Genomic DNA, 144179 nt, shown 5'->3' with positions numbered 1-144179 from the left:
AGCCAATGCCTCCTAGATAGCACAATGCCAGTGCACTTCAGTTCATGATGTCATGTTACCTTGCTCGACAGCCGTACGACCTAATGGGGATGCTCCTGACTAAGCCGCGGTGAATGTGATGTCATCGCTTTGTTCATGGCAATGGAATAGAATGGTAATGGAAATTTTAGTCCAAGTAGCATGACGTCATAAAGCAGAGTGCACAGGCATGCCATCTTAGTCGGGAACAAAAAGAGGCAGGAGAGGCCCTGCCCAGATGACCGAAGCTAAAGAAATAGTCCCGCTAATGGACTCTGCCCAGTTGAAGTGCGGACTGCCACGTTCTCCATCGGCACAGTCACCGGCCGTCCAGGTCATAATGTCAGTCTAGAGTACGTGCGCATTGGTGGAAGCTTGTGTGCATCCATCTTTGAGGGGCAAATACCACTACCTTCTAAAGTTGTACTCCACTGTAGGAGGCGTTGATGCAGCGTGTGGGGTGCGATAGGATTTAAATGGAACAAGACACTGCTTCGCTTGAGCAGTCGCTCTTGGTTTCACAGCGCACCATTTGAGAGGCACATTCGTAGGCAGCTGCTTGTAATTTTAAATTTGACCATCTGCGTTCATGGAAGCTTCCATTTATTGTCTCGGTGTACCTTCATGGCGGCAGTGAAATTTCGTGATATTGAAATCATGTATAAACACACTTCATTATATTGCAGGTCTAAATACAGTAGAACCTCGTATGTTTCAGAAAAAACGGGAGAAAAAAAGTACCAACTGAGAAAACGTACGATCCGTAGTAACTAAAAAAAATTGGCAGACTCAACTTGGCATCTATGTAATGCGAAGCATCACACGGATCGTTGCGGCACAAGATGCCGATGCATGTTGAGCTGGTGATGCTCCGGTGGCCCCAGATGTGTTTTGTTGTTATCCTATTGCGTGGTGTTTTAGGAGGGCGATGGGAAACTCAAACAAAATGTGATTCCCACATCGCGCCACCTGCAGCAGGGAACGGTGGCGCGTTTGGATTATTGCCTACTAGTAGCGGGCAGTATGCTACCAATGGGACCACGCACCACACGCTGTAAAACAGATAGGTGAAGATGCTTATCGCAATAGGTTTGGCAGCGATAGCTGTGAATGCAGCGTGTAGCAACTCCGTTGGAGATTTTCTGCTACTGGAATAAAAAACTGTGCGCGCCATTGTTTTCACATCAGGGGGTGGCTATATATTGTTCTTGATCGCGTGCGCCTTGCGCCTTTTCTTGTTCACATGGGATCTAGAGGCCGGAAAACGTATACGATCGCAGTCTGCAGCAGGGAACAGCGGTGCGTTTTGGTTATCGCCTATTAAAAGCATGCGCTACAGCTACGCTTCCGACGGCACCGTGCACTGTGAAACAAATAGGCAAAGATGCTTATCACAATAGGATTGGCAGTGGTAGCTGTGAATGCTGCATGTGACGACCCCGGAGAAGATTTGGTGGCCCTGAAATGAGAAACAGTGTGTGCCGGCGTTTTCACGTGAGACGGGTGGGCAGTTATATACTGTCCTCAATCGTGCATGCATTGCACCTTTTCTTGTTTACATGAGATCTAGTGATTGAAATATGTATCATACGATCGCAGTTTGGCGATGTACTGAACGTTGGTGCCGAAAAATGGTATTTTCCAGGAATGAATGAACCAGCAAAAACTGAGTAACTCTACTGGGTCATTTTGTGTGTTCTCAGGTGTGAACGTTAGCGCCAGGGAAATTTACGTATCTGGAACGTATCAACAAGGTTCTACTGTACATGGTCTTTATGGGCAAGCAATTATGAAAAATTAAAAGCTTTGTTATGTTGAGAATGTTGTTATATTGGTCTGTTATATCAAGGTTTAAATGTATTAGCTCCCTTCTCATTTTCTTGCACAAGGCACTTAAAATATTGTGCTGCCATTGTCAGTTTTGAAAGAAGTTTGGACCTCATTTATTATACCTTAAGTATGGATTTTACAGAATTGTTTTTCCTTGTTCTTTCCAGACCCTCTGTGACTGGCTTGTCTTCGTGTGTGTGTGTGTGTGTGTGTGTGTGTGTGTGTGTGTGCGTGCGTGCGTGTGTATGTGTGCACGCACACGCACGTGTGCTCCAGTGACAATGGGTGAACTCCTTGTTTGAACTGATTTGAAGACAAGTGAGGATGCAAATGGCAATTTGTAAATAAAGCAAGGGCAGAGCCCTTTTTGGAAAAAATTTTCAATCTCGAGGCCTGTGTGTATTTCCTATGCCCCCGATGGCATGTTAATATCAGTGAACTGTGAGCAGAGTGCTGGTAATATTTATTACTATTCTAGGTATCCACAAGCAATGAACCAAGTGTGTCTGGTGACCATATTGTGAGGAAAAATTTTCCTTCCCGAAAAATTTTGAGTGCCATCTCAACCAGGAGCACTTTCTATGGATTACACCAAAATTATATTTTGAGTGCTACGAAAGATGTGATGCGACTGTGGTTCTGAAAATAACTGCCGAGAGATTGAGTGAGTGGCATTGCACTAAGAAGACAAGTTCGCAGGAAGATGGAGGCTTGACGTGACGAGCAGTGATAGAACAAGGAACGTTGTTGAAGCCAACATTTTGACAAGGGGACTTGTCTTCATCAGGGCAGCAACTGATTTCTTTAGCGGCGGCCTTTTTATGTATGTAGAACTTACTCTACCACACCCTCAGTGGTGGAAGAGGAGGAGGAAAAGCCGATGCATGCTGGGGGGTAGGTAATGTCAAAGTACAAAGGTAAAAGAAAAATATGGAACATAGGAGGGACGGGGGGATGGTAGAAAAGAGGAAACAATGGCGGTACTGGTGTGAGGTTCTTTAAAAGAGTGGAGGTTGTGGGGATGCGCGACTCTCGCGCGTCCCCAGATATGTTGTTTAACCGCATAGCTCCCGTCTCCTGCAATCCGGCTTCGCCGCGTGATGCCCGCGGCAGTCGGTCTGGTTGAGGCGCAGTACGAGAGATGGCGCGAGTGTTGCGATGCTAACGGCGGGGTTACTTGGGCGTGGAGAGGGAAGGCGCTTCCTCTTTGGCTGCGGGTCGGCGAACGCCGCGGCCGTCCCGCGCGTGAACCGATCGATCCATGCTTTTGCGAGACCGTCTCGCGTGGCCTCCTTCGAACGCGCCACCGTACGCCCGAACGACCAGGCGTTGGGATCCAGCATGGGGCGAACATATTCGCTCGTTATCCGGTCGCGGCGATTCGGACTTATAGATTTGTCGCGCGCCCATCGGCATGTTTTGTGGATAGCAACTCGGCTAGCAGGCATTTGATCTATGAAAGGTGCAATAAATGCCCTTGTGATTGTTTGCACTACTGTGTTGTCGTTCCTTTGCCCCAAGAGCACGGGCGAGAATCCCACAAGGTAAGAAGAAACGCCGTGACGAAGACAAGTCCCTTTGTCAGTATGTTGGCTTCAGTGGCGATCTTTATTCTAGACCACTGCTCATTGCACCAAAGGTGATTTCATGAATAGTCAGCAGCTGGATTTTGTTTTTTATATGTAAATTACAGGTCTGGACTCTGGCAGGTTAGTGCAACAACATGCAGTGAAACATCGTTAAACTGTAGTTGGCCGGAGCTCGGAAAAAGTATAATAACCAAAATAGCGTGAGATTGCCCACTTACCTGTCAAAAGCGGAACTTGGAGAGAGTGCGATGAAAGGGCAAAAAAACATGCAGTATTTATTCATCTTGCACAAAAAAAGTATGTTATTTTCGTTTGATGCCGTGGCGGCCTAACAACTACGACAGTAGCCTTAAACTCCCTTAAGCTGCGAGCCAGCTTTGCCACCAGCCCCCTCTTCTCGGCAACCACCCACATAAGGCTGACGTAACGCGCATCTTCTGCCACTATCGGGCCTGAATCACCCGTCCTGTCGCTTTCTGTGTCGTCCTCAGCATTGTCGTTAGGCGACACTTCGGCAATAACAGAGACAACGATGGCGAAAAATTTAACCTCATAGCCGACATATTTTTGCAGTCCCAGCAGCACTGCTGAGCATCTTCTCCTTTGCGTTCCAAATGCCTCACACAGTAGTCAACGGTAGATCCTTCTCGAGTGCCAGTGCAAACTTTGTGTCCCGTTCGATAGCACGAATGATGTCCAATTTTTCTTTCGTGCTGAGCACTCAGTTTTTGTTCAAGCTTAGGCATGGCGCGAGTCCTACCGTGCACGACGCCACAAACGCAGGCCAGCCACAACATCCTCTGGCTTGGCATTGAAATGATGTTGATGTTAATGTGGCTTCACCCTTTTGAGCGCCCTCTGCGTTTGTACTTGGAGGCTGTTCTGATCTCTAATGCTTGTTCTTTTGCCTGGGTGACCTACTGCCGTGATTGCGCTACGAAAAGTGCAAACACTATGTGTGAATCGATACGTACACAATAAGCTTGTACAGTTTATGCGGATACAAAACACATTATGTTCAATGGCCACTGAGTCGGGTATTTGACTTTACTATGAAAACGAAACTACTGTTTCGGGTACGGTTTAACGGCGTTTTACTGTACATCCAGAATTGAAATTTGCTCAGTGTCTCTTAAATAGTACCCCAGCAGAGCTTTCGAATGTTGCATGAAAACCAGTGCATATTAAAGGGACATGAAAAACAATAAGCTAGAATAATAAATCTCACTTTTAGAATGCTAAGTTTAGGATTCCTACATATGAGGTCTGCTTTACCCCTGTTCTTTCATGTGTTCTAGTTTTTCTGAACTTTTGTGGTCATAAGTGAGTCAGCCATTGTGGGCCTCCAGTTCATACCTAGCTTTTGGCTAGGTCTTTTATTTTTTTGCTGAGGTCGCCCAACACTTCTAACGGAACTGTTGCAAGGAAAGGGGAACAGCCTACGATGAATTCAGAAATGAAATCTCTAGGTGATTTCTTGGTGTTACGTTGACTTTTGCTGTCACAATGAATGCCGCATAAATATTGTGTGATGTCTGCTCTTGAGCTCAAGGTTGCCCATAGGTAAGCTTCCATTTATGCCTTTGAATCTGTGGGATTTGGTGCTGCGAAATTCCACTCACATTCAGTATCTTTGCTACTGCCAGGTATTAAAGGGTAAGTGTTATAACTCCAGTACTATACATTGGCACCTGGTGTTTCTAGGCTAGCTTACAAACAATGAAGTGGACGTAGGCCATGCGCTAGCTATCTGGTGTTTTTAGGCAAACTGGCGAACGAAGAAGAGGACTTGCCACATGCCACATGTAGACTGGGTCTTCATGTTGAGTAGCCCTCAAAGTAAAGCCATTTTGCTCTGGTGCGCGACAAAACTGGTGGAAGTGCCGGGGTAAACCTAAGCACCAAACCCCTCCGAGCAGCAGGAGCTCCAGCCCTGTACCAGTGGTTACACCGATTCATCGCACCAGCAGAAGGATCAGTGGACTAGCTCGATCCTGAGCTTGGACTGCTTCCTGAGAGAATGCCAGCTCCGACCGTTCCAACTGGTATGGAAGGGACAACGCCGATTAATTGTATGCTGTACAATCCGCGAACGCCGAATTCCTTTCACGGCGATATAATTGAAGATGTCGAGGATATTGGCTCGTCCACTATGAACGCGTTGCTACGATCAATGAGTGGGACGATGTAGCCAAACTGAGGCACGTCTATTTTAGTCTGGAGGACAGCGCATGTACTTCGTACGAGAACCGTGTTGATTTCCTGACATTATGGGAAGAGTTCCGAAGGCATCATCTTGAGACGTATGCGATTCCGATCGCCGAGAAAAAGCTGAACGTGCTCTTCAATCAAGCGTACAGATGGCCAACGAGAGTGCCGCAATGTATGTCTGGGACATGATGCGGCTTTTCTGTCGAGCCGACCCCAACCTGTCGGAAGAAAAGGTGCGGCACCTCATGCATGGGGTAAAAGAACATTTATTTGGCGGTCTCCTGCATAGTCTGCCTAAGAGTAGTTTCTGGCCGAGGCCACGTCGCCACTGATAAGACTCTTCGGCGGCAACGTCCCACTCGTGCAAACGCCACGTGTACACTGCCTCAACTATGGGCTTCTTGGGAGCTTTCGGTGTCCATGCCGATTTATTATAACTAATGCATTCCGTAATCCGTGAATAACTACAGAAGCTGTCAGGCCCTTCACCTACAATCAGCTCTTTGTCAAGCGCTCTTCATGATGAGGTCCAGCAAGCGCCAAGGGAACCCCTTAGTACAGAGGCACAACCATTAAGACGCGAGTTTCATCGCTTTGAGGCTGCCTATTCCTAAAACCCCTCAATAAAAAACAAAAGTAGCGCCATCCTTTGAAGATTGCAGTCCTCCTCCTCCCCTGCGCTTTCTCTCGACGCTCCCATCGGCCGAACGCCGTCACGCGCTTTTATTCTTGCTTGTTTTTATTTCCACCGGCATTGCGGTGCCAAACATTGCGAATGGCGTACGCAGACGCCACGTTTACTGCCTCCTTTCTGCTTTTGTAGCGTAGTTCCGTGTTGCTGTGCCTTCGGATGCACCACACGTGAAACTGACGGCAAGCGACTCTTCCGGATTCCACCTGCGAAGCGAGACGCGCACGGAGGAAGGTTTGGCTTCAAAGAATCGGCCGGGCTGATTCCCGGCTGCGTGTTTCTATTTCCTCCCAAGCCCAGCGCTCCCAGCGCTCGATCGCTGCGCCGCCCCCACGTACTACATTTCTAGGTACTTTTTCGCCGAAGCGCCATGGCACGCGCCCTAGGTGTATTTGGTTTTGCGTCCCTGGCTGTGCCAGGGCGCGCGGTGTGTTCGGGCCAGCCCGCATTCGCAGAGTTTAGGCGGTGTAGGTAAATTTTAATTCTGAATGCTTAAGCAGTTGTATGCTTACCTAAAGAGAAAACCGTCCCTTCGTCCGTCCCGTAATAAGACGACCGCTTTCGGTATAGCGCCCGCAGTAGCGAACGAATTTGCCTTTGCACTGCCTTCCGCTTCAACAGCAACGAAGCGGCGAAAACACAGGGCTGGCGTTACTCTCAGTTAACGCCTCATTCTGCAACTTTCGAAGATCGCTTTGAAGTTAAACGGACCCACGTCTCTTCAAGACTATGTAAGCGGCAAGAACACAGCGCGCGAAGCTATGAGCTGTTGGCACTGTTTTGTGTGCATCGCAGATCGCTTTCAAGCTGAGTCCCACGCGGCATTGACATAAGAAGCCGCCGCCTGAGTACGTTCATGGCTCAATAACAGAGAATTTTAGGGCGTTCAGTATTCCGGCAAGCGCGGGTGGTTTGCCGGGTGAACGGGGGCGTAAACGTGAGCGGCCAGATTGATGGCGCCAGCTGTTGGTGTAAATCACAAACACGGAGCCAATTGCTATATTCTGCTTAGCTGCTGGTGTCAATTTTGGACAGCGGCGTAATCGTGTGGACAATTATGACACTGCCAAAAATTTGCACCAGCAGCGAAGCAGGATATAGTAGCTTACTGCAATTTTAGCTCTGTGTTTGTCTCGTTGAGCTCTACGCCACCAAGGCGGCTGCACCGCGCCGGCCGCTCACGTTGCTCCCGCCCATCCGGCAATCCGCCCACACCACCCCCGTTTGCCGGAATACCGGACACACTAAATGTCTCCAATGGTTTCACGCGGATGAATAGGCGCTGAAGAGCGATAACGGCTTATAAAATGATCGGAACGGTCGTCAGCGCTACTCGGGCATCCACCTGCAGTACTTTGCTTGCGTCATCAATGCTCCTTGCGCCGCCGTCAGCACCAGTTCGTGTCGCCACTGAGCTGTCGTTAGTAATGGCCTAATCAAGTTACATAACATTGGTGATGACACCGAGCTGCGCGGAGATGAGCTATAGTGGCACAATGCTCATACGCATACTCCCAGAGGAGTTTTTGCGAGATTTTTTTTTGTACCTGGACGTTTAATTTAATATGCGTCGTGCATGGCGCCAGCGCATTGCTATTGTTTCTGCTGGAAGAGAGATAGTGATGTCAATAAGGAAAGGAAGCTTGAGCGCAGCGATGATGTGGCTCGTGGTGCGAGAAACCCTCCATGCTGCACGATTATCCCAGCTTTTGTAGATCGAAGCGCCTCGCACACCACGACCAACTTTTTATCACATCCCTTTAAGCCCTTATCCAAACTGCAAAATTTCGTCCAGTGTTGCGTCAGCTTCCGCACGCAACTCTTATTTCGAAGCAGCCTAGGCGGCTTGTTTTGAAAAACCTATTTTCTCTTAGCGACAGCGGGGTGAGCAGATTGTGCGCCCAGGCATAACATCTCCCTAGTCCCACCAAGTACCTACAAGGATCTAGGGCGCTTGCCGTGGAGCTTTGCGGAAAAATTACCTAGAAACGTGGTACACGCGAGCGGCGCATGGTGGCGCAGCGGTCGAGCGCTAGGCTTGGGCGTAAATAGAAACACGCGCCCATCACACTTAGGCGCTGTATTCACGATAACGAGGTTAGGTTGCTCACAAAGATCTTGCATTGACTTCCTGCTGTTGTCGGTATAGCCATGCAAATACTGTATGTGGGCATTCATGTCACCGAACAGTACAATTTCGGCATAATTCCCGAAAGCCTTAGTATATCAGCATTTTTAGACATTCTACTAACTCTTGAGTCCTCTCTCTGCAATTGTTTTCGGTCCACAAATACGTCACGCCCAGGCAAGTTTTACTTCCGCTCTTTGTGCATGATAACAAAGATGCTCTCGCCATTTTGAATTTACTCTTTTTCATTGGGCTTCCCTGACAGATGAGCCATTCCGACTCCCCCTCCCCTTTTTTCCAATTTGGTTCTTTTCCACCCTTCGCAAACGTAATTCTCAATCACTGGCGGCTCTTTCGAGTCTCTAAGATATATTTGTCTATGGATGGATGGATGGATGTTATGAGCGTCCCCTTTGGAACGGGGCGGTGGGTTGCGGCACCAAGCTCTTGCTATTATATTTCCTAAAGTGCTCCCTAGGTTAAACAATAAAGGAGAGAAAAAAGAAACACTATGAACTACCGCACCGAAATTTTCTGATCCCCTATTGCGAACTGTGCTTTTGTACGTCTCCGTCTTTTGCCGTTTCCCTACTTTTCTTCCACCAATCCTCCAATCGCCTCTTACTAATGCCTACTGCGGACATGTTTACTTTTCCACTGCTCTCGCTGAACCCAAGTGCTTCAAGGAGGCCAGTGGCGCCTAAATCGACCGCTGGGTAGACGTCTTCACATTCTAATAAAACATGCTCCATAGTCTCCCTGGCTTTACCGCAGCAAGCACATGCTTCTTCTTCCGTCTTATATCTCGCTTGATAGGTGCGTGTTCTAAGGCATCCCGATCTCACTTCGAAAAATAATGTCTAAGACCAGGAAGCGAGCGCCATCTGGTGGTGTTGGAAGAAACCCAGCGACGTGCGCGAGCGAGACCACAGCAGCAGCGTCCGGAAAATCGGGAGAAGAGGCGAAGAAAGCTTCGCGTTAAAAGATTACGGCAGAATTCATCAATTCATATCACGATTATTGTCGATGATAATACGATTAGCATTCGAGCATTGTAGCGACACACCGTATTTCACACCCACGACGGCACGACCACGACGGGATGACGACGACGGTATGACAACAAATGCATTGTCACGATTGAACGACGAAGAAGCATTGATGTCTATGAACGACGAAGGCGGTATGATGAAGACGGCGTGGCTACTGTTACGTTTCGCCTACGACGCGCGATATAGCCGGCGCGGATGCAACGGACGCCGGGGCTTCGTTCAAAGCGGCGGACATTTTGGCCCGTTCAGCGCTGCCGCAACGCCTCCCCGCCAAGCGCGTCCAGGCATGTTTCAATGCCAAGTGTCTTCGTGTGCGCGCGCGTGTGTGTGTGCATGTTGGTGCCCACGCTTGTCAAAGCGCGGCAGCCGGGGAGAGGAGCTCCCCCAACTGTGAAGCGAGGAGGTCTGACCGGCGCCGGCCCGGCGGATGCGTCACCTACTCGTCTCAACGTGTCTCTCAGCGTGTCCGTGCCCCGCATCACGTGCGCCTCTGACGAGGCGTTCCTTCTTGCCCTCGACTCCGAGAGTATAAAAGCAGCTGCCCCCGGACGCCAAGAGAGAGGCTCCGATTTCTTCCGTTGAGTAGCGTGCTCTCCCGTCTCTCCACTTCGGTCGACCTGACCGGCCGCTCTTTTGCGATGCTAGAATAAACAAGTTGTTCTGTTAGCAGTCGACTCATCCTTTGCCAGCACCTTCGCAGGCTTCCAGTTGTGCCCCAGGCCGCCAGGCCAACGCTACCCTTGGGGCTTGCGACCCATTTGCAACAACTGGTGCCAGCGGTGAGATTGCAACAACTGTTTGCCAGCGGTGAGATCGCGACAACGGAGGCCAGCAGCGAAGATATGCGGTTGACTGTATGCTGAGCAGCACAACGACCATCCGGGAGCAGTGCAACGAGCCCTGTGTGATGACTGGTTGCCTGCAGCGGAACGACTGCGCTGAATTCTTGGCTGCGAGGTTTGGTGAGTGCGGGACTTTCTTCTTCTGAGTTTTGCCAGGCTTTTGTTAGTGTCAGAAACAGAGCTGGTAATTGTGGTTGTCGTTGCTTCCGGGTTAGTTTGCGGCAAGACAATAGTAGGCAGTAGAGAAAGCAGCATTCAGAGCAGCCATGGATTGGAAGTCGTTGTGCAAACCGAAATTGCTGGAGCTTGCAAGAGAGTTGGGTCTGGATGTCTCAGACAAACTCAGAAAACCAGAACTGCTAAGGGCTATTCTTGAGTTAGAAGCTGAGGATGACGAGCTGTCGGAATGCCTTGAGACCATTGAGGAGAGGGAGACGGCAAAAAGACAGGAGCGCGAACGAAAAGAGCAAAAAGAGAAACAGGAGCGCGAACTTAAAGAACAGAAAGAGAAAGATGAGCGCGAACGAAAAGAACAAAAAGATAAAGAAGAGCGCGACCGTCAACACGCTTTGGAAATGAAGCGTCTCGAGGTAGAGATGGAACGCGCTCGTAATGGAAGTGAGGCACACGGTGCAGGAGAACGACTATCGTTCAAAATGACTGACCTGATGCGGCCGTTTAAGCTTGGAGAGGACATTGGTTTGTTCCTGGTTAACTTTGAGCGAACGTGCGAGAAGCAGGGGTTCTCTCGGGAAACGTGGCCACAGCGCTTGCTCACTTTGTTACCCGGCGAGGCGGCCGACGTAGTCGCTCGCTTGAAGAGAGAGGAGGCAGAGGATTTCGACCAAGTGAAATCGAGTCTGCTAAAAAAGTACAGGCTGTCAGCGGAGGCGTTCCGTCGGAAGTTTCGGGAAAATGAGAAAGGCAGAAGTGAGTCATATACAGAGTTTGCCTACAGGCTAATGTCAAACATGCAGGAGCGGCTCAAAGAAGAGAAAGCGTTTGGTGACCACGAGAAAGTTCTGCAGTGTTTCGGGCTGGAACAGTTTTATAGTCGGTTACCTGAGAACGTGCGGTACTGGGTCTTGGATAGGCCAGACGTTAGTACGGTTGCTAAAGCCGCTGAGCTAGCCGAGGAGTTTGTGACGCGTCGGGCTCGCGGAGCTAAGGATGGTCAAAAGGGTGAATTTGGCTCCAAGTTTGAGAGGCCGAAGTTCACACCCATGAGAGCAAGGGGGAACACACGTAGTGCGGATGCGAGTGAAAGCAGTCCGACCGAATTTAAGGAGACGGCGGCAGCCGAAGCCGAACGCAGAAAGCGGTTCGAGACGAGGCAAGCGCGCGTGTGTTATACGTGCCAGAAGCCGGGTCACTTTTCGGCGCAGTGTCCGGAAACAAAAACAAAAGTCGTGTTTTTGTCATTATGCAGCACTGACGAGAACATGAAGCTTCTCGAGCCTTACATGCGAGACCTCCTCGTGAACGGGAAAGAGTGCCGAGTGCTTCGCGATTCCGCAGCTACGATGGATGTAGTTCACCCCTCTTACGTAGAACCCGATATGTTCACGGGCGAGTGCGCATGGATCAAGCAAGCCGTGGAAGCTCATAGCGTGTGTCTGCCTGTAGCAAAAGTGCTTATTGAAGGACCTTTCGGAGCGCTTGAGACGGAGGCCGCAGTGTCATCTATGCTGCCCCCCCAGTACCCGTGCCTATTTTCGAACAGGTCCGATCACCTCCTGCGCGAAGAGGGGCTTTTGTTTGGTGAGGCTAGCGTTCAGGCCTTAACCAGATCGAAGGTTCGGGAGCTCGCTGCAAAAGCGGTAGTTGCGGGGCCGACGTTGTCGAACAATGAGAAAGGGTCAGAGACGCAGCAAGCTGATATTCTGAGCACGTCCGAACTGAATACAATTGAGCCTGTAGCGTTGAAGGCACCAGATACTGGAGAGGAAATGCCCGACACGGGAAAGTTAGAAGAGCTATCTGCAGATTTGCTCATCGCGCCTACGTCAGACGGACTTAATAGGTTGCTAAATGTCAGCAGGGCGGCTTTGATAGCCGAGCAAAAAAAGGATGGCAGCCTAGAAAACATACGCTGCATTGTCAAGGAAGGTATCGCCAAGAAAAATGCTCGCTTTGTGGAAAGAGGTGGGGTCTTGTACCGGAAGTATCTAGACCGCAGGGGAGTGGAGTTCGATCAGCTGATCGTGCCTCAGTGCTACCGTCAGGATCTGTAGCGCTTGTCGCATGGGGGTTCGTGGTCCGGACACCTAGGAGTTTAAAAAAATAAGGACCGTCTCTTGCAAGAGTACTATTGGCCAGGGTGTTTTCGGGACGCAGACCACTTTGTGAGGACATGTGACACCTGTCAGCGGGTGGGCAAACCAGGGGACAAATCGAGGGCGCCGTTGAAGTTGGTACCTATCATTACGGAGCTCGTTATTGATACAGTGGGACCTCTGCCGGTAACAACCACGGGGTACAGACACATTTTGACTGTGATCTGCCCAGCGACAAAGTTCCCTGAAGCAGTGCCGCTTAAAGAACTCAGCTCAGTTGAGATAGTCAATGCACTACTGTCCATATTTGCGCGAGTTGGTTTTCCTGCGGAAATCCAGTCAGATCAGGGCACAGTGTTTACTAGCGCTTTGACGACAGCCTTTCTCGAAAGGTGCGGGGTAAAGCTGTTAGACAGCTCAGTGTACCACCCACAGTCGAATTCCGTTGAGAAGCTCCACTCCGTCATGAAGCGCGTGTTGAGAGCATTGTGGTTTGAACAACAAACTGACTGGGAGCTGTGTCTGCCTGGGGTGACGTTGGCATTAAAGACCGCGCCGCATGCGGCTACGGGGTTTTCGCCAGCTGAGCTAGTGTACGGTCGCTCGCTGCGTTCTCCGCTTCGCATGCTTCGAGACGGATCACTGCCCTCTCCAATGGCTGCAGACCATCTCTTCCACAAATGGCCGCCTCCTGCGCTGGAGCCTCGCTTTGCAACAATATTCCTTTGAGGTGCGTTACAAAAAGGGGAGTCTCAACGGTAACGCCGATGGCTTAAGTCGAAGCCCCTAACGTAGGAATCAGCCTCAGAGTTGTTTGTTACTGATGTTTTTCTTCCTGAGGCAGGATTTTTAACATATTGCTTTTGTTTAGTGTTTTAAAGTGATGACGTGCTTTCTAGTGCAATTTTCCAATTTGTGGACGTGTTCTGGGTGCTGCTAGACTACTGTAAGGAACTAGGCAGTAGTATAAAAGAGGAAAGAGCCTGGCATGGCTTAGTGAGGGTTGTGTCGTGCTTGCTGACTGAGCGGTTGAGTTTCGGCGTAGTTCTAACGCTTGCTGGGAACGAGAAACAAAAATGGCAACTCTCCCGAAGTCACTTTGCAGTGTCCTGTGTGAACCTGAACGTGAGAACGAGACCTTCTCTGTGCGCTGCGCTCAAGAAACGCCGAGGGACGACCGACTTCGGTTATGAGCATCATCGAGCGACATCCCTCCGGACAGCGGTTGCAGTCCCCTGACCATCGGGATCTCCTTCCCCCGGCGGGGCGGTCTGTTACGTTTCGCCTACGACGCGCGGTATAGCCGGCGCGGATGCAACGGACGCCGGGGCTTCGTTCAAAGCGGCGGACATTTTGGCCTGTTCAGCGCTGCCGCAACGCCTCCCCGCCAAGCGCGTCCAGGCATGTTTCAATGCCACGTGTCTTCGTGTGCGCGCGCGTGTGTGTGTGCATGTTGGTGCCCACGCTTGTCAAAGCGCGGCAGCCGGGGAGAGGAGCTCCCCCAACTGTGAAGCGAGGTCTGACCGGCGCCGGCCCGGCGGATGCGTCACCTACTTGTCTCAACGTGTCTCTCAGCGCGTCCGTGCCCCGCATCACGTGCGCCTCTGACGAGGCGTTCCTTCTTGCCCTCGACTCCGAGAGTATAAAAGCAGCTGCCCCCGGACGCCAAGAGTGAGGCTCCGATTTCTTCCGTTGAGTAGCGTGCTCTCCCGTCTCTCCACTTCGGTCGACCTGACCGGCCGCTCTTTTGCGATGCTAGAATAAACAAGTTGTTCTGTTAGCAGTCGACTCATCCTTTGCCAGCACCTTCGGATGCTTCCAGTTGTGCCCCAGGCCGCCAGGCCAACGCTACCCTTGGGGCTTGCGACCCATTTGCAACACTACAATGAGATGACTGTTCTGAAGCGATGACGATGGTAAAACGACAGCTTAACAACGATGGGCATGACTACGATGGCATAATAAGATTTCGACGACAAAATTGAAAGACGACGATGGAAGGCCCATGATAGCACCATGGCGATGGTATGGGAACGAATGCATGACGACGAGTGTATGACGACGATGACATGACAACGGTATGTGGGCAATGGGAAGACGAGCGTATGACAGTGATGGCGTGACGGCGATGGCATGACAAGAGTCAGATGGCGAAGGTACAGTGACGTCGATGAAACGACCCCGACCGCATCACGACGACGGTGTGACAACGAATGCATGGCGACATGATGACGACGACGGCATGACGAGAGTCGGATGACAAAGCTGGAATGGTGACGACGCAGTGGCCACGACGCCATCACGACCGCGAGCTCACACCTAGTGGCGCAAGCTATTAGACAGACAACTTCGGTCACTGGGTAGGTGTAGAAGGCGTGACGAGGCAACACCGCCTAGGTGGTGTTGGACGAAGACGGCATGATGAGAATCAGATAAGGAAGCTAGGATGAAGACGATGGAACGACCACGACGGGCATCACGACCACTAGCTCATACCTATAGTGAACCAAACTGGTAGAGAACTTGGGCAACTGCGTTGGTGTTAGATAGATAGATAGATTGATAGATAGGCTCAAAACGCCCGAAGAAGGCAAATAATGGTAATCGCATTAATAAAGACTGTTTGGCAACTCTTGTGCGATAAGGGCCCCCTGCTGCTCTAAGCCATTTATCAGCTATTCATTTAGTGCAGGTACCGTAAGGCCTAAGTGTAAGTCACTTGTTAATCTGACGGAGTTCTTCGCCAGCGTTTAAAACGTCTTCCCAAAGGAGGTCGTCAGTGCTGTGTACAAAACACTCGCGGACTACATCATAACGGTTCTTGCCCATGTTTCGAGGTCCGAGTTTCACGTTGACGCTCGCTTTCGAAGCGTCGTCCTGACGCTTATTTTCGGCTTACTCTAAGCTGCCTGTGCGTCCTGCCCATATATAACGTACTACAGCCGCCATCCTGTTGTTCTTATTGCAGCACGATATACCACACCAACACGCATCAGAGCAGCGGCATTTTCTCAATTAATGCCACCGCCTCTAACTTGAGCAAATATAGCGTGATGCGTAGAGTCGTGGTGCTAAACGTGACCATGTCACCGGGATGGAAAGCGGCGCCACGTGACAGCGCTGACGCGACTAGCTGACGGTGTTCTCTGTTACTTCGCCGAAGTTGCCGGAGGAGTTGGCGACTTCAGTGGACCAGCTAATTGTGCCTTTTAGACATAGAAAATAACCACTAAATGGAACACTCTATTTTACGAGATAGAAGTGAGACGAGGCGACCCGAGAGCGTTCACAACTCAATATAATATGGAACAGCGTCGGTGTAGCAGCCGAGTCCTGCTAGATTATTGCATAGGTGTTCTGTGTTATTGCCACCACGCCATCGGAGGCTAGTTGGTTACGGATTTGAGTGTCTCAACTTCGGTCTCCGCGTGGCCCGTGGGCACGGACGTCGCCACGGTCGCCATGGCTCGGCTGTCGGCGCAGCATGGCCCGTGCCTTAATCTTGAGGTCCGGGTCTCGCAGCAAGTCGGTACGCACGGGAACTCACAAGCTGCAGCCGTCGGAACACTCGGGCCGCACGCGGTGCTCGTTGCAGACGCGTACTTGTAGCCTAGGGATTCCTGGGCTGCTGCCACCGCCTGAAAGAATAAACGTAGCGATCAGAAGCGCACGGTGCATTGCCTATGTTCCGAGCCCGCTGCGTGAAGGACGAAGGCCCTCCTCTCTGACGCACCGGCGGCGTGCGAGGACCCCCGTCGCCTCTGCGCGATGTCCTCGCCTTCATCCGGAACCCTGACGCGATGCGGCGCTCCACTGCCGTCGACATCCTTGTTGTTGTTGTTGTTGTAGCCTGTGATGCGTGTGGCTCCTACCCACGATGGGGGATTGGCCAAGAAATGGGTGGATTATTCGAAATTATTATGGAGCATAAATTTCCTAATATCTATTGAAATAGCATTGAATAGCGCAGAATTACCTGTTGAATAAAATCAGGAAGGTCATATTGAATGAGTAATAATTAATTTAAAAGTAAAAACAAAAAGAAAGGAATTTAGCAGGGCATTCGTTTAGATTCCGTAAGGAATGCTCGGACAGCGAAGCATGCATCCCTGTGGCTGAATCCCAAAGTGGACGCTCCGAACGAAAGAATTGCAGGTTCGGTCAAGTCCAGGCCAATTCTTCGAAAAGGTATTTCCAACCATCTTTTTCTCACCGCAGTAAAGCGGCGACAAGATAGAAGAAAGTGGTGTATCGTCTCTTCCTCATTACAAAAAGAACAGAGGGGGGAGGGAACCAAACCCGACCTGTGTAAATAGAAATTCAGCGAGGGTATGCGGCAGCGTAATTTGGTGAGGCAGACCTCAAGCATCTTTGTGTCACAGGATTCGCTATGCCAGGGAAATGCCAGGTGCTTATACTCTGGAGAAGCAGTCAAATGTGGGTTTGATAAGGCTAATCTTATTGATCGCATCCGAAATCTTGCCGCCGTGATCTGTGCTGTCACTGGTAGGATAGGAAGAACAGGGCCGGATAGTGATGCATTTGCCAGTGAATCAGCAGTTTCATTAAAAAACAAACCTTTATGCCCTGGCACCCAAATCAAATGAACACATTGCGCATGGGCTGGGACTAGTAAGTGGAAGAGTTTTAGCATGGGTGACTCATTAGCAGCGGTAAGGCAAGAGCATACAGAAAGGGAGTCAGTCAGAATTGCAGCCGCTGTAATCATTGGGTCTAATTTACGTAAAGCTAGGATTACTGCTAACAACTCGGCCAGAAAAATAGGCACAAAATCAGGCAACCTTAAAGAAAAAGACCAGTCGTGTGCAGGACAAAATATTTCAATGCCAGCTTTTTCCTCGCACTGTGAGGCATCTGTTGCAATGATAACGTTTGTTTCTAGGGTGCTTAGGTGGTCTTGCAACATGGCGTTTAAGATGCCGTAAGGGAGTAGTTTCGCGTGGTTTGGGAAAATGTCATCGAACCTGATCTCTGGGTAATTTGAATGCGTATTATCATGAAGCACCTCGCGAATTTGCACATTTAATGGTTCAAGTAATGTTTGCACAAATGTAATCTGTGGTCTATGAAACCTGGGCCAATGAATAGGAAAAAATAATTCTGGATCAGAGAGGAAAATAACTTGAAGGCGGTTTAATGGGGATTCATACAGCCTTAAGAAAGTCTGAACTGTCAGAAGGTGAAATCGGCATGTTATGGGTGGTATTCTTGCCTCCAGATATAATACGGCATTCGAAACGTATTTTGGGAGGCCTAAGCACACACGTAGGCCTCTCGTTCCAACAAAACTAGCAGCCGAAGCTTGTATGCTGGAACACCTGAGAATAAAACGCATCCAAATTCTAACACCGGACGAACATACATCTTATATACCATCAAGAGGGATTTTCTTCGCATACCTGTTCTTCGGTTGCTCAACTTGCGCAAAATGCCCATTGAACGAGCTCCTTTTGTCGCAATATATTCAATATGCGGCCGCCAGTTAAGATTTTCGTTGTACATAACTCCAAGGTATTTTAGTGACTCTACTTGTGGGATATCTTTGAGATGATAATTAAGCGATATGTATACTGGGTCTTTAACGGGAAAAACAAGGATAGCACACTTATTAGCATTCAGGTTTAAGTGTAAGCTATCCAGCCAGCCTTCCAGTTCCCTTAGATACGACTGCAGTATTTCGTAAAGAGAGTATATGTCGCTAGCCATACCAAAAAAGGCAATGTCATCAGCATAAACGTATGTACTGACACCTGGGTGAACGGGGATTCTGCTCAGTAAAATATTAAATAATACTGGTGAAAGTACCGATCCCTGAGGCACACCTCTTGTTTGCTTATATTTACTGGAAGAATAGCCGCTTCGAAAACAATAGAACTCCCTGTCTTTTAAAAATTCATGCACCCATGCTACAATATAGCCTGGAAAGCAATGGCTCTGTAACCGATTTGTTAAAATTGTATGTTCAATGCTGTCATAGGCTTTACATATATCTAAGGTAACTAGAGCCGCGTATTGTTTTTTCTGTCTGGCGATGTTAATGCGACTTTCAAGGTCTACATGCGCGTGCCATATTGAATAGCCAGATCGAAATCCAATTTGACACGCACTCAACAATCGATTGTCGTCAATAAACTCTATTATATGTCCGAGAAGCACTCTTTCAATAAGTTTCACTATGTTTGATGTCAACGCAATTGGTGTGATGTTGTCGATAGTATACCCTGCCCCTTGTTTTTTTAAGTAACGGAATAATTTTGGCGATCTTCCATTCTTGTGGAATCCATGCGTTACTAACAGAGTAGTTTAGCAACTTCAGAAGCTCACGTGGAGCTTCTTGAAAGAAAATATTTAACATTGCATTTGTTATGCCATCCGGGCCAGGCGCTGTAGTTGGCAACTGTAACATAACCTTTGCTACTTCCGAATAGGATATCTCCTTGTAGCCCGAGAATGCAGGAGAAAAAACAGAAGTTTGAAGGCGCGTTGCGAACCGACTCTCCAGTCCTTTAGCTAGTAGTTCTAAGGACTACTGCATTTCCTGTGAGGTATAGACGATTGAGTCTACATTAATGCTCATTGGGAGTTTGTTTCTAAAACGAAGGTAATTAAATAAAGCACGTTTGTTTTTGGATTTAGATAGATAATCAAAATGGTTTTTATCGTACTCATCTTTTGCATGTTTAATAGTACGTTTGAAGGTTGCGGAAATAAATTGATAATCTTTCCAATTTTGTGGGCTCTGATTATGTAGAAGTTTTTTCCAAGCAGCTTTCCTTCTTCTATAAACCCGTGTGCACTCGCTGTTCCAACAAGGGCTAGAGATGGGGAACGCTTAGCTGTCTGAATTACAAATTCAGACTTTTGTCGGGACGTCTGTAATGCTGAACAAATATTCAAGCCAATTTCTTCGTCATTACTATTAGTTAGTGACACAATGGTGGACAGCAAGCAGTCTTTAAATTTTTTGCAATTCACAAATATTCTGCCTTGTCGTTCAACTGATGTTAAAGGGCATGCAATTTCAAAGTATACCGGGAGATGATCACTGTTTGTACAGAAATCAATTGTTGTCCAAGATGTCATAGTGACACTTGTGCTAGAAAACGTCAAATCTAACACTGAGCGAGATTGTCCGCGGACAAATGTAGGTCCTCTGATATTAAGGCATGAAAGGTTTTTATCTATGGTCCAGTTCCACAGACGTGTCTCACCTGAATCTGTTTTGTAACCCCAAGACACGTGATGCGAGTTGAAGTCACCAGTAAGAATGACTTCATTTTGGCAGCTGGCAAGCGCACTATCCAATTGGTATGTACTGTGCACGCCCGTAGGGAAATAAGCATCTATAATTGAAAATGAACGGTAGCCTGGGATGCTAAGGTGCACTGCCAAAATTTCACATTCCGGAGACATTAACTTGAAAGCTATTTTCGCCTTATGACAGAATTTAGATGACAACAAAATCATTAAGCCACCTCCTTGTGAAAGGCGATCTAATCGAAAAGATCGAAAATCTTTACAATGAAAATGTTTCTCAGGAGTAAGCCAGGTTTCTTGTAAGATTATGACGTCAGGATTAAGATGAGTTGTTAAGCAATATAAGTCTGTTGAAGCAGAAAACAGGGAACGACAGTTCCACTGTAGCACTTTTAAAGAAGCTATGGTGATGATCTAATTGATATAGTTACTTCAGCGACTACCGTCGCAATGAACTTTCTTGGATGCCAGAATGAGAAATTGGATTACCCTTTTTGTTTTTGGTATATGGACAAGAAGCAGTTACTGGAGACCCAGTTCGCTTCTGCGGCCTGGTATCATGACCTGTTTCCATGTCGACCTGCGAGTCTGACTGACGCGAAGAACAAGGATCGGATCCAAGAAAAGTTGGGTCCGATGTGGTACTCGGCACTAGGACTGAACTGGCTACCTGTTCTGCAGCACAAGCAATCGATTTGGTCATTGGTGATGCAGCTGTTTGCAATAGCTGTGTCATCTGCGCAGTAAACACTTGGGAAAGACAGTCGGTAACACTTGTGACAATATGTTGCATAGCCTTTGTCATTGATTTTTCTACGGCCGATTCAATGAGTTTCGACAAGTTGTCTTCCTGTAAAGTAGATTGCCTCGCAGTGACGCCAGCGTATCCAAAGGCTCTTTCCTTGACGACTGCAATAGCTTCTCGCCGCGAACATCGTCGCCTGTCAATTACCTCGAGTACCTGTATTTCGTTAGCTCTAGCCGAGCAGTTTGCATAGTCAGCCGCGTGGTTTCCTCCACATAGGCAGCAAGTTTCGGCTTCAGCTGTGCACTCATTGGGAGAAGGATCGTCACCACAGGCGCGACAGCGTCCATTTGATTTGCAGCCTCCTGCACTATGGCCAAAACGCCAACAGTTCCGACACTGAAGTGGACGGGAAGCGAGAGGTTCCACTCTAAAAATAAGTGGCCACACTTTCAGTTCAGAAGGGCAGGACATGCCAGCAAACATAGCAATAACTGATTCTGTGGCAACTTTTTCTCCGTTTACCAGTCGGTTACACCGGTATACAGCTATGACGCCAGCATCAGACAGTTTCTCCAGAGTCTCAGTTGGGCTCAGTCGAGAGTCTACGCCCCGGACAATGCCTTTAGTGCATGCTAGATGAGGAGGAATAAACGCACTCACCGGGACAGATTCGAAAGTCTTACACTTTAGGAGGTCTGCGACACAGGTCGAATCTGATGACCTACAGACTATCCCATCTCTTCCAAATTGTCGGACATCGCTTATCATCTGGAAATGACGCGTCATGGCCTGGAGCTCGGCCTGAACAGCTTGTGGGTTGTTCAGCCGGATGAATCCACCGTTCGAGGGCACCATCGCGACAGGGATGCTGCTAACACCGCTGCGGAAGAAAAATTGCAAAGGCAAATCATCAGGGGAAAGGGAGGCTGACCAAGGGCTGGGCCCTTGCCAAGGAGAGTTTTTAGACATCAGCGTTGTTTCAATCACGGATAAGTCCTACAAAAATAAGATAAGTAAGATAACTAGGTCAAATCCACCCAAAACTCAGCCAAACCACCAAGTAAGTTCCAGCTTGGGCACACCGGGGCGGAGATCGAACGCCGAGCTGCTCTGCTTGCGCACGGCCGGCTCCAAATCTCCTTGCGGTCGTGATTCGATACATCGTTTTCGTTGAACGCAACTCGCGCGCTGGCTCGCGGCGCGTGAAGAGCAGTTATGGCGTCACGTCTTCGTCTTCCGTGGTTGCTAAACGGAATTTTTTTTCTTGAAACGTCTGAAAGTTACGTGTACATTCCGACCTCTAACAACATGGCTTCATTCTAACATTACAGAACGGAAATGCGCGCTGTAATCCTTTAACCAGTATAAAAGTATCATTTTCACCACAAATATTCATTTGTAGATCTTTTTTTGCAGTCTAGTATCATCTTTGCGAAAGTTTGCGGTAGTTTATCTCAATCTTCTTTGTTATTCGCAGGAAAATGTATTTAGGTACGATACTGCCTCGCATCGTGTCTTGCCAAGAAGCGATATGCACGCTGTCTATTTTTATTAGATCACCATAATAAATCAATTCAGTCTGATAAAGTTTTCTTTCATAACTCTATTTTCGGGAATTTCGCAGTAAGAGGCCGATTACTAGACAAGAAAGTGAAGGTCAAACATAAAAGTTTTTTAAGCAAGGGCCGCTGCTGCCTCGTTCGAGTCCCTGGAAGCTGGTTCGGATCGCAACAGTGAGCTCTCGGGATTTCGGCTAAGTGTCGGGCGGATTTAATCCAGTTTTATAAGTTCCAAACTGTGTTTTGAGAGAAATTTAATTGTGTGATGCGGAGATAGTGCCAAAAATGTTGAAAAATTCTCTAGGGGAGCGCCCGGGAATCTTGATCGACCTCCCTACCACCTGATCAAATGCTTCTTTGAAGTTTTCTTTCGTAGTATGGTTTGTAATATTCCTGTGGCGCTGGTGCCTTTGCATGGAGGAGGCATCCAGCTCAACAACCTGAAGGTAGTGCAGGCGGAACTTCAGGCGGCCACGCATCACTACTTGCACATCATCGATGTACGACAGTTAATTGGCAGAGGTGGGATTGTTTGCCGTTCGTCAGACCAGGCGTGCGTGTATGACCTACTTAAGTGCTCATCATTTGAATCGATGCAAGGGAGTGCCTTCATCCCTCCGCATCTGGCCTGCACTAAAGAAATAGTTCGTGGTGTGGACTCCAATTCAAGTCCGGCGGAGACTCTAGAAAAGCTCTCCGCGGCTGGGGTAATTGCTGTTTACCGGTGCAACAGAATGGTGGACAATGCACGCGTCCCTACTGAGTCAGTATTCGCCACGTTCGCAGGTACATCTTGCTCTAATGAGATAAAAGTCTGGTCTCTAATCTTCAGAGTGGTCCCGCTTGCCTCGTGTCCATTACAATGTCGCAATTGTTGGAGCTATGGTCATAGCACGGGTGGTGTAAATCCAGCCTTCCTTGTTGCGCCTGCGGCGATAGCCATTCCGCTAGTGACTGCTCGGTTCAATCGGACTCGTGCTGCCTTTGCGGTGGAATCCATAAGGCTGATTGGTCAAACTGCCCTGCTAGAACTCAAGACCTTTAAATACTGAAAGTTATGGACAAAAGGTGTTGTACACGCCGAGAGGCCATTGCGGTGGGAAAGGGAGTTTAGAGCCCATGGTTATGCAAGTGTGACAGCGCGACACCAGGCTGTCGTTGATGGAAGCCTGTCAGAGGTAATCGCACAAGCTATTGAAAAGTCTATGGCAAAAATTATGGACCGTATTCTAGAAAGCGTCACGGAATACTTTAATGGACTGGTATCCTCACAGTTAGCACAATTATTACCGACTGCTACTGCTCAGCCAATAAATCCTGACATATGAATGCTAGTTCGCCCCACTCTCAGGAAGATGGGGAAAAACACAACTCACATAAAGCATGTCAGGCCTGTTCCAGGTTCCTCAAACAAGGTCACTAATAGACCAGACAACTTTGATTATCAGTATACCTCAGCAGGCACGTACCCAGGATTGTCTTTCGGGGGGGGGGGGGGGGGGGGAGGGGGCAACCCAAGATAACTTTTCTATGCAAATGAGGGGGGAGGTACCTTTACCAGTACAAATCTGAATAATGCCCACCATTCGCCATAAAGACGCGTAAACCCGCAAAATAAAATTGAAATAAGGTGTACCTCACAGTTACGCCTGTGAGATATATACACCGTTCCTTGGCAAACAAGGAACCTCATCAGATGGACTCGCGCATGACAGAAGCGCCGGAAGAACACTGCCAAGAACAACTAAACAAGCGAAAGTGTAAACTAAAGATTTGTATTAGCGTTTTTTGAATTAGCTCTGGAAGAATTATAGAGAAATATATATATTTGCGGAACAATCACAGTTTTTTTGGAACCCTCATTTACTGCTCTACCAATTTAAGTGCCGAAACCGACTCGTGTTGTTATTTAGGAAGTTGCTTAACTATGCGTCGTGTAGTTATTTGGGAAGTTGCTTAACGATGCGGGGTCACCAGTCCCGTACAACCACATAGAGCGCAGGACACTGCGGTTCTAGACGTACTGCGCCCACCGCGGAAGGTTAGAAAAACACCCACATTAGCACAGCAGAAAAGCAGCTACGTCAGGTGGCTCGACTGATAACGGCACAAACGTCACTCCACACACACGGAATTATTCTCCGCTTCCGGCGGCGTTTTCATTACTTTCTTTTTAAATAAAGAGATGTTGACCCATAAATATTTTCACAAACAACGGCTAAATTTGTTAATTTTTGCTTCCTCTTCCTGTTTGGCTGTTGCCTTGGCTCTCTCCCTTAATAGATCGCTTAATTTCTCAACCGAGGGTCCCGCTGCAGTCGTTTGACTTTCGGACCCTCGCGTGTATACTGCTAAGAACCAACTATGTATCTTGAATGAACAATAAACTGAAACTGAATCACGTACGCAAACTCCCTGCCTGGCAATGTTTTCATTTACTGCCGCGAGCGGCGCTGCTCACAGCGTTCTCGAGTAAGGTTACAGCCATAGAGTTACTATACTGACTCTAGAGGACAAGCTACCCATAGGGCCCATGCATTGAAATCGGGAACCGCAAGAACGCGGCCATGTTGCTACGCGCCGAGGTTGCCAGCTCCTGAGACGCTTGCTAGACTTGGTGACAGTAGTCAGTTTTAATCCGGCAACCGCAGCAGCATGGCGTCTCGCTTGTAGTGTCGTGATGTGTGCGTGCAGCCGTGTGTCTGGGCTTTATAAGTTGGTTCTTTATTCTATGTTGCGGGACGGTGTGGGTGTGGTCCATGTTGGCCGTACAGGTGGCAGTTATGCAACCGAGGGATAATCCTGTTGAAGTTAACGGCGGTATGCGGTTTTCAGCGGTCACTCCTGTTGCAGGAGTGTCACTCGACGAGGTTACGAGCTCGAAGTTGTGGTCAGATTCCTTGTTGGCGTTCCGTAATTCTCTTCGCACGGGCGCGGTATGTTGCAAAAGCCGCTTTCGCGATCTATCGTCGCGAGGATAGGTCAAAGCTCGAAGCAGAAGGGTACGTAGGTTGGGGCCGCCGAGGCAGGTGTGTGCCGGGGGGTGTTCGCACGGACAGCTCCCCTGGCACGCGCAGCAGTGCCTCGCAAGGTCGAGGTACGTTAAAGGCACCTGCGCCCATGATCTTTCTTTTGCCTCGGTGCAGTGAGCACGATTAACGAGAATAATATGGAGGGCATCCGGTGCAGTCGCGAATGCGTCATGGCACATGTAGCTCGCGTCGCCTGGCGTGTGTAGTAATATCAGAGTTGGTTGTATGAACTTTATGCATAATACGCTTTGTTACGGTACCTTAACGGAATGGGTCTAGAGGACGGTGTTGGTACATTTTTTCGTACCGCCCTATTCCTATACCCCCCACTACAAACACACACACATACCCCCTTTTTTATGTATACATACAATTCTTTGCCATGACGGATCATAGCCTCCTTTATTTTTGAAAAATAGAAGAGGCTATGGACGGATTTACCAGTTCAAGCTGTCAACTTGTCAGTAACTGTCATAAGAATCACTGTAATAAACACAATTCCACGATCGGATTGTTTACTTTCATTTTTTGTTGTAACACTGAGGACTACATAGAACTTTATTTTGTATATGTGCGAGAAGTATGTGGATATCACGAGGTTGAGCCAATGTGCGATACACAGACAAAGCAGCTGCTACAACATGAACTGCATTGAGGGCCACACAATACATACGTAATTAAAGGTGCAAAAATAGGGGGAAGCTTCAAAATACGCTCTGTAGCACTGCAAAGTATGACATCTATTGTATGTGTACAATAAATGTTCAAAAAAACAATGCATCAATGTCCCATTTACCTTCAAGCTTATTATCAAGTTCAAGTTTACTGAAGTTTATTATGAGCATATGTACAACAGGAATCTACTGACACACCCGCAGTCAAGGTGGCTCTTCGAGGTGTGCTGGCTGCCTCAGTGTAAGAAAAATTCCTTTTTCTTGCATTGCAAGAAAAAGAAATTGGGTGAATGTCGACACCAGTGCCACTGCTGCTTGCCTCTGACCTGCACGTGCCTCCGCGGCATCTTTGTGCACAAGTGTGCTGGCGTGGTGAGGGGTAGGAGTCATCAGAGAGAAAGAGTATTGTTTACATGGAGAAGTGGCTGTTCACATTGCCTGTCGCTTTCCGTCAAATGTTTCCTTGGCGACTAGGGTGACACACCCGCAGTCAAGGTGGCTGTTCGAGGTGTGTTGGCTGCCTAAAGGAAAGAAAAAGAAAGAAATAAGATGAATGTCGATACCAGTGCTATTGCTTCTTGCCTCTTACCTGCATTTGCCTCCACGGCCTCTTGGCTTGCGGAGTCTGTATGAGGGAGCTGCTGTGGCTAGGCGTAGGCATTGTCTAAGCAAAAAGAAAAGGCCATTCAAATGGGGAATTATGGAAATAAATGCAATTGTTATGTCTGCTTCTTGCACTCTTCTTGCCTAAAAGTTTTCAAACATAGTGTCCAGTACACACCAGCACTCACGGCCGGTCTCGAGGGGTGCGCGCGCTTCTCTAAAAGCGCGCGCTCCCCTAGAGACCGGCCGTGCAGCACTTTGACTGCTTCTGCTTTTTACCTGCAGGTGTTGCTGCGAGATCCTTAGTATGGCTGCGTGCAGCATTGTAACGCTTGGTGGAGGCATTTCAAATGGTAGCCAAAAATATAAAGAATCATCCTTGTCTGCATGAATGCTTTCAATTTCTAAATGCAGTGGTAACTATCACTATTAGTGCAAGGCCCCCCACATCTATGCGGCAAGTGCCATAGCTCGAAACTGAATTTTTCCTTTAGTGTTTCACAAGGCGTCTGATATGTCCACATTAGATGTGATGTGTTTGTTTTTATTTATCCAAGTGGGGAGAGAGCACCATTAAATTGTTTTTTATTTTTGCGTGTCTTGTTCTTTGGCTTATTTCTGAATTTATCAAGCAACAGTCTCATGATGCTAAAGTGACTTATGTAATGGCAACCAGCTTTTGTTTTGCAGAAAAACAACGCATTTCCTGACCCATTGTTTGACATCCCCTCACTCGCATAACTTTGCAGAGTATTCTACCTATATTGACTTGCTTGACCTCCACTAAAGAGTCTTACATTTTCAAATACGACTCTTTCCTTAAAATCATTCGACACTTCTCATAATTTCTGTGCCTTGGGCTTCTGATACTCTGCATTCACCATATTTGCTCGCTTTTGACTAGAAATGTCTTGTTTAATTTAGAGCTTAAATTTTACATTTCGAACACACGGAAGGGCTTGCCATTGCATATCTGCATAAAAGGGAAACATGTTTCATTAAACATTTGCAAAATCCAATTGAAGATTGATGAATGCAGCTTGCAGTGTGATATGGCTGAATCAGCCATAAAAGTAACTCATCTCACTTGGTAAATTAGAGCACATATTAGTGTGATGTACATGATTCGTTACACTAATGTGGTGGGTTCTCTTGCTTATACAGCAAAATAATCGGTGTGCGAGAACAAAATAATTTTTGCATACCCCTTGTACACACTGATTTAAGGAAAATGAGCTGGAGCTGTCCACATGATCTACTTATTTTACCTGCGAGTATTGTCAACAAAAATGTGTCCCAGCTGCTTAGTGGTATTTGAGATTATGTCAGTGCCTGTTGTCTAAAATAATTGAATTTTGAAAATGCTCGCAGGGATCTGATGTGCATATCTGCAGTTTATGGATACATGTAAAAGACTCAGCATCAAGTGCAAGTGAACGGTCGCACAGGCCCGGAGTCGATCATGCAAATAGATTCGCTACACAAATTTGTGACCAGAAAAGATATGCCACATGAAATGGCATGCAAGGAAGTGTTGAAAATATTGCACAGTTAATAAAACGCCTACGCTATTAATATGTGGGTTGATGCACTCGTTATGCAAAACGGAGGTGAGGCGTGCAGACAGGACACAAGAGTAGAGTATTTACAAGCAAACAACACTAGCGCCGCCCACTTCTCTACTCTTGTGTCCTGTCTGCACGCCTCACCTCTGTTTTGCATAATGAATCCTTACCAACTAGCTCAGCTCTCTGTCGTTCTAAGTCTCGATGCACTCGATTTCGTCCGCATTAGGCACTCGCCTCTTGATTACTTCGTGGCACAGAAATACTCGGCATCAGGCTGTTTTTCTGCTGTGGCCTTTGTAGAAGCATGATTGTTCAAAGTGCAGCAATTAAACAGATTCTTTGAGTTGCTTGTGGCTTTGCCAGTACAATCCCGGTGCGCTGGTCCGCCTGTCCAGCAATTTCCTACTGAAGGGAAACCTGCAAATAAAAACACCGCTCCGCATGTAGAAAAATGCTCTACTGTGACGCTTCTCAAACGATTGTGATGCACAACAAGAGCTGCCTACTCGCGTGATATTCTCAACAAGGAGACACATTCGTTTACTTACATGTGAAGGAATATGCCAGAGCACTTCGGGGCTTCGGTGGCACATAAGGCACGAGTGTGCCATAGCGTCCGATGTCGACCCGCGATCGCATGTCAAACCCAAACTGTACGAAACTACTACGCGTCCAAAAAACAGATTCGAAACCGAAATTCGCGTCATCCTTTATTGCATGAATGCGTACATCGTGATTTACATGAGTCACGGACTTAGCGATCGCTTTCTATAAACTTAATATTAACGCACCACCTTCATAAAGCCATCAGGTATGCGTTTTTAGATGACAAAGCATAAGGTGACCTGTACTTGTTTTCAGCCCTTTCAATAGTAATTGCGCTGGCCACATTGACCAGTAGCAACAGGACGGCGCCCTAGAGGTTCCCAGTTTTCCGGCCGAGCTTTTCCTCTAGAGTTGTTCTACTAACTCTATGGTTACAGCTCATGTAAACGAATACAAATACTTTGGTGTATGGATAAACGAAAGCGATAGATATCTGGAGACAAAAAAAAAAAGAAACTCCTTGGGACTCTTGTTTCCAGTTGCCAATTTTGCACGAAAGGTGCTATACAATTAGGGAAAAGCCATACGAGGTAACAAGTGACAGTCATATTCCTTATGGGTTTAACGGTTATTTCAGTACCTTATGATGGACGCTCTTTCGCATTATTTTATTTTCCACCTTATCTAACCCATATTGCGGGTATATGGTTCCGAGGATCTGCCAGCGTCGCGGTGAGGTGTTCATCGAGGAAATAATGAAGCAAAAGGAAAAAAAAAACGCAACTGGCGTTTTCTCCGGCCGCAACTCGTTCCAAGAGCGTACACACCAGCTGACTACGAAATGAATCCCTTTCCTGGTCCCTGGATCAGTCTAAACAAAGAAGGTTGAACTAACGAAGCAACAGCGATGCGCGTGATCGTTGAATAGATGGGGACAACTGAACTCACCACAAGTTAATCGCGCGGGCACCGAATCGATGAGAAAGCCGGCCTTCACACTCCAGGAGATGCCGATAACTACCACCATTTAAAATTAGTGAAAAAATTGACGACCACTCTGTGAAAATGAAATCGCAGTGAGGGCTGACGACAGTCAAAGCTCTCAAATGAAAAGCAAAGTGCTTCACCTCCGCCGCGGGTCGGTCCGAAGGTAGTGCAATGCCGGGCCTACCGGCGGAAGGTAAAGCAGACGTTAAGCACTCCCCATACGTCGGCTGATCCCGAAGATAATGCAAGACCGGGCCGACCCCCAGCGGAGGTGAAGCAGGCGTTAAGCGCTCCCTGTACGTGGGCCGATCGCGATTATAGTGCAATGCCGGGCCGACCCGCGGTGGAGTTAAAGCAGCCGTTAAGCACTCCCCATATGAGGACCCATCCCGGAGGTAGTGCAATGCCGGGCCGAGCTGCGGTGGAGGTGAAGCAGGCTTTAAGCACTCCCCATACGTGGGCCCATCCCGAAGACTTTGAAGGGCTGGTTCAGGTTCCCGAGCCCAGTATGTGCCATTGAGCTTGGACCCTTATTGCACATCACCAGGATGGGCCCACATATTGATTTTCCCTGCTGACGGACGCCGAAAAAACTACGGAATGTTAGTCATATACAGATTTCGCTGTAAAAGGCAGCAAAATGTTGACCGCCGAATAGATTGATTTGTCGGCGCTTTAGGAATGTGATTGAGGACTGGTGGCGTGGGCGGTGAGGGGGGGGGGGGGTATGCCGCTTAATTTCGGGGAGGGGGGCGCCCCCCCCCCCCCCCTGTGTAGTGCCTGTACGTCAGATATAGAAATTGACGTGATGGCACGGAAAAGGATTGAGGTGTTCTCCCCTAGAGGCTACCACTTCACACTCAATTTGTAAATCTAAGAAAATCTTCTCTGAAGTCAACCCCAAATGTAATATTTTGGAGCAGGCTGTTGCCTCTGCGGTACTCTCATCACCGGAAGGTAGATGAAGGTGCTGCAGTGGAAACTTCAGATTCGCTGCTTCTACTGATTTAAACGTTCTCTCTTTTCAAATTTCTCCAGATATAATTTTACTGCAAGAAACTTGGTTATCCCCTGAAAAAACTATTTCGTTTGCGCAATTTTAGGTCCTTTCGCCTAGATCGCCCGTCTAGAGATGGGGGTTTGTTAATTATGGTCTCAAGCAAGTTTTGCCACAGGGCAAATATATCATTCCAGCTGATGTCTCCAGAATGGGAAATTCTAGCAGTAGAAATTATTCTCCATGGCAGTAGGCCTTTTTCATTGGTCAATATGTACTTTCCTTCGGGTGTGCAGGATACACGCCCACTAAACTCAGTTTTGGCAAAATGCGGTAAGGAGAAAGTATTGGCTGGTGGCTTCACCTCACATCATGTATCATGGGGATCCAGATGAGAGCGATGTGGAATGCGTCTGTGGGACTGGGCAACAACTAATAAATTTTCGTGTCAGAATTCGGGTTCAGTTACATTTCTTCGCGGACAGTTTAGATCTGTGCTGGATCTCACATTTTCGGGTCCAGGTATTTCCATATCCGCATGGGAAACGGTGGACGTTGGGACAAACAGTGATCATTTTCCAGTTTTGTTTGAAGTGGTCGGTCCGCAGTCCATCGCGGAGGCTCGACTCCACTCTTTCGTGGATTACTATGTATTTAAAAAAATGCTTGCAGACCACTTTCAAATCAATTAAAAATTATTAATTGAACGCTGATGATATTTGCTCAATCTTAGATACTTCGTGCAAAAGGTCAGAGTTCTAGTTAAAGGCACGCAAAGACACTGCTTTTACAAATTGGTGGAATGACGATTGCTCGCGGGACTACAAGCGACGTAAAACTGCATGAAAACAACTCTTGCATAACCAGTCTCCGAAAAACTGGCGCAACTATAAATTTATTGCTGGAACACTTAAAAGACAGGTATCTAAGGCAAAAGACGATTACAATGTCCGCCATTTCGAATTTCTTTCAAAATCAAATGATAAGCCTGCATTATTTCGGTTTTTAAGATCCCACAAAATTATTCCGTGTCCTTTGAACTTGGAATCAATAGTTTTAACCACCAGTGATAAAGCTAGCTCTCTAGATGTAATTGCAAGAGGGTTGGAGACTCGATTCGCTACCTCTCTTCCCTCCTCTCCTCAGAGACTGCGCACATCAGAAAATTTCGAAGAGATTTCTATGTCAGAATTGTCCCAAGCTGTTTCGTGTTTACCAGCGGCAGCCCCAGGTCCCGATGGACTCACTACTAAGATGATTAAACTTCTCTTTGGCGTCGTTCCTGACGGTTTGTTAGATGCCGTAAATTACTCTATACAATATGAATGGATCCATCCTGCGTGGAGAATCGCGAAGGTGATGCCACTGCTGAAAGACCAAACCAAAGGGTATATTCAAGACAATATTCGGCCTATTTGTCTAACACCAAATTTTGTACAGCACAGATATAAACTCTAAAATTAATAATTAATCATCCATGCAGGCATGATTAAGTTTGTGACCACAAGATAATTGAGTCCCTGCCAAATTAGATTTAGACCAGGGATGTCAATTTGGTGCGCACACGTCGACCTAGAGAGCCAAATTCAGTTGGCTCGTTACCAAAAACAATGTGCAGCTCTAGTTACACTAAATATTTCTAAAGCATACGATAGCGTGGAATACCTTATACTAATAAAGAGGATGCAGGATATTGGATTACCTGAATACTTCGTAACGTGGACTGCTGAGTTCTTGCTGGGCAGGGAGTTTTACTGCGCGCAAAGTGGAATTTCATCGGGAAAATTCAGACAAACGCGCGGGGTTGCCCAAGGCGCAGTTTTATCCCCGCTGTTAGCATCTTACTCAGCTCCATTCCTTATCATCAGAACGTAAGCACGTACGTTTACGCTGATGATATAGCGTTTTTTTCTTCGGCAAGTGATATTCAGTCACTGTACGAGTGCTTACAGGAATACTTATGCGAGCTATAGAAGCATGGCTGGACAGTACCCGCTTGTCCCTTAATGTAAATAAGAGTGCCGTTCTTGTCTTTCGTCTTCGAGACCCAGTTATTATGTCCCTTTCATACCGCCATTCCGCTATTCCACAAGTGTAAAAAGTCGAGTACCTTGGAATTATTTATGATGGAAATCTTAACTGGCGTCATCATATTGGACATATAACTTCAAAAGCTTCCCGTGCAATGGGGATATTAAGAAGGAAGGATGAGCAATAATCGCTGGGGCATGCGCAGAGATACACTCATAATGATTTACCGCATGTATATCCGACCAATACTAGAGTTCGGCTGTCTGTTATTCTGCGGCGCCTCTGCTTACAAGCTGGGTCCACTAGTTTTACTGCAACAGGAAGCGCTTCGCTTATTTCTGGGGCTACCAAAGTGTGTAGCAAACGCTGCGATCCACAAGGAATCACGAATACGTTCCCTTGAAATGAGATTTAATATACTCACCGTTCAAACAGTCGTAAGGTTCTATGAATCCCCACTAAGAAGCTCCCAGTCAATCTTTATCAATCTACCAGCTCAATTTTTGGAGTTTCATGGCCTCGATTTCACACGCCACAAGTGATTATAACATAATCGTTATTGACTCCGTTAGATGCACATATAAATTATGTAATTACGGTAAACAGTATCTCAAATTCATTGGTTATTACTTATGATGACATATACTCAAACAATGCAAATCAGCTTCACTCGCATATTCTTAACGGCTTACTCCAGGATCACTTGAATCAGCTCCACACAAACGTAATTATAGCAACAGATGCTTCGCAGAGTGAGGAAAAGGCCGGATTTTGAATTTTTTCATCTTCATTGGATTGGTCTTTTTCTTTTCGGCTTCCCGACTCCACTCCAATATTTCTAGCGGTATTCCTCGCTGTTGTCCTAGGTTTGCGTAAGCTACAAGCTTTCAGGACAACATCAGTAATAATCACATGCTCTTTATTGCTGTGAACCTCACTTACTGCTTCCGGCGAGTCGCGTATATTAAAAACTTTGTACTCACTGGCTCCAAGTCATTTGCGGAATTTACTATTAAATGGGTACTCGGGCACAAATTCATATTTATGAATGAAGCGGCAGACAGCTTGGCCAAGGCTTCTATCAGTGGCCCTGTGCTTACCCTTCTGCCAACGACGGGTTTTATCACGTCTATCAGGTTTAGAAGATACATCCTTTTAACATCAAAATCAAATCTAACATCATCCTCGGAACTACACCACTTACAATTCCCTTGGACCAGGAAATTATGCAAAACCAGGCACACCCAAGTGACATTAACGTGACTGCGTTGTCGAGTCCCACTCCTAAATTTATACATGCACCAATCTGGTCTGGCAATGTCTCCTTTGTGCCATTTTTGCAACTCATTAGAACAACTGAACACTATTTACTGTAATGCTCGTGTTTCTCCTCCCTGAGAAAAAGGACATTGGAAATAACAGTGCGACAGTTCGTCCTGCCATTGAACACTCCGATACTGCTGTCTTTCGGAGCGTCTGTGTGCTTGGGCACTCACAAAGGAATGCATGCATCGCCATAGAAAAATTCATCATTGAATCAAACCGATTTCATTATTGACCGTATCATTCACTTCATTCTTCCTTTATTGCCTCATTTATATTATATGTACCTTTATTTATTAAATGATTGTCTACTGAATCATTTTCAACTTTCCTCGCTTTAATTTATACATCAAAATTATGGCTTTTTAAATTTATTACCTGAACAGACATATAAAATCTGCCCAACTCTTGACCAATCCCTGTGAGTTGGTATGTGCCAGAAACATAAATGTCATCATCATCATAGTTGTAAGCCCCAAAACGCTAGTGGCGCTTGTCAGTGTGACGTCAAAGTGTTCAAATTATTTTCTCGTGTTTGGGTCTCTACGACGGCAATAGGTGTTCTAGAAACTGTCTATGTTCAGCCTTCGGTGCTTTTGCTTTTAGAACACAATGTAGTCCATCTTTAGCGACAAGAAATTAACTAGACCCTTGCAGACGGCTGTGAAAATCCGTAATGCCACGCTGAGCTGTTGCGGCAACATGAAGGCAGGGTAGCCACGCGACTTTCGTTACTGCGCATTTTCTGGCTTACCAAGTCTTCTCACGCAGGAGAGTGACATAGCAAGTTAATTACACCAATTACGGCGCATAAACAAATATCCAGAGTTTCGAATGTGTATATTGCTAAATCTGGATAGAGATGGGTAAGAAATCCTGCGTTCGTGTTGTCCACTTCTCTACTCTTGTGTCCTGTCTGCACGCCTCACGTCTTTTTTGCATAATGAATCCTTACCAACTAGCTCAGCTTTCTGTCGTTTTAAAAATCCTCACCATGCGCAATGATATTTCTTTATATTGTAAAACCTGCACGGGCTGTGTGAGCTAGGCCCTCACATCATACGTTAATTATTGCACGTTGGAAGAGAAGAAAAGGAAAGCAGTCGATGAGGGGACAATAATAGGCCGATCCCCGAACTTGTACTTGGCCGGGTGCAAGACAACAGCGAGGCCAAACGACGTGCGCCCGTTTAAAGAACGAGAAAGCTCATGTACCGTGGGATTAACTTGCATTTCACAGTAGCCGCCAGAAGTACGCTGATACAATACCGAAGCTGGACGAGCGGAAAACTTGTCAGTAGAAATCCGGGAACGTCTCCTGGCCGTCTACGAATTTCCAAAAAGAGACTGTAATAATACGTATATTTTAGTACCTCATGACCGCTACCCCTCGCCCCGGCCCTGCCACCCATTCCGTGACCCGACACTATTTCTTTATTTATTTATTCATTTATGTTCTTTGTATTTATACCATCCCATATTACCCACTTAGGCTAATGAGCCATATATATTGTTGCGTGTGGAAAGACACAGACAGAAGAGGCTATTTACAGGCTATTTACACTGGAGCCAGGCAGCCAGGGCGACACTAACTCGCGCCAAGCGCACCGACCAACTTCATCGTCGTTCTCGCGGCGGCTCGTCCCTTGAGCATCGCTCGATGATATCGTAATATTACCCCCCGGCGGCAAAAGCACCGTCACGGTGCTGTTAAATATCCAAGGCGCATGGAGAGTTGTAGGGCTTGAGTCGGGCGACGTGGACAATGTCACTGGTTGTCACAGCGGAGGACGTAGTGGGCGTGGCTAGAACGATTTCATAGGTGACATCGGTCACTTTGCGGAGCACGCGATATGGACCTGTGTAACAAGAAAGGAGTTTTTCACATAGGCCAACTTTACGCGAAGGTGACCAAAGCAACACGAGGCTGCCGGGCACAAAATGGACATCACGGCGACGGAGGTCGTAGCGTTGCTTCTGCTTGTCTTGAGACACTTGTAGACGAGCGCGCGCAAGTTGGCGAGTGTGGTCAGCATGGGCGATTGCATCAAGCGCATAATCGCTAGTTGAAGCTGTGGCGGACGGAAGCACAGTGTCCAGTGGTAGCGTTGGTTCGCGGCCATACAAGATGTAAAACGGGGAAAAGCCAGCAGTTTCGAGACGGGAAGAGTTGTATGCAAAGGCAATGTAAGGTAGAGCTAGGTCCCAGTCACGGTGGTCGTCGGAAACGTATTTGGATAGCATGTCTGTAAGGGCGGTTCAAGCGCTCAGTGAGGCCGTTCGTTTGGGGATGGTAGGAGGTGGTAAATTTATGCCGTATTGAGCAGGCACGCATGATGTCGTCGATGACTTTGGCCAAAAACGTACGGCCACGGTCTGTTAGCAATTGACGGGGAGCACCATGCATCAAAATAATATCATGTAGGAGGAAGTCTGCAGCATCAGTTGCGCAACTGGTCGGAAGAGCACGGGTTACGGCGTAGCGGGTCGCGTAGTCCACCGCGACTGCAACCCACTTGTTCCCTGATGTAGATTCAGGAAACGGGCCGAGAAGGTCTAAGCCGACACGATGAAAGGGCTCGGCAGGAATGTCGACCGCCTGCAGGTAACCAGCGGGGAGCTGGGAAGGCTTCTTGCGTCGTTGGCAATTTTCACAAGCGGCGACGTAACGTTGTACGGAACGGGCAAGACCCGGCCAGAAAAAACGGCGACGTACACGGTCATAGGTTCGAGATACGCCGAGATGTCCTGCCGTTGGTGCGTCGTGGAGCTCTTCTATAACGGTGGAGCGGAGGAGTTTAGGTATTGCAAGTAGGAACTCAGAGCCGTCCGGATGAAGGTTACGACGGTACAGAGTACCGTCGCGGAGGACGAAGAGGCGTAGAGTAGCATCGGCCGGAGAGTGCTCAAAACGGTCGATGAGTGCTCTGATGTAGGCGTCACGGCGTTGCTCGTCGGCGAAATGAAGCAACTGTGATACAGAGAATACGCAAGAAGCACTGGCATTATTAGATGAGTCAGAGTCGTCAACAGGGTAACGCGACAAACTGTCAGCGTCTTGCTGCAGGCGGCCAGACTTGTACACCACGGAATATGACAATTCTTGTAGCCTCAAAGCCCATCGACCAAGCCGGCCTGTAGGATCTTTTAGCGAAGAGAGCCAGCAGAGAGCATGATGGTCAGTGACTACGGAAAAAGGGCGACCGTAAAGGTAAGGACGGAACTTCGCAACCACCCAGACTACAGCAAGGCATTCTCGTTCCGTAATGGAATAGTTGCGCTCCGATGGTGTGAGGAGGCGGCTCGCATAAGTAATAACGCGATCCTGGCCACGCTGACGCTGGGATAAGACGGCACCTACGCCATGACCACTGGCATCTGTACGCAATTCTGTAGGGGCATCAGGGTCGAAGTGGGCGAGAATGGGTGGTGAGGACAGAAGAGTAACGAGACGAGAGAAGGCGGCGGCTTCTGCAGTACCCCACGAGAATTGTACGCCTTTCTTCAAAAGATTAGTGAGGGGTCTAGCAATTGCCGCAAAATTTTGAATAAATCGACGAAAGTACGAGCATAGCCCTACAAAACTTTGAACGTCTGCGGCTGTCTTCGGAACCGGAAACTCTCTGACAGCGCGAGTTTTGTCGGGATCAGGCTGTACTCCGGAAGCGTCAACGAGATGGCCCAGAAGAGTAATTTGCCGGTGGCCAAAACGACATTTGGACGAGTTAAGTTGCAGCTTCGCCTTTCGAAATAGCTCAAGTATGGTTGTGAGACGTTCAAGGTGAGTGTCGAACGTTAGCGAGAAGACGATGACGTCGTCCAGGTAGCAGAGGCATCTGGACCATTTGAAACCTTGTAGCAAGGAGTCCATCATACGCTCGAAGGTGGCAGGGGCGTTGCATAATCCAAACGACATTACTTTAAATTGGTATAGGCCATCAGGTGTGATGAACGCGGTTTTTTCTCGGTCCATATCGTCAACAGCAATCTGCCAGTATCCCGAACGAAGATCAATAGACGAGAAATAGCTGGAACCGTGCAGGCAGTCAAGGGTGTCGTCTATACGTGGAAGCGGGTAGACGTCCTTCTTAGTAATGTTGTTCAGATGACGGTAGTCTACACAGAGGCGCCACGTGCCGTCCTTCTTCTTAACCAACACCACAGGTGACGCCCAGGGACTCGAAGAAGGCTCAATGATGTTTTTATCGAGCATTTTGTTGACTTCGTTTTGAATTACTCGGCGTTCCGACGCAGAAACTCGATACGGTCGTCGGTGAATAGGCGTAGCATCGCCAGTAAGAATCCGATGCTTGACCGCGAGCGTCTGGCCTAAAGGGCGATCGTCGATGTCGAAAATATCTCGGTAGGACGATAATACTTGGCAAAGCTCTTCAGCCTGCGCCGAGGACAGGTCCGTCGCAACCATTTTCTTTATATTGGGATCGGCACCCGAGGCTGGCGCGAGGGGCCTGCTAAGCTCGCGAGAACCATCGGTCGATAACGCTGCCACGTATTGGTCGCCGAGACAATCTACGGTGGCAAGGCAAATACCTTGCGGTAGAATTTGCTTTGCCAATCCAAAGTTACAGACAGGTATGCGAGTGCGGTTCCCAGTAATATTAAGTATACTGTGAGGCACTGTAACGTCATACCTTATTGGAATGTCGGGCAGAGGAGTGACGAGGTACTCGCCATCAGGAACTGGTGGGAAAGACAACAGTTCAATGTAGGCTATTGACTTTGGCTGCAGGCGAAGAAAGCCGGTGGGACGTAAGCGGCAGTGGGGTGCGTCAGAAGTTTCTGCGAGCATCGGCAACTCAAGGCGAAGGGTACTGGAAGAGCAGTCAATAAGAGCAGAATGTGCGGAGAGAAAATCGAGGCCGAGAATGAGGTCGTCGGGGCAATGAGCAATTACGGTGAAGAGGACAGGAGTGTGGCGGCCGGTGATGCTGACGCGTGCCGTACACATGCCGATGATAGGCACAGTACCACCATCCGCAACGCGGACGACGCGTGCCGACGCTGGGGTGAGGAGCTTGTTCAGTCGTCGTCGGAAGGCAGCACTCATAATTGAAAGATGTGCTCCTGTATCGATGAGTGCCGTGACAGGATAGCCGTCAACGTCAACGTCAAGAAGGTTTCGGTTCGTGGGTAACGTGAGCAGAGGATTTGAGGGCAGGGTCGACAACGCAGCTTCACCTCCAGTAGCTGCAGTGCCTAGTTTTCCGGCTGGATCCGAGAGGCGATAGGCGGCGAAGAGAAGCGACGGGGTTGGGGCGAACGAGACTGATGGCGTCGAGGTGAGGGCGAGCGGCTGTACCGAAGGTTCGGAGCAGGAGCATCAGCGACAGTGGCTTCATGGCGGTTGGTATAGGGAACGGAAGATCCAAAGGTGCGGGAATAAGCGGCGGTGTATGTCCGAGGAGGTGGTGGCCATCGGTTGCGGCAGTGACGAGCGACGTGGCCGATGCGACAGCAGTGGAAGCAGATTGGTCTGTCATCAGGGGTACGCCATTCGGACGGGTTGCGGCGAGATGTGGTAGAAAAGGACTGTCGGGGACGAGGAGGGCCGGTAGAGAACTGGGGAACGCTGGGTTGAGACGTGGAACACACGGAGTTCAGACCCATGTTCTGAAATTCCTGTCGGACGACGGCCTGGATCATCGCAATGGTGGTTGCTGGCGGATCGGGAGGCGTCGTGGAGAAAGCTGGCGAACAGGTGGCCTCGAGCTCGCGGCGAACAATACGGGTGACGTCGTCACAGGTGGTGGTCTGACGTGGTCGACCCTCACATGTCGACGTAGCAGCAGTGTTGGGTAGCCGCGTGATGTGGTGTGTGATACGGCGGCTCTTAGCTTGTACAAGGCGACGGCATTCTTTGATGATGGCGTCGATAGTCAAGACGTTGCCGAAAACAAGCAAATTGAAAGCGTCGTCGGCGATGCCTTTTAGAATATGTGACACTTTATCGGCTTCGGACATAGCATCGTCAGCTTTGCGGCATAGAGCTAAGACGTCGAGGATGTAGGAAACGTACGGCTCCGTATATGACTGAACACGAGACGCAAGAGCCTTTCTCGCGACAGCCTTGCGCCCAATGGGGTCGCCGAACAGTTCTCGTAGCTTCTCTTTGAAATGGTCCCAACTGGTTATCTCGTCGTCATGCGTTTGGTGCCACACGCGTGGGGTGCCGCCGAGATAAAAGATGACATTGGCTAGCATAATCGTTGGGTCCCACCTGTTATTAGCACTGGCGTGTTCATAGAGTTTGATCCACTCATCAACATCCTGTCCCTCCAGGCCAGAGAACACACCTGGGTCGCGATGTGGGGCGACCGTGACGATTGGAGCAGTGGGACAAGCCGAAGCCGTTGCAGAGGTGGGCGCGTCACCGGGAGGCATGGTGACAAGCTCGGTGTGCCGACCACTTCTGAGTTCCGTGGTGAGGACGGGGATCGCTGACCTCCACCAGAATGTTGCGTGTGGAAAGACACAGACAGAAGAGGCTAGTTACAGGCTTGTCTTGTCTTGTGTCCCAGACAATGGCGCATACCCACTATGGGGGATTGGCCAAGAAGCAGGCGGTTTTTCGTATGCTTAGTAGTAAAGCCAAACTAGATTTAAATTGTGGAGCATGAGACTAGAACTGTAATTTAGACGTATGATGGAAATATTGTGAATTTTGATAAAATAAGTTAACGTAAATAAATGAAATAATAGAAAATATTGATAATTTTAGAAAGTCAGCAAGGTACTCTTTTTGTATCTCTAATAAAATTGTAAATTGCAAGAAAAGCATCCCTGTGGCTTGATCCCAGTGAGGTCGCACCAAAAGAAAGAATGGTTGGTGAGGTTAGCGATAGCCCAAGTTTGGTGAATGAGTGTACTAATAATTTTCTTTGTCTTATAAAGCGGCGGCAGGAGAGAAAATAATGTTCGATCGTTTCAGGTGCACTGCAAAAAGAACATAGAGGGGACATAGCGAGACCAGACCTGTGTAAGTAAAAATTTAGAGGAGGTATACGGCATCTCAATTTTGTAAAAGAAATTTCCAATTGTCTTGAAGGACACCAATTATTATTCCATGGGAAGCCAAGATGGTGGAAATCAGAAGACGGTGTTAGTATGGATGTTGTAGAGTTTTGGGATATAGCGAAATTTCTATACCTAGCCGCGGTGACATAAGCTGATGTCGGCAAAACAGATATGATAGGGCCGTTGAGGGATGCTCGTGCGAGTGAATCGGCCATTTCATTCAAGTGTAACCCATGATGTCCCGGTACCCAAAGCAAACATACTTTCCGTAAGTACGGAGGTACCATCGTACGAAATGTTCTTTGAATTCTTGTATCTAAAGATGCAGTCAGTGCTGCACATACAGATAGCGAGTCGGTCACAATAACAGCTAATGGCTCGTTTTGGGGAAGTTTTCGTAACGCTAATATAATTGCTAATAATTCTGCTTGAAATATAGGTGTGAAATCGGGAAGACGAAGCGAGTAAGACCATTGTAGAGATTCAGAGAAGATCCCCACTCCCGCCTTCTCATTGCACACAGAAGCGTCAGTGGCTATTACATTTTCAGTGGTTAGTTGGTGTAGGTGGTCGTGTAAGATGTTAATTAAATCTCGCCTTGGTAACAGTTTAGCATGATTCGGAAATATGTCCTCGAACTCAATTTTGAGGTCTGTTAAGTCATTATTTGAATGACAAACTTGGCGTATGGACACGTCCAATTGTTGTAACTGTGCTTGCACAAATAATATCTGAGGGCTGTGGAATCTTGACCACGATACCTGAAAAAACTCAGATGGTTCAGTGATAAAAGCGTATTGCGTATGCATTTTTGAAAACTCATAAATTTTTAAATATGTCTGAACCGTAAGCATGCGGAATCTGCAATCTAGGGTGGGTATATGGGCTTCCTGATATAAAACAGCGTTGGCAACAAATCTAGGAAGCCCGAGGCATGACCGTAGAGCTTCTCTTTCTAAAAGTATGAGAGGTTTAATTTTGTAGGCGGGGCCACCGGAAAGTATCACGCAGCCGAATTCTAATATGGGCCGAACATACATTTTATAGATCATCAGTAGGGTATCCCTGCGTAGTCCAGAGCGACGGTGGCTGAGCCGGCGGAGCATAGCTACGGCTCGTTCTGCCTTTGTTTTAATATGTTCAATGTGACTGCGCCAGGTGAGTTTGCCATCGTAAATAACACCAAGGTACTTGACTTCGTCAACTTGAGGAATGATTTCCTGTCGATATTGCAAAGATATATGCACTTGTGCAGTTAATGGGAAGACTAAGAGCGAACTTTTGCTAATATTTAATGACATACTTAATCTCTCTAGCCATGTCTCCAGCATTCCTAAGTAATTTTGCAACGACAGTTGTAGGGAATGTATATGTATAATGTATAAATGTATAAACATAAACATGTACTTCCGGAGACAAAGGAATGGTGCTTAGCAAAATATTAAATAATACAGGGGAAAGAACGGAACCCTGTGGTACACCTCTTGTCTGCTTATGTTTAGACGTCGTAATACCGTGTTGGTAACAATAAAATTCTCTATCCCTTATAAATTCGCAGATCCAAGCGGTTATATATTTTGGGAAATTCGTAGAGTGAAGCTTATCGAATAGAATGCAAAGTTCTACAGAGTCGTATGCTTTTGCTAAATCTAGCGTCACCAAAGCTGCGCACTCTCGTTTGCGGTGAGCAAGTTTAATGCGGCTCTCTAAATCTACATGAGCGCACCATATGGAGTGGCCCGGACGAAATCCAATCTGACAAGGACTGAGAAGGTTATCATCCTGCATAAAATTTTTTATACGGCCGTGAAGAACCCTTTCTATTAATTTTACCACATTTGAGGTAAGAGAAATCGGTCTTATGTTTTCTAAGTCAAGTCCTGATGATTTTTTCTTCAATAGTGGGATAATTTTAGCTACTCTCCACTCTCTTGGAACCCATGAATTCTTGAGAGAGAAATTTATTATGTTTAGTAGGTCCTGAGGCGCATAATCAAATAAAACTTTTAGCATTCCTGTTGTAATTTCATCTGGACCGGGGGCTGACGCCGGCAAAGAATTAATAATGCCTTCAAGCTCTGTCGCTGTTACTGCTATAAAGTCGTCTACCAAGGGAGGTTTCTTTAGTCCTATCAGCAATTGATTTGTGAAACGTCGCTCAAGTCCTTGAGCAATTTTCTCAAGTGATTCTGATAATTCTTTTGTTGATAGAACAACAGATTCGACGTTCACGGGGGCCGGTATAGCTTTGCGAGATCGAAGAAATTTAAACAGGGCTTTTTTATTGCTAGACTTCGAAAGGTATGTGTAGTGCCTGGAATCGTAATCCTCCTTAGCTTTTGAGACTGTTCGTTTAAATGTGGTAGCTATATATGTATAATCAGCCCAATTAACAGGACACTGGTTGTATAAAAGCTTTTTCCATGCAGCTTTTCTACGTCTAAAATCTCGTTCGCACTCAGAATTCCACCAGGGACAATATGATCCACCCTTATAAGATTTCACAGCAAATTTAGCTTTTTTTGATTACTGTTTTAGTATTGAACATAGGCTCATTGCTTTTATATCCATCTCCATGCCCTCCTGGGCTTGTAAAGCTGATTTTAAAGCGTTTTTAAATTTTTCGTCGTTAACAAAAGTACGCATATTATTATTTAAACTAGTTAACGGAGTAAGCAGTTCAAAAATTATAGGAAGGTGATCACTGTTAGTTCCGGAATCTAGAGTCTTCCAGGAGGTGACTGTCATGCTCGGGGTAGCAAACGTAAGATCTAGGGCAGATCGCGACTGACCACGCACGAAGGTATGTGCTCTCGAATTTAAGCAGGAGAAATGATTCATTAAGACCCAATCCCACAGGCGTTTGCCACAAGTATCCGTTCGGAAACCCCACGATACATGATGAGAATTAAAATCTCCCACTAGTATGATGTTCTTCTGACTGCGAGCAATAGAGGTATCTAGATAACGGGTATCTTGTACTGCAATGGGGAAGTACGCGTTTATTATAGAAAAAGGTGTGCAACCAGGTAGTATTATATCCAGTGCTAGGATTTCACAGTCTGGGGACATTATCTGGTATGCTATAGTAGCTCTATGGCAGATTTTTGATGACACAAACAACACTAAACCACCGCCTCGGGATGGGCGATCCAATCGAAAACATCGGAAATTCTTTAGATGAAAAGATTGACCAGCAGCAAGCCAAGTTTCCTGTAAAATAATAATATCTGGAGAGTATGTCGAAATAAGATATAATAAATCTGTTGCGGCCGAAAGTATGGAACGACAGTTCCACTGAATTACTGTTAAAGTTCCTATGGTGAATAAATCCGAGCAGCAGAGACTGCTTGGTCTAAAACGTTCTCTTTTAAGAAGTCCTTCTTAGTCGGAGTCTCTCTAACGTACTTTTTTGCTTTGGAGTTGATGGGAGAGCTAGATTTTTTCTCTGTCGGTGACCTTGTTCGTTTAAGAGATCGGGGGTCCATGTCTACATCTTGATTTTCCACCCCATCTGTGTCGGAGAGACAGATTTGGTCGACTTTCTCAGGTGTTGATGGCTTTGGTGAATCGTTATTTGTGAATGGCTGCGCGGACGATATTTCAATAGGTGGACTCCGCGGTAGACCCGACACCGGATCCACAATATTGGGTTTATTAGTTAGTTGAAGCCACGGAGTTAGTTGTGAGGACAGCACCTGAACGAGGGAGTCGGTGAGATTTGCCATCAAGCGCTCCATTGCTTTCTCCAATGCCTTTTCTACGGAAGCTGCCACAGCCTCAGAGATTGAGTTCTCCATAGACAATGTTTGACGGGCCGTTATACCAGCATACCCTTGAGATCTGCTCTGAATTTCTCCAATGGCCTCACGACGAGAGCATCGACGTCTGTCAATTATTTCGAGGATTTGCATTTCTTTTGCCCTTGCAGGGCAATTAGGTTCATTTGCAGGGTGGGGACCACTGCAAAGGCAGCAGGACTCATTTCGGGAAGAACAGTCATTTGAATGATGGCCTTCTCCACAAATTCGGCATCGTGTGTTTGACCTGCAGGCTTTTATCGAGTGCCCAAACCGCCAGCACTTTAGGCACTGAAGGACGCGAGGTGATAGAGGCTCAACTCGGTATATAAGTGGCCATGCCTTGATTTCCGATGGGCGGTTCATTCCAGCGAAAGTAGCTATGACTGTTTCAGTGGGCATGCGCTTATTATCAGCGACACGGCTGCAACGATACACAGAAATCACGCCTGCCGCTAAAAATATTTCCTAAATTTCTACGGGACATAGACTTATGTCGACACCGTGGACTGCGGGCCTTTGGTACATGCAAGGTGATGAGGAATGAAACTGCTCACCGGATGTGTCGCAAAAACATCGCACTTCAGCAAATCTTGAACACAAGCCTGGTCTGACGAGCAGCAAAGAATGCCCCCTCGGCCAAACTGTCGAACCTCGGTGATTTGTTGAAAATTGGCCGAGGCCATCCGGAGTTCGGTTTGAATTGCTTTGGGATTCTTCATGCGAATCACCCCGCCATCACTCGGAACCAAAGCCACAGGTACGCTGCTCGTCCCACTGCGTAAGAAAAGCTCCACCAGCAAATCAGAGTTAGGAACAGAAGCCGACCAGGAGGAAACCTCCTGGCCTGGCGATGAGAGTGACATTGCCAAGAAATAGGAAATTACTCTGGAAGCTTATCAGATATTAAACAAAAGCTCAAAGCCAATTACGTAAAACACACAGATTAAAAGAAACCGCCAGCTACTTGACCAGAACCAGTGTTCGGGAGCTTCGCAGGAACGATGCCTGGCCGAGCTTGCCGTCTACACTGGAGCCAGGCAGCCAGGGCGACACTAGCTCGCGCCAAGCGCACCGACCAACTTCATCGTAGTTCTCGCGGCGGCTCGTCCCTTGAGCATCGCTCGATAATATCGTAATAATATTTACATAAATGGTTCATTCGTTCATTCATATCCAAAACAACTATATTATTTGAAATATTCTGACAACCACTGAATATACGTAGAAACTGAGCTTAAATGGTTCAAAACCCGCCGTGGTTGCTCAGTGGCTGTGGTGTTGGGCTGCTGAGCACGAGGTCGCGAGATCGAATCCCGGCCATAGCGGCCGCATTTCGATGGAGGCGAGTTGCGAAAACACCCGTGCATTTAGATTTAGGTACACGTTAAAGAACCCCAGGTGGTCGAAATTTCCGGAGTCCTCCACTACAGCGTGCCTCATAATCAGAAAGTGGTTTTGGCAAGTAAAACCCCATAATTTAATTTTTTAAATGGTTCAAAATATTTGCACACAATGAAATCACGATGAAACATGAGCTTCAGGAAGGTTGTAGTACAATACAATGGGCTTCAATTTTCCCTTGCATACGAGTTCGGCTTTCCCATTCTCAGTGACATTACGAAGACCATTTTTTGCTTCCAGTTACGAGCTGTGCATTCTATGTGAATTCTAGGCCTACAAGTATTCTTGTGGTACAATACCAGCAGACGCAATTAATCTGACTGGCGTCTGTCATCGACTCAACAAGCAAACCATTTTTATGGCACCCTGTTCAGTCTGCACAGACACACTAGCTAATGACTGCTCTTTTTACCTATTTTTCTAGGGTCTCCATGCGTAGTCTCGAGGCTTCATTTCGAGCCCTTTGCCTATTATAAGGTGCCTTCGTATACAGAGCGGTATACAGAATATATACAGAGTATATACAGTATACTCTACAGAGCAGTATACAGGGTTTCCCAGCTAACTTTAGCCAGAGTTTAAAAATATGCGAATGCCACGTAGCTGGACAGAACCAAGGTAATGTTGTTTGCTGTCGCTTGGAGATACTCAAATTATTTTTCTTCGTCTTGCCTAATCAGATAATTAGTCTTAATTAATTAATGAACTTCTTAAACGTTATAAGTAGACGAAAACTGTTAATGAGAAAATCGTAGAGCGACATGAAAAACTCCCGATACAGCTTTCTGTTGCGCAATACGTGCTACATAAACGTGTTTTTCCGAGCGGGCAAGAAGCCCGCGGATACACGCAAAGTGCCTCGAGCGGCCAGTCGCGCGGCTGTTTACCTCATAGTAGGAGACAGTTCAATTTCACAGCGTGAGTCATCTCGCCTCATCAAGAATCTGACATCTCTAGGTGGTGTAATCCTCCTTCGTGAAATTGTTTTATACTTCGCTATCATGAATGCTGCTTCGCCTTTCCGGAGAAACTGCAGCGTCCCTCTCTGTCTCTCTCATCTGTGAGTCCGAGCATGAGCGCTGCTGCGCATGACTGCTGTCGATTCTGATTTCGAGTGAATCCGGCTTGGCGTCATTTCGGTTACTGAGTGAATTATACATATTTATGACGTCTGCATGCAAGTGACAATGTTTCCATCCCTAATAAATGTTGTAAATTATTTGAAGAGTGTTTCTTTTTTCGTGAGCCGTTAGCATTGCATACTGGAAACATAAGCAATACCGAGACACATATCATTCACGTCAATCTCACACGCTTTTGATAAAAGACTCTGCTGAAGGGGTCACTGAGGTCTCCAGGTTTTTTTCAGGATCAGCAAAGCGCGCAATGCAATTTGAAGTGAGGTGAACATACAACAACATATTCATTCTGTAGGCATAGATTAGCCACACCATTAGAAAAAATCGTTAGTTGGCTACCTCCTTCTCTTGGAAAAGATATAGTAAAGCTTGTCCTGTGTATATATAAATATATTGCGTCTGTGCATGGTGTTCACAGTGAAAATAAAAAAAATGTTGAAGTGAAAAAATACGGATGAGGTAGCTGCCGCTGGCACTTCTAATGCGGTTGTTCTCCTATTGTCAGGATTTGCAGAAATAAAGTGAAAATACGAATCAAAAGCCGCGAATATATGTGCCAACAGTGATGCAGTAAGGTTTTAGCCGCAATAAAATTTTAAGTGAAAAAGTTGAGGCAACTCAAAAAGACCTCAAATGATGTAGGTAACAGAACTCTGGTAATGACACTTTGAGGGCGGGGTTTCTTCGGCATCGCCGGGGGGGGGGGGGGGGGAGGGTAGGAGCGGGCTGCACTGCCCCCCCCCCCAGGAAGACTCTGGAGGGTGCTGGTGTGTTTCGTATAATTGCGAGAACGACCGCGAAAGAACCGCGAAACGAAGAAGCGCGGTTGTAACACCGAACTGTTGGGACCTGCACCAGACGACGTAGAAGAGGCGAGTAGAAGCAATGTTCACTGGTGTTATAGATAGCCTGCAGCACATGTGGACGTGGGATGAAATGACTAGGAAGATGTAGCAAATGAAGGAAATATATGCAACATTTATTAGGTACACTGAACCATTATAAACCGTGATCAACCGTGCTCCGGCGGCGGCCACGTCTGGCGCGGCGGCGCAGCACATTGAAAGTGAACTGCGAAAGCCACAGAGTGCGGCATGTGCTGAAAGCTCCGTGAGCGCTGTGTTCTTGTCGTTTCGTTGGCGTTGAAGCGAGAGGCAGCACGCAGGTGAATTCGCTCGCTGCTGTGGGCGATACGTTGAAAGCCATCATATTACGGGACGGACAGAGGTACGGTTTTTCCGTTAGGTAAGGATAGAAATGTTTACGCAGTCAAAACCATCATATTTCAGCGTGCCCTTATGATCTATGAATTCGTAAGCGTTGTTGAACACCAGCTGCTGCCTAGCGCACGTGTTCGAATAGGTCTCCTTCCGCAGCTACGCAGTGCTGAGTCCGCTGTATCACATCTTTAGCTGCTTTACTGACGACCGATGCTGGAATTCTACGGCAGGCATTCGTTATCCTTGCCTTGTGCTCGTCGACGTCCGTCTCGATCACGTAAGCACGATCTTTCACATTACCTCAAAGAAAGAAATCGAGCGGAGAGAAGTCAGGTGACCTGGCCGGCCAATTCACAGGTCCGTGCCTTCCAACCTATTGAGCATGAAAAGCCGCATTCAGCCAGTTTCGTACTCGGCTGCTGCTGCGTGCTGGCGCCCCATCTTGCTGATACCGCACAAGTGGAAGACGTGACAGCGGGACTTCGCTGAGAAACTCATCCGCCACTCCTTCGAGGATTTAGTCTACGTAATGCTGTCCAGTCAGTGTATGATCGAAGAAGATGGTACCGATTATAGCAACGGCGTAAATTCCGAACCTCACATTGAAAGACCACTGGTAATGGCGCCATGTATTTTACCAAGTGTGGATTGAAGTCACTCCAATAGTGTGCATTATGCAAATTTACCTGGCCGTTTCTGCAAAAAGTGGCTTTATCTGTGCACACGACGTTGCTCAAAAAGTCCGATGACTCATCGGCTTTTGTGAGGACCCAATTTGACAAATATAGACGATTCTGCAGGTCCCTATCTTCTATGCCTTGGTGCAGGTTAAGGTGGTACGGGTGAAAGGCCAAGTAATTTAGAAGCCTCCAAACTGATAACTTCAAAATTGGTGACTGCGTAGCCACGTCCGGCACGCTAGCAGGAGGGTTTGAGGCCATAAATGCTTGAACATCCGGCTGGGACTCAAAGATGAAGTGCTCCTCCGCTGTTTCTGAAAGCTGCCGGTTTGTCTCAGGTTTTCATAAATTCTTATGATAGTCGATGCATTTGGTCTACCGCCGCACTTCCATGACTGATAAATATTTGCGGCCTTCCTCTTGTTGCCATTTGCAGAAACCAAGGCAAGGATAATTTTTACGTTATGCTCAATACAGAAAGACACGGCGACTGGGACGAAACAAAACGTCCCTTTAAACATTTGCACTGACGTTGTCAATTCGCTTTTGTTATGATAGGTTTTGCGGCAAAAAAAAAAGAAGAAAAAGACAAAGAAAATTACCATCCGTGCACTTAATCGACGCTAAGACAACAGCTATAACAGCTATAACCAACTAACACAAACGCGACCTGCTACTTCAGCCGGGGCGCGGCAGATAAGGAACTAGCTCGATCACGATGTTTTTCTTTATTTCGCTCTGGCTAACTCAGAGGGAGCTTGTTCGAGGGCGCTACTTTAAGATTCAGGTGGAAGCGCAGTCACCTGGTATTTTTTGTATTTCGCGGAGTTTATTTATCAGTCGGAAAAAATTAGCACCCAATTAGTACGTCGCTGAAAATACCGCAATTAGATGTCTCTTGGCTGTGCTCACAAATGCCTCATTGACGCTTTGATTATTAGCATAGTGCGTCTTGAGTTAGATAAATGATTACAACTACATAATTAAATATCAGTAATGAAAAAATTCCTGGCAGCTACCCCACTTTACCGGAAACAATTTCACTAGGGTTTCATCGAGTAACGCAAGTCTTCTTTTTTAAAATCTGGGTGCATGATAGTTAATTAGGACACCCCGTATATATTTATGAGCTCTGCGTGCAAGTGACGATGTTTCCATCCCTAATAAATGCTTTAATTTATTAAAAGAGTTCTTTTTTTGTGTGTGTCGTTGGCATTGCTTACTGAAAATAGAAGCAATATTGAGACATATATATTGACGTGAATTTCACGTGCCGTCGATAAAATCTGGAGGTATTTTTTTTATGGTCAAAAAGGCACGCAATGCAATTTGAAGCGAGGTGAACATACAGCAACATATTCATTATCTAGGCATAGCCTATCAATACCTTTAGAAATAATTTTATTTCGCTGCCTCCTTCGCTTTCAAAAATGAAATAAACTTTGTCTAATGTGCACATTGAAATATATTGTGTATGTGCATAGTATTTACAGTGCTTCTAATGCGCTTGTCCTCCTATTGCAAGGATTTGCAGAAACAAAGCGAAAGTACGAATTAAAAGCTGTGCACGTCCGCGCCAACAATGATGCAGTAAGCTATTAGCCAGAATGAAATTTTAAGCGAAAAGGTCGAGGCAAGTCAAAGGAAACCTCAAATGATGTTGGTGACAAAACTCTGGTAATGCCATTTTAGGTGTGTGTGGGTGTGCCTGTGGAGCGGAGGGGGGGGGGGGGGGGCTCGTGCGGAGGGGGCCAGAGGGGGCCGGAGGGGGCCCGCGCCCCGGATCCCCCTTCGTAGTCGGCGCCTATGCTGTTCTGCATGTTGTATGCGTGATTCCAAAGAATGTATGCACTGTTCGCTTCACTTTGCTGAGTGCTTGTAGCCTTTGGCTTACGGGGCTATGAGACATTGTATTTCTTGCTTACGGGGGTATGCGTGCTTAGTGCTGACGGGTGTATGAGCCATTCATGATAATAGTTTTCTGTCGACGGACGCGAAAGAATCCCGGGACTCTAGCCGTGTACAGCTTCGCTGTAAATGGTATTAGTGGTTTCGGGTTATCTACAGATATGGCCTAGAGAGGACGGCACCAGGACCGACCTGTGTAGATAAAAACGTAATGGCGGTATACGGCAGCGCCACTTTTGCGAGGGATATATTTCCAATATACGTGTTTGACACCGTTCATTGTCTCATGAGAAAAGTAAACGCTTAACATCTTTTATTGGAATCATCAGTTGTGCAGAATCTTGAACGAGGGAAAGTTTTCTAAATATAGCCATGGTCTCATAAGCCGAAGTCGTTGGAACAGACGGTACTGGTCCATCAAAGGATATGCACACAAGTGTGTCGGCCATTTCATTTAACCGCAACCTACGGTAACCTGGTACCCATAAAAAGGTCATGAGGTGTAAGTTCAAAGGGATTTATAATTCTAATATATCTAACACGGTATTGTCTGAAGAAGAGGTGAGCGATGTGTGCACTGACACATAATCGGTCATTAAATAGTTGTCAAAGAATTAAAGTACGTTTAAAGAGTTAAAACAATCGGCGGTGATTCCGCAACGAGTTGTACCAAAATTTCCTGTGACGTCGTCAGCGTCTTGCATGACGTCAGTAGTAATACACAAGGTAGTAAATAATGCAACAATGTTAATTAGTAGTAATTATGGGTAATTAATCTGAAATAAAAGGAATTAATGCGGATTAAAGTGAAGTAAAGTGAATTTATGTTAGAACAAGTTAAAGTAAGGTGACTTACTGTGGAGTAAAGTGAATTAAGCTGAAGTAGATTAAGGTTGGTACAAATTAGAGCAAGGTGGATTAAGGTAGAGTTGTGAAGGACATCTGACAATGTATGACGTCACGTGTCATGGATGTAGCCAATTAATTAGAGAAATCATTATGTTTCCCCATTCAAATCACGTAAGAATACTTAAGAGACTGACAACTTTTTTTACTCAGGAGGCCTGAAATGATACGATGCAGGAATTTACCTACCTACCGCAAAGTGTCTGGAAGGAGGCAAACATTGCTTCGCATTATAAAGTTAGCAGACTGGAGTGATTTTTCCGGCTCTGAACTCGTTCATTGTCACAGCAGCATGTTGCCGCAGTGGACAGCCGTCACCTTGTGAAGTTATGTCACCTTCGTCCGCTACAGTACTACCTGCTGTGCACTCCGAAATGCCTGAACAGACGCGCTAGAAGCCGAGGATGACGAAGTGTGCGTGGTAGCTGCTGCAGAAACGAACAGTAAACGGCCGTTCGCTTGGGATTGACTGCTTGCCTTTTCCTCTCGCGACAAACTGGTGGAGGCACCGGGTAGCGCATTTACATTCGCTCGCCTGTGCAGCCGGTCGACTGCAGCGCCGCCCACGCGGCACCGACGGGAACTATATATCTAGGTAGCTTTTCGCCCTAGGGGAGTCTAGGTCCCTAGTCGTCGTGTGAAAAACGCGCCTAGCTCCTGAAATGCGCCACCGGGTACGCATCCACCCTATGCCTACTGGTCCTGAACCAGAAACTATCGACGCCAGTACCTCGGGGACGGCAAAAGTCCATCGAAGAAATCATCGCCTCCAAGGTCTTCCGCTGCAATACAGTCCCCTGGCAAGCTCCGTAAGGAAGATGTCAACAACAACCGCAAGCCAAACCGAGGGGATCCTAAATGCTGCTGTACCATGCTTTATCAACGCGCCTCGCACGCCTAACCCGTTCCACGGCGACGCCTTTCAGGACGTTGAAGACTGGTTGGACCATTTCGACCGGGTCGCCGCCTTGAGCGACTGAGACGTTCGCCATAGGTTGACGAACGTCTACTTTTCCTTTTTAGACGCGGCAAGAGTATGGTACGAGAACCACGAAGCCTCATTTACCAGCTGGCAGGAGTTTTACCGACTGCTTCGCGACGTTTTCAGAACCCCCGAAAGGAAAGAAAGAGCCGAACAGGTACTGTCTTCGAGGTTCCAAATGCCGAACGAAACTGTCGCCATGTTCGTCGAAGACATGACGCGATTGTTCCGTCGGGCCGACCCACTAATGCCAGAAGACAAGAAGGTGCGTCTGTTAATGCAAGGCGTAAAAGGACAGCTTTTCACGGGCCTCGTGCACAATCCTCCTACAACAGTGTCTCAGTTCGTTCGTGAGGCAACAGTCAAGGAATGTATGCTTCGGCAGCGGCTCTCGCAGTATGAACGCCAGGCCACCATGACTGCTGCATGCTCTCTTGTACCTGCAAATGATGACAGGGAGTCCCTTACCGAACTAATACGGCAGATTGTTCGAGAACTGCAGAAGCGTTATGCATCGACTCCGGTACCTCCAAGTGCCGCGGCTCTTACGGACGTCATTCGGGACGAAATCGGCAAAGTGGTTCATCCCTCGCCACCGACACGTACCGAACCCGCCACGTTCTCGTACGCGGGTGCTCTTCGGGTTTGCGCGCCGTCGACGGGCCGTTTCTCGCAGCCGCCTGCTGGGATTCCTCAACGCTTCCCCAGTCCAATACATCGCACGAATCTGCAAGCAGCCTTTCATCCTCGTCAGAGCAAGTCTAGAGTCAGTGCATCAGTCCATTGTGCTACCACTGTGGGGAGGCTGGTCACTCAATTCTATCGCGACTGCCAGTTCCGACGGATTGGTCTGCGAGGATACCACCCGGACGCCCGTTGCCCACGCTATGGCGAACGCCCGCACGATCGATATCGAGGAATACTTGGAAAGTAACCGGCTTCCTCCTGCCCCGCAGCGAAGATATATAGTCACGGTCGCCATCACCTCGTCGGTACGCGTCACCAAACCGCGCTCGACCCACCTTTGATTCCGCTGGAAAACTGAAAACGGCGACCTCCGGGGGTAAGGCCGCTGTCATGCGAACCGTCAGATATCCTCCGCCGACGCCATCCCCTCGCGACGTACCGCTGACGTCTTCATTCGAAACTGCCAAAAGAACTTCCGCTGCTATTACTGTTTTCGTCGACGGTTATCCGGTAACTGCACTTGTCGATACGGGAGCTGATTACTCGGTTATGAGTGCCTCACTGGCCACTCGGCTACCCGCCGTGGTTTTTCAGTGGCTATGGCGTTGGGCTGCTGAGCACGAGGTAGCGGGACCGAATCCCGGCCACGGCGGCCACATTTCGATGGGGGCGAAAACACCCGTGTACATAGATTTAGGTGTACGTTAAAGAACCCCAGGTGGTCAAGATTTCCGGAGTCCTCCACTACGGCGTGCCTCATAATGAGAAAGTGCTTTTGGCACATAAAACCCCATAATTTAATTTTTGGGGGGGCACTCGGCTACGCAAGGTGCTGACAGCGTGGGACGGCCCACATCTGATTACGGCTGGAGGACACCTCGTGTCACCCATTGTACGATGCACCGCCGGACTTGCAATTCGTACTTCGGCTTTCGTAACGTCTTTCCTTGGGCTGCCCAAGTGTTCTCGGCTGGTTATACTGGGCATGGATTTTCTCCAGGAATATGGGGCGATCATTGACCTGCGTGACTTGTTCGTGACTTTTTCTAATTATGTTTCTGCGGATTCGAGTGTGGAGGATGAACATCACCGCGTGGCTTTACGCTTGGTCGATGACTGCGTGACGTTGTCGCCTCAAAATAGCATCTTCGTCCTCGTTGAATACCCACAAGACCAACTAGTGTTAGGATCGGCCTGCAGCTATTTCAGCCCGCTGCAGGTGCGTCGATCAATCCGGGGTGGCGGCGCCCTTCGGAGAACGAGTGAGGACGAAGACGCTAACCGACCATGCGCCGCGTTTAGAGGATCGGTGACGACAGCAGGGCTGGCCACGTTTGGCGCCCTGTGCATTGTTGGTTAATTTGCCAGGTCGTCATGGTCTCTCTGCGGCACGGGGAGCCGCCTTGGCAAAAGGGTGCTTTGCGGTACGGGGGCCCCAGGATTCGTCACAGTCTGCCGACACACGAGGCGACCAAGGAGAAAGGCAGCTCTGGAATGTAGAGGCGCCGGATGGGTTCGGACGTGACCAGCTGACTACGGGGACGCAGGACAATGGATAACACGACGGCCGCGCCGCAAAGGTCATCTGCCTTCGGAGGGGGCATTGAAACTTGTGTGTGCGTGTGTGTGTGTGTGTAAACCGTCCCGAAGAGAGGCGGCTGGTCTACGGTGACGTCGAACGATGACGTCAACGATGACATCGAATGGAGTGCTTATAAGCAGCGATTGTCGGCTGCTAGAGTGTGCTCGTCGTCGTGCTCTGTGCCCGAGATGTACTCGTGAGCTGTGTGCTCGTATGCTGTATGTTCGTCTTGCGGGCTCCATTCGGGAGTTACGCTAGACTGTCCAATGTATCTTGTTTAATATGTAAATACTGTAAATAAATCCTGTTCGCCTAAGTCCCGACAAAGAGTCAAGTTCATCCCTACGACTACGACTGACAAATCTTACACTAGGAATAGGCATCGCCGAAGGTAACCTCACCATTTTGCTGGATCGAGAAGTCGGAGTCGCACGAGGTCTCGTAGAGCTCCAAAATAGGCAAACCACGATCCTAGTTGCCAACTTCCGTGGCGAATACAAGCACTTTGCGAGGCGTACCACCATGGCCTACTTTGAAACAGTGGCCGAGTCCAATGCCTGTGCTTCGGTAATGACAATCTCGATTCCGGAACTAGGCGATGTGGACTTGACGAGTCGCATCAACGTCAACCCACAGCTAGACCAACCCGAAAAGGAGAGGCTCCTCACTCTGCTATCGTCATTTAGCGACTGGTTCCCCACCACGTCGAAGGTCAAGCAGACTCCTTTAACCAAACACAGAATCATTACAGAACAGACCGTCCAACCTGTTCGCCAACACGCTGATCGCGTGTCGCAGAGAGAGCAGGATGCTATTCGTCATTAATCGTCTCATTCACCACCCGTTATCTCGCATGGGAAAAATGGCCGCATTGTTTATGAATATTACTGACATTTCTGAACATACTGTTTCAGTTACGCCTCCGCTTCCAAAAGATATCATAAAACACGTATTCCCCATTTACCTCACAATCCCTGACATGCACAAAAAGCCTGATTTGTCTCTTTCGGCAATATTACAATTGGCTCAGTCTCACATGTTCGAAAAGTTTCCAGATTATCTTCAAATATTTGCAGATGCATCTGTACACAGCGACGGTCCGCAGCTTTTTTCTGCCCTTCGACTCAAGTACGGCGTATATTTCAAATACCTCGTCCAACTTCGTCAACAACTGCGGAGCTAGCAGCGATTAATGTTGCAATGAAATACGTGCAAGAGGAGTTAACTACATCGAAGATTGCCATCTTTACGGACTCCCGCGCTGCCCTTAGCAGGTTACAACGCAGTGAGATTGATTGCCCAGTTGTGCGCAGCATTACTGACTCTGCGAGCAAAATTTCATCACGTGGGGTATCTCTCGTTGCTCAATGGATACCTTCACACGTAGGAATCGCCGGAAATGAAGAGGCTGATCGACTCGCTTCAACTTGCGCTCATAGCAACTGTGACTGCCCAGAAATTTTGTGCAAGCTTGATGACGCTTGTCTGCTGATTCGTCGCCACCTACTCAAGCAGCATCCAGACCAGCGCGGCGGAACGTTCCCGCCCCGTGTTCGTGGTTGAGGCTTGCCTCGTCGCGCTAGCGCACAGCTACTCAATCTGAGGGTTGGTGGATGTGCACAAGGACGTGTGGCAAGTCCATCGTGTACGTCTTGTGGCTGCTGCAAAACACTTCAGCACCTTATATTTGAGTGTCCCGCTTTCAGTGCGCAGAGCATGTCACTAGTGAGAGACTATCATCTCCTTCGCCTGCGGTGTATGACACTCAACGAATGTTTGTGCCCCAGTGGTTGTGCGTCTAAACGTGATCAGGCTCATCGCGCTCTACTTACTTTTCTAGAGTTAGCTAACTTAGCTAGGTTCACGTTTGTAGCGTTGAAACTATTCCATTCAACATTCTGTAGTAGCGTGACCTTCAGTGGCCTGCCCTACTGTGTGGTCTGTACTAGCTGCGTTCTACTTTATTCTTTAGATCTGTCCGGTTGCTCTTACTTTCCTCTTCCCTGCCCTCCTTACTATCTTCCATTTCTGTGTTGCTGTCACCTCCCTTCTGAAGAGTATGCAGGCGTTGTGCCCCTTCCGGTGGCAGTTGCCAGCCTGCTCCTCACTTGCCCTTTCCGGTTAATTGTATATATGTGTTCAAAACAAATAACAATAATAATTCTAGCAAATGTAGCAATGACTGTTTCTGTAGGCATGCGCTTATTATTAACGACACGGCTGCAACAATACAGAGAAATCACGCCTGCCGCTAAAAATATTTCCTAAATTTCTACGGGACATAGACTTATGTCGACACCGTGGACTGCAGGCCTTTGGTACTTACAAGGTGATGAGGAATGAAACTGTTCACCGGATGTGTCACAAAAACATTGCACCTCAGTAAATCTTGAACACAAGCCTGGTCTGACGTACAGCAAAGAATGTCCCCTTTAGCTAAACTGTCAAACCTCGGTGATTTGTTGAAAACTGGCCGAGGCCATCCGGAGTTCGATTTGTATTGCCTTGAGATTGTTTATGCGAATCACTCCGCCATCACTCGGGACCAAAGCCGCAGGTACGCTGCTTGTCCCAATGCGTAAGAAAAGCTCCACCGGCAAATCAGGGGGAGGAACAGAAGCCGACCAGGAGGAAGCCTCCTGGCCTGGCGATGAGAGAGACATTGCAGACTGGCAAGTTAACAGATATTGGAACAAAAGGTCAGGTAAAAGACAAAGAACAAAACAAAACTGCCAGCTACTTGACCAGAGCCAGCGTTCCTTTTTCTTCCTCGTGCGAACGCCTTCTTCTGTTTCGTTTTCTCTGCTCGCGCTCGAGCCGATATTTTCTCTGCTCGCGCGGTCTTTATGTTGCTGGTCTTCTTTATTGCGATAACAATTATATGGACACGCATTGAAGCTCATCATCGGATTTGTGAGGTTAACCCGAATCGGTGGATACCTTTGGACAAGGTGGGCCAGCATTTTTTGGACTTCTATAGCCTCTTTTCTGTGCATCGCACGTGGGCGCCACGCTGGGCCTAACGCCACGTAGGTCTAGCGAACCCGCAAAGCCGGCATGGCCGATATACGCATGGACGACGAACTCTCCTCGGAGACGGAAGACGGCGAGGAAAGCATGGGTTGGCAGGTGGTCACCAACCGAAGATCGCGATCTGCGAAAAAGACCTGGGGAGCTGGTGGAGCCACCAATTTGATCCGAGAATCACAAGGGAAGGAGATCGCCAACAAAGGTGCTGCCGGGGCCGACAAGCTCAAGCGCCGGATTGTGAAGGCGTCAAGAATGCCGCAACTGTCGGAGGAGCACAGGAAAATCATCGTTAGGCCTCGGGGAGGCCTCAACCTGAACAAGGTCAGCACAGCTATTGGAGAAGCCATCGTCGAGGCAGCCGGACTTACAGCAGACCAAGCGAAGGAAGACATCGTCTGCCCCAACTTCACACAGAATATTGTGGTGGTTAGTACACCGGACTCCTCTCATGCTGAAAGGTATGTGAGAATCAAGACCATTACGATCATGGAGGCAGAATATGAAGTGAGCGCTTATGAAACAGCCCCCCACTCTACGTGCAAGGGGGTTATTAGAAGAGTGAACTTCAATGACAGTCAGAGTGTGATCACGAAAAAGATTGTGCATGAATACAACCCAACGGCGTTGGCTGCACAACGTATCAAAGCTACGGGATCGGTTATTGTGCTTTTCGACGGATTCAGGGTGCCCAACTTCATCAAATATGGGTCAACCCTCGTGAGGTGCTATCTGTACAGGAAGCAATTTGACGTATGTTACGCATGTGGAAGAATCAGACACAGATCAGACGTTTGTCCAACACCTGATGTTGTGCAGTGCAGGGGATGTGGTATGCAAGGCCCAGGGGAGGCTCATATCTGCTCTCCCAAATGCAAGTTCTGTGGTGAAGATCACCCCACAGGTGACAGGGCTTGCAAGCAGCGGTACCAAATACCATATGTAGTAAGAGTAAGAAGACAACGCTCCAAAGTGGAGACCGAGATGGAATCGGCCCAACTGACAAAGGAAACCTCTCCAGGCGCCGGAAGGCGCTCATGCTCGAGAAGCACATCAAGATCAAGACAGCGCTCAACATCGAGGGGAAGAAACCGTTCCAGGTCTCGGGAGGCGCAGGTGCGCTTCGAGGAGCAGGAGCTGAAGACAAACAAGAAAAAGGAGCCAGGAGCGACCTGGGCCGAGAAAGTCAAAGTATACTGTGAAAGTCACAGGTGCGCTAGCATCGCAGGAACAAAGTAGTGATGCCAGAGTAGAACAGCTCATCAGAGAGGTTATATCACTAAAGAAAGCAAATGAAGAACTTAAGCAGCAGATTCAGGAAATGAAAAAAGGGTTGAGGACAGAAAGCGGCAGTGTGGCAATAGCTAAGCCGGTGTGTAGAAGTAACAGCCAGGAAGAAGACACACCGGCGCCCAAAAAGAAAGCTGTAGTTCCGGAGGCAGAATCGATGTGCTTGGTTCTGGAGGAGATTAGGAATGCGATTAGGGACCTAAAGGACACGGTAGACAGCGTTAACCTTAAGGTGGATAAAACATGGAAGTGGAAGTTAATAGCCGGGAAAAGGTTGAAAAAGCTAGAAGCCCAAGGAGAGGACGAAGAATATATGCCCTTGGAAGCCGAAAGCGCTAGAACACCCCCAGGAGCGGTAGGTGGTACAGTCAAGCGAACAGTGACAGGGGGTAGCAAGTCAGGGGGCAACGACAATAATAATGGATAACAGAAATAGACTTAGGGTGTGGCAGTGGAACTGCAGAGGATTTCAGCGAAAAAGAGCGTCACTAGCACAGATAATCAAAACGGTTGAAAATAGGCCGAAATTAATAATGTTGCAGGAAGCTCTAGCGGAGGAGATCGGGCTGTCCGGCTTCAACTCGGTCTGCAAAGGCAGAGAACCAGGCAGAGGAATTGCCACCCTAATTGACAAGAAAATTCCCTACATAGAGCACGATCTAAATGGGCGAGTAAAATGAAATACCTATTGATAGAAATGGTCCTAAAAAGGCACAGAGGTAAAGCGCAAAGCTTGTTCTGCCTCAACATATATAGCAGTCCCAGAGAGATGAGACAGAGCTTCAGAGCAATTTTTAATAAGGCCATGAGGGTAGCCAAAACTGCGCCACTCATAATAGGAGGGGACTTCAACGCCCCACACCAATCTTGGGGTTACCGCTGGAGTAGTAAGAAAGGGGAAGGAATCTGGCATCTCGCCACGGATTTAGGCCTTTCTCTTATCACGGACCCAGCCTTTCCTACCAGGTGTGGCAGTTCCACGTGTAGGGACACTACCCCGGACTTATCCTTCATATATAACTTACCTAGGGAAGACTGGATCAACTCTGGTACGGAGCTAGGAAGCGACCATTATATACTACACATAATGGTGGAAACGATAGGGGGGGGAGGTAAAGCATTTCACTTACATAGACTGGGATCACTTTAGAAAAGTCAGAAAAGACAGAGCAGACACAGATAGAAAGGGGCGCATCAGACTACAAGAGTGGGTGGCTCAGCTTAGGGACAACTTGAATGCAGCAACTAAGGCTATAGAGAGAGAGGAAGAGGTCGAACAAATTGATAGTAGATTGGCGCATTTGATCGAAGCCAAGCAATCGATTTTACAAAGATGGAAATCACAACGCTTAAACAGGAGACTTAGAAAACGAATTGCTCAGCTCAATAAGAATATAGAGGAACACGCACGATATTTGCAGAAACAAAAATGGGATGAGGTGTGTCAATGTGTAGACGGAAAGATAAAACGTGGAGGCAATTGGAGTCTGCTCAGGCATCTGCTCAACGAAAATGGCACTAAATCGAATAGACGTACGGCAGTGGCAAAACTGGTACACCCGGAAAGTCAGACTGCAAGCGCAGAGAGCATAATGGAGCGATTGGCTACTAAATACTTGCCTCTCAGGAAAGAAGATCAGGATGTGAGTTATCCCGATTACTTAGGGGTAGAATGCAAATATATGGATCAGAAATTCACCGAAAGTGAGGTACGCATGGCACTGTATGATCTGAATAGTAGGTCAGCAGCTGGCCCGGATGGCATCTCTAACAGATTGCTTAAGAATTTGGACGACGAATCAATAAAATATCTGACCACATACATTAATGACCTATGGAAAGATGGGGTACATCCAGAAGAATGGAGGACGGCCAGTACTATCTTAATACCAAAGCCGGGCAAGCAATTCAACTTGGATAATCTGAGGCCAATTTCGTTAACATCATGTCTAGGGAAGACAATGGAGCATGTCATATTGAACGGGTTAACGAAATATGTGGAGGACAATGACATCCTACCGTACAATCTGATTGGTTTCAGATCAGGCTTGTCCACACAAGATTCCATGTTGTTAATCAAACATCAACTGCTATTAGCTAAACCAAAAAACACTCGAGCTCTCTTGGGGTTGGATGTCGAAAAAACTTTTGACAGAATTAAGCATAGAGCAATACTTGAAGTGATTTCCGAACTGGGATCGGGGAGAAAACTCTATGAAGTGGTCAAAATCTTTCTTGGTAATCGTTCAGCCCACCTTAGATTCGGGGATATTAAATCAAAGAGGATGGATCTCGGTGACAGAGGGACGCCACAAGGGTCGGTCTTGTCACCTATGCGTTTCAACCTGGCCATGTCAAAAGTGGCAAAGGGACTAAAAGGGATAGAGGGCATTCACTTTACCATTTATGCAGACGATGTGACTATATGGACCGCTGAAGGAAGTATGGGAGATGCGGAAAGCAGACATCAGAAGAGCATTTATGAGGTAGAGTCTATTTTAGAAGACATGGGACTCAAATGCTCTGCTAATAAGTCTGAACTCCTTGTACTCAAGAACAGAAGAAGGGGTAGAAAACCGAGGGGATACGTTCCCGAGGAAGAACCCAGGTTAGTACTAACCACGAAGGCAGGCGAATCTATTAAGCAAGTAGAATCCATTAGAGTCTTAGGGTTATTCCTGGAGGCAAACGGGGCAAATGGAAGAACAATACGACACATCACAAGCAAGACTGTGGAGGTAATAAGACTGCTAAGGAGAATCACTAACAGACACAGAGGGCTGGGAGAGGAGAGCGCCATGAGACTGGTCCACTCTTTCGCCTTGTGTCACTTCTCATATGTAGCTGGGATGCTCACTTGGACACAGACAGAGATAAACAAGTTGAACAGATTAATTAAAAGGCTAGTCAAAACAACAGAGGGGTTACCGATTAACACTCCGGATAACAAATTAATGAAACTGGGGCTCCACAACACAATAGCCGAGATAATTGACGCTCACCAATTGCCCGCAGAGAGAGGCTCTCTGGAACAAGGCCGGGTAGAGCAATACTAGAAGAGGTAGGATGGTGCCCGACCGAATCCAAAATTTCAGGTGAAGGCACAGTAGAACTAAAAGATAGCATAAGAGAGATAATCAAGACGACTCCTTTCCCCAGAAATATGCACCCGGTGCACAACCTGTAAAGACGAAAGGCAAGGGCCAAAGCTCTCCTGCAAGAGATAGAACACGACAGAGAACATGCGGCATTTGTAGATGCTGCGTGGGTCAGAGGAAAGAAAGCCTTTACGGCAGTAGTAGTAGATGCAGATGGTCTCACTCGGGATGCTATTATAATCATGACTAAAGACACGACAGTCGCGGAACAAGTAGCGATAGCATTGGCTTTAAGGAATAATAAGTGGACGAAGATTTACAGTGACTCTAAGATGGCTATTAGACACTTTACCAATGGCTTTGTAACCAAAAGGGCTGCCCAGCTGATCAGTGAGTTGGACAGCCAAGAGATCGAAATCCGCTGGTTTCCTGCGCACATGAGGTCTGTCGATCCATCTCGGAAGAATTTAAACGAGATGGCTAACGCAGCTGCACGAGGACTTACTATCCGTGCACTACGCGACCAGGACCTTAATAATTACAGGAAGAGAACAGGGACCAATTACTTACATATAATGAAATCACGAGGCATTACTACATGAACAGAAGGGAATTCCCAGTGCCACACGCTAAGCTCAATAGAGCTCAAGCGGTGACTCTGAGATTGTTGCAAACAAGAACTTATCCACGTCCAAACTTTATTAACAAGATATATCCTGAAAGAGAGATACCAATCAATTGGGAGAAGTGTAATGGCATCATTACTCTGGATCACATGATTTGGCAGTGTCCTGTGACTTTCACAGATTGTGACAAGGAGAGTGACTGGTGGCGGCGAGTCCTACACAGTGGAGTTCTTTTCGATCAAGTACAGGCCGTCCAGAAGGCCCATGATACGGCGGTAAGGTTAAACCTTACTGTCCCGACGTGGGAGCCGCCTGCGTCAACCTAAGGGTTGATCTTCAGGACATCAAATAAAGTTCATCATACCATACCATATATGGACACTCCAAGAGAATTTTTGCCGTCGTCGTCGCCGTTAGGTTCCGTATATATTTAGGTGTATGTATGTTATTAGTCACACTATGCTATATCACATGCGGTATATGCGGGTTATATTGCCACACCATTCTATCCCTAAGGTTGCTCGTACCAGGTCTTACATTATTCACTAAGCAGTGATGCTTCAGTTTATTGAAAAAGTTATTCTTAAGAATTTGGAGAATGCCAGTCCATAATGGATGGATGGAAACAACTGTATTTTAAATCCCGCAAAGTTTAACGACCCGGGCTCAGGTCTCCCATGAGCGGACTTCGAGGCCTTGCCTCGTCGCCGCCTCTCGGGCCTGCTGGACTGCCCACTCTTGTGTGTTGAGGTTGGAACTGCGCAGAGCGGCGGCCCACTTCGACGCAAGAGCCTCCGGAGCTAATGCCATTTTAGCTGATATAACAGGACTCTCCCACAACATGTGTGAGAGCGTCGCTCTAGTTGCCTGACATAACTTGCAAAGAGCCAGTCCACAAACAAATGTGATGAAGCAAAACACCGACAGCACATACCTTTTATCTTAAATCTTCTCAGACTTAAATAATAACAGAGCTCAAACCTGAAAATGATGTAATTTTTTTGGCGCAGCTGTGCACTACCTCCTGGATCGGCTCAGGAAAGACGTTTGAAACATACCCGATGCGGAAAAGTGGTGTTAAAGTCGCTAAGAAAGACTTGGCTTTAATTAATAAACATCAATGAAATTGTGCCATGGCAGGATTCAAACGGAGGGCCCCGAGCACAAGAGCTCGTTTTTACTTAGTCGGCTTACGCATATATTTTAATTCACACTGCCACTGCAGCTACGGGTCTTACACTTCGTGTAATATTCTAACACGTTGCTATCGCATTAATTGGTTCTCCTGTATGGCGAAACTGAATATTTTCTTTTCTTTGTAATGGCGTAGTAAGTTGAAGTATATTTGTAGGTGCTCGCAGGTCTGAAGCAAGTTGGAGAGCGATTAAAGTAGGGCATGCAAGCTTACAGGCTGCATGTACAACGCCCAGAAGGCTCCGGGTGTAAGCGTTGGAGCTCGTCCACGTGCGGTAAGCTTCTGTGTCAGCTTCCGGTATCTCCGCCTGGAAAACACAACGCTCGTGCAAGGTCCGCCCGCGTCACGGCACAGATCCAGACAAGGAAAGCGTGAGCAACACATTAAATCTAAGGCATAAGCAGACGCGACGAGACACTCCATGCATGGAGCTGTGTTTGTTTTGCCTCTACTTGTGTTCATGATTTATTGCGCTAATTATGTACATAGTCATAGGTACATGAGCATCCTCTCCGGGCTTTAACTGTCACTTAAGCAGAACGCAGCATTTTGCACCCTTAGGTGACTTACATACCTTGGCCGAATGATGCCGATAGCATCGCGTTCTCCTTTTCTTTTTTTTTGCTCGTAAGTTATAGTGACCTTGTTTTCACTCCTTGATAGATGGATTCAATAAGCAAGTGTGCCTGAAGAAACAAAATTCTGCTTACAAGCACGGAAAAGCCGCAACGGTTGCATGATGGTTAAATAATTCCCGCATAAGTAGGTAATAACAATAACAATAAATAAACTCCAGCAATCCCACATATTAACATGCGGGGACTTTATGCAGCTTAGAACGACAGAAAGTAACTTGAGCGCTGGATAAAAAGCGCGTCTTCAGGATTGGCATATCAATAGTAGTGGAAGCGCGTGCGTTATCCAGTTTTCGATTACATTACATAAAGATGAAATATCATGCCTAAACAGTTATCTTTCGCGTTGGCCGGCGTGTGTCCCTGATTGACAGTTAGCGCTGCCTCTCTTGAGCATGCGCAGATAAGTTTCGTGTGTACCTTCTTTTCCCGTACTGTGCCAGCCTTCAGTTGATAGTCGACCTTTGTGTCCTCAGTTTCCCTCTTCTTGTGCCCGTGTCTGCATGCAAAACTTGGAACATGAATTGTTATGAGCTGATTTTCTTTTTCTTCACCCGCGACAGTGACTCAGTGGCTACGACGTTGCGCTTCTGAGGTCACGGGTTCGATTCCTAGTGCGACGACCGCAATCCAATGGGGACGGCATGTAAACACGCTCATGTAAATTTTAGAGAACCCCAGGTGGTCAAAATTAGTCAGAATCCCTCCGCTACGGCGTCCCTCCAAAACCACTGCGCAGCTTCGGGACGTTAAGCCTGACAATATCAGATCTTTCTTCCTTATACCCGATGTAGTCTATGGACTATTGAACTGTGTCGGCCCATATTCATACTCAGACAGATAGTGGGAACGCGCTGTGACATAGCGACACTTTGCTGGAGGACAGCAAAGAAAACCATCAGCTGACTGCATGCGGCACGATCTTGCAATGACTGGAGGGAATTTCTGCAGCGCCCCTTTGCACGTGCGAGGAAGCTGATTCAGCGCATCCTCCCTGGCCGTGCGGAGAGGCCTTCGGGCGCCCTTGAGGCAGTGCACGACCGCGCGGCCCAATGATCTGGGCTGCGCAGTCATGGTGGCGGCGCGTCGCCGGAGCGTCGCAGCCCCCTCTCTATTAGCATCGGCATTCCGGCCGGGCGAGGAGCGCGCAACGGTGCCGACCGAGCAGCGGCGGCGGCCGACCCTCACCCGGAAGAAGCCCGGGCGAACTGGCAGGACCACTTTTGCCTTTTTCGGCCGCTGGCCCCCCCTCCCGATCGTCGTCGCCCGCAAGGCCAAGGCCAGATTGGGGCAAGCCCGCTGCTCGGCCGCCCGCCGTCAGCACGACCGGCCGCGGCTCGGATGCGATGGTCCAGCAGGAGCAGGAGTCCGCACTCAGCGCCTATCAGCCGCGCCATCGAGCCTCGGTGAAATATCATCGCGATCCGGGCCGCCCTTATCTGAAGGTCAACCAACCGGCGGCCCTTGCCTCCGCGGCGCGGCGCAAGTCGAGCGCCCAGAGGCGATAGGTTCGCTGCGGCTCCGCGAGCACACGCCGCCGCCACTACCACCATGGCCCGAACCCGGCTGCTGCCCTGGCTGCTGGCGGCGCTCGCCTGCCTCGCCGGTGAGTGACGCGCGTCTTGTACTACTGCCGGGGCACTACCCAACTGGGCACCGCCACAGCGACAAGCTCTGGCTTAGCCTGCTGCACGTAGTGTCTGAAAGTCAGTCTGCACGTGGCCTTATACGGAGGCCCGAGCATGTTTGTATAGTATACGCCACCTATTTGTGGAAGGAAATATAGCGGTTAAGTCGTGCTTTACAACTTCGATGTGGGGTTATCCTACAAGAGCTGAGACAAGTGTGTCTGCAGACGCGAAGTCTTCTTGAGAACCATCCTTGTTTCGTCTGATGCGTGTGTCCTGTCAATCGAGCGCGTAACCACGTGCTGCAAACGCGTTAAAGCATGGTTTTGTAGCGCCTTTTGGCGGCATCGGTCAGCGTTGATGGAAGCGCCCACAATGGTACGCCGTGTTGTCACTCACGTGTGCGGTGCAGACACGTGCAACGCCACATGAGACACCCCGAAGTGTGATGGTTAGGTATACGTGTCATCCAGCAGCTTTACGTTGATGCGACTCAGTCAATTCAAACCATGCTCAGTTCGTTAGCTAATGATGGCATTTTAAATTATTAGTGCGCGTAAGTGGTGGTTAGCTCCATGCGAAGATCTGCTATAGAAAAGGCACTCCCCGTTAATCACTGCTGATTTCCACCAAAGAACTTGCACCAATAGCAGTATTTCGGTACGAAAAGGCGTCATGTGCTCCAATACTGCCACGATATCTGTCCGCGTTTACATCCACCGTGTACTTTGCGTATATCGTAGCCGAGGTGTACTTAGCGTTTCCTTCCCAATTCAAATTTTCTCTCAACACGGTATTGAAAGAACACTAGTACCGATGGATATACAGGAGAAAAAATGACGTAATCTGGGCTTATACAGGCGTCTTCTAAACCTTTTATTTATGACAGTGGATGGCTCTCACCAAGCCAATGCCTCCTTTTTTGTTTCTTCTTGTTATCCAGCTAGGAAAAAGGATTCTAGACATGATGCTGTGTCTACCAAAGAACGCAGCTTTAGCGCGCACTGCAGAGAGGCACGGATAAGTAATAACGGGAGCTCGAAGTATACCAGCAGCTGTTGTGATTGTACGTTATTTTGTGGTTGAAATTGGCGCCAAAGGAGCGATGAAGAAGGCGGGGCCGTCCGGCAATACCGGTACAAGCAGTAGCGAATGTCGTGTATACTGGTTGGGACGCCATTCAACGTTTGACACGTTGTCAGCCACTGACCCTTATGAAACGGTACTACTTGCAACTGTGCTGAACTAGGACAGCTACGACTTTGCTCACTTGAATTGGGTGCTCGGCACTTCCGCCCAGTATGCTTAGCCCACATGTAAGACCGCACCTCATGCGGCTGTTTTCGTTAACCACAACAGCTTCTGGTATACTTCCAGCTCCCGTTATTACTTATTCCGTGCCGTTAAATACTTCTTTCTTCTCGGCCGTCGTAGCGCGTCGTCTATTTCAAGTCCAAGGAAGAGAGGTGTACGCAGTTGTAAAGCAAATGTTGCACACCGTAGCTGCGCTCGAATATTACGCACCGGCATAACTACAGCGCAACCTCTGGATTGTGTTGCACTCGATAATAGTCTTCTCTAGTCACCGTCCTTCCTCGGCCAAGCTGCTTTCAAGCGTGGCCTCTAATTGCTCGCAGCCGCACGCCACGACCGTTGAGCCGCGTTCTAAGCTCTGTCGATGTCGCGTGTTATTTATTCAGGAATGCCTGTACGGGCATCTCGAACGTGAATGCTGAGCGCTGTAGCGTGTCGAGCGTCTCGAAATCCGTCCTGCGAGCGTCTTGGCACCCTCCGTTCCTCTGCTTCGTGTCTAGACGTCGACTACGACGATAGAAAACAGGACGAAGGAGGGAGGGGGGGGGGGGGGGGGATAGCTCCGTAGGCGAATTTCCTGCGCCTGCAGCGGAAACCAGCGGGCTTCGAGCCACTATCGTTTCTTACCCGCCGCTATCTGTATTTTTCTGCTGCAGCGGGTCGCGAACTCCAGTTTATGCTGCGAAAGGGACGAGGCTCTTCTTAACAGTGAGCGGCGTGTTGAGAACTTTGTTTGCGTCAACTGTCCTTCGCTCTGCGGGCATTTATGATGGGCTTTTCGAACTGGATGGTGCGATATAGTTGTAATTTAGAGAAGTCGATAATCGTTGTTTATTATTTTTTTTTTTGTTCCCGAAATATCACTTCGATGGCATACACCGATCTGCTGACACAGCGCCGTAGTTCACAACTTCACCCGTGCTTGTTAAGGCAACCTTTTAATGGTGATGCGCCACATTTTTCTCGCTTACTCGTCCGCGTGTCCCGCGACAGAGCTAGCACAGTCTGCGCATGCACTCAAGTGCACGCACGCGAGCCTGCAGTATGATGCGATAGCGCTGGATACGTGTGGCAGCTGAACGCGATAGCGCGCGTCGCTGTCCCTCTGGCCGCGTGTGGAGCAGCGTGGGCAAACAGCAGATGCTGCTCCGGTTTCTTCGACGGAAAAAACAACCGAATTTCCAAGATGTCGGCGCCTCCTTTATTTTTTCTATGGGGGTTTAGGCGCCAAAACCACGATCTGATTATGAGGCACGCCGTAGCGGGGGACTCCGGAAATTTTGACCACTTGGGCTTCTTTAACGTGCACCTAGATCCAAGTACACGGGTGCTTTCGCATTTCGCTCCCATCGAAATCTAGTCGCCGTGGCCGGGATTCGATCCGCGACCTGGTACTTAGCAGCCCGTCACCATAGCCACTAAGCAACCGTGGCGCGGGTGCCTCCATTATTAACAATTCAGATCAGCGGCGCCTCATTTAACGGCTTCGACGAGCTTGGTGAGGGATTTTAAAACCCGCACTCATGCCGCTTACAAGCGTCTCTTAAGTCCCGGCTATTGTTTGGTTAATTGATCCATTCATTAACTCAGTCACCGACGAAACACCGATTCTAAAAGAAAAATTGATACAAATGAATGGCGTGGGCGATGACTCTGAATAAATATCTAATGAACTGATAAATATCTGGTCGAACCTCAGCATACAGCCTGCTTTTCACGAGCCCCATAGCAGTGTTCTATCATTGTCAAAAATGTTTGTCATGTAGTTTCACAACGTGAAAGCGCGCTACATTTGTCTCGTTACAGTATTATCGCGCAGGTGGATTAGCCGCAATCATCATCTGTCGCACTTACACGTTCATATTCTTTAAATGGTTCTTTTTATCACTCGTTCTCAAGAATAGCAGTTGAAGTAAACATATTAGTCAAGGTTGTTAGTCTGCTGTTGGTGCGTCAGATGGCCTGCGATGCTTTAAGCTGAATCTAAAACGTCAATTCCAAAACAAACTCTGCCTCTATAGCTGACGCAAATTCGGGATGCATATACCCGGTGTTTCAGCGAACAATTTCAATTTTTTTTTAAGTTGCCTGTGGCAGATAGCACAATTATAGCCCATGAGCTGGTCTACTAGAAGAGGCGGACATGCACAAAAATTTTAAATGCATAATCGACTGATTAACATAAATTCACTAATTAAGTTTCAACTAATCACCTTATGGCACATATTGCAATTTGTTAATAATAGCGGGTGTGGCTGCACGGCATATCCACTTGAAAAGAATTGTGGATGACACCATCTACGAGATATGCGCCGTCAAACTTGCGGTAAAAGTAAGTGCACCGTCGTTCCACTTACTTTCTTAACCAAATGTCTGTTTATGCATTGAAGCACAAAAGGTAACTGGAACGCCAATGCGTTTCTCTGCGAAGTTCGAGAATTAGTATCTCGAAACTGGTGTCATCCTGAGAATTCGTTCCAGGTGGGTCCGCCTTGCGAACTTCCGGGCTGGAATTTGTAAATTGCAATATGTGCCATATATATAAAGTAATTAGTTAAAAGCTGAATTAGTGATTTTTGTTAATTACTCGATTATGCATTTCATTTTTTTTTTGCAAGCAATGTGCGCCTCTTCGAGTATACCAGCTCATGGACTATAATTGTGCTATCTCTGCCACAGGCAATTTTTGAAAGTGTTCGCTGAAACACCGGGTGTATTGAACAGATGATATGCCATATCTGGCGGCAGACACTTTGAAGACCCACTGTGATGGTGTCCCTGAAATATGGTGCTTTCCTGAATAATCTGGTAAATCACTGCCACTCAAGGTCGTCCAGACGCCTCATAATGAGTGTAGCAGTTCCTTTTTCCTGGCTTCTCTTCGCCGACACGTTCTCCTTCCACATGATAAGCTTCTTGTGTTGTTTTAAGACTCTCCACTCCGTGCACTCTTTTTGCGCGCACTTCTGTTTCACAGTTATAGTTCGCGCGTAATTCTCGCCTATTAGCCCAGAGAACGAGCTGCAGGGGCACTGCAAGCGCCACTCGCATGACGTCATGGCAAGGACTCGCACATGTCGTATGCTACAGTTCGGGCAGTGGCGGGCGCTTCCTGCAGTGTTTCCTTTTGTTCGCTCTCGTTAGGTAAGCTGGTACACTTATGACGGTCTTCTCAAATATATTTTGCGATGTCCTCGTTCGTCAAAATTTATTGAAAAAGCTTATTTCCTAGGCAACAATATATTTTTCAAAGGCAACGTTAGAGTGACGCCCCCCGACGGAGCTGAGTCCACAGTACGCTCTACAGCAGGGGCTCACGTGGATAATAAAAACACATAATCGTGAAAACATGGGACAGAACAATTCAATTAAGTGGCCATACTTGCGTCGTACAACTAGCGTGCAACGAACGCTGGCTATATATGACTTCTACAACAATCACTTTGATTTTAACCCCCTAGAACTTGTTTTCTCGCGTCGAGTATAGTTCATGGTAAAATATCGAATTTTCTCATTTATTCACAGAAACTTTCGGCAGTATGCAAGGACTAAACAATGCTGCAGTCATAGATTCTGCCGGTGTCGTTTGCGTTTTGAACTGCTTCTCAATATTACGCCGTCTTTCACGGGTAATTTTAAGCGGCGGTAACTTGAAGTAAAGCCAATTGAGGCTTTAAGCTGTTTACCGCTAGCGGAAAGGCATGGAACAATATTTATTCCCTTTTCAGTGCTACATACTCGCCCTACTCAGTTTTGAAATTTACAGGTGCTTGTTGCTTGGAGAACAGTTGTGAAGGATCTGCTTGGCTAAACTGACACAGCAGCTCGGCGCAACCTTTTGGGCGAAATGTGCCTTTCAGGCCGTATGGTTCCAGACAGCAAGAAGCCGAAGCTTCATTCATTAGTGGTATGGGACACATTGAAGATATCACCATTCACCGAAGAAGATAAACAGAAAATCAAGTGAATTCATATGAGGCGCTTGCATATAGTATCTTCTTTATGAGGCGTGTATAGGAGCTGGTCTTTTATGGACTGACGAAGGAAATTGTTCTCAGTTCGTATAATTCGTTCTCAGTTCCTACACCACTGTAGTTCGAGACATCGTGATGCAGACGGGTAGTTAGATATTCCTGTTCCAGGCAGCCTAAGCGGCACTCTAGTGACTCGAGTATAACGTATGTATTCCAATTGGCGCTGTAAAAAAAAACTGCTTCATGGTTTCAATTCGAAGTTGTAGTGAACAAATGAATTTCGCCTACAATGCCTGCCTCATCATAACGCCATAACGATAGTCAGTTGCTTCTATTGACGTTCTTTGCGGGCCACCAGCCTTCATAAACTTTGTGAAAATCACTATAGTTATCTGTGCGTGTGTGTGTGACTGTATGTGTTAAGTGTTCCTCTCTGTATGTGTAATAATCATCATCCAGCACCTGGAGTATATAGCATGTCAGGCAAGCAGCCAGGCTAACATCTCCCGCATACCATTACAGCTTGCATCTCTCTCTCTGGGTATTGCGGGATGTGTCTGCCATATTGTCGATAAAAGCCACTGCAGGCCATGCGTCAGAAACAAGTCGGAAGCAGAAATGCTTGAGCAGACGCCTTGAGAAGCGGCATCGTGCACAGCCATGCCAAAATAATGACTGTGCCCACCTCAGTGTATGGGAATACATGCACCACTACTGAAGGAGGAAAAAGAAAAACCACATGAAACATTCGATCGCTTGTAATGGCTTGGCTCTTTTCTTTTAGGTGATTACAATACCATGCATGACGCGTCGTCATGTTAACCGTCATGAACAATGCATTTTCTGGGTGGCTGTTTCCGAGAACGCTGAAAGTAGAAGCACTTTTTTTTTTTCGGTCAAACATTCACCCCTAGTTCTTCCATTTACGCATAATTACAGTGCCCACATTTGAATAGAACAACTCACCAGAGCAATATGAAGTTTGAATAGAGCTTCGCAGGCAGTATCTTATTCTAACATACCGATTTAACATAAAGTTTACACCAAATACCAAGATTGCTGTTCCCTTTAAAACGAAATATCTGCCACAACTGAATACTAAATGAATGTTACGTTTACAATGAAGCACCATACAAACTTTCCCCGTGCAGAATTTGAAGACATTCCCTTTTGCACAAAATTTATGGACAGACACGGCGCACCTCTACGTTGAAACGCGTTACCTTCGACAGTCATCCTGAGGTTGGTTTTGTCGATTTTTTTACGCAAAATTTATGGACAGACCCCTGCACCTCTACATAGCTAACAATATCCTAGCAGCAAATTTTCTCGATTCACGCAGTTTCGAAAAAGAAACTGCAGTTGAAGCGTGACAGCAGAAAGCAGCCAAACTACCCTTGAGGAAGTACGGCAGGCACGCCCAGTGCTCTGCGCATGCACGAAGCGAACGAGCGCGCGCGGCAGCCGAGTGAGCCGGAGCGAGCGGCGTCCTGGCCGTGACGTCACTCACGAGCGGGCTCCACCCGAATTTCTCGCCCCTAATAGGGAAATCAGTGCTAGGGGGTAGAATTCGAAAAATTAACTCGGCGGCATGAACAGCAGGCGTGGTCACGTAGCTTATTGTTATCTTTCTCTCCTTAATCTGGAGTCCAGTGCAGTTGTCTTTAGAATAAAAAGAATAAAAAAGAAGGGTGAAGGCGATACGTTTAACCGCGCGTAGTCCATGCCAAAGCCTTACGCTTCTTTTTCGGGCTTTTCAGAAAGCATCAGAAAATTTTCGTCCAAGGACCATGTCCTATATGCGCAAGATAAATATAGGAACGAGAGGAAACTGTATCGCCACACTTATCTCTCTTGGCGCGTTCAAGTCAGGCACTCAGCTTTTCTGAACAGCCAGTAGCTTTTTGGCAAGAGACGTACTGAAGAAGAGGACATGTCGCCATCTTGAGCTCGTGTCTTGCTCGCAATCTCGTAGCATTCTCGCAGCATATGTCAAGCCTACGTCGCAACTATAGACGGCAGAAACTGCTTTCTCCGACGCTTTCACGATGCAAAAGAGACGCAGTACTTTAGAGTGAACTGTTTCTGTTTTGGGAGGTTCCAAGATTACCTGTCCCTGAACCTTGTTCTATCGTAATTAGGACAGCTGCTTTCAATTCCACCATGTTCTAAATATTAGTGACGCCACATGACACGTGCCGCGAACTGTCTTGCATTTTAGTTTCAAGCGATAGGAGATGGTTATTACCTTGGGGATGAGACTGCGCTGTTCGAACTAGGGCGATGGGGTAAATGTTTCACTGCCCCTGCCATTGTCGACCATATCAACAGCGCGTACACCGAGGAATACCTCAGGGGCCCCCTCGCGCGGGTCACAATTTATACAAGCGCTAAACCGATGAAAAAACTGCGCAAGCTAGCTGTCCATACCATGTTCCTAAGCAAACAGTTTCGCACTGCTAAGCGAGAAAATTACCGCATACTTCTGAGTATGTGTGGTCATGTGTGCGGTCCCTCAGCCTCGAAAATTATTTCATCTGCCACATACCGCAAAAGTGATTTGCTTGTGATATTCAGTAGGCTTCCTACAGCCGAGCTTCCCTCCAATTTTCTTTTATATGCATCGATTTGTGTTGTACTCCTACTTGTTCTAATGCATGCAAGATACCGTCAGCCAGTGTTCACTTGGTTAGAGAGATACCGAATAAACTTTGAAAAAGTTTAATAAACCGCTGACCCAATAAAGATTAAAGGGACTCTAGAAGAGGCCGTAAGTTTAAACTGATAAAATTTGTTTTCAAAATTTGATTTTTTTGATGCCAAGTACTTAGCGCATGTGTCACGGCAAATCTTGGTTAATATTTGGACGGTGCCAGGCACCACGGTTGAGTGGTCTTTCCTACATGCTTTAGCCCATTTGTTAATTGAGAGAAACTGGAAAAAAAAGAAAAGCCGCGGATAGTAGTACCCCGGGTTTAAATTGATATATATGTGAATATATATGTGTATGTATATATCTATATATATGTATATGTATTTTTCATTTGTGATGAAACATTTACTCAAAGGTAGTTATATAGGAGGCCACAAGTAGGTCCCCAGTCAGCTCGTTGCCGTATACCGTGCCATATCCTCCCCAAAGTGTAACCTATGATACTGGCGGCCGCAGCAGGGAACGCCGCCAAATGTCCGTCTAGCACTGCTCGTGTGAAATGCCATGAAAGCTGCCTCCCGACTGCAGGAACCCTGACGTCGTCCATGGCTATTGTCTGATACTGAAGCAAGGCGCCACGCGCATGCGCGATGTGCACATTGTTGCCCGTCGTGTACTATGTCTTTGCGCTGCCCTGGTCCGCTGGCGGTCCCCCGAGGAGGAGTCATGCGCCTTTGCGACCTTATCAGCTGCTTGCAGCCCAGTACATATCTTGGCCGATCGGCTTGAGTGCCGGGAGACCCCTTGACCAGAGGGCTGTGCGGTCCCTTTCAGGGCGCGTTCCAGATAACGAGGTGATATCGCGTATCGAGAATCCATAAGCCACGAGTTCTGTCTTCAAACATGCCTGCTTCATTGAAGGGACAGTCACACTGATGCACTGGCATCCCCCTCTTGAAACAGACGCAAGTGTCCATGAGTTTGTACGGCACTCACATTGATACGCCACTAGGCAAAATCGCACGAGATGCTTATTATTTTTTCTCTCCCGCCACGGTGGCTTAGCGGCTACATAGCGATATGCTGCTGAGGTCAATCAAATTTCTTCCTAGGCGGCTGCATTCCGATGGCGGCGGAAGGCGAAGACGCTGCGTTTCAATAGTATGCACTGTAATTCTGAGCCATCTGAAGTATACAGAACGTGAGCCATGTTTATGGCTTCGACTTTGCCAATTGAAGCACACTCTAAAGATTGCTGCGTTTTCTCACAGGGATACAAAATGATCACTTGTGATTTCGGTGTTATGCGTCACTTCATACAGCTGTAGTACGTGCGCCCTCCACATATTGCCCGGAAAACAGTTGCCCTTCGTCCTGTTTTCCTCTTCTCACAAGACGAATGAACGGTTTATTTTTTTTTTTTTTCAGTCTTACGGTCACTTTTTTTAAACCAAACATAATGAATGTGGGAAAGCTGAACAGCCTTTGTACAGCTTGCATCATAAATAGTATTTCATGAGCAGCACGCTGAAAACAAGTTGGTCTAACGAGGCACGATAGGTTAGCTCAGATCTTTCTGAATATTCTGTCCGGTATGTGTAAGCAAAACTGTTCATTGAAATATGCCAGTGCGCTGAAAAGTCAGTCACGCCGGGGCGTTAGGACAAAACATCGTTGTTGAACCACACGGTATGACGAATTTTCCGTGATATCCTTTTTTTATGTTGCTCAGATGTTGAAGATGGAGAGAATTAACTGTGAACAGCGTCGGTAATGCGCTTGAGGTATGCGAGCAGTATAAACGCGATAACATATTTTTCTACCAAACCTGTACTCCACTTTTAGAGCTCTATCGCCAAGTGTCGCTTTCGGAGTCGATAATGATCTGACATATTGGCACAGTTCAATTCAGTGGCTGCCAAAGGCGCTGAGATAAGCGACAGACGGCGTTTTCAGTGACAAGCGGCACGCGTGCCTTATATGTATTTCGACGACTGTATATTTATTACCTCCAGCCAAAACTCATTTTTGGAGCTCATCAGAACACGACAAATGAGTCTCACACTGATGAAAGATTTCAAATTAAACACCGTATGACAGTGCTTGATACAAGAGCACTGCATGCGGTCTTTGCCGACGCCCGAAAAGCCACCAATCACATGTGATCGGCTTGCTTTACGTAGGACACGCTCATAAATATAGTTAAGCACCTACAGGTGCTGTTAACCAATATTATATCAAGTTCTTGTAAACTCCAGCGGGTATCATAGAATCCCACAGCTTTCACCGGTCTCGCAAGGTGTCACCAACAGCTCTCAATAGCAATACTTGAGCTCTGTCGACCAAACTACGTTGTGAATACCAGCAAAATCGTATTCGTACAAAGTCCTGAGCGATACATGCTCTGCGCGCGTTATGAAGAATGCCCGACGACGAAAATGAAGGTTGAGGCGCAGGGGCTTATGTAAGCCCGGGGGGGGGGGGGGGTAGTGTACGCAGCAGTGGCGAAGATGACTACGACATTGGCCAACAGTGGGAGGAAGCTCTTTATGTGTAGGAAAAGGTGGCGATGACGGCGACTAAGTATTCCATCGCTGTGGCAAACAAAGTGACAAATTCCATCGACGTGCCTCTATGACGTTTGTCCTAAAAAAAGACTTCAACTACGCATGTCTGCTTCAGAACACGGAAGTACTGAACTCTGCGTGCCATCTCGGTGTCTAGCCTTTTGTCGGGTGCTTGAATCCTGAGGATTAAGCACATATCTCTGCGCCTCTCGTGCGTCGTTTGGCGCGAGGGCATGTTAGAACAGCGTGCCGCGGGCAGTGGAAGCACAGGCAGTGCGGATGAAGCGAATAATGAAGTGGGGGGACGGAGCCACTAATTCCTCTTCATTGTCGCACACTATAACCTGTAGTTTAAATTTTTTTCTCCTTCATTAACCTTCAGGCTCGTTTCCACCGCCCAAAGAGACATGTCCTAATTTTTTAATTTCTCGTTAGTTAATTTTCTCATTTGTTATTGAGTTCACTGTGCATAATTTCAGAACATGTATTACAGAAAAGAAATATATAGCTGTATAGCTGCCTCCAGGCGAAAAAGCAGTCACAAAGACTGCGCCTTGTGGCTCACCTGTAGCATTGTTTTTTAATGTTGACTGAATAAATGATCCGCTACCTCGCGTAACTCAGTTACTGATGTGGGTGAGAGAGAGAGAGAAAGAGAGAACGAACGCAAGCACGCTCTTTCACGTATAGCAGTGGCGTTAATTATTAGCGTATTTCTGACGTCGTTGATAATTTCTCTACCGATAATAGCCAGACCGTCTTTTCTATCTAAAACAAGAAACAGCGGGAAGCACGGAACAGGCATGGACACCATACAGGTCACCGGCGCTGTACGTCACACCGGCGTACGTGCCACGAGCGTGAGCGTTTGTCTTCAGTCCTTCTATCCCCTGCTCTGTGCGCTGTCTCTGTAATTTCAAACAATCGCATATGCTTCTTCACGCCTATGTTTGTCACTCTGAGGCGTTGACCTCTTCCTCGAAGGTATCGCAGCCAGTGGAACCGACAGCGTTCAACAACGGAAAATAGAACGCTATCGGTGCACGGCACGAATATTCAAGTGTCGCTCAAGTGCAAATATAGCCTTGTGTAGGATGCTGCAACTTCCACGCAACTGTCCGGAAAGTTTGCTTACCGTGAGAGGCTTTCTTGTCCATGCCTGTAGCCACCGCAGCGATTGTCGGAACACCGTTCGCAGGCTAACCAAAGACGCTGCCCCCGTGCTAACAACGGTAAAAACAATATCTTCTTTGCCGCATTTTTTGTTGTGCGAATGGCTCCTTAGAGCTTCCATGTGACGAAATGTTGCGTGGACCATATACAATGTATAAGATTGGTTGATTTCGGTGCTGTAAATGTATGTATTTTATCAGATTCAAAGAAACTCTTCATCGTACCATAAATAAGCCTGCCATAGACCCGCGTGTGGGGCATATATATATATATATATATTGCTCTAGACAAATATTCGGGCGCCATAGTATACCCACCGAGACGCCTAGGAAAGGACAAGTGAGGCTACACGAGTAAAAGGAAAGTGTTATTCTTCTTTTTACAAGTATACAACTGAAGAAATAAAGGGTTTATGAAGCCAATAAATGCGATGACCAAAGATTGCTTAAACAAGGAAAGTAAGGCATGCAATTGCAGTTGCAATTGCAAATACATTTGTAATTGAAATATAAAATTTATATCGAACTCAATTTTGTTCCCGCAGTGGAATATCCTTCTTTTCATGTTCTTTTTTTTTTCGCTCTACGTTAATAATACCTCCACCACCGATCCCTCAGCTGCACTCTTAAAAGCGACGGTGTGGCTAAAACACTTTTAAAAGGCAGAGTTCATTTGCGCTTTCCTTGGCGTTGTTGGCCGTTGACGTTTCGTTAATAAACACGTAAATTATACACGATCTTGCTGAGCTGTGGGAAAACTGGGGGATAAAAAAACGCAACAAAGAGACGGGTAGAAGATGAAAGAGCTGAAGCACGGACAATTCGCGTTTGCGTCTCGTCGCACGAACTGAGGATGCGCCTCGTCGGGGCCGTGTCAGCGCGACAGCGGCGCTGGCGGGCCCCGAAAACACTTGTCGATAAGTGGTCCCGATTAGCTGCACCCACGCGGCAGCGCCGTCGCGGGAAGCCACGCGCCCCAAAGCGGGCCACTTTCGCCACGCTCTTCCCGGGAGCGGTGCCCGCGTTGCAGGCGGGCCCTGCGAACCGGCATTGCTCGTTTCTCGGCCACGCACTTGAACTCGATTTCGGCAGCGCGCTCCAGAGAAACGAGTTTCGTGGCCGTCGTCTTCATTAAACGGCAGTCAGCAAAACAAAGAACCGTGACTCGGGTCAAGGCGTTTCGTCATTGCGTCATACTCGCGCCAGGGGGAGCGTCAACGAGACCAGTGTGCACGCCTTCCGTCGGGCCCGACGCACGTGCCCCCCCTTTTATTTTTATGGCGAAAGCGTCGTGCCGTTTCGGTGTGCAACCGTTTGCTCGATGAAGTATACGCGTGCTCGACGATAACGCTTGCTTGGCGATAATGGGCTCGATTAGGCATACACATGTTTCTGGTCTCGCACTGATGGCGCTTGACTGTTCCTACCACGTGAAGTGTTCCGAGTGTCAACGACGAGCTGCCTGTGAGTAGCGCGATTCGCCGCCTTGCGAGGTGTGGAGCAAAAGACTGAGAGAGAGACAATTCTCAGAAATGCAATCGCGGTAGCTTAGCGGCTATGGCGTAGCGCTGCATGAGCTCGAGGGTTCGATCCCGGCCGCGATAGAACCCGGATTTCCACGGGGGCGAATATAAAAAAAAAAAACGCTCGTGTACTTAGATTTAGGTGCACGCGTTAAATAACCCTAGGTGGTCGAAATTAATCCGGAGTACCCCACTGCAACGGGCCTCAAATCATATCGTGGTTTTGGCACATAAAACCCCGGAATTTAATGTAATTTCCGAAATGCAATCTAATTGATCGGAAGGCTTAGAAGCTGCGCCTTTATTAACGCAAGCACGTTTGGAATAATATGTTCCTTCGTTGGATCCCCAAGTTCTTTATTGGATTTCCATGCATGCCCCCCATTGAAATGCGGTCACCGCGGCCGGGTTCGAACCCGCGATCTCGAGCTCAGCAGCTCAACGCCATAGCCACCAAGCTATACCGGGGTGGGTCAGAATGCTAATCAAGAGTACATAATCCTCATTTCTTGCCGTCAAGAAATTACGGGAAGTTGAGTTTGTACAAAGGGCTGCAAATGCGATGACAAATGTATTGAATATTATTGGAATTTCCGTGCGCATGTCGTGTTTGCAAAGTCATCGTGCAGTTACGCAAACTTGCAATTATACGTTGCAGGTATAACACAACGAGAAGCGACTACATATCCTCGCCTGAAAACTTGTTGCCTAAAACCGAAACTCATCGTTCCCGAACCCCGACAGAAGTCTGGTTGAAACCAAAACAGACTGAAACTCGTGGTTGTTCGCGGCATACATGCTGTATCCCCGTTGACATTGCCGACATTGATATTGCCGACTCATTTTTGCTCCAACTTCATATGTGCAACCATGGCAATCATGGTATTGTTTCTTACCAATGACTGTCATTTATATCTCATGCTTTTCTGTTACGTTCAGCCGCCTCGTTGTGTAATCCCTTTAAGTAATCGCCAGTTGGACTCACCTTATGGTTTTCATCGCGTAATTCTGCAAGAAAATATGCATACGCAGAGCTCTATATTCTTCCTTACTTTATTTCTCAATTAGTTCGCAATGGGCTGAATGTGGTCCACATGGTTTTGGTATTCTATCGGAAAGTATGCATGCGATATACTGCAGCGGCCCGCAATCTGAGAGGACCGGCAGGCGGCTGGTTCGAATCCGCGACTTGATAACTTTAAAGCGAGGCTTTCTTTGGGAACCCTCCCGGGACCTTGGTGAGACCTTGACTGCTGTTGCTGTCTTGCCCAGTAGCTCATACATAGGGCCGCACTCATATAACGAATAGGCTTACCAGGAAAAGAGCTCTGCGTCTATTGGTGTTCCTCACAGGCACAAAATTTATAGGCTGTTTGGTGAAACATCCGCACACACTAATAGCGTAATGGAAGCCTCTGTCAGGCATATAAAGCGATTTTTGCTTCAGTTCGATAATGGGCTGCTGTGTTCGCAACTTGCATGAAAAAGGCAAGTGGTGGGCCCACCTTGCTATCGAAAGGGCGACAGCGCATGACAACGTTCGCGAAGTTCCTGATACGACAAGCGCGTCGACAAGAGGGCCACTCGCCCGCCTCCTCCCTCCCTCGCCCCCTTGAAAGTGGGCACTGTCGGCTGCACACTAGCTTATAAAAAAAAAACATCTTGGGCCAAGTTTTCTTTCAGGTTAGTGGCCACGTAATTAATGCATCTTTTATCACGCATCGCCTGCTTGGTCAGCCATGATCGCCTTTCCTGCCTCGCCGCGACGCGCTGTAGCAGACGACCCGCGGCCGGACTGTTCTTTGAAGTGCGAGCCGCTTGCGGGATGCACACTGTAAGGATTGGGAGGTCAATCCAACCGCTCGTAACCCGTTGTCAAGAGTGGAGTCGGGCATGAATTAAATGGTAGCTGGCCCATGCCGTCGTCCAACTTATCCACGCTGAGGACGTTGTTGAAGGGAAGGACTGCTTCTCATCGAGAACGAGGAATATGGGTTTATTTACAGTATCTACATAAGGACGTTGCAGTTCATCAGTCTAGCATGTCTGCGAGAGAAAGTACACTGAGCAGCCGCACAACAGTGGTTTATAAACACTCGGTCCTCCCTCGATCCCAAGGTGAGGGAAACGTTCGACCAGGCACCATAGACGAGCCGCCTCTTTGCGCGAGGGCTCACACACACACACTTCCACACAGGTTCACGGTCCCCAACCGAGGTCAGACGGTCTTCACAGAACTCGGGGCTGACGTCAAGAACGGTGCGTGGGAAGGGGCCTCGAACTACGTTCCCTGGGGGGCTCCCTTGTTCACAGCAGATCGGGTCGGCGGTGGCGTGTTCCGTCACAAAGCCTGGTTCGTCGAACTCATCTCGGCAATCCCGCGACGCACAGTGGCGGACGCGACGTATTGTCCTTGGTACACAGTAGACATAGTGACGCCGTTTGGCTTTCCAGGAAAAGTCGACGCCGCTGTCGCACCTGGCTGGCAAAACTTGCACTTCAGCGGGCCGTTCTTAACAACGCCTGCATTGCAGAGGAGGATACTGCTGGATGGCTCTCGCCAAAACAAGCTGTAGCTTACGACACATTTTTCTGCCTCTTTTATTGCAATGACATTTCGCAATGGGTATCTCTCTCTCATACACTCACGCACGCGCACACGCATGCGCACAAACACACGCAGGTACTCACGCGCGTGCGCGAAGTCGTAAGGAGCCCAAGGCGCATGTACGAAAACAAACATTTAATTAGACATTTAATTAAATGTGTTTTTGTACATGCAGCTGCGTTACGTACGATAACAAATAATATATATATACACACACACACAAGGAGAGAGACAGATAGGTGGTCAGAGGGCGTACAGCTTGCAAAGCTGATATACTCGAAAACCGTCAGCGCTGAGTGGTGCCCCCGGAGCTCAAATTACGCAGTTTCACCACATACGCGCTCACCGCCGCCCCAGGTATGCCTATGACTCCTGGTAGTCTCCGGGGTACTGTACAGCAGCACAGGCATCGCGTGCTTGCTGTCATTGCTTCGCCCTTCGAACCGAACTGCAATTTATAAAAGACTGTGCACATTTATTGATTTGTATTTGGGAATGCGCAACGGAGCTGTCACAGCTTCTTGGAATACACGGTTTACTTACGTGTTATATGGACACCTCTGAAAGAGGGATCAATCATTTTATTTTTTCACTGTGGTTTCAGCGTGAAATATTTTCCATGACAAGCTACGTATGTATCTTCGTATGAATATTGTTTGTAATTATGTCAAATCAGTTCTGCGGAATCCCGCAAGGTGGAGGAATTAAGTGTCACAAAAGAGAAAATTGTCATCCACTCAAAGCTACAAAGGATTTCATGTGGGTCTCTTTCTGAGAAACCCGTATGGTTTTCATTTGCAGCTTTCTGCTGCATTTGTGTGGATGACAATTTTCCCTTTCGTGTTCGTGATTAGTGCGTCATTCCTTGCATATTGGCACCTGTGCGACCAGGCGCGATCATGACTGCCGTGCCCTTTTGCTTGCTGTGACCAAGAATGTTGAGCGATCCGCGACGACATTTTCAAGTTTTCATTCTTCATCTATTACTTTTCCATGTTCCCTTCGTTAGCGATCGTGTGGTCTGTGCAAATTTAATTTCACCCTCCTTGTTTTTTGCTGTAATGCTGGTACACATTTGCTTTGACGTGATAGCTTTCTGCATGCCGTCTTTTCCGTCTCCCTGCTTTCTTCTTTTTCTATTCCAACTATTATATTACGATAGCAGTTATATGAACACGCAAGCGCATTTCTGCCGTCGCCGTCACTGTGATGTTCCGTATAAAGTCCGAAGGCGATAACATCGTCGCCGCGCGTCGTATGCTGTATGTGCGACTGAAAGAGCACGCGAGGGAAGCCGACGATTGCGGCTTAATCTGGCACGCGCGAACGAAGAAAGTGGAGAGCAAGCGCGCCGTCTTCTGTCGCGCGAAATGCCGTGTGGGGAGGGGGCGTTGTGCTCCGGCAGCGACTGCGCATTTCGTGACTGGGCGCGCAAGGAGAACCGACGGTCGCGGCTACGGCGGCTCAACCTCGCGCGCCATGCTGACCTTTTTCGCGGAGCACCTTGTTCTCGAGAAACGAGATGGCGCTTTCGCCGGCGCGCCGCATGCTGCCTCGGCAAAAGCGCACGAATACGAAACCATTATCACTTCTGCCATGTTTCTGTGCGGTCAGCTGTTGGGAATACAGCTGGGTTTTCGCTCACGCACTGTGCTCCATTCATGCTGCATGTGGAATGGTGGATAGAAGACTTGTGCAGCAATGGGCTGCAAAAATAGTGGCTAGAATATTAAGGAATGAAATGAATCTGTGCGGCCAAGGTCGCGGACCACTGCTGAAACTGTCCGTACGTGAGGTGTGCGGATTTCCTCGAGGATACAGACTCATCCGCCAGCGTTGTATCGCTAACTTTCAAAAAGGGCTTCAGCCCGGAACGTCGGCAAAAGTTAGTACCGCTTATTAAACAATGACAAAGGGAGTAGCGCTGGTTCCTGTCTTAGTAGGTTTCGCGCGCACAGTATCTACGCAGATCTTACCCAACTGGCACGGAAACTTACGCCCACTCCATCGCCAACGTGTCAAGAATAAATGAAGGGGCGCACACCTGAATATATGCGCACCACATACGCACAATAAATGACGGACTACACCGATAGGGCACGAATGGTCGAAGCTGAATGTTCCGTGACGGTCCACAAGAGTAAGCGAGTAATATAATACATCTGTGCTACAAGATATTACAGTGTACAAAATCAGGCACGTACCCAGGGGGGGGGGGCTGGGGTGGCCCGCCCCCCCCCCGAAATTAGGTGGCATACCCCCCCCCCCCCCCCCTCTCCGCCCACTCTCATAGATTCGGTGCCCGTGCGATTAACTCGAGATGCGTTCAGTTGTCGCCACCTATTCAACGGTCACGCGCATTGCTGTTGCTTCGTTAGTTCAACCTTCTTTGTTTAGACTGATCCAGGGACCAGGAAAGGGATCCGGTTCGTAGTCAGCTGGTCTATATGCACGAGAAACGAGTTGCGGTCGGAGAAAACGCCAGTTCCGTTTAACTTGTCATTTTGCTTCATTATTTCCTGGAGTGACGGCTCGGCGCGACGGTGGCAGATCCTCGGAACGATATACCCTCGATATAGGTTAGATAAGGCGTAGAATAAAATATTGCGGAACAGCGGCCATCATCAAACCCTGCAATAACCCTTAAGAGGAAGCTTTAGCTCGGGCCCAACTCCGACGCGGCTTATTAAAATACATGTAAAACGCAAAAACGCTTTTTTGAGATAACCCCTGGACTGATTTTAATATAATTTGTTCCATTTGAGAGAGAAAGTTAAATTATAGTGTCTGTTGGAAGCGTAATTTCGATTTATAGCCTGAATTTTAATTTTGTGAAAGAGATTTTCAAAAATACGAAAGTTCTAAATAGATAGACACACGAAGTTTATAAATTAATAGCTCTGCATGAAAAACAGATACCGCAGTTCTGTAAATGACATCCATTAGATCATTCAAAGCGAACAAATTCGATACGTCAATTTGTCTTACATGAATTTGTTGCGTTGTGTACAAGGGTTCAGCAAAAGCTGTATTTCCATATTCCTGAATTTTTTAGATTCATCTGTAACATGTAAATGTTGTCCCCTTTAGATGCAACATCAGATACAATTCACAGAATTCTGATATTATTTTTCCTTGCTGAGTTAGAGCGTTGTAAACTTGATAGTTTCGATTTCTGAAATTTTGTGATTTTCTGCCAATTGTTTAATAAAAAATTGTCAATCTAAATCAAAAACTGGAAGCCCACATTCACTAGATATTAAGTTTCTCTTTTAAATGCAACAAACCCCGTCACATTTGGTGGCGCGGTTGCCGAGAAAAACGAATTCTCCTTTTACATGTGTTTAGCTAGGAGCATCCGAGCTAAAGGTTCCTCTGAAACCCATAAGCAATATGACTGTCACCCATTACCTCGCCTAGTATTTCCCTAATTGTACAGCACCTTTTGTGCAAAACTGGCAACTGCGAACAAGAGTCCCAAGGAGTTGAGAAATTAAGCGATCTACTAAGGGAGAGAGCCAAAGCAACAGCCAAACAGGAAGAAAAAGTGAAATAAACAATCAACTTCACCTGACAATCACTTTCACATAAACAACCTTAACGGTTGTTTATGCAAATATTTATGGATCAACATCTTTTTATTTAAAAAGGAAGTAGACGGAAGAAGGAAGTGGAGAACAGTCCCGCGTATTCTGAGTGACGCTTCTACAGTTATCATTCGAGTCGCCTAACGTAGCCACTTCTCTGCTGTGCTTATGTAGGTGTTTTTCTAACCTTCCGCAGTGGGCTTAGTACGTCTAGAATCACAGCGTTCTGCGCCCTACGCGGTTGTACGGGACTGGCAGCCACGCATCGTTGCGCAACTTCCCAAATAACAATACGAGTCGGTTGTGGCACTTAACTTGGTGGAGCAGTAAACGAGGGATCCAAAAGAACTGTGATTGTTCCGCAAATGTATATTCCTCTATAATTCTTCCAGAGCTAATTAAAAGAACGTTGCTATAGTCGGATACAACTCAAGTCTACAGTGAAGCCCCGCACACGCCCTCATAACCGCCAGCCACTGTTCCGCCGCGAGGCTGCAAATAATTCGTACTTCCAACTTTTCCTGTTACCCAAATCAGGTAGTAACCACAAAAATAAAATTATTAGCGCGTAAATTTATACGTTTTCTCTCGCCTATTATGGTTGAATGACGGATGCCTAATTATTTATTGAACTGAAATAAAATGCTTGCTTCGCTGCAACTATGCAGTATATTGCCAAGTTGCACTTCAGTTGGCAATGAAGTTTCATGAGTAAGACGGGCTCAGCAGTGAAATTAACTGTACCGCAGGCTTTTGAATATTTAATTATGGAGTTTTACGTGCTGAAACCATGAGGCATGCCGTAGTGGGGGACTTCGGACCACCTGGGGTTCTTTAACGTGCACCTAAATCTAAGTACGGTGCTCACGGAATGAAACGCGTCAATTTAGGACTAAGTAATGCGCATACTTTCGCTTCAACCGGCTGCAGTTCGTGTCACATCGACGTATATCTGGCGCGTACACTTACATCGGAGCCCTCGTCACCTTTGGTGACCAAATTCCTAGCGACATGACATTGTGCTCTCGCGTACTTTGCACATACACTCTAAGAAAAAAAGGACTAAAAGGGGTAGGGAGGTTAGTCCTTTTGGGGACTAACTGATTTGCCACAACCATTAGTCCTTTTGGGGACGAACTGACATGGGATGAACTGTTACTCCCCATGCGCTTACTCCTTCGGGGACTAACAGTTGCGCTTGCCCGATGGTCCTCAAGGGAGTAACGGTAATTCGTTTCGATGCTCCGCATAGGTGGAATTAAATAAATTAGGCATTTATACCTTAATAAAAAAAAATTAATGAGCTGAAAAAAGAAATGTGCCCGACAGCAGGATTTGAACTCACGTTCTCTCGCTCACAAGTCAGGTACTCTAACCACTTCACCACGCCGCTTTTTTTTTTTTTTTTTTCTTTATTACATGGAAAAGAAAACTGAAGGTGTATAACAAAGCGGACACAACTACACACTTAAAACTCAGGCAAACACACACATGCATCCAACAAGTGCATCCAGTCTGGCGGAGGTTCCTGCACAGCGTACACACTTCTTACATACGCAGCACTTTCGCGAAAGAAGGATTTTGTAGTTCGCGGGCTTTCGGCATGGCGATCACAGAGTCTACTTCTCCACAGGCTGTATAAACCAAGTACAATGAACATGTCATAGGGAGGACCACCTGTAACCTTAAACGGTAGAAACCTAATTGAGTATGGAGTCATGTCAATGTCCTTTTTAAGCGTCCGTTGGAGAATGTCCCAAAAAAATACAGCGTCCCTACAGTCTATGAAACAGTGATCAATGGTTTCGGCACGTGGACAGAGCCGACAGTTTGTTGACCACGGCACAAAGCAACCCCTCGAATTCGGCCAAGTTTTAACAGGGAGTGTTTCCGAATGTAATTTAAAGAAAAATGTTTTTACTCCAGGAGGCACACACATTTTTCGGACGCGTTTAAGTACATCCTGATAAGGTCGGTTTAAATAAGGTGCACGATACAAAGGATCTGGGAAAATAGTCAACCAGTGCCGCAGAAATTTCTTTTCGACTCGCTGTGAACACGTACTCAAGGCTGAATCTAACTTTCAAGAAAAGAAATGTGTCAACAACCTCCTTGAGAAAGCCCCAAGGAGCCTGTGGGACATCTTTGACATTTGATGACACTACTATGTTAGGAACATAATGAACTAAACGCAGTTGCAACATTTCACGCAAGAACGGATGGTCACTGTCGCGAAAGAAAAACAGGCGAGAAACAATTTGCCTGACGAAGAGGTGTACTAATCCTAGACCACCACGTTCAAGGGGGAGAAACAGATTGTCGCGCCGCATCCATTCACAGCTCGAACTCCAAATGAATGTTGCAAATACGCGATGCAGTGCCTGAAGGCGAAGTCTTGAGCAGTGCAGTACTTGGAGCACATACATAAGACGGGAAGCTAAGAAAACGTTACACACTTCAGCACGAAAGAACACTGACAAATTCCGCCCTCGCCATGAATTCACTTTACGTTGAATTTTGCCAACTTCCCCCGACCAATGAGCGTTGCTATTTCTATACTGTGAGAGAGGCACACCTAAATAACGCAGATCTTCTTTCCAGTGAATTCCTGCGTAATGTGATGGCATTGTGGCCCATAATCCAAACCAAAAACCTGAACTTTTTTCAAAGTTAACGCTTGCACCAGAAGCAGCACAAAATTCTTCTGTAATTGCAAGAGCAGTCTTTACGCTCTTTTTATCGGTACAGAAAAAGGCCACGTCGTCTGCATACGCAAGAACCCGAACCTCATTAGACAGTAATTTAAACCCTTGGAAATTTTGTTCTTTAAGGATGCCCATACAAAGTGGCTCTAAATACAAGCAGAACAGAAGCGGTGACAAGGGGCATCCTTGTCGTACTGATGATAAAAGCCTAATCGGATCGGAGAGAGAGCCATTTACTATAAGTCGCGTTGAGCCATTAGCATAACATATCCTGACACCTCTAAGGAGCAGAGATCCGATATTTATATGCTCTAGTAAAGTAAACAGAAATGAGTGATTCACCCTGTCGAACGCCTTAGCCAGATCTAGCTGTACCATTGCCACCTGTCCAATCCCCTCAGCTACACACTCTAGCACCGATCTCGCAACATGAATGTTCGTCTGAATAGACCGCCCCCTGATGCCACATGTTTGATGATCACCGACCACAGATCTTACTACAACTTGCAAACGGTTAGCTAATACCTTAGCAAAGATTTTATAATCCACATTGCATAAGGAGATAGGCCGATATCCGTCAACTTTTTGCAATTTCTCTTCATCATCGCTTTTGGCTATAAGGACTGTGTGTCCTTCGTACATTGTGGCGGTTAGGTACCCTACTTCCAAGGCCTCTCGGTACACCTGAAGTAATAATGGCGATAAGAGCGAACGAAAACACTGATAAAATTCGGCAGTAAGGCCATCCGGGCCGGGCGTTTTGCCCTTCGCTAACGAATCGATGCATGAAGTTACCTCATTGATGCCAATGTTTTCGTTTGTATAATCGTACTCATCCTGATTTAACTGGGGCAGAAACGATACAATTTTTTTGGCAGCATCTGTATCCAATGGCATATGGTCTCGGAATAGTTTTTGATAATGTTCAAAAAATGCTTTAGTTATTAGAGTAGGCTCGTTAACAATCATTCCACCATACTCTATCTCTAGTATTTGTTTAGACAGCGCGTGTTGGCGCTCATCACCAAGGGCCCTACTGCAAGGCTGTTCTTCCAGGAAACGCTGCTCTCGCGCCCGCACTAGTGCACCTCTGTATTTTTCTGCGTTCAAAGTTTGTAACTGTGCCTTGACCTTATGAATATCATCAATATATTGACCCGGATGTATGCATTCAAGCTCATGCAATTCACTCAAAAGTCTACACAATGCTTTGTAATTATTCTTTTTTTCAAAGGCTAATATTGATGATTCTTCGATAGCTATCATTTTAGTTTCCTGTTTGAATAATTCCCACAAAGCAAAGAGTGGCAAATCCTCGCGGCAAGACACATGAGCTATAAGCTCAGTAATGCGATTTATGAAACACTCACGCGAAAGTAACTGGTTATTAAACTTCCACAGCTCCCAGCACATACGCCGACTGTGGTACCGACGGCTGCCAAAAGATGCTGAGACTAGGCAATGGTCACTAAAGAATATAGGATGCACAGTGTAACCATGAATAAGAGGTAGCGCGCTAAGTGAAACGTAAATTCGGTCAAGCCTTGCATGCGAGGTACCCTGGAAGTGCGTATATCGACATCCCGCCTTTTCATTTTCCCCAATGTCCACAAGCTGATAATCACATATTAGGCGTTGCAACGCATCACTACTTGGATCATGTCTCAGCTTCAGTGATGTACGATCTTGCGCGTTACATACACAATTAAAGTCTCCAAAGAGGACCAATGCACGATCAGTACAGAAATGATGTTCTAGAGATAAGAAGAAACACTCGCGTTCACGTAACTTGTTCGGGGCATAAACACACACAAATCTAAAGCTCGTGCCACTGATATCAATATCGCAGCAGATTAGGCGCCCTTCCCTATCTGTAAACAAATGTAGCGAATCACATTGTAAATGTTTGCTAACAAATAACATACAGCCTGCGGAAACGCCTACTGCATGGCTGACACAAACATTATAGTCAGAAGGGAGCGGTACACCTCTGGAGCAGCGTTTAGACGCTGCACCTACATAGGTAATCATGGCGGGCGCTCTTCCCTTCCATTTTGGCACTTTAAATGTCCGTGGCTTACGAAGTAAGCGACGGCAAGTACAGCTTTTTCATTTGTTACGCAATCGAAAATTAGATATTGCTGCTATTCAAGAAACAAAGATTGAATCCGACGAAAACACAGAAATAGCTCTATCTCCATTCACCACGCCGCTTGGTGGACAGGACGGGATATTTAGACATAGTTAAGCAATGGAACACAAGTGCGGCAACATAAAAGTGACTCCGTATTTTGTGCAAGCTATGCAGTGAGAGTCTAACGTTGAGTGTACTTGCAACCATAAGCGACTGCGAAAAGAAATCAGCCCGAGTATTCTTAGGGTGATTTAAACTGAGGCTCTACGCCATGTATACGTGTAGCGAGCTCAAACGGGGCACCGAAGACGACAGAGAAGGGCGATTTCTCTGTCGCTTAGCGTGTGCCGTTTGAGCTACGCATCGCTTCAGTTCGCAACCTCCTTGGAAGGGAAGGAACTTAGGTACTATTGACCAAGAAAATCTAGCCGTCTATCAATGACTTGCCCGTTTAATGTGTATCGCTCACTTATGGGGTGCGCACGAAGGGCATGCCTCTTCACATTCCAGTTTTAAGGTTCACGTAATTTTCTCACGAAGAGGCAAGGTGCTGCTTTGCATGTAGTTCAATAGACAATGCACGAACTTCGAACCATTCACGATTTATAAACAATACCGCTTTCGCCGCATCGCTCCATGACACGGACGAAAACAGCGAAGTGCCTGGGGAGTAACCGTTGCCGTTCGTCCTCCCATTCGTCTCTTTCCGAGCAGGGACTAAACACTTACTCTCCGCAATTTGCACACGGCACGCACATTCATGCAGTTAGTCCTTTGAGGGACGAAAGCGCCCTTTTTAGGACTAACGGCGCAGTTACTCCCGTTTTCCCCGGGATTTTTCTTAGAGTGTATGTAGGGTTGTACTAAATGCTCCGTGTCCTATTTCAATCCGTGAGCACTGTACATGAGTGTTTGCGCATTTCGCCCCAATCGAAAAGGCGGCGGCCGTGGCCGCGATCGGGATTCGATCCCCCGACCTCGTGCTTCGCAGCCCAACATCATAGCCACTAAGCAACCATGGCAGGTAGACTTTTGAAGAGTGAAATGCTCAGACTCCATACACTTTGTCCATGTCTGTTGCACGCCTCATTCTTTCCGCCGATGAAAAGACTCTTCAAGAATAGCAGACGCTCCGGAGGTATAAAGTACGCCGCCATTTTGAAAAGACCGCATGACGACGATATTGTTTGCTTCTGTGAGTGGCTGGCGGAGTAACACAACCCCGCGTGGGCCGTGTGTCTTGGTCATCAACAGCTGTTTTTTTAAGTTGCATGCTACCATAGAAATATTTATTTTGCACTTTCGCTTTTTTAATTGTTCTTGGCAATGTTCTTCCTGCGCTTCTTTCCTGCGCGAGTCCATTTGATGTGGTTCCTTGTTTGCCTAGTAAATGAGGTGTAGTTCACAGGCGTACCTGTGAGATACACCTTATTTCATTTCTCTTTTGCGGGCTTACGCGTCTTTATGGCGAATGGCGAGCGTTATGAGCATTTGTACTAGTAAAGGTACCCCCCCCCCCCCCCGCCATTTGCATAGAAAGGTTACCTTGGGTTGCCCCCCCCCCCTCCGAAAAAAAATCTTGGGTACGGGCTTGTACAAAATAGATACGTTTCAAGCCTTGTGCGCAGTAAGAACAAATCTATCGTAAGTCAGCACACCCGCGAACGATTAAGCAGAAGATAATCAGATAGTGACGGCACCGAGGAACTTTACGGAGTAAGAAACGTGACAAGCCTGTGCTTCAAAATATTTGCCTAATAAAGAACGAATAGCAGAACACCCTAATCCCGATTGAATTCACGAGCGGATAGTTTGGATAGATGGGATTCATAATTAGCCCCGCTTTTAGAACGAACGTCATATACGCTGCTCGCGCCGTTTGGACATAATAATCAGCCCCAAAAGCTCCTTTGCATGTTCTCTGAAGCTGTGGCCAAAGCTTCGTGTCGTCCACCCAGTACGATATAACCACTACGATATATCCTGAAATTGAGGTTTGATAAGCCGCGCACCGACGTCATATACATCCGTTGTAAACACGGAGGCAACGGAGGCAGTTGAGGCAAGCAATGGACGCGTCACCACGTGATAAAATATGGCAGCGCCACGGCATCGCCGCGAAAAGGGTCAATATGGAGGAAAGCGGGGAGGCAGCGCGAGAGGAAGCGGGGCGGCTTGTACTTGGCGGTGTGTACTTTGGACGGCCGCCCGTAGCCACACGCGCCGTATCTTGAAAATGATCTGCAGACGTTGTTCGTTCTGTTGTCAGTTTCCAGCCTGATCGTTAAAGTTTTCCTGATTTGTTCTGTGCTTTATGCACTTAAGTTTGATAAGAACAAAGCTGAATGGCTTCATACGTAGACACGTAGTAAGCGTCGCACATTTATGTTTGCTGTGTTCAGCAGCTCGAGTGAACTAGTCAATGTCAGGAGATGTGGCCATGTTATACTTCAAACGTCCGGTGATTAGTCAGGTTCAGAAGATGTAAGCATGACCGTCGAAGGCATTTTGCTTCTTGAGGCATCAGCACACGTGACATGTCGCCGTCAATTCTTGTGAAGTGTGCGATATCGCAGCTCTCTTCATAGCATGGGTTGTCTGATTAGATCATGTTGGTGCTTTATTTTATGATGCCGGTTCACAGGGGTTTCTGAGCATTCTGTTTTGAAGGACATTCTATGAAAGAAATAAGAAGTGAAACAGCTATAGAACGCTTCGCATTGAAACTGAGTGTTTTTCTTACTGACTGGTTCAACGTTCCTTCGATAACCTCAGTTCATATAGGAGAATGTACTTGTGTGGTTGCTGGACGCATCTGCTGAAACAATATGATCAAATGAGCAGAAAGCTTTCTTGGTTACTGAATAGTATTGGCGGGTGCCTCAGGCTCAATTGGTGCGTACTTTATCGATTCATTTCAACTTTTTTGATTTCACCATTTGGCGGCGGCTTCCTTACTCCAGGTGGCAGAATGCTGTGTACATTTGAGGCATATTTAGATCATCGTGATTTCCGATCCGCAAATTTTCCTTTATTATCACGGTGACTGCTTTAGGGTGCAAACTTAGGGGTCTTCCGTGACATAATCGTGGGAGTTAAAGGACACCATGGAACATTGATGGTACGTGTAGGAGTATACACAAATCTACTTCACTAAGGCGAAAGTAATTGCCACTTTTTTTTGCGATTTTCATTGCTACTCGCTAAGCCTCAAACCTAAAAAAAATACTGCTTTATCTATTGTACCGACTGACAGCCGCCATGGGTTCGTGAACAGGAAGGTGATGTTTGTGGTTCTTTGCTGTTCCTATGTCTCAACGAAAAACACGTGGTCTCGTCGCAATTCCGTTGGCAGTGAGTGCATTTTAACGACTCCGCGGCACGCCTGTCGGTGCCCGGAGCTTGCAGTGCATTGTCAAAATGTGGCGCTCGAGGCCCACCATCATTTGTGGAGCCTCGGGGTGCACGCACAGCGGCCAATTGTGTGCTTTTCTGGACCTTTCAGATTCAGTAATCTCGCCCCCAGCTCCAGGTACGTACCATAGCAACGGACGCCTGCTCTGAATGCGTACTGACTCTAACGGAGGAATGTTTTTGGTGCGTTGAGCCGTGTTTAGCGTGCATGGTATGTATCTGGCGCTGGGAACTGTCTGTCTCTGACCTTCACTAATCTTTCGCTGTCCGAGTCGTTCCTCTAATGACATGATTTGTTCATGTCACGTCAATGTGCACATTACACTGACCGCACTCGTTTCTTCGCATGTGTCCGCCTGTTCTTAGCGTCGCCCGTTTGCAGTGTCGCACATGGTGGAGGCCCGCCAATATATCTTTGTCTTTGAGTAGAACCAGGCTTCTGCTAACGCTTTGCGTTCAACAATTAGCTGCAGACCGTGTTCAATACAATTTAAGTCCAGTTATTTTTTTCGTTCTGTGCTTTCATTCCTTTTCAGATGAGGGGAACTTTCGTCTCCGCCACATTTTGTACACGCGGCTGCATTTTCTGACATTTCGTTTGTAAGTGCACAATATCGCCCACGAGCCCGTAAAAACAGGAAATTTTTTTTTAAAATCATATCGACTCACTGAAGAATTGAGAGGCGGCATTTAAGAATGTGTATACGCTTTGGAGTATTTCGATCTCGGTTTCTTTTTTTTTAATCGAATAATCGCCAAATACACGCAAAGGTGTTACCCTGAGTAGGCGTAAAACTGACTAGTTGTAAAAGCTTTAACTTCTTTTCGAAAATTTATTACGTCCGAGATTCATTGACAAACGACCAGACATATATAGTATCTTAAACATGATATTAAAAAATCTTGTGACGAAATATCTTATATGATTAAATACTAACGCAGTGACGCTACGGAAGCCTTGTTGTTTCACAGCAGAAAAAAGAGACGGAAAAAGGACGCTTCCTCGTGTAGGACTTGCCGGGCGTAATACAATGTGCGTAATTTCGATCTGTATGTCGAGGGCATGTTGCCTCACTTTGTTGTGAATGTGGGATGTGTATGTATGTCCTTTTGGACTGCCTGAATGTGAAATAGTTCAGATGTGGTCTTAACTTCGTTTCTTAACTTATACTGCACTAACCTGCGCAAAATATCAGTAATATTCATGACCTCTTTCCGCCGAGTGTATCGATGTCAAGAGCCAAAGGTCAATGCCTGGTCGCATCGTCTTCGTAAGCCACACATGGAAAGGGGCAAGTGGTTAGAGTTAGCTGCCGGACCTCCCCCCCCCCACCCCAAAAAAAAAAAAAGATCACTATCTTGAACACTCGGATTTAAAAAAATGGAAGTGGCCCATGAGTAACGCTATACTCGAAAGGCCGTAGGTATCTAGAACGTACAGTGTTTACTACGTTTATATAAGTTAGTTCCCAAATGTGAAGCGCTCTTTAGTCGGCTAGAGTGTCACTGTATCACAATGCGGCGATGTAACTGATTATCGTAAAAAAAAGAAAGAAAGCGTGTCCTTTTGTCAACATTCGTCTTATCAGTCCTTGCCTTTCATTGTTTCTGAGCGTGAAGTGATTGAGAAGACGTACTCCTGCAGAGAAGTGGATATTAACACCTTTTTCTATAGATAAGCATTACAGCTAGCAAATAAAGTAAGCGCATGTGAGGCACTCGGAGTCGTCCATGTTGAACTATAGGCAATCGAACGCAGTGGTACAGGGCACCTTGTGTACATTTTTATAAAATTTATCTGAACGTAGTATACGCATACACAGCCCGTACGAACGTACACCGTACGTGAAAGCTTCAAACAATTCGAACTGGAAGCGGTAGCTTGTTAGCATGTCGAAAAAAAGTTCCTTTAATGTCTCGCTTATACATTCAAGAAAGGCGAGTCAACAGCGGTTGACACCGAACAAAAACAAGGTCTTCTTGGGTGCATTAGTGTACCACGTGGTTGGTTGTTTAGACTGGACTACCTTCAGGATCGACCCACATTTTTAGTCTTCACTGTCTCCGGGATCGGCCGACATCGTAAAGTAAAGCCACACTTGTGGTTCCGGTTTTAGGCGCGTGCAGTTTGAAAGAACACATCTGGGTTTAACTTCTGCCTTTTTTTTTCGCTTATTACGCATTATTACTGTTCCGTGCTTACCTCTACGCTAATTTGATGCGTCTTTTTTTTTTTTTTTTGTTACAAGCTTCAATTTGACGTCTTTCTCCTTGTCCTATGTGCGCTAGAAGGCCTCAAATCGGCATACTTTAACGAAGGTGGTCAGAAATTAAGTGGCGACCAGGTACTTCAAATCGATATGAAGTAACTTTTCAAAAGCCGTAGACCCAACATGAAATCGATGAAGCATGTGAAAACGTTGCTGCAATCAGAACAGTTTTTTTTTTTTTTCGAATTTAGCGCCAGTTTGAGGCGTCAAGGCGTCAACTAAAAGCGATAGATTGGATGTGCATTTCATAAAGAAGTTGTATATTTCATACACGATTTTGAAATAGCTCTCTCTTTCTCTCTCTCTTAAACGTTTCTCTTTCACTTAACCGTGCTTCCCTATCTGACTGGTGAAGGGCGTGTATACTAAACGGGCTGGCACCGTGTCTGTGAAACAGCTCCGAGCCGACAGTTCGAGCTGGGGACCACGTACAAGTACAGCTTGAAAAGCGACGTGTTCCTGAACGAAGCAGTGCCCCGGCCAGCGGGGAAGACGAGCAAGAGTGTTGGCTACGGTCTGAGGGCGGCCGCTGCGGTCACCTGCCTTTGGAAGAGTCCCCAGGATCCGCTGAACAGGCTCTTCCGGGTAGAGGTGAGTGTGTGCCTCGTGCGCGGCGTGGCCTATCTGCACCTGTACGCGCTTTTAGGTCTACTGCAGGTTTTATTTGACATAATCGCAGAACGATATAGCTTTGTTCGCAGCGTATTGAAACCTTCAGTCCCCATCTCCAACACACTATATATGACTCATTTCCCACTACAGCGAACGAATCGCAGAGATAGTGCGACACAAACTGTTCGCGAAGTGCACGACCACCGGAAACCTTGCACATGTTGACTGAGTGATTGATTGATTTGCGTTTAAGAACGACATTTATTCGAAACAAATTTGTGGGGGCGAGCTAATTTGTACGTCTTAACAGCAAAACTGCCGCGCTGAGCGCAATAAACCCTAGTTACAGGTCGCCACTCTGTCGGTTTGTCTTCTTGTTCGGTCCCGTATTTCTTTTTTTTTTTTACGAGCTGTGTAATAATTCATTTCTTCATTGAGTTGCTTGCATTGTCGGTACCTGTGCTTTTCGCGATTCATAATGAACACAGTGTCTGTAACTGCCTCTTTAATAGATAAGATTTATTCACCTCCTAGTACGCTCTCTTGAAAAGCTAGCCGCAAAACTTGCCGTAGTTTTATACGTTTCGTGCGAGAAAATACACAGGCGTCCGATGCGCATGTTGTCGAGGATGTCGAGTAGGTCGTTGTTTGGCTGGACGCACGCACTCAAAAGCATTCGTATACAGGGTGTCTCAGCTAACTTTGGCAAAACCTTAAATATATGCAAATGCCACGTAGCTGGACAGAGCCAAGGTAATGTTGTTTGCTGTCGCTTTCAGATACTCAAATTATTTTTTCATTCCGCCTAGTTAGATAATTAGGCGTAATTGATTAATAAACTTCTCATATATTGTAATTAGATTAGAAGTGTCAATGAGAAAATTGTAGAGCGACATAAAAAAACTGCCGATACAGCTTTTTGTTTCTCAATACGTGCTACATAAAGGTGTTTTCCCGAGCGTGAAAGCAGCCCGCAAATACACGCAATATTGCCGCGCGACTGGCCGCTCGAGGCCCTTTGCGTGTATTCCCGGGCTTCTTTCACTCTCGGAAAAACACCTTTATGTAGCACGTCTTGAGAAACAAAAAGCTGTATCGGCAGTTTTTTTATGTCGCTCTACAATTTTCTAATTGACACTGTTAATCTAATTACAATGTCTGAGAAGATTATTAATCAATTACGACTAGTTACCTAATTAGGCGGAATGAAACAAAAATAATTTGAGCATCTCCAAGCGACGGCAAACAACATTACCTTGGTTCTGCCCAGCTACGTGGCATTGGCATATAAACTGTGGCCATAGTTAGCGGGGACGCCCTGTATAACGAAAAGACGCAGAGGCTGCCCAACATTGCCGGTGCTGTCGCCCAACATTGTGTCGCGTGAGCTCACCGCTGCCGTGGCGCGCAGGTGTCGCAGGTGCACCTGACCGTGGTGCCGGCAGACGCGCCCGAGGGCGGCCGCAGCGAGCACGCGTCGCACTGGGACGCGGCCTCGCCGCTGCCTCTCTACGTGCTTCAGCAGAGCAGCGAGATCGTCAAGGTCTGGTCGCACGCCGAGCCGCTCACCAGCGTCAACATCAAGAAGGCCGTGGCCAGCGTGTTGCAGTACCAGCTCACGGCCGAGAACAAATACCAGGTCCTCTTGCCGCATGTATTTCGCGCACGTGCATGGGATTTAAAAAAAAAAATGCCAAAGAGCGAACAGAAATTTAGGGAACGGAGAAGTACTTTCTTTTTCGGTCAGCAAAGAGTGTCGACGCGAAAACTGCTTAGCGAAAAAATGTTACTATTTACATAGTGCTGTATGTCGCAGTTTAAACTTGGATTAGATGGACCACCATTTGTATTATGACATGCAGCCAACTCATTCATGTGGGTCCGTAAAACGCTCCGAGAATTAAAGTACACGTGGCACAAAGGTACCTGGCTCCTCGAAGGGTGCACCGTAAATAGAATTAAACGTTTTATTATCATTATTTTTTTAAATTTCAGGCTTTACTTTAGTGCACTGCATTTCAAAAGCACAGTGAAACTGCGCTCGTGCTTGCGCCTGCAGACGTTTTTGATTGACTGAGCATTTTTTCTTGAAGGTTCGAAAGGGGGCGAGGATAAAGGCGTGCATGCCTGACAAAGGTCCCCGCCTCAATATACAATATTTTCTTCAAGTTCAACGTTCACTGATTTCGTTTGTATACATTATAGTAGAATAATGAGGTTAACGGCATTGAAAAGGACACTTATCGCATTTTTTAATTACGATGATGTTCAACTCAAACGGGCATTATATATAAATATATATATATATATATATATATATATATATGTAACTGTTCTCATGTAAACGTTATACGTTCTCGCGTTCTCTGCGTCGGGTATTTGTCGGGATACTTTTCTTTCTGCTTAGATTTTTACACATCTGAATGTATTAATTATGTGTCGTTATAGGTTGACGTCTCCGGTCGGTGCGCGGTGTCGTTCAAGACGGAGCGTAACATCATTACGAAGCACAAGTCTTCATGTACACACCCTGACAAGACGCAATTCTTTAACCCTAAACCCGTACGTAACTGCAACGTATTCGGCATTGTTGATAATGATGCACTAATACGTATGCTCTGCAGCCTGCCTTCGAACATATTTAATTATAGCGCTTGAATTTCTCATCATGTTCCGTTTCGCGTTGAACGACGGCTGATGACTAGCGAGCTATTACGTTTGCTTTTCAGATTCAGTCGCCTACGGTACTAACCGAGTCGACGTCGTTGTACGAGCTACTGCCCGACATGACGGCTCCAAAGAGCGTGCAAATCAGCGAACGTACTCAACTGTATGTCAACATCTTGAAAGAAGCCAACATCTTAGTCAAAGCAGAGTGAGTACACGTTCAGTTTTTCGGCGGCGCAAATGTAACCACCGCCGTCTGAATATCGAAGAGGAAGGCAAAAACGGCCTGTTCCGCTATTCAGGCGACGTCGCTTTCTTCAGATTAAAATAGTGAACTTGATAACGTGCGCACATTGCGCATGATTGACCTTGACCTGTGAAGAACTAATAAATAAATAAATAAAAACTTGACACCAGCCAGTGGAGACAGTCTTAAATGAAAGAAAAGCTCAGACGTCGTCCGCAATCAGTGCATTCTTGGGTCCTGCCCTGCTGGTAGAGACCAAGAATAAAATTTACATTTGTGTGAAATGAATCCATTCCACCGTTAACAACTTCCTACACAATAGTACTGAAAGCCAGCCGGATTGTCATTGATTCATAATTATTACGGCAACACGGCATCCACAGGGAGAAACATTGTGTACACATAAGCACCCCGTCCCTGTTTAAGCCGTGCTGCCATAAAATTATGAACATTTTTTGTCGACTACCAATGAACACATTGGTAGCGTTTTAGTGCAAATTGCGCGATAAGCTGCTGCCACTGATGTAGCACATGTAGCACTCATACAGTGTACGATGGTTAAAATTCTATATTGCCACGGAGAAGTTGCTTTCAACTTTACATGCGTGTACCTTGTGTCTCAAACCGATGAAGCTCAGTAAATAAATGTCAGGACAAAATCAAGAAGCTTACAAGGCGCAGGAATGGTATTCAAGTGTTAGAAGTGTTCTCGTACCCTTGTCAACCGTTGCTCAGAACAAATGAGAATAGTAAAAATGAAACAAGGAGGGCTGCAGATATTGACGTGTACATCATTTGCATATTATTATAACGCACATACATTGATACCTATTGTCGATGGGGTGTATAGAGTGCATATTCGTCGAAGATAGGTCTAATAAATAGATGTACAAAGGGTTATTTTTGTTGGGAACACAATTTTCTTGTTTTTGTCTATTTTCGCTTGCTATATACTATATCACGTAGAAAACAGCCCAGTTATGGCAATCGACCAGTGCCTTAGCCATGACGCCATTTTTTTTTTTCGAGCTGCGCCGGCACAAGTTGGCTGAAACAAAGACAAATTCCAGTGCGTAAGAAAAATGAAGTAAGGGCGGAGACAAAAGGACGACAGAAAAGGTGGAGCGCTGGTAGTGGCGAAAGCGCTGGTGGCGACGGCACCCCCGGACTGACCCACCCGGAGGACATCGGCAGTCGCCTTGAAGTGTCCCCCTCTCCAACATTTTTCTCTCTCTCCTGTCTGCTATTCTCTTCTCCTCACTTCCGAATTTCCAGGTGGCAAGGGTTAACCTTGCGTATCATATCAACTCTTGGGTATATAAGCTTATAACGGCGATGCATATAGCTGACGCCTGCAGGTTATCTTCACACCTTGCAGCGTCCCCTTGTTGGGCTCCGTGGTGGGCGGCTACCATCACTGCCGAACAAAGCTCGACTCTTATGGTAAATGCTTCCTCCCCCCCCCCCCCCTTTCTAATCGCCTTCAGAAAAGAGGGCTCACCGATGCAACTTTCGACTGTCACGATCCGCCCGGGTCCGTGAACGAGGGAGGGCTCGAGGCACCCTCCATTAGACAGACGCTCCGCAGCGTGGTGGTGATGAACAATGACTGACCGCCGAGCAGCTGTGCTCCTCGGTGTTTATTGGTGCGGTGACCAATGTTGCCTACCGAGCCTGGCGGGCCAACGAAGATTATGCCCGAGGGGGCGTATATGCTTGTTACAACTTTTAGAGAACTGGCCATTATTATGAACAAAGTCACGATGGCCTGAAGTTCTCTTTTGCCGCCTCAGAACAGGGCATAGATATGGTTCACATTCATACCATTTAACTAGCGCTGAACCTCCCCTCTGCGGCAGATGTGGCGAAAGGCTGACCCTACTACACGTCTTGCTGGAGTGCCGGGAAGCAGAATCGGAGCGAAGACGGTACTTTCCTTTGACATACAAACAACGTATCCCCTTACATCCAACACTGTCTTTGGCCCAGAACCTCTGTTCGAAACGAAGGCAGTGCTTAACTTTATAAATGGTGTGCTGCATGTTATTAGCCCGAGAGGCTCGTAGCCCTCCCTCTATCTAGAGGGTATTGCTGCGAGCTTAGTCTTTAGTGGAGCACGTGCCTCCAGACCCTTGGGCTGAAGGCCCTTAGTGAGGTGGTAGTGCTAGTGGAATCGACGCATCTTTTTTTGTGTTATTTCATTTTAAAATATATTTTGTTGTCATCGCTCACATCACTCGTCCTTGACATTATTTTAATATTTGTATATTTTACGTACCTCACAGGGAATATTTTAGGCCTCTCGCTATGCAGCCTCGCTACGTCTGGCAGCTGTCATTCACCGCATCATCAACTTCCCCACACCATTTCTTGGTGCTCTTCGGCCATCCATGGTCCTTGCGTCAAAAAACCCTATGCTTCATCAAGTCAGTTACGTTAACAAGTTATTGTCTCTATGAGTAAATTCTTCCTCTTGGTTATATGTGTTAATGTCAGCTTGTTCAGAGCTCCTGATGTGTCTCGCGTCTTGAAAAATAGGCTGCAGAAAAGTCTACATTAACTCCATGAGCGGTGGAAACTAATCTGTATATAAACGCTGCGCACGCAAAATCAGCGTTTTTCAGACTATACGAAACAAGCTCGTACGCAGCCCCTGTCAGCGCCTTGGTAATGGTCTTTCAGCATAACTGTCGGTGAAGTAAAACTGGCGGTAAAACTTTTAGTAAAGTATCGTCATAAACCTTTAGGGGATTCAAGGTGCAATCAATTACGCGCTCCAGCAGCCACCAAATCGTTGCACCATTTTTAGGGACTCGAAAGCAGCCTTACAAACTCTGCAGCTTGCCCTGCGCCATGGGTTATGCGAGTAGCTAGCGTACGAAATAAGGCACGCTCATTGTTGAGGAAGAGCTTATCCTGGACAGACCGGAACAAATTTTTCTTAAACTGCTAGGTTTTCTGTCTGAGAAACCTGTATGAATTTCCTTTGTAGTTTCGCGCTACAATACGGGTGGATGACAATTATTCTCTTTTATGAAATGTAGAGTGTACGCGATGTACGTGCTGGTTGCATTTACTTTAATATGAAAACTCGAACAAACATGGCTGTCAAATGACAAGCTATAACCACTATAACCTTCCGTTTCCGTTAAACCAGTCTTTTACTCCAGTGGAACCTAATGTCGCTGAACAAAGTATAGTCATTCACTCTAGGCATATTAATGGCTCTGCTGCTTTCTGCTTGTCTTGGCTTCGATTGGGATAGTCAGTGTTCTTGCCATATATTACTGCATATGTTACTGTGCATATAGAACCATCTTGCGTGGGGAGTTTTTATATTCTTCTACCATTTTCACAGGCTTTTAGTCGACTCCCCCAACGCCATTTTGGCGTTGAATAAAAAAGATTATGATTTATTCTTCCTGAGGTCGTGAAAGCAGCGCCTTGTCATATAATAAAGCATTACTCGATAGTCCTATGCAGGAACCCCTCTATGCTGTTGCGTATGTAACTTCTTTTTGCTTGAACTTCTATTTTGCAGGCATACCTACAAACTGGAATCCACTTCACCGTCCGGTCAAACATTCACGGCAGCAACAGAAGCGGAAGTAATTCAAGAGCTGACCGCCGGTAAATGCTTCCACTGTGTTTGCATGTGCTTGGTCTTCATGCCTACCTCCACCCTCATACTCCCTTTTCACCTATTGCTGACATAAACAGATGGTGCCGGAAAAAAATACAGGCACCGCAAAACGGTCGCGCGCGCATTCAACCGTTTGGTATATTCATGCTCAGCTTTCTTTGTAAGGCGATAAAGTCAACTTTTGTTTTCGTTCTGAAAGCAGATTTTTTTCAGAACTGTACCTAGTAGAGCGTAGAAAAGTCTGCTGCCCAATTTTCTAGTGTAATTTTTTATTGTAAATTACACATATGTGACTGTCGTGCTAGATATATATGTGGCTGCGGTCTGAGCTTGACGCCATACAGCAGTAGTGTGTTGTTGTACATCTAGCGCAATTAGGTTATCCATCCTTGAGGGCTGCTTTTAAATGCATGTCGTAGTCATTGCCTCAGAATTTGGCATCCGTGTTTCAAACAGGATATATGGCAGGAAAGCTATGCATCAATTGATTATTTTATTTTGGCACGAAATAGTTTGAAATTGTGCGAGCGCAGTAGTCTTCCTTTCTTGATCTGCGAGTTAAAAAAAAAGCAAATAATATCTTAATCTCGAAGTCACTCTTTTTAGTAAATATATATGTGTAGTTATTTTTCGCACTGTTTGCACTTCTTTTGTTGCAGGTCACAAAGTCACTGAGGATACCATAGTCGCAAGGCCGGAGCTGAGGAAGTGCACCAAAAACTGCAAGTCTGTATGTGAAAAAATGTCTCGATTTACGCGTAACATACTGACAGTGCTCTAATGCACGAGCTTACAAGACATATTCTTGAAGGTTGAAACGGGCCACTGACACGCGTCTTCGACAAGGAACGAAGCCGGTTTTTGATTAGATTGCCAAAACTCGCCATACAATTATCTTAGTTTGCCTATATTAAAGGTCACAAGAGAAATAGTACTTACAGGTGCCGAGATAAGTACAGACCAACCCAAGATTACAAGTTGTTAATTATGGAGGATAAGTTTCACAGGTCACTTGTGCAGCTTCTTCTCCAAGGAAGACTGCACGTATTTGTTTAAATAATATGCTATAATAATATGCCGTATGTCAAATAGTACGTTTGAAAAAAAAACTAAGTCAGAGACTATATAGCGAAGTTTGGCAGGTTGACTAGCTGGATCATGTGTAGGAGGAAGTGGAGCCGGGAGAATAATGGCCAAAAAAATTTAGAGGGTGGGTGGGGAGCGTTCCGATTTCGTATGACCAGAAATGTTCACTGCTGGAGCAGTGCTTGCGATTTCAATTAATGTCACGCTCTTCTCTGCTTCTCCCAGCTGGCCGACAACGTTAAGTTGTTCGAGTCGAATCTCCGCGCGAAAAGCCTGGCCACACTCAAGTCCGCCGTGTCGTTCCTCAGGCTGCTCGACAGCTTCCGGGAGGCATCCGAGAAGGAAGTGCATGCCGTCCTCAAGAGCAGCAAGAACAAGAACATCACGTGCGTGCATACTCAGGAAGCCTAACTTGTGGGGGAGGAAAAGCGCGAAATACCCGCGCAGAAGAACGGGTACATACGTAATGCAAGAGATACGCATGTGTTTTTTGCGCAGTTTAGTGATACTTTTCGGCACCACTATATAAGCTTTAATAGCCGACTTTCCAAGCAGCAGCAGCGGCAGACATTATACTGAAATTCACCCGTATACCTCACGTAAACATTGATGTATTGCGAAGCTCGCCCACAGTGAAGCTCGCCCTCTATATATAGTGTAGTGGTGCTCTCGCAGGCAGAGAATTCCTTGAGTCCGTGCGTCGATTTCTTGTATAGCGTCATGTGTAAGTGCATGTGTGTAGCATAATGTGCAACGGCGTGTCTGGCATAACCACGCGCGTCAATTGCTGTTTCCCTGTACCGCAGACCTCAGCTTCTGGACTTGGCGGCGGCGGCGCAGACGATGGCCTCCGTCAAGGCGGCGTTTAGATTTCTTAACTTCAATTCCGAGAGTGACCTTGCCGAGCGCTTCCTCGTTGGCCTTATGGCCACGTCTCATCCAAGTTCCGCCATCATAAATGAGATCCTGGTGAGTCGACTGGCGCCGATATAGCACTGGCCTCAGTTCACGTAGGCTCTATAACGCTTTATGCACGAGAATCAGTTATGGTGCTTCTCGCGTTAATTGGTATCATTTGTTTTCGACGCACACTACGTAATCACTTTGCGATATGATTTATGCAATTATGCTTCTCTGTACTAAATACATTCAGCATAGTATAGTGTCTTTACTTCCCCTGGCCGTCCGAAGGCCAGCTCGGATAACATTGACTGAGCAAAGCAGGCGCAGCTGCACTACTACCATTGTTTGTACGCGCCGTCGTTCTCCGCACCTAACACTTTCCGGAAACGATTCTTCGAAAGCGATTCACCAGCTTGTATTCGAAAATGCCGCGAGAAAAGCTTTGTGCACCGTTTGAATTTTATCATTCCGCAGAGCGTCGCCCAGAAGGACATGCGTAACGTGAAAAACAAGGCGTCCGCCGTGGCCACCCTCGGAGCCCTGGTCAACGTGTACTGCAAAGCACCCCGGAACTGTGCCAAGAGTGAGGTGTGTCTATTCTCGCTTGTTGCACTTCGATGCCACCAAGTGTCGACTTAGCGAAGTGCGCGCGAGTTGCATGCCATGTCAGTGTACAGGCAGCCTATAGCTGACTGTGACCTCGACCAGCCTCGGTAGAGTGCTCGGTCCCGCGTACGTACCTGAAATTAGCTTCACAAATTGTCCGCTAAGGCATCCAGAAATGTTTTGTACAATTTGTTTCATTAATCAGTACAGCTCTGTTTAGTAAGCTCGCAACAAGTTAGAAAGATGCGCCATTAGGAAGTCGCAAAAGGTATCAACGTTACGGCTATCGACACAATTCTCTGTAACTTAACCTTAGAAATTCGTGGTATAATCAGTTCTGATTAATCACGAGTGTGGTAATATATGGCCAGGAAGAAAGGAGGACAAAGATAGGAAGGCCGGGTTTCAGGTTATTAAGGTGTCGCCGTAATGTGAATGCGGAAAATAACTCGTTGCATATTTCACCATGGCGGCTGAAACGGGACAAAGATTATATTCGCACGGCCCGCCCACGCAGGCAGTAGGCGCGGCACTAAAGTTCCTCGAGGGCCAGCTGCGCCAGTGCAAGGACGAGCACTGTTGGCAGACGTACCTGCGCGGACTGCAGAACGCGGCGCAGCCGTCCACCCTGTCCACGCTCCTCTACGCCATCCGCAATGGAGGCAAGAAGTCAGTCCTCACCGGCCTGCGTGCCCTCAAGAAGATCGGCAGCGAGCACTTCAACGACCAGGTACAGGGTTTTTCATCTCGTATAATAACGGCTGTCCTGTTCGCACCTACGTGTAACAAAACAAAAACAAGTTGCCGGACTCTGGATACTTTTTATGGCGTCAGTTCACTTATTGCGAACATCAGTTATGAGCCCCTGTTTCCTGGACGCGTAGTCAGCCTATTGTCACGACTCGCGGTCGCGGACAGGCCAGGAACCCTCCAGGCATAGTGACGAGGCGTCCGAACAGAACGAGATAAAAAAATTGTTTATTTATCTCTTGCAGCAAGTAGCAGATTCTAGTAAGAGGTCTCGCTAGAATCAGCTGCTTGATGCAAGATGTAAAAAACCTATTCGTTTCTCGCTCCTTTTGCACGTCCCCATTCCTATATGCATGAAAGGTTCTTGACCTGAAAAACATTGAGAGAAAATTAACATTAACGTTCCTGGATAACCATTGAAAGAACTCTATTGCCATAGGAGAACTCCCGGAAACTCTTGTGCAGAGGCTGCTCTGCAGTCTGAAGCAGCATAATTTTTTTTCATGCAGCAGCAAACGCGCTGTCCGCAGCGCCATACATTTGCAACCAGGTCATGCAAGTGGGTTACAGAGCCATCCATGAGATTGCTTTCACTGAGTTCGCATTAAGTCCTGGCCTTTTCCTTTTTCTTTGTTTTTTATTTCTTACTTTTTATGCACATTTGCTTCCTGAATCCGCGAATCTCGCCGAAAGCACGCGCTGCGCTATGCGAACGCAAGTGGAGCGGGAAGAGCCCGCCGCAGTTCGCCAGCGTCCATTGGGAGCTTCGTACGCACGCCTACGACGCTTGAGCGCATATGTGTGTGGGTGTATGAAGGCTCTCGATCCATCGCAGGCACCGTACGCCTCTGACAATGAAGCGCACGACCGTGGGCGCCGTGGTGCAGTATACGAGTTGACCTGCGACTCAATGGTTCGAATGTTCGGTTTGAGGACGCGCGATCGTGCACGTGGTTCGATGCCTGGTCGAGTACGTAGGACGTCTTCTTTTATGACATGTAGTACCGTGCCTGAGCCAAAGCGTGACCAACGAACGCTCCATTTTCTAGCTCATAGTGCTTTTCGCAGTTAAATTTCTTGAAAAATGTGTATTTAATGGCGAATGGCATATCCGCGAGAGACCGTTGTACACGGGCACTTTTCTGTGAGCCGAGAAATCCTTTCATTGGAGGATCATCCGAGAGCTAGACAAGTAAGTATAACCATCAGGCATGCAGAATATGGGCACCTGAAGCTTTTACGCAGTCGACAGCAGAGCCAGAACAGCGAGCGGGATAATCAAAATTAGAGGTACGCTTATCACGAGGAAAAGGTCGCGCTCGTATACGCGGCAGCACGAGCATATTACGGAGCATAGGTTTGGACTGGGTACAAACATATTAACACTCAGACGAGCGTCTCTTGGTGTTCGGAAGACCGTTTCATTTTTTTTTTCGTAGCCCTAGCGGCCGACGTCGGCGACACGTAGGATAAATAATTAAGTCGCAGTGTCATCTGGCTAATGCGCAGGGTTCCTATAAATCATCGTGGAATCACCAGGAAGTAGCACAAGCGGCAAAGAGATTTAAGCAAAGTTCAGAAAGCACGCCAAATAAAGTTCTGTAAGTCACATATCCCGGTACTCAGGTCCTGATTCTACAAATCTGTAAATCTAGGCTGCAAATAACCAGTTCGTAAAGAACTTGCAAAGTGCTCCAGCACGCAGCACTGTCGTGATGCACAATTAATTGTTACGAATATTTTATTATTAATATGCCGTAAATAAAAGAAGCGTAGACGGACATTTTGCCTGTATTGTCTCTTAGCGGTTAGCATGCCTCTTAAATCGCGTGCGTTGACTAAGACCACTTGTACTAAGGGAAATCAGAAATTATTTGCCCCTATGTTTCATGACACAAAATAAGGTACATACAGGTAATTACAAATATATGTTCTACGTACCATACACTATTTTTCCACATAGTCCCCACACCGGTTCAAACATTTGCCCCATCACAAGTTTGAGATGCCCCTGTGGTAGACTTCGTCCGGCTGACTGTCTTGCATGTCCGGTTGTCATACAAGCCTTCACAGCCTTTTGCGAACTCAGAACACCACCTCACACTTCTCGAAGCGGGACACATTTCCCAATACGTGGGCTGCATTTCCCTGTGAATTTCTATGGGCGTTCGTCCCTTGCTCCATAGAAAACGGATTACACTTCATTGCTCGTACGCCGTGGACGTGTGAAGTACGACCGCCATCTTCAACAACATGAAGGGTGACTTAATAAGGGAACTTATATGGATAGATTACTTGTCAGGAACACATACGTAAAATTTACGATGAACAGAGTTGGGTGAAAAGGAAATATGTCAGCGACGGCGTCGCCATCACACTAAAGATCGGAAACATGTCCCAAGTGCAATACGGGTGTCACATGGCACACTTTAGATCGCGATCGAGCCCCATTCGGATCGAATACCTCAGTCGCGATTGGCTTCTTTGCTCAATCTGCGGAAGGAAGCCAGTCGCGGTCGAGAATTTTGATCCAGATCGGGCTCGATCGAGATTGAAAGTGGCTGTGTGACACCGGTACACACTGTAAAATAATTTACACCCTTAAAAGCGAAAAAGGTGTAAATGTGTCTATAACTCGCACTTTTAGGCTGTGATTTGTATAACTGACACCCTAAGGGTGTGAGTTACACATTTACATCCTTTTTCACTTTTAAGGGTGTAAATTATTTTACAATGTATATTACCCCTTTCCGGACATCCACACGCTATAGAACAGTATACGCACGAGCAGCCACGGGATCTCGAAGGCGGCGCAATGAACAAGGATGAGTGCTCACGGACACGTACAGTATAGCGCGAGACGGCTGTATCGAGAGACAAATCCCGAGAATGTAAAGAATACAGGCGTAAAACGGCACAGGAAGCAAACGGCAAGAACACTTGAAAAATATTTATTCGACATGTCATTCTTTCTTCATCAACTTTTATTGCTTAATGAAAAATATTGAGTCCACTATGAATAAGTTTTCGTCTGTTTTTTCAGAAGGTTATGTGGGTAAAATTGTAACCAACTGCAAACACAGCACTGAAAATGGCCTGCAGGTAACACGGACAATACTTTTATGGACAAAGTAGGGCCTGATTTGCTGCGCTGCCCGTGTTCTCTTAAATATATGCATACATCTTTGGCCGCAGGTGCTGGACGCGTTGGAGAAAGTGTACGGGCAGGTGGACCGGCGTCACGACTCCACGGCACGTGCGCTAGCCGCCGAGCTGATCTTCTCCAGCTCCAGCCTGCGGCACATCGAGCGCACGCTGGAGCTGCTTCCCAGGGTCGAGGCTCCAGAGCTGGCCACCTTCATTGCCAGCAAGCTGTTCGAACTGGTCGATCGCACGGACCGTGCCAGGTATTGATGCCTTCGCTCACGTTAGTGCGCCACAGCATGCGCGTGTGTGTAGACCACCTTGAGCTCAAACTGGTATTTCTGTGCGGCACATGTACTTGTAACGCGGAGTACCGGAAGTTGATAGTTGTCACAATGTGCTGGAAATGCAGGGCTTTCAAGTTGGCGACATATTCATGCGGTCTACCACTCAGCACGTGGGGCACGCATGGTACGAAGAGAGCGATTCCATGCGCGTATATGCAGTAAAACCCCCATTAACTTGAAGTTGTAAAACCCTGGGGAATTTCGAGATAAGCGGAGTTTCGAGATAAGCGAAAGACAAAAATATAAGCCCTCTGGTCGTGCATAAACCACATGCATGGATGTTTTTCCAAAATAGCGCTAGTAATATTTTCGGTCAATATCGCGTGCATCAGCACCGGAGGCGTCCGCGTATATACGGGTAGTGGCGTTACTGGTATACTGTATTAATGCAGAGTGCTTGCCGCAGAGTGAAACCCCGCCGTGGTAGCTTAGCGGTTATGGCGTTGCGCCGCTAAGCACGAAGTCACGGGATAAATTAAATCCCAGTCGCGGCGGCCGCATTTCGATTGGGACGAAACGCAAAAACGCCCATGTGCTGTGCATTGGGCGCATGTGGTGAATTAAACCGCGAGTCCCCCACGATGGCTTGGCTCATAGTCATATCGTGGTTTTGGCACGTAAAACCCCAGAATTAAATAAAAAAATTAATTGGCACGGAGTCAAGACGATTGACCCTAACGATATATTTGAAGCCAGTCATCCAAGCATAACCATTTTCAGACATCCCAAAAGCTGACGCTGCTAGTTTCTGCATCGTATTGAATTCCATGCAATTTAACTTCGAAAATCGAAACTACAGAAGAGCGCAATTGTCACCCCTTTAACAGATGCCCACAAGTGACGGGGAATTTACGCCTCGCCGTCGCGCGGCATGAAGCGAGCGTCCCTATCAAGCCGCGATCTCGCTTAAACGCAGAGGGCTTGCATGCTGGCTTATTATGGACGCAGCGCGAAGACTGAACGCGCCTGCTCCAATGTGCCGATCAGCTTGCCCAAGGCCACAATTAATACGCTGCGACCACATTGATGCGTCACTGGCAGCGTCCTAAATGAGAGGGACGAAAAAGCTCGCCGCTACCGCGTGAGGCCTCAACAAAGTGCGCGCGAGCGGTGAAAGAAATAAGGGGGAAAAATAACGCAGCTCGGTGCGGTGTCTGCCTCGGCTTGCGAACTGCCGCGTTGCCTTTTTCCTGGTATTTTAGGACTCGAAATTTCGACATATCCGGAGTCCTGCACAAAAGCGTTTCGCGATACGAGGTGAAAAATCACATGGGTGGAAAACACGGCCAGAATGAAATTTCGACTCAACCGATATTTCGAGAGACTGGAGCTCGAGTTATTGCGGGTTGACTGAGTATTATAGTAAGCGCGTCGCCGCCCCCATTTATGCTCACTTTAAATTGGTAACTGTGCCTAGAATCAATCTAGCTTTATTTTTTAACGATGCTCCAGAATTCATGCTTCACTGCGTTCCGCAGTCAATGCGTGAAGGCGGCGCTGGAGAATATGAGAGGGCACTGTTACTCCACACACCTACATCACAAGTGTGCCTATTCGCACTAAAGATTTCATTTGTCTCATCTTGAACGCTTGCCATCTAAATTACAAATAAATGACAGTTACAATATGTACTGTACCAGTCAGACACCAGCATGGAAGATGACCGACCGGCGCCTACACGATGTGACCGAGGATATTCCACGACGTGACCCATCCTCAGGGTGATTCCAGAGCTTCTGCATGCCGTATAGTGGGCCGTGTTTCAGCGCTGCGCCATGTCTTTTTCTCCAGTACGCCTATTAGTTCAGGTAACACGGGAGTGCAGAGAGAAAATCAGACTGCATAACGGTGACGCGGCGCCGTCTGCATGGGCTGTCGAGATTAAGGCTAATCATCGTTGACGAGCCTGGTGGTCTATACTGTTGAACGGGATGTCCATGAAGTTCCGCTTTACCTAACAAAAGCCAGGTGTCATACTTGGCTCGAAGTCCACTCAAACCGTCGCTCGCTTTGTTCGCCGAACATTGTGCTGCCAGCCATTACAAAAAATGTTGTTGGAAATCCATTTATTTTCCATCGATATTTCATTGTACCATCAACAGAAAAATTGTGGAAATTCCATTGGTATTTAATGGAGGATTTGTTGAAAAGTCATGGAAAAGTGGCCACCGTGAATCCATTGTATATCCATTGGAGAATTATTGTGTTGTTTTTTCATGCGGTCTTCATTGTACTTTCATTGCGTTGTTTTTTCATGGGATCTTCATTACACCGTTTTTTCATTGGGTTGTTATTGTATTGCGCTGCATCTTCAGAAAGTTGTCATTGCATTTAGTCCTCAATGCAATGACCTCATGTCTGATAATGCTTACTGAGGCTGAATATGAGGTGCAGCCAACAATAACAAACAAGAAGGCAAATGAAAAGGCATGGTCTTACTTCATTTTATTTATCGCGAAAGAAGCAAGGATAGGCTGTTCTTGATGTACAGAACACTGGCTCCCGGAAGCTGAGCAGGTGTATCCTGAAAAACATATAAGTAAATGAGACAATCTGCAGCTTTAGCAAATTAAATTAGAATTCAATAATGCTTCACTTCCCCGTGGAAGCATTATTTTCTCAGTAAACATGCAGCTGCGAGTCAGCGCTGGGGCGTATTCTTAGCTGTTTGATTCGTATTCGTCGCGCGCCATCTGTTCACAAATAGTTATCGCTATCTGGATTTGTTTACCTATACGTTAGCCTAAAAGCGAAGATTCTGCTTCTATTTATATTCCTATCTGCCTTCTGGACCGCTCAGTAGGTTTTATTTCATTTTCTTGGTGGTGTTTAAGAGTCCAAGTAGCACGGGGGCTATGAGAAGCAAGCGAAGAGCACCAGATTTCGACCACCTTGGGTTTTTTTCACTTGCACTCAAAGCTTTATACACAATTATTTTTTTAAATTCGGCCTTCATTACAATGCAGCAGTCGAGGCTCAGATGGTTTAAAGTAGAAGGAGATGGAAAGCTTTGCTGGTTGAAACTAATTTGTGGCTTGAAAATGACTTGAAACGCACTTGAAAGTGCCCGTTTCTCACTTTTTCTCTCCGCGTCGCCATTTCCCGCTGTAATTTCGAAGCCATGGATCAATTCCAACTAGCTCAACTTCTCATTCGCTTGCAACACATTTCTAGTGCAACGGTCTCTTTAAAACATTCTAATTTTATTCCCACTAACACAGTCAGTTTCACTATCGATCGTCATCTCTGTTCGGAAGGTACTCCCGCCTGCGTCGTCACTTCGCGCTGCAATTTCCCAGCCATGGACTAAAGCAGCTATTTTATGCGCAGGTCATTTGCCGGCAAGGTGCTCAACAATAGTACCTTTGGAAATTATTACAACCTGGCCCATTCTGGTTCATCTGCCACGTTCACCAAATACCTGGCCAGTAAGTCTCGGGTCGCCCCACAATTGCACCGTGCTTCCGCGTCCGATATTCGTGAGTTCAAAACAGTGGCGACGCCTTTTTATTTTCTCGTAGAAGGCGAAGACCTGAACTCCACCTATGCAGTCAACATGGAGCTTATACCTGGTGGACTGCTCAAGGAGAGCTCCTTGGACTTCAATCTCGAGACTGCCGACGAAACCCTCAACTTAATTTCGGTAAGCAGCACTTTAACTGGACATTAAATAACATTTTTTACTATAGTCTTTCTAATGTTCTTTTCAAAGCCGTTATGACATGGAACGTGAAGATGGGTGAACATGAAGATATAGCTATGCTGAGGGATCAGCACCCCTCATCAGACCATGAAAACACTAAACTTGAATTCGGGCAGAACTGGCCCGGCGCTGTCCTTTGTTCTTCGTGACTTCTTGTCGGTCTGTGTGGTGGCAAAGTCTGCCAATCAGCAGCACCCTTGTCCATACCCGCAACCCTGCATTATATTTTTGCCTCGACAACGATTCCTTTCTCTTGCGCGATGGAACTGTTGCGACAGCGCAAAGTCGATGCGCTTTTTCTTATGGAATTATGGGGTTTTACGTTTCAAGGCAACTCGCGGGCTATGAAGAACGTCGTAGTAGAGGTTTCCGGATTAATTTCGGCCATCGAAAATTTCTTAACGAGCACCCAAAGCACGGTACACGAGCATTTTTTCATTCCATCCAAATGGGACTTTCTTTTCACATGCTTCTCGTGCCTGACGCTGAGGATAAGGGCAGTATATTCTTTCTTGGACTACAGAACGTTTATGGGGTAACTTTCTGCATGTGCCGCCTAGGTAGTCGCGCTGCGACGCGGCATTATTTAGAGGCCTCTAGACGTCGGCCGGAAGACGCCGTAGCATGCTAGCATATTCTGAGCAAGGTTACTATACTGCAGTGTTATACAAGTCAGCACAAGCGCTGGGTTCAAAAGGCGACGACTACAAGCAGCACAATTCCTTCAATTCAAAACACGGCGTTACAATCGCACTAAACGTGTATATATCTTAATTCAATTGTTATTTATTGTGATCTTTGCATCGGTATTGCGTCGCGAAAATTTTTTGCGTTTCATAACTGCGCTAGCAAAGGAAGGACCGCGCTGTGCAAATATTTGGGCACTGAATAGTAACTGAATTGACACACACAACTGCGCGGCTCATACCTGTGCTGTTAAATGTTGACCGTGCCGAAGTGGTGCTTTGATCTCACACTTAATACTCCGCACGTAGCATAATTAATTAAACATCCCAGTTTTTATTTGCTGTTGAATTCATATACTTTTTATGTCTACCATCACCGCGAACCTCACCCTAATTAAGTTCTCAAAGACAAGCGAAGGGTTTGGCAAATATCTCCCCATAAAGATGGCAAGAATATCATGTGACATGTGAATAAAAGTTACAGGTGTTGCATGGAAACATATTTCTGTCCTGGCTCGAAGCGACGCATGGCCCCTAATGCTCTCCAGGCGTTGGGAGGAAAAGTGTCTGGTATGTAGGATCATTAATTGAGAAGTTTTTGTGCTTGCGCGTCGCGTCTCAGAGTCCTTCAGTGAAGTGACGTGCGAAACGTGTATACTATGCGCACACAGACTCGAAGTGGAAGTGTTTGCGCATGGCTCGTGCTCTTCTTGCAGGTGGGCCTGTTCGCGGGCGGCCTGGACAGTGTAGCTGGCGGAGGCGATGAGTCCGGTGGCTCGGAGGAGGAAGAGGCCATGGCCGGCATGCGGCTCAGCTTGCTCGGTTACGAGCTGCGGCCGTACGTCTTCTTCGTGGGCACCTCGGAGCTCATGAGCCACGTGTGGTCCGGAACTGGCAGCGAGCCCACGCCGGCGCTACAGGTACTTCTTGGGATGACCCGCTCAGGGGCTGGCTATTTCACATATGGAGTCGTGTTCTTTCGCAAAGGGCGCTTCAGCGAGGAGCCGGTGACGTTAAAAAGAAAACGCCAATTTGGCCGTGAGAAATATGTTATCGGCCACATAAGTTATCATCACCACCTACGTACAATCTTGGTCAAAAGTACGCGGGCAAACGTGTGCGTTCAGCTATAGCTGCCACAGAGTAGCATATTGGGTAGCGCAGCTCCGAACCTTCCGGCCGTGAGAGTAACGCTGGTGCCGCAAAGGGCCGATGTGAATTTGCTGGAAGATTCGCCGGTCGTGCATGAAGTAGAACGAATTCCTTGACGAATTCTCTACGTCACGAACGTGCGTCAGTGCATCGTAGTTGAAATTGGTTAATCCATCCAGCTTGCTGATTTTTGTCGCGTACCGTTCTCGGCCTTGAGATGCTGCTATTTTCTATGGGGTCAGTATCATTTTGCTTTTTGCTGTATTCTGGAGGAAAAGAATTAGCGAAGTGTTCCACGTATGCGACCCACGTGATCTGCGCGCTCACTCCGCTGAAAGCCGAAACTAGCCGGCCGTGCTGACCACCGCTACCGTTTTGCGGCCAAGCCGTCACGACGCCGTTGCGTGTGCTGCGCTGCTCCGACGAAAGGCGAACCGCGATGAGAAAGCTTCGAGGAATGTGGCCGCGGGCAGCGGAGTGGTTGAACGCGCGGTCAAAGTCACGTTATTGTTGGCTTTGTTCACGCACGAACCGCGACCAACAATTTCCACCGACAGGAAGGCGAAAGTATGCGCACCTCGAGGCTGGAATTTTGTTTTCCAGAGTGATAAACGCGCCTCGGCGCTTTCTCACGCTGGTCCGCAGCACGCGACAGAAATCGCAAATAAGAAAACCAGTTTGACGTTAACCAATCGTTTTACCGTTAGCAGTCCTTGAAGTGTACTATAGCTGCAGCACGGTAACAGTGAAATTGCGAACATGCATATTATACTATGGACTCGATTAAATTTCCTCTAATAGTCTGAATCAAGAATGAGGCTGACCGATGAAGTAGCACACTGTTTGTATAAAGGTTATAAACAGGGATAATGTGCCTCAGAAGGCTGGCCAACGTTTCGATAGAAGGGCTTATCTTCGTTTGATGAAGATAGGCCCTCGTATTGAAACGTTGGCCAGCCTTTCTGAGGCACCTTATCGTTGTATAGTCAGGTTGCATAGAAGGAAAGAATGCATGCCCTTGACTAATACAGAAAAAAAATTAAGAATGACGTACTAACGCTTTGGAACCATTACCGATGGCATGTTTACAATGTGGCCCTGCTCATTGCAAGAAAAAACATCGGAAGAGTTCCAAAATGCCAACGTTAATCCTTTTCCAGCGGCAGCATTCCTTTCGTTTATGCGTTTCTCCAGTTTCGTAAAAAAAACTTTTCGAAGCAGTTTCAAGCGCACTAGAGAGAGAGTGAAACAAGGTATAAGCTGACTGACAATTGCGACCATGTTGCAGGGCAACCTCCTGATGATGGACCATCACCAGTTCGTGGCCCTGCTCAACGGCCTTGTCTTGGAACTGAAGCTTCAGGGAGTCATTTCTTTGGACATGACTGGCTCCATACAAATATCCTTGTGGAACAGGAACTCCCACTCTGTGGTTAAGACCAGGTGCGCCCAATCATCTTGATGCGTTTCGCGAATGGTTTGCATACTTATTTTGTTTTGTTTTTTCTATGGAATATACGCGCATTTCTGCTACGTAGCTGTTACAAGAAGAAAAAAAAGTGCCTTGTTCTCTTTTGTTTGGTTCTAAGATAAAGGTATTTATCCGGAGGTTTCTTTTCATATTCAACGATGTGAGGATCGTTGCGCAGTCTCACAGGTGGAAAGCGTTTCTTAAATATGAAGAAAGTTTAGCCTGGCTATGCCTTTGGTTCGTATTTTGCCCTGTATTACGTTGAAAATCTGAGAGGAAACTGTAGACAAAAAGGAACTGTGAGAAAACTGCGTCATATCTTCCGCCTTGTTTTTTTTTTTTTTTTGCTGCCTCACGACAATGACGTCATTGGCGACGTCTACCCAACGCTTCCCAGATGTCACTTGGGAAGGTCGCAAAAGCAAAGTCGTGATAGTTGACTAACAGCAGGTGGATTATAGGAGGGGTGCTGGCAAGCGATCAGCGATGCTTGTATACTATAGTAAAGCTCTTGCTTGGGCTAGTTGGTTCATGCTTGAAGTAGTAAAGGCAAGGCGCAGAAGACCAGGACTCAAGAAGAAGAACACAAACGACAGGACCGGCGCCACTCACAGCTAAGTTTATTTTCACAACAAGCCTGCCTTATGTAGGTTATTCACGCCGAGTTCGAATTATTCGAACTTCTAAGGAATGATCTTGAAACTTCAGCATGTAGCACATTTATTAACTGGAAACGTCTCGTTATGATGGTCCCTGCGAAAGTCCCGGCGTATGTAGACGATCGTGCAAGACAGACGTGCATTGAGAAGCTTGGTCGGCATCGCCTGCGTGCACAAAGAACTTTTCTGTTCGGCCAGCCGGCGTTTGAACTCTAGCTGCGGTCGGTCGCGTCTCCTGGACCTCTTTGTCGTCACAGCTGCAGTCGCCCCGAAAGCCTCATCGTGGCTTTGCTTTCATCGGTCTCGTACGCATTGCGTCGCGAACTCGCGCGCGTTTTCTGCAACAGGCTCGATTTCCTCAATAGACAAAATTAATGTGGCTTTAATGTCGGTGATGCCGCACGGTACTGTGAAACGACACATTCTGAAAAAGCATCTGACTGACGGCTGCTTGTTAGCACTTGCACACATACTTGAGCGCAGTGAGGGTTTTTGGCTTGATAGCTGGTGTTTCCGTATTCGTAATGTGAACGCCAGAGCGCCCCTTTGCTGAGAAGTATTCCATACTCAAAATTTGATGTTCTAAGCAATCTTGTTTTTCTGTATAGAAACCTTTAGCTCCTCTCGAGAAAATTTTTAATACGGTTCTCATGAAACAAAAGTTTGAGTTAACTGATCTTTAGTTTAAGAAAGCCGAGCGTGTAAGCGGCCCCTTCACGTTCACTAGGATTTTCATTCGTGAAGCATATTCAGAGCCCCCTCTCCAGGACGCGTTGGAAATCTTGGTCATACAGTAGAAGTTGTAAAGGGCCGTCTAGGGAGCTTTCTGCCGCAATAATACTTAACATGGTTTATTAGTAGCCAGATAAAAGCAAATGAAATATGTCAACAGAAACTGTGCGATGAGACGCGCTACCCTCCCCGCTGCCCTCTGCCGTTGCCCATACCAATGCCCGCAAGCGGTATTCCGGCACTATCGGAGGAGAGGTCACACTTCATTCTCTTCAGTCACGGCCCCCACGACGCGACTACTTTCTTGCTACGCGACACATTTTCAGCGGCAGTTTTGAACGATCCGCGTTGAATACCCGATTGTTCCCGCAGCTGCTGGCTATTTGTCGCTGCGACATGCGCTTGACGCGGTAGACCATGCCTGCAACGCCGTATCGCTGGCGACGCGAGTCGCTCCTTCACGGAGAAGGTCGCGCGGGTGTTCTTCTACATTTTCAGCTGTTTTCGCGGTGTGCATCGAAAAGCCTCTTGAGGGGCCCGTTAAACTAGTCGTAGTTAAACACCACATTTCACTAATTGAATTTTTCCTGGCTTCACTGCAGCGGCGCGGCCGTCATCCAGGCGTCGGCATCGCTCAACAGCGACGCAGCCTCCAGCCACGTTCAGCTGAACGTGGCCGGGGACACGCACCTCGAGTTCGTCACCGACCTCGACTTCTACGAGAAGCCCTACAAGATGTGCATCCAAATGACGCAACCAGGCGTCGTCCTTAGGTGCGTGCACAGCCTGTCGTCGCCGTGACCGAGTACCGAATCTGAAGCGGTCGAAAATGCAATATTTCACGAGCTCAGCGTTGATCGAACTTAGCGGACCTAGTAGCTGGCGAACTGTACCTGTGAGAAAAGAAACTGGAGGGTTCGGACGATCGTGCGCCCTATTTCCAGTTCCTTGTATAGGTTCTCCTCGGCTTCCCGGCGATTATTTGTTATTCTAACAAACAAGAGAAGGAAATATGGTGAAAAATAAGAAGGAAAAAAGCAGATACCTCGCGACGCACTCCCCGTTTACATGTAGGCCATTACTCCGCTGCAATGGCAATTGAAAGGAACGCTAAATTATAGTCTATTGGATTGAATTGCCGAAGAAAAAAGAAGGAGCACGAATTTGAATAATTTACAGTAGAGCAAGCTCGGTACAAGCTACACAACTCACCGAGGAGCTATGTTTGCTGCGTGGTATACCTTCGTTCAAACAAGGAGCAGTTCTCGTTCTTCAGTAACTCAATTTTCTCCTCACTGCTATACACGGCAGGGCTGCGAAGATCGAACCATGCCGGGTATATTCTGTTTCATATTTTTTCTCGTATTACCATAATTGAACAAATTTTGGACAGAATACGTTGTTAGACAAGTTAAAGTTAATTTGCCTGCATCCTTGAGCACATTTGGCGTGTGTTTGCTGTTCTTATTTTACTTATTTATTTGCTTTTGTATTTTTTCACTGCTTAACCGCGTGCAGCGTCGTGGGTTTCAAAATAACGAAGAAACTTTTTGGCCCTTTTCACGGTGCTATAGGGAAAGTATAATTCTTAGTGGTCGTCGCTCCAATGCGCAAAAGTCTGACTGGTTCACGTGGCAGGAAGCCCGTCGGTACACGCTTCGATATCAACGGCCGCTCAGGACCGATGGCTGCGTTTTTATTGCGTTTTGTCTATTACGCTTCATGACTTAAGCACGATCGGAACATGTAGCAGTGCCAAGAGCGCATAGTGGGAAACAGAGGCATTAAATTTATCCTTAGTTTTGCGTGCCGAGAGTACTTCCCCTTTGGTAGCCGAGTACAAAAAGTGATCACGCAGGATTAGTAGCCGGAATTACGTAACCATATTTGATCTGCCAGGCTCAGGAGCATTTATTAGTGATTATCACCGCGCGAACGCGCTCGTGACACTGTTCTCGCGTTCGTCGTTGTCATTAATTAATTCATTAACACAAAGACGTAACGAATTTTACAGCAAATTACAGCGAAGCTCTTAAGGGCTAGTTCCCCAGGATCGTGTCCGTGTGTCTACACGAAATTATCATCAAGATTGGCTCCAGCGTCGTCTTCCACAGCTGGCTCGTTGGCGCCCCTCGGCGCTACCGCGCGAACGTGCTCGTGCCACTGTTCCCGCGTTCGTCGTCGTCGTCATTAATTAACACAAAGACGTAACTGATTTTACAGCAAACTACAGCGAAGCTATGAAGGGCTAGTTCCCCCAGGATCGTGTCCGTGAGTGAGTGAGGGAGTGAGTGAGTGAGGGAGTGAGTGAGTGAGTGAGTGAGGAAACTTTGTTATGAATGCCTGCAGAGCGGTTAGCCTTCCCCTGTTAGGGAGGCGTCACCGTGACGCGGCCATGACGTCTTCGCGGCGTGTGGCGCCTCTACTTTGGCCGCGGCCGCACTACTTCCTTTGGTCGACCGCGCCTGCCCCTCTTTCGGGGTGGCAGCCTCCCTCCGGTTTCACTCGGTCGTTGCCTTTCGAGGGCCGCCGAGATCTGCTGGACGGCCTGGGCTTGGACATCCTGGTCATAGCACCTCGTTGCGGCCTCGAGCCGCGGCGGGATCGTTGTTATCGTTGCAGCTTCGTGCGGATTTTTAGCACAGTCCCAAAGGATGTGAGCTGCAGTGGCTCTTTCCTTTTGGCACACACAACACAGGTCACTTATATAAACACCTGGACACACGTGCCTCATCAGGACCGGGGTGAATAACGACCCCGTTTGAAGTTGTCGATATAGAACCCCTTCCTTACGGGTCAATCCCGGATGAGGTGGCGGCATAGTCCTTCGCTCTAGTCTGTACCACTTCACAATTTCGTTGTAGGAAGTCATTTTGTCCTTGGTTTCCCACCACAACGACGGGTCGACCGCAGTAGCAACAGCACGGTTGGTTAGTCCTCGCGCCGCCGCGTTCGCTGTCTCGTTGTGGTTTGCGTTGCCGCGATCCGACACATCACGGCCAATGTGGGCCGGAAACCACTTTATCACTACACACCGATTTTCACTCGCGAGATCGACCGCACGCAACACATGCGCGGCTTCACCACACACCCTTGCTCTGGCGTAATTTCGCACTGCCGTCCTAGAATCACAGAGCACAGTCGTGCACTCGGGGTCAGCGATGGCCAGGGCAATGGCCACCTCCTCGGCTAGATGCGCCCCTCGAGTCCGCACACTCGCCGCTGTTCTCGTTGCACCGGTCGATGCCCCGACGACTGCAGCGGCGAATGCCTTTCTGTCATGTGGATACTCTGCCGCGTCCACAAACACGGCACCCCCGTCTTTGGCATGGAGATCGATGAGCGCCTTGGCCCTCGCCGCCCGCCGCTCTTTGTGGAACTCTTTGTGTCCGTGGGTAGACACAAAACCAAGATTGGCTCCAGCGTCGTCGTTGTCTTCCACAGCTGGAGGCCACCTCCTCGGCTAGTGACCTGCTGCCGTAGTGACTGGCCGCCCTCTGTATGGGCTCCGCATTTCGAACCATCAACGAGCGGTTCCCCTGCCTTCTCACCACTGAAAATACCATCAAACGACGCAGCTCGGCGAGCGGCATCGATCGAGCGCAATTTCTCCAAGATCTAGTGAGATCCTCACATTTTATTGGCTTTGGAAGTTCCGGACCACCGACGCTGCCGCGCTGAGCCTTACCTGCGTTCACCTCGCCAGCCTAGACGCGGGCGCGCGTCCTTTCCAACGCCAATTTACTCCGCTCAGGTGGAGACCGACGACACCCGCTCCCCTGACACGATGGACGCCGACGCTTCGTCCGGTCAGGCCGAGGACGACACCAACTGGTTTCTCGTCGCTCTGAAAAAAAAAAAAAAACGCTTAGCAGAAGCTACTGCGAACCTGCCACCTCCTCCGACACCCGAAGCACCGCGCAAGAGGAACGCGCGACTCCCGCCACTGCCTGTCGACGACTACAAGATTGTGTTCCGCCCGAGAGACGGCCTGAACCTCGGTGCGTGGCCTCATACTCCTGTTGCCCGAGCCATCGGCATAGCAGCGGGGCTGGACAGCGCCGTGCTCAACGAGCTCATCATTCGCATCCGCCCTGAACAAAATCTTGCGGTGCTCAGCACACCGGACGAGAACCTCGCGGCACGGCTGCAGAAAATTCGATTCATCTCCATGGGCCTCACTCAACACGCCGTCCAAGCGTACGTAGCCGCCCCAGACAACTCCTGCAAGGGTGTAGTTTCAGGCCTTGTGCCCGACACCACTACGACGACGCTGCTAGAAAACCTCCGCTGCTCAGAAGCCGCTGTCTTACACGCTCGCATGATGGGACCTACGCATACGGCCCTGATCACATTCTCCGGCACCCACGTACCCCGCTACGTCCGTATGTACGGAGCCGAACTCCGCTGTCACGTATACCGACCGCGCCAACAGGTGTGTAGCTTGTGCTTGTCAATGGGCCATCGGGCGGACGTCTGTCCCACGCCGGACAAACCCCGTTGCCCGGCGTGGGGCATCTCAAACCCACCGGAGAAACATGCGTGCACACCTAAATGTATTTGCTGCAACGGCGCTCATCCCGCTACTGACCCTCGCTGCCCATCGCGTCAACTGCCGCCACACAACAAATCGCGCGTGCTTCGTGAAAAAAAAAAAAAAACGTAAGGACGAGCGCCCCCCGCCCGGATCAGCGCAAAGCCAGCCTGGGACGATGACTCAGCAGAGCGCTCAGCAAAATATGACCCAAGCGGCAACGACGCCGGGGAGATCGGCGGAGAACCCGTGGGCTAGAGGACGCAGCCGCAGTCGCGGATCACCCGGGGATCGCCGCCAAACTGACCGGAGTCACTCCAAGGGCCACTCCAAGGACCCGACTCCCAGTACCAGCCGTTCGAGGGACCGTGGCCATAAAGGAAATGGATCTACCAAGAAGGAGCAAGCGGTAAGCTGGGCAGCGCAGTTCCCACCTCTATCTCCCTCTCCACATCTCCACACCCCTTCAGTCACACAACACTTTAAGCCCAAACCCACGCCGCAACCCATGATGACCGACAATGAGCCGCATCTTAATGACTCTGCACAAACCTCTCGCACCGACTACTGTATCTCCAACGTCTCAGACGCAGCCGTCAGGGCTGCGCTATACTCTCTCGCCTTGGCTACCCTGTCCCTGAGACACCACCACACGTCCCACAATATCGCCTCGCTCCTTCTCTACGCGCTAGCATACAAGTAGCTCCGATTCCCCGCAATATGCATCCCGAGCGACACGCAGGCCGTAGACGCGCCCGAACTCAGGCCCTGGCACGCATTTTTGGAGACCGCACCACAATTACACCGGTTTTGTACACTGACGCGGCCCGCTACCCAGAGAGGCGGGTCATGTGTTTAGCTGTAACTGACAATACTGACGCGCTTAGGGTGTGTGCCACAGTTCTAACAACGCACAGCTGCTCAGCAGAGGAAGGGGCAATAGCCCTGGCCATTGTCCACGCCTCGACCCTTTCCGCGCAAGACACCCCCATCACCATAGTGACAGACTCGTAGGCTGCCTGCCGGGCCTTCGCGCAAGGACTCGTGGCTGCACAAAAACATCGAATTCTCTCCTCTGTCCCCCCTCCCACGTTACACAGGGTGCGTATCGTCTGGAATCCTGGACACGCCTCTCTCCATGGTAATGAAGGCGTTAAGGCGGTAGCCCGAGGTCTGACTGGCCGGGCACCATCGGAAGAGCTGTCCAACCCAGACGACTCACCGCCAGAGCCCCTACAGTACACCGAGACGCCCGAGTACTACCGACAAAGTCGCCATAACTATCCCCCTCCTCATCCTTCGCTTAATAGGGCAGATGCTGCTGTCTGGCGGCAACTGCAGACCAATTCATTTCCTTGTCTCCACATGCTACATATCTTTCATCCCACCCTGTACCCTTCCTATTGTCCCCACTGTGGGGCCAAACCCACGGTGTATCACTCCATATGGGAATGCCCTAACCCTTCAGGTGTTCCTCCTATACCCAACCCTAACCTTTCCTCTTGGGAGTCTGCGCTGCTCAGTACAAGCCAGTAGGAACAGCAACGGCTGATCCAGCGGGCTCGCGAAGTCGCGCATGGCAATGGAGCCCTGGACTGAGGGCCCCACTCATCGAGGAAATTTTCTACTTGCTTTGCGAAATAAATGTTTATTCTCTCTCTCTCTCTCTCCACAGCTGGCTTGTTGGCGCACCTCGGCGCTACCGCGCGAACGCGCTCGTGCCATTGTTCTCGTGTTCGTCGGCGGCATTGATTAATTAATTAATTAGTTATATAATTAACACAAATACGTAACCGATTTTACAGCAAATTACAGCGAAGCTATTAAAGACTAGTTCTCCCAGGATCGTGTCCGTGGGTAGACACAAAACAATCATAATCAAGATCGGCTCCAGCGTCGTCGTCCTCCACAGCTAGCTCGTTGGCGCCCCTCGGCGCTACCGCGCGTACGTGCTCGTGCCACTGTTCCCGCGTTCGTCGTCGTCATTAATGAATTAATTACAGCGAAACTATTAAAGGCTAATTCCCCCAGGATCTTGTCCGTGGGTAGACATAAAACTCCCCATACGTGGTCCGATCCCGAAGATAGTGCAATGCCGGGTCGACCCGCGGCGAAGGTGCAGTCCACCATTAAGAGGCCTATACATTCACAGCTTCGCTGGTCTTCCTTCACAGATTGGAAGGGCACTGATTTCTTTTTTCTAATTTAGTTGCTATACTTGCAAACTTGCCTGACAACCGATCTTCTTTCAATGTTGAAAGTCATACTTGCCGATGAACGGACGCACAGAGAGATAGAAACACTGACGACGGTATATCATTCAAACACTGGCATAAACACTGACAGAAGCGCTTACGAAAATAGACAGAAACAGACAGATTAGTCCCAAACTGACGAAGAGAATGTGGTCGTCAATGCTTCTACCTTTGTGTGTGTGTCCATTTAGCTGCAAATATCTTTCAGCAAATACCAAATAGGCCAAGAGGCAGTTTTTGCAATATGGTTGTGTTTTCTGGAGCTACATTTACACGTCAAGTTATTTTATGTTTCCACGCTGAGGGGGCCAAGGAGCATCGAATTTTCTGCGTGGGGAATTCAGCTGTCTTTTCGCAAAACACTGTTCTCTGCTTTGTCCTTCTATCGTTTATTTATTTCTTTTTTCAGGCACAACATTCGGAAATACGAGAGCGTGACGGGTCGCAAGCATCTTGTGCGCAGGCTCAAGAGGAGATCTCAAAATATAAGCGGGAAGTCGTATGCATTTCACAACAAGAACAGCGAGTATTGCTCTGTCATGCTCGCCGATGTATGAATGTCGCTTAGGCACTACATGCTTATCAAATTGTCATCTAAAAAAATTAATAAAAGTTGTTTTCACATGTGTCCGCCTGGTGTGCATGATTGCATAGTTCTTGCTGCACCGGTCAAGTGTATATATGTTTTCAAAACAAATAACAATGTCCCTCTGCCATTATATCGATTACATTGTCGGTGCGAACAGGCGGTGGCGAGGAAGATGGCAAAAAATGTGGAAAAAAAGCTATTAACTCTTCCCTTCGCTAGAAATGTGCTCAATTTCAGTGCTTTTGTTTCAACCTTTAATTTTTTATTTCAAGACGGGTAGTAGTCGCAACGTATACCGTGAGGTATACGTTAATTTGCACCTTGATAATATTTATTTCGAATAAAAGTAAAGCAAGAATAATTGCTCGGGAAGTATTTGAGAGCACTGGGAGTGACAGAAATCTGAAATGTACAAAGTATGCGCCTTGCTCCTAGCTCGCAACTTCTGTAATTTTGACCACACAAATTAGGTGCACTTCATATTAGAAGCACACAATCGTCAAAACTAAACGCACTACTGAGCATGTACCAATGTTTGGCAAATAGTTAAGGTAGCGTATAGACGTCGGATCGGAAAATTATGCAGCCCTATACAGCAGTTTCAGTGTCTTCAGTGCTGCTGTGATTTAAAAATTATGTTGCCGAGTGAACCAAAGTGCAAATCTACTGTTGTTTGATGAAGCGCTAGGAGCACTGAGGATATAGTTTCGACGATACCTCCTGCCGAAGCTTTATTTTTTTAGACTCCCCTGTGTACCAAATATTGTAAAATCTGAGCAATAGAAGTGCCGTTGTCATTTCATGCGGCGCATTGGTGTTATTAGGGGAAGAATTCCAATGGTAGTGTATCACAACGCGCCGAAAACTGTCGATCAAATTGATCGATTTCTTTCCTGTCCGGTTGTTAAGCTGTCGCTGCAATGTGTCTAAGAAGAATATGCTGGTTGTGATGGCAATGGATTTCTTGCGTTCGAAGCAACGTTTCTCGACCGGCAGTGCCGAGACATAATTACTTTGCATCAGTGGACATATTGCAGTTGTGAATGAATTTCCCATCTACTTGCGTCTTCGATAGCCGAGCCGGCAATGCGCCTGTATGGCCTGCGTGCTTTATAATCTCGAAAAGTCTCGGCCTCGATCGGTGGAACAAGCTAGTCGTATTCCGCCTCCTTCCACGTCCCGGGTGAAACAACACGCATTCTCGGTTACGAACTAAATTACTAATAAGATCGCAAAATGTATAGTGAGCTTCAAGAGCACTTAAAGAGGAGCAGTACTCCGCGTGGTGACCTTGAGGAAACGGCATGAGTGCCCGAGCCCTATTGTCTGCATCTACTTGGCTGTGGTTTGGCCGGGCAAGCTTGCTCGGTTGCAGCGGCAAACTGCAGAGCCCACCGCGACAAATCCCGGCGTACACGTGTCGAAGGCCGCATATGCACCCGAGGATCGGGTGTCATATATAGCCACGTCAGTCCCTCACATCTGGTGCAGTTCGCACTCGGCAGGGGCTGGCGCATCAGTCCCCGAACGAAAGGCGCAGTATAGGAACCGGCTTTGCTTTCACCCGTAGCCGCCAGCACACACGCACGGCGTGCTCATTGGCATGCACGAACAAACGCCCAAAGTCGCGCAGGTGATGCCGCCACCTAAATGCCTGACAATGCCAGGACTAAAACCGCACAGTTTGACCTAGTGGGAAGAGCAGCGTCATGCGTCAGATCTTTCCTGCATTGAGGTCCTTATGAGTGCCTCGAGCGTGATGATGGCAAACATGTACACACCAGCCGCTCACAACGCACTGCAAGTCTTGGTCGTTTCAGAGCATGTGGAAAGCGTGATTGCTGCTTGGCCTCCACCGTTGAATGAAGAGAGCGAGGCGCCCAATTTCTTTGTGTTTACCCGTGCACGTGACAGTGTGGAGGAGCGATGACTCCGTGTAACGCGCTTTATCAATTCGACCATGGTTCCATGACCTCGTGGATATATATGCTTTGAGCACTCTGCGTTATTTCCCATTATGTACGATTTACATTCTTCTTTATATTGCCTTTTCTCGTCCCCAAGTGCAGGATAGCAAATCGGACTCGTCTCTGGTTAACCTCCCTGCCTTCTCTCTCTATATATATACATATTGCCACCTGGGGTTTTGAGCCAGCGTTGCGTGCCCAGCAAAAACGGTGATTGAAGACGACGAAGTCAAGGATCTTGCGCCAGCTGGTGAACCGTCCTCCTTGTGTCTGACATTTTCGTGTCTGGCTGCTGATACTGCTGCTTATTCTTGCCTTAGCGCGTGACAAACTGGTGGAGGTGCGGGGTAATCTAATATATGCACCAAACCCCTCCGGGCAGCAGGAGCTCCAGCCCCGTACCGGTGGTTACGCCTGTACACCGCGCCAGCAGAAGGATCCGTGGACAAGCCCCTGAGTTTGGACTCCTCCCAGAGAAAATGGCAGCTCCGACCACCCCAACCGGTATGGAAGGCACAACGCCGATTCATTGTACGCTATTCAATCCGCGAACGCCGAATCCCTTCCACGGCGCCATACATGAGGACGTTGAAGATTGGCTGGTGCACTATGAACGTGTCGCCGCGTTCAACAAGTGGGATGACGCAGACAAGCTGAAAAATGTCTATTTCAGCCTTAACGATGGCGCACGTGTTTGGTACGAGAACCGTGCAGATGCCTTAACTTCATGGGCAGAATTAAAACGGCGGATTCTTGAGACGTATGCCAGCCCTGATCGCCGAGAGCGAGCTGAGCGTGATCTCCAGTCCCGCATACAAATGCCGAACGAGGGTGTCGCAATGTACGTCGAGGACATGACGCGTCTCTTTCGACGAGCCGACCCCAGCATGTCGGAAGAAAAGAAGGTGCGGTACCTGATGCGCGGAGTAAAAGAGCAGCTGTTCGGCGGTCTCGTGCGCAGTCCTCCCAAGACTGTGTCAGAATTTCTTTCCGAGGCCATCACCATGGAGCAGACTCTTCGCCAGCGGACACCATCATACGAACGTCAAGTGAACACTGCCTCACCTACGGACTTCTTCGGAGCTCTCGGGGGTCACGTCGATTTCTTTCGAGAGCTCATTCGTTCCGTGATCCGCGAAGAACTCCAGAAACTGTCGGTACCTTCACAGCCGACGCTCAGCTCCTTGTCCAGCGTTCTCCGTGACGAAGTCCAGCATGCGCTAAAAGAACCACCCTTCAATACAGACGCTCGACCGCTAAGAAATGACAGCCCACATATGTCATATTCGCAAGCCTTGAGGCAACCTGCCCCACCTCCCTCCCCGCTTCGCGCCGCGCGCCCGGCCATGCTAGAGCCCGTCCAACCTGCCTCGTATTACCAGGACCACCGACAGGCCCCGAGGAAATCAGACGTATGGCGGGCACCTGATCGCCGTCCCCTTTGCTTTCACTGTGGCGAAGCTGGGCATGTCTACCGACAGTGCTCCTATCGAGAGCTCGGACTACGCGGATTCTCAGCGAACTCGCCGCGACCTAGGTTCGGCCAGCGTCCTCCTGAAATTGAAGAATACGTTGCCCAGCAGCGCGGATCTCCATCAGCTCGACACCAGTCACGCTCCCCTTCGCCGCGGCGGTTTTCTCCGACTCGCCGTACGTATTCAAGCGTGGTGCAGGGTCGGTCGCCCAGCCCACGACGGGAAAACTAACCACAGCGACGTTTGGGGGCGAGGCCGCTCAGTCTGGACGTGCTCAAGGACCCCTACTGACGCGTACACGGACCGACGATACATCGACGACGACAGTACCTGCTGATTACAGAAAAAGAATTTCCTTGGACATTCCTGTACTGCTTGACGGTCGTGAATTGACTGCTTTAGTGGACACTGGAGCGGATTATTCTATAATCAGTGAAAAACTGGCCACCCTTCTGAAGAAAGTGACCACGCCTTGGAATCAAACGCCAGTTCGTACAGCTGGCGGGCACATCGTCACACCACTCGGCATGTGCACGGCACGAATACAGATTCGCGGCTCTACGTTTGTTGCCAGTTTGAGCATTCTCCCCCAGTGCTCTCGAGACCTAATCATCGGCATGGACTTTCTCAGGGAGCACGGCGCTATCATCAACATTCGACAACGCCTCGTCACTTTCTCGACAAAAAGCGCCACAGCGACGACCAACACCATCCACCCTCGAGCACCTCTTCGTGTTATCGACGACGCTGTCACGTTACCACCGCGTGCAAGTGTCGTGGTTCAAGTGGCATGTGACAAGCTCATACACGGTGAAGCAGTCGTAGAAAGCAATCGCTCTCTCCTGCTTTCTCATGGTGTTTGCGTAGCAAGAAGCCTTGTCGATCTCCACGATGGCCACTGTGAGGTTCTTGTCACCAACTTCAGCTACGAACACCGGCACCTTTTCCCCGGTACTGTCATCGCCTACGCCGACCCGATCGCCGATGTCACTGAGTGTTTTGTTTCCGAGGCAATCGGCACTGCTGAAGCACCTCTACGCAACGTCGACATTAGTCCAACGCTTCCTGAAGAGAACAGACAACCACTGCGCGAGCTGTTGCTTGAGTTCCACTCTTGCTTTGCACGGTCGTCGAAGGTACGTCAAACATCGATTACGAAACACCGTATCATCACCTATGACGACGTGCCCCCCATACGGCAACAGCCTTACCGTGTTTCCCCGACCGAACGACATGCTATTCAAACGCAGGTGAAGGAAATGCTTCAAGACGGCGTAATCCAGCCCTCATGCAGTCCCTGGTCATCGCCAGTCGTTCTTGTTAAAAAGAAAGATGGCACGCTTCGATTTTGTGTAGACTACCGAAAGCTAAACAGCGTCACAAAGAAAGACGTGTACCCGTTGCCTCGTGTCGACGATTCTCTGGACAGGCTGAGGCACGCGAAGTATTTCTCCTCTATCGATCTGAAAAGTGGCTACTGGCAAATTGAAGTAGATGAGCGTGACCGCGAGAAAACTGCTTTCGTGACTCCGGACGGCCTTTACGAATTTAGAGTACTCCCTTTCGGCCTCTGTTCCGCTCCAGCCACATTCCAGCGAATGATGGATACCGTTCTCGCTGACCTCAAATGGAAAAGCTGCCTCGTCTATCTCGATGATGTCGTTGTCTTTTCGGAAACTTTTGACGAGCACCTTCGACGCCTTCGGAATGTACTCGAAGCCATTCGATCGGCTGACCTTACACTCAAGCCAGAGAAATGCCATTTCGGTTACGAGGAACTGAAGTTCCTTGGTCACGTCGTAAGCGCGGCAGGTGTTCGGCCTGATCCTGAGAAGACTGCTGCCGTAGCAGCTTTTCCCGCTCCAACCGATAAGAAAAGTGTGAGACGATTTTTGGGCTTGTGTGCATATTATCGACGCTTCATTGAAAATTTTTCAAAGATTGCAGATCCGCTATTTCGCCTTACGCGTGACGACACGCCATTCCTCTGGACTGATGCACAACAGACCGCCTTTACGGAGCTACAACGTCGCTTGTCTTCTCCTCCCGTGCTCGGTCATTTTGATGAGGATGCCGACACAGAAGTACGCACTGACGCCAGCAATATCGGTCTCGGAGCTATCCTGGTGCAACGACAAGACGGGACTGAACGAGTTATCGCCTACGCGAGCCGCACTCTGTCACGCGCAGAGTCCAATTATTCCACCACAGAGAAGGAGTGCCTCGCGGTTATTTGGGCTACCACAAAGTTTAGGCCGTATCTCTACGGGCGGCCATTTAAAGTTGTGACCGACCATCACGCTTTGTGCTGGTTGACCAACCTCCGAGACCCTTCTGGACGATTGGCACGTTGGAGTCTGCGACTCCAGGAATTTAACATCACCATCGTGTACAAGTCAGGCAGGAAACATGAAGATGCTGACACGTTATCACGGGCACCTGTTAAATCTCAGAATCCTGATGAGGAAGACGACAGCGCCTTTCTGGGAGCACTCAGCGGGCCGGATCTGCTCGCTAAACAGCGATCGGACGCTGAGTTAAGACCCGTCATCGATCACTTAGAAGGCGGCATCGCGTCCATTCCTCGCCCACTTTCGCGACAGTTGTCGTCATTTTGCCTACGAGGGGGCATCTTATACAAAAGAAACACAGGTTCCGGCGACAAACCACATCTGCTAGTAGTACCTCAAGCCCTTCGCGACGACATCCTATTAGCCTGCCACGACGAGCCAACATCTGGTCACTTGGGCTACTCAAGGACTCTGGACAGGGTACGGCAACTGTACTACTGGCCTAGACTGACTGCTTGCGTCAAACGCTACGTGAAAGGATGCCGTGAATGCCAGCGCCGCAAGTCACCACCCTTCAAGCCTGCAGGCCTTCTACAACCCATCGACCCTCCGCGTACGCCGTTTGATCAAGTTGGAATGGACCTTCTTGGACCATTTCCCTTGTCTTCCTCCGGCAATAAGTGGATCATTGTCGCAACTGACTACTTGACGCGTTACGCTGAGACGAAGGCACTACCACGCGGGACAGCATCTGAAGTTGCCCAGTTTTTTATGCATCACATTGTGCTTCGGCATGGCGCACCGTCATTCATCATCACTGACCGAGGGACGGCATTTACCGCAAAGCTTCTGGATGACATCTTCAAGCTGAGCTACACGAGTCATCGAAAGGCCACTGCATACCACCCTCAGACTAACGGCTTGACAGAAAGACTAAACAAAACACTGGCAGACATGCTCGCTATGTACGTGGATGTGCAGCACAAAACGTGGGACGAAATCCTGCCGTACGTAACGTTTGCGTACAACACTGCCACGCAGGAAACTACACGCTTCCCGCCATTCCGCCTCGTTTATGGTCGAGATGTCCAAACTATGCTACACGCCATGATGCCATATGAAGATACCGACCAGCTCGACCAGTTAGCTCCTGACGTGGAGGAGTACATTCAGCGCGCCGAGGAAGCGCGTCAACTGGCCCGCGTGCACATAAGACAGCAGCAGTGTACCGATGCAATAAGGTACAATCTCCACCATCGACAAGTGACCTATGAGCCTGGTGACCAAGTTTGGGTTTGGACACCCATTAGACGGCGAGGCGTCAGCGAGAAACTCCTCAGCAAGTACTTCGGCCCATACACAGTACTAAGGCGTGTAAGCGACGTGAACTATGAAGTGATTCCAGACGGAGACCTGCCATCGCCCAAGCGCTGTTTACCACGCGCAGAGACTGTACATGTGGTCCGCCTCAAGCCGTATTTTACACGGTGAAGTGTACTAGTGAAACAACCTTCTTCTCTTCTGGTTTTTTTTTCGCTGTCGTCGCGTCTTCCTCCAAAGAACTTTGAAGCGTTCTTTTTTTTTTTTTTTTTTTTTTGTTCCCGACCACAGAACACATTTTTCCGTGTGGATTTCCGTATGTGTGCTAGCGCGTCCCCCCCCCCCTTTTTTTTTGTTTTACCTAGTTTGTCTAGTTTCCATGTACGTTTTGTGTTTGAGCATCGAGTCGATGCTCCATTGGGAGGGGGAATAATGCCACCTGGGGTTTTGAGCCAGCGTTGCGTGCCCAGCAAAAACGGTGATTGAAGACGACGAAGTCAAGGATCTTGCGCCAGCTGGTGAACCGTCCTCCTTGTGTCTGACATTTTCGTGTCTGGCTGCTGATACTGCTGCTTATTCTTGCCTTAGCGCGTGACAATATATACACGGATGACGACACCTAAAGTAGAAATACAGAAGCTAGACAGTACATACATACAAGGAATGTCTTAGTAGTGCAGTGCGAAACGGTTATATTGATTATTATATGTAAGTCCTAGAAAGATGTAGAAGAATATCAGTGATCGAAAGCCATGTTGTTGAGTCCTACCCTCCCATTCCTTTAATTACGGTGGATGTGATGATTTTCCTAGGCACCGTTTTTTTTAATGTTATAAAATGACCGCCAACATTCTTGCGCGCATTTCTGTTCTCTGATGCCATGTACGTAGTACTTTTTTTCTGTCAAGGATGCGATAAATATCCGTAGCGTTCCCGGCAAGAGAGCCTTGGTTATGCAGTCCGTGTGAAAATAAATGTCTGGGACATTTATTCTTACGGCATAAAATCACGCCCACAATGCCTAACATTTTGAAAAGTGAAGGCAAGAAAAATAAAAGGACGATTAATAAACAGAACAGTTGCATTTCAAGACAACATTAAGGTATAATAGTTCTGTGAAACTGTATTACTATTTCTATTACCATCCCCATCACGTGTACTTGCCAGCTTTGCGCGCGTTAGTTCAGAACGACATGCTACAGAAGGCTCACTTGGTTTTCTTGGCATATCCGGTACATACGTGGTGGTACTTTGTCTCCCCCTCTCTTTCTCTCTTAATCATTAATATAATTTGCTATGTTACGCAGCTGAGTTGCTTCTGAGGGAAGATTGCCCAGCCACGCACAAAAACCATGGGGGCTTGTGCGGAATGGATTTCACGCGTTTGTTTCTTTATGCCGGATAAATATTCTGTTCTATTGTTCTATGTGTAGCGGGTTGCAAAGTTCTCATAAGTAATGTGGTACATAAGTACATCCCACATTAAAAGGGTCGAATAACATCTTCATGTGGAAAATGATGCCGTGTACTTACCTAAGGTCTTAATCTATATAAGCCGTACTATATATATGAGAGATAGTCTTTCAGTGGCGAACGTTCAGCTACACAATAGGTATAGTAACATATGTGGAAAATGACGGTCATGCACCAAGGCATATGTTCTCGAAGAGCATTCAAGTCTCATTAGGGTTCCAGTGGGGTGCATTTCATATCAAAGCGCTTATTTGCGTCGACAAAATCACTGAACGCAGAACCACGGGCAGCCACGTGGCACACCGCACACTTCCTAGGCCAGAGGGTCATCGCTTCAGATTAATAGCTCACTCACGGCACACGCGGCAAAGCGGACAGCAGTCGGCCACACGAAGGCGCCAGCTAAATGTGCCTTTTACTATAAGCTTTGAGAAGACACGTAAGTTGATCATTACCATTATCTTAATTGGATTGTGTGGTCCTGGAGGAAGAGGAAATAAAGAGAGAAGGCAGGGATGTTAACCAGAAATGCGTCTCATTGGTTGTGTGGTCCTGTATATTAAAAGCAGTAAAGCAGGAGAACAAGGCAGCAGGAAAGAAACGAAAGAAAGAAATGAATGAGAAACCTGCAACAAGCGCTGTCCGTCACGGCTTCTGATGTTTGTTCCACTACTCCCCCCTCCCCTCTTTGCTGTATCTGCTTTTAAGTCGCCCCTTTTTAAAGGTGCTTCACTTTTTTGTCCATCTGTCTCTGCCTCCAACAGCTCAATCGACAGTACGCGCATGGCCTCGGCGAGGAGGTCGAAAACAACTATAAAAGAATGAAAATCAAGAAATAAAATCGTGGACCATTTCACTCTGTGAAGGTGGATGACCAGCGAAGCTGTCTAGTACACGACGAAGAGGTGACACAGAATTTTGAACCTAGGTATGAAAACATTTCTTGTCTTGATCGATGATCATCGTGACGGAAGGTACGCAGACATATTTATTTTTATACATCCGCGTTCATTCATGTTATACATTCGTTATTTTTCGAATCGCTATATATTGAGGCAAATAATTTGAGACCGAAATCACCGCACCGACTGGCAGTGGGCCAGTGCCGTCAGTGCCTTCGCAGAGAGAGGGGCATTATGGGAACGCTGGCAGGATGAGCGGCAACGGAGCCAGCTGTGGAAGAAGACGACGACGAAGACGCGAGCGATATATTGACTGACTGAATAAACTTTATTGAAACCAGCAAGAGATGGTGGCTGGGCCTAGGCCTCCCACGTGGGGACGTCGAGGTGTTGCCTCTTCGCCGCCTCGCAGGCCTGCTGGGTCGCCCAGAGTTGGTCGTCAAGGTTGGAGCTACGCAGGGCCGCGTGCCATCTCGACGAGAGGGTCGTGGGGTTAGTGTCGGGGTATTGGTGTGTACAGTCCCAAAGCATGTGTGGAAGTGTGGCTGGCTGTGTCTTGCAAATATGGCACGTGGAATTGGGGTAAATGTCTGGGTAGATCTTGTTATGAAGTTGTAACGAGGGGTAAGTATTGGTTTGTAGCAGGCGGAAAGTTGTAGCCTGCGCACGGGATAGTTTGTTGTGTGGGCCGGGGAAGGTTCTACGCTCTAAGTAGAAGGACTTCACAAGATCATTGTAGCGTGTCAGGCGATCCCTACCGGTGGGGGCAGCCTTCCCTACTCCCGCGCGGTTAACTAGGTCTCGCGCTAGGGAGTGGGTAACCTCGTTGAGGTTGGGGAGGTGCGGGTGGACGGTGCCTACATGAGCCGGGAACCAGACGAGTGTAACCTGATGGTCGGTGGAGCGGGGCGCTTGTTGCAAGATGCGCAAGGCTTGGTGTGAAATACGGCCGTTGATATAGTTGATAACGGCGGAGCGGGAGTCAGAGACGATGGTATGGCATGTTGGGTCTAATGTGGCTAGCGCGATGGCCACTTCTGCAGCTTCCTCAGCGTGGGGTTCCTAGGCTGATAGCATGGTGGAGAGAGCCTTCACGCGTGGTGACGGCTGCAAAGCGGGTACCGTGGGGATATTCGGCGGCGTCGACGAAACTCACACCGTCGTGGCGAGTAAGGCATTTGGTGAGAACTGTGGCACGTGCTGTGTGACGTGCCACACGAAGCGATATATTGAGGCAAAGACTTTGAGACCGAAATCACCGCACCGACTGGCAGTGGGCTAGTGCCGTCAGCGCCTTCGCAGTGGGAGGGGCAGTATGGGAACACTGGCGTGATTGGCATCGAAGCCAGCTGTGGAAGAAGACGAAAACGAAGGCGCGAGCGATATACTGAGGCAAAGAATTTGAGACCGATATCACCGCACCGACTAGCAGAAGGCCAGTGCCGTCAGCGCCTTCGCAGAGGGAGGGGCATTATGGGAACGCTACCATGATGAGTGGCATCGAAGCCAGCTGTGAAAGAAGACGACGACGAAGACGCGAGCGACATATTGAGGCAAATAATTTGAGACTGAAATCACCGCACCGACTGGCAGTGGGCCAGTGCCGTCAGCGCTTTCGCAGAGAGAGGGGCAGTATGGGAACGCTAACATGATGAGCGGCATCCAAGCCAGCTGTGGAAGAAGATGACGAAGACACGAGCGATATATTGAGGCAAAGAATTTGAGACCGAAATCACCACACCGACTGGCAGTGTGCCAGTGCCGTAAGCGCCTTCGCAGAGGGAGGGGCAGTATGGGAACGCTGCCATGATGAGTGGCAAAGCAGCCATCTGTGTCTGTGGAAGAAGACGACGAAGGCGCGAGCGATATATTGAGGCAAATAATTTGAGACCGAAATCACACCACCGAATGGCATTGGGCAAGTGCCGTCAGTGCCTTCGCAGAGAGAGGGGCAGTATGGGAACGGTGGCATGATGAGCAGCATCGAAGCCAGCTGTGGAGTAAGACGACGACGAAGGCGCGAGCGATATATTGAGGCAAAGAATTTGAGACCGAAATCACCACACCGACTGGCAGTGTGCCAGTGCCGTCAGCGCCTTCGCAGAGGGAGGGGCAGTATGGGAACGCTAACATGATGAGCGGCATCCAAGCCAGCTGTGGAAGAAGATGACGAAGACACGAGCGATATATTGAGGCAAAGAATTTGAGACCGAAATCACCACACCGACTGGCAGTGTGCCAGTGCCGTAAGCGCCTTCGCAGAGGGAGGGGCAGTATGGGAACGCTGCCATGATGAGTGGCCAAGCAGCCATCTGTGTCTGTGGATGAAGACGACGAAGGCGCGAGCGATATATTGAGGCAAATAATTTGAGACCGAAATCACACCACCGAATGGCATTGGGCCAGTGCCGTCAGTGCCTTCGCAGAGAGAGGGGCAGTATGGGAACGCTGGCATGATGAGCGGCATCGAAGCCAGCTGTGGAGTAAGACGACGACGAAGGCGCGAGCGATATATTGAGGCAAAGAATTTGAGACCGAAATCACCACACCGACTGGCAGTGTGCCAGTGCCGTCAGCGCCTTCGCAGAGGGAGGGGCAGTATGGGAACGCTGCCATGATGAGTGGCAAAGCAGCCATCTGTGTCTGTGGAAGAAGACGACGAAGGCGCGAGCGATATATTGAGGCAAATAATTTGAGACCGAAATCACACCACCGAATGGCATTGGGCCAGTGCCGTCAGTGCCTTCGCAGAGAGAGGGGCAGTATGGGAACGCTGGCATGATGAGCGGCATCGAAGCCAGCTGTGGAGTAAGACGACGACGAAGGCGCGAGCGATATATTGAGGCAAAGAATTTGAGACCGAAATCACCACACCGACTGGCAGTGTGCCAGTGCCGTAAGCGCCTTCGCAGAGGGAGGGGCAGTATGGGAACGCTGCCATGATGAGTGGCAAAGCAGCCATCTGTGTCTGTGGAAGAAGACGACGAAGGCGCGAGCGATATATTGAGGCAAATAATTTGAGACCGAAATCACACCACCGAATGGCATTGGGCCAGTGCCGTCAGTGCCTTCGCAGAGAGAGGGGCAGTATGGGAACGCTGGCATGATGAGCGGCATCGAAGCCAGCTGTGGAGTAAGACGACGACGAAGGCGCGAGCGATATATTGAGGCAAAGAATTTGAGACCGAAATCACCACACCGACTGGCAGTGTGCCAGTGCCGTCAGCGCCTTCGCAGAGGGAGGGGCAGTATGGGAACGCTGCCATGATGAGTGGCAAAGCAGCCATCTGTGTCTGTGGAAGAAGACGACGAAGGCGCGAGCGATATATTGAGGCAAATAATTTGAGACCGAAATCACACCACCGAATGGCATTGGGCCAGTGCCGTCAGTGCCTTCGCAGAGAGAGGGGCAGTATGGGAACGCTGGCATGATGAGCGGCATCGAAGCCAGCTGTGGAGTAAGACGACGACGAAGGCGCGAGCGATATATTGAGGCAAAGAATTTGAAACCGAAATCACCGCACCGACTGGCAATGGGCCAGTGCCGTCAGCGCTTTCGCAGAGGGAGGGGCAGTATGGGAACGCTGCCATGATGAGTGGCAAAGCAGCCATCTGTGTCTGTGGAAGAAGACGACGAAGGCGCGAGCGATATATTGAGGCAAATAATTTGAGACCGAAATCACACCACCGAATGGCATTGGGCCAGTGCCGTCAGTGCCTTCGCAGAGAGAGGGGCAGTATGGGAACGCTGGCATGATGAGCGGCATCGAAGCCAGCTGTGGAGTAAGACGACGACGAAGGCGCGAGCGATATATTGAGGCAAAGAATTTGAAACCGAAATCACCGCACCGACTGGCAATGGGCCAGTGCCGTCAGCGCTTTCGCAGAGGGAGGGGCAGTATGGGAACGCTGCCATGATGAGTGGCAAAGCAGCCATCTGTGTCTGTGGAAGAAGACGACGAAGGCGCGAGCGATATATTGAGGCAAATAATTTGAGACCGAAATCACACCACCGAATGGCATTGGGCCAGTGCCGTCAGTGCCTTCGCAGAGAGAGGGGCAGTATGGGAACGCTGGCATGATGAGCGGCATCGAAGCCAGCTGTGGAGTAAGACGACGACGAAGGCGCGAGCGATATATTGAGGCAAAGAATTTGAGACCGAAATCACCACACCGACTGGCAGTGTGCCAGTGCCGTCAGCGCTTTCGCAGAGGGAGGGGCAGTATGGGAACGCTGCCATGATGAGTGGCAAAGCAGCCATCTGTGTCTGTGGATGAAGACGACGAAGGCGCGAGCGATATATTGAGGCAAAGAATTTGAGACCGAAATCACCACACCGACTGGCAGTGTGCCAGTGCCGTCAGCGCCTTCGCAGAGGGAGGGGCAGTATGGGAACGCTGCAATAAATTATCTGTCCGTCGTGTCTTGTAGTTTCCGTTCCGGCTCTGTTTATTAGCAAATGTCTTTAGGCAAAAGCCCTACACAGATGTGGAAACGCAGCGAATCCTTCGGGTTTGTCATGGTTTCTTGAAAAAGCAATTTAAGAAATTTGGCCTGGTAACCAAGCGAAGACATTTCAATTAAGTTCTATGCTGAGAAATACAAGATGCGTGCAAATTATGCAGAGCCAAGACACATTTTGGAATCTATGGGATGCGAAACGTTCGTGAAGCGGGTAATAAAATACTATACAACTTTATTCGATACGTACAATTGTCTTTATTTTAATCAAATGCAACGTTTAATCTCATTCAATATTTTTCTGCGCCGCGCAAGTCGCAACTGTAATGTCATGTAATATTTATGTGCTGCACAGTTCACAAGCTATGCCGAAATGCGGACAGCAGTTCATGCTGATGCACAGACGGATACGTCGACACAGAAATTACACAAGGACGGAGGCGATGCTTGATGCTTGTCGAGAGAAGCAAGGTAAAGAGAGGTGCGAGCAGAGAGAAGTACTAAACATATGTAAATACATTTGCGTAATTTATGCCACACAGATACAGGAGCCCAAGAATGGGGGAGGCGAAAACGAAGAATTCGTTGAAAATCATGCGCCATTCCATTAAGAGGCCTGTGCGCTGTAACTGATATATATGATCCGATGTTGTACTTAGAAGTTTTATGTAATAGTTTATTGTTTGAAAACTACTCAGGTGAACACTCTGTCACTACTTTACGGCTCTAAATTTCGTACTATTTAAGCTTGAGCTGCCGATGGCACACACATTTTTTTAAGAATGGCTGGGGTAGCTCAAATTAGAATAATTAAAGACGCTCCTACAAATACTGGGCTTTCATTAGATCAGCAAATCTTATTTCATTCATCTAATCATCCTTGTTCCACCCCCATCCCATACCCATGTATGCCCTGAGGCATTTACCCTCGCATTAAAAAGAAAGAAAAAAATCCTGGGCTACTTTATTAATAGGTTTGTGGGTTTAGGAGGCACCTATGAGGCTACATTATGTATGAGGCTTTATGTCATGATATATTGTATGATTACGCAAGACAGAAGTGCGCTCAGTCGCACTATTTTGTCAGCATCAACATGCAGCGGTTATAAAGGTCCGTGCAAATATATATATATATATATATATATATATATGTGTGTGTGTGTGTGTGTGTGTGTGTGTGTGTGTGTATGTATGTAAGTATGTATGTATACACGAGGGGACCAGCCTTATATATTGCCTTGTATTTCCTGACATCTTATTTATTTGAAATATACCGCCGCTTCTTGGCCGATCGCCCGTTGTCGGTATCTGCCATAGTATGGAAATAATATTCATCATAAACATGCGGCGATCATCTCAAAGAGTTGGTTGGTTGCACGATATGTACCGTCCGCTTCTAGTCCAATCCCCCCGTTGCGGGTATGTGCTATATTGCATGGAAATCATCATAATGAACACGCAGACACGCTCCTTGGTTGATTCCCTGTTGTGAGTATGCCACATTATGGAAATCTGTATGCCCTTCCTGTTATGATCCCTGATGAGATCGACAGTATGAATAAATAAAAAATAAATAATCATCAACCCGCGGTGATCGTCTCAAAGAGAGAGCAGGCGTTGTCACATTATGTACCACCCACTTCTTGGCCAATCTTCTATTGTGGGCATGTGCCATTATACCACTCGTTTCTTGGGTATGCGCCATTGTATATGGAAATTATCATCATCATTAGCAACACGCGCGGACACGCTTTCTGGCAGAGTCCTCGTTACGGGTATGTGCTATAGTAGGGAATCATGATCATCGTCAACAATCATCAACTCGCGGCAATCATCTCAAAGGGCTACTTGGTGGCACGATGTGTACCTAGATATCCATTCATGTTCTACAGATATCTAGATTTGTCCAAACAACAGTATACATATACCATGGATTATCTAGGACTCATACAGATCACGTTGCTGTAACGTTGCAAGGATATCGCAGCACTGAAGCAAATATACGGACGTACGGAAAAAACTTTAATAAAAGCACCTGCGAGATTGCCAACCCGGGCTCGGGCCACCCATGCATTATGTGCGGTGGAAAGGCATAGCCTTTCCACTGCTGCCCGGGCCCACTCCATGGATTGCCCATAGCTGGTCGTGCAGTTCCGAGCTAGTCAGAGCGCTTAGCCATCGCTCCTCGAGAAGGTCCGGTTCTATCTTGTCCTCTACATATATAGATCTGATCTCTGTGCATTTCCATAATATGTGTGCCATGTCTGCGTGTTCGTGCTTGCAGAGCTTGCAGCTCGCGTCTGGGTATTGTCTTGAAGTTACTCTGTTTAAATCTGCTGGGTTTCGGAACGTTCTGGTTTGCAACCTTCTCCAATATGTTTCTTGAGACCTATCGAGCTGTTTGTGGGGTTGTGGGTATGCTTCTCTTTGTTTCCTATAGTGTGTCGGTATGTCGTGGTACGTGACCAGTCTGTCCCTGTCGTCTTGTATCGCTACTTCGTCGTCATCGCCTCCTCTGTGTTCTCCATCGCCTCCGCCGTAGTCCTCCCCCCTTCCTCGGGGGTTGTGGGGTGTTGGGCCGTCACTGTCCGAGCCGCGGTGGGTTAGTTCTCGCGCAGCTCGGTGGGCCTTCTCGTTGAGGTTGGGAGGGGCATTCGTGGTTACTTCTCCCATATGTGCCGGTATCCATTTGAGGTATTTGGGCGTGATTTTGCCGTTCTTGAAGTCTTATGCTCTGCGGTTCAGGATTTTGGCCGCCTCGGTGGAAACCCAGCCCTTTGCGAAGTTCCTAATGGCCGTCTTGGAGTCGCTGATTATTGTTCTGTCTTGTTGCTGACCGTTGATTACAGCCAATGCGATTGCCGTTTCTTCCGCTGCCTCCGACGATCTGGTCCGTACGGAGCCAGCAGTCACGGTCTTTCCTTCGTGCCTACGACAGCTATTGCGAAGAGGGAGGTACTCTCGTCACTGCCGACACCACCATTGTCGTTCAGGTTTCGGGGGTACCGGGCGGCGTCTACGAAGAGCACCCCCTCCCGCGCGCCGTGGTTTTTGAGAATCGTTCTCGTGCGGCATTTTCTTCTCTCGACATTGTGCACGGGGTGCATGTTCTTCGGAATGTTTTCCGTGCTTATTGTGGCTCGAACGTCCGGGTGAATCTCCGTCTTGGGGCCGTTCATTCCGTGCTAGTTCATGCCGATCTCTTCCGTGATTTCTCTGTCCGCCTTGGTTCCGGAGAGTCTTTCGAGTTGCGCTATCCTCTGTACTTCCGCGATTTCCTCCAGCGTGTTATGTACCCCGAGTTAGTAACCTTTCGTTTCTTGTGTATTGGGGGAGACCAAATGCCGTTCTGCACGCTTTTCTAATGAGCGCTTCGATCTTGTCTTCCGCGGCTTTGTTCCAGTGGAGGAATGTCGCCACGTACGCGACGTGGCTGATCGCGAAGGCCTGGACGAGCCGTACGACGTTTCTTTCTTTAATGCCCCTTCTGTGGTTGGAGACCCTCTGTATTAGCCGAACGGTTGCCGTGACTTTCTTTTCCAGGCGCGTTATAGTTTCCGTGTTTGTTCCCCTGGCTTCGATCCAGAGACCGAGAACTGTGATCTTATGGACCATGGGTATCTCCGCGTCTTTTCTCGGGGTTAATCGGATTCCCCTTTTGTGTAGTTCCGCTACGTCTCTGGACGGTTTGCCTAGCCTCCTGGGGCGGTAGAGCAACAGTTCCGATTTCTCCGTGCAGATTCCTCGCTGTCACTAA

General features: G+C 47.8%; 2 protein-coding genes across 3 annotated transcripts in view; both read left to right on the top strand.

Moving 5' to 3' along the window:
- The window catches only part of LOC126548098 (zinc finger CCCH-type with G patch domain-containing protein), a 24750-nt gene extending 22518 nt beyond the window's left edge, over positions 1-2232 (top strand). Inside the window, exon 12 of the mRNA XM_050196208.3 lies at positions 2016-2232. The gene's annotated coding sequence lies outside the window, so the exon portion shown is untranslated. The remainder of the gene's footprint in view (positions 1-2015) is intronic.
- A 64102-nt stretch (positions 2233-66334) lies between these two features.
- Mtp (microsomal triacylglycerol transfer protein) lies at positions 66335-126571 on the top strand. 2 transcript variants are annotated; one of them, XM_050196190.3, is made up of 19 exons: positions 66335-66803; positions 94568-94594; positions 97144-97337; positions 98770-98997; positions 99807-99920; positions 100088-100233; positions 103814-103902; positions 104575-104645; positions 105227-105387; positions 105808-105970; positions 106379-106492; positions 107028-107240; positions 110456-110667; positions 114082-114179; positions 114273-114394; positions 115857-116060; positions 117581-117735; positions 119757-119927; positions 126353-126571. In XM_050196190.3, exons 1-19 carry the CDS (start codon positions 66749-66751, stop codon positions 126498-126500), a joined length of 2685 nt encoding a protein of 894 aa, XP_050052147.1. In that variant the 5' UTR covers positions 66335-66748; the 3' UTR covers positions 126501-126571. The 2 variants fall into 2 exon arrangements, with proteins under 2 accessions (XP_050052147.1, XP_050052148.1); XM_050196191.3 differs by lacking the exon at positions 94568-94594.
- Positions 126572-144179: the final 17608 nt, after the last annotated feature.

The sequence above is a fragment of the Dermacentor andersoni genome, chromosome 1 (genome assembly GCF_023375885.2).
Source record: "Dermacentor andersoni chromosome 1, qqDerAnde1_hic_scaffold, whole genome shotgun sequence".
Taxonomy (NCBI): domain Eukaryota; kingdom Metazoa; phylum Arthropoda; class Arachnida; order Ixodida; family Ixodidae; genus Dermacentor; species Dermacentor andersoni.
The sequence above is the reverse complement of the archived record's forward strand: the minus strand, read 5'-3'. Positions and strand labels throughout refer to the sequence as shown.

Bases quoted from the DNA above. Each gene is read 5' to 3' on its own strand.
- Mtp (XM_050196190.3), top strand. From the start codon at position 66,749: ATGGCCCGAACCCGGCTGCTGCCCTGGCTGCTGGCGGCGCTCGCCTGC. The intron at 100,234-103,813 runs GTGAGTACACGT...TCTATTTTGCAG, and splicing joins AACATCTTAGTCAAAGCAGA to GCATACCTACAAACTGGAAT. The intron at 116,061-117,580 runs GTACTTCTTGGG...ACCATGTTGCAG, and splicing joins AGCCCACGCCGGCGCTACAG to GGCAACCTCCTGATGATGGA.